Source organism: Hemitrygon akajei, chromosome 11, assembly GCF_048418815.1.
Source record: "Hemitrygon akajei chromosome 11, sHemAka1.3, whole genome shotgun sequence".
Lineage (NCBI taxonomy): Eukaryota > Metazoa > Chordata > Chondrichthyes > Myliobatiformes > Dasyatidae > Hemitrygon > Hemitrygon akajei.
In genome coordinates, this window is record NC_133134.1 from 141,929,374 (window position 1) to 142,042,330 (window position 112,957).

General features: G+C 39.2%; 1 protein-coding gene across 8 annotated transcripts; it reads left to right on the forward strand.

The window, feature by feature from the left end:
• The first annotated feature begins 38,302 nt into the window (after nt 1-38,302).
• tpd52l2b (tpd52 like 2b) lies at nt 38,303-100,120 on the forward strand. 8 transcript variants are annotated; one of them, XM_073061831.1, is made up of 9 exons: nt 38,303-38,447; nt 42,291-42,355; nt 47,610-47,758; nt 65,230-65,289; nt 70,846-70,947; nt 75,144-75,170; nt 77,686-77,727; nt 77,991-78,039; nt 99,230-100,120. In XM_073061831.1, exons 1-9 carry the CDS (start codon nt 38,429-38,431, stop codon nt 99,335-99,337), a joined length of 621 nt encoding a protein of 206 aa, XP_072917932.1. In that variant the 5' UTR covers nt 38,303-38,428; the 3' UTR covers nt 99,338-100,120. The 8 variants fall into 8 exon arrangements, with proteins under 8 accessions (XP_072917932.1, XP_072917929.1, XP_072917927.1 ...); XM_073061828.1 differs by having other exon boundaries at nt 38,311-38,447; nt 42,246-42,355; XM_073061826.1 differs by having other exon boundaries at nt 38,313-38,447; nt 42,219-42,355.
• Nucleotides 100,121-112,957: the final 12,837 nt, after the last annotated feature.

Consider the following 112,957-nt stretch of genomic DNA (forward strand, 5'->3'; position numbering starts at 1 on the left):
ATACACGTGACAAAATAGAATACACATAGATTGTAGCTGACTTACATGAACTTCACGTGCAATGCATATGACATTCCCAAATGATTAATAAAAGCATGTAAACACACAGCTACTCTAGTCTACCATGAATTAAGAAACACAAAGCAAATACTCTATGACGCTGGCTTATTCATGGAGGTTTCACAGTTAGAATCATCTACATCACAAGATTTTACAGGGGATACTCCTGAGAAAGAAGATGCTTTGCATTTTCTAACATTCTCTGGACTTCAGAGTAAAGTTCAAAGTAAATTTATCATCTAAGTACATGTCTGAGTATCTGAGCTACACCAGTAACACTTCATCTGGATGCATTTAAGAAATGTTTTTGCTGTCAGGTGACGATTTTAATTTTTGTGCTGGCTGTCACAGGGCATGCAACATTCTTGAAAGTTCAAAGTAATTTTATTATATATAAAAAATAATCTCAGTTGTTGCCATATAGAACTCTGAAATTCATTTTCTTGCAGGCATTCATAATAAATAGAAAGAGACGCAATAGTAACCATGAAAACTGCACACAACAGAGACAAACAACCAATATGTAAAGGAAAACAAACTGTGCAATAAAAAAAGAAAAGAATAATAATAAACTATAAATTCCAAGAATATGAGTTGTGGAGTCCTTGAAAGTGAGTCCATTGATTGTGGAATCAATTCAGTGTTGGGGTGAGCGAAGATATCCCTTTTTGGTTCAAGAGCCTGATTGTTGAGGGGTAATAACTGTTACTAAACTGTTCCCATTCCTGTTCCTGGGACTTGAGGCTCCTGTACCTGGCAGCAGTGTGTAGAGAGCATGGCTCAGATGGTGGGAGTCCTGGATAATGGATGCTGCTTTCCTGAAACAGTGCTCCTTGAAAACTGTGCTCAGTGGTGGAGAGGGTTTTACCTGTGTCCACTATTTCTCAGGGTTTTTTTTTCCATTAAAGGACATTGGTGTTCCCATACCAGGCCATGATGTGACCCATCAATATACACGCCACTGCGCATCTATAGAGGTTTTACGAAGTATTACATGACATGGCAAATCTGCACATATTTCTAAGTAGAGACCCTGTTCTGCCTTCTTTGCAATGAAGGTTATATCCTGGACTCAACACAGATCCTCTGAAATGATCATGTCAAGGAATTTAAAGTTGTTGACTCTCCAGCTCTGATCCCCTGATGAGGACTGGCTCATTGGCCATTGGTTTTCTCCTCCTGCAGTCAATAATCAGCTCTTTGGTCTCGCTGACATTGAGTGAGAGGTTGTTGTTGTGGCACCACTCAGCCAGATTTTCAATCTCTCCTATATGCCATTCTGTCACCATCTTTGACTTGTCCCACAACAATGGTGTCATCAGCACAATGGTGTATGACATTGGAGCTGTGCTTAGCCTCACAGTCATAAACATAAAGCCAGTAAAGCAGGCTAAATAGACAGCCCTGTAGTGCAGCTGTACTGATGGAGATAGTGGAGGAGATACTGTTGCCAATCTGAACTGACTGCAAGTGAGGAAATCAAGAATCCAGTTGCACAAAGAGCTATTGTGATCTAGTTTTTTTCAATTTTTGTTGATTAGTTTTGAGGGGATGACAGTATCAATGAGGGGATACATAGCTGTAGTCAATGAAGAGCATTCTGATGTATGAATCTTCACCATCCAAGTGTTCCAGAACTGTATGCAGAGCCAATGAAATGGCATCTAGTGTTAACCTGGTGTGACAGTAAGGAGCGTGAGGTGGATTCAAGTCACTCCTCAGGCAGGAGTTGATATGTTTCATCATCAAACTCTCAAATCACTTCACAGTGGATGTAGGTTCTACTGGACAATAGTCATTAAGGCAGGTTACCACATTTTTCTTGGGCACCAGTATAACTGGAGCCTGCTTGAAGAAACTGGGTACCTCAGACTGCCGAAGCAAGAGATAATGATATCAGTGAACATGCGAGCCAGTTGAATAGCACAGTCTTCAGTACTCAATAGGTACCCCATCTGAGCCAGATAGTACCCCATGGATTCACCCTCCTGAAGGACGCTCTTATATTGCCTCAAAGACTGAAATCACAGGTTTAGCAGGGGCTCAATGCTTTGACAGTCAAAATGAGTATAAAGGCATTGAGCTCATCTAGGAGCGAAACATTACCGTCACTTCTGTTGCTTGGTGTCATTTTGTAGGAGGTGATAGCATTTAAGCCCTGCCACAATTGTCGAGCATTCTTCAGTGATTCAAGTTTGATCCAGAATTGCCATTTTGTATGTGAAATCATTTTCCAACGGTTGTACCTGGTCCTTGTGTATTTTACTCAATTGACAGACCTGAAAGCCACTGATCTAGCCCTCAGCAGATTACAAATCCCCTGGTTCATCCAGGAATTGGAATTGGAATTTATTTATTTCTTACATCCTTCACAACCATGAGGAATAAAAATCTTTACGTTACATCTCTAAGTGTGCAATCATAGTAATTTATAATGTTATAATAAATAGAACAGTCAATGTAATATAGAGTGCATTTAAATCAGCATGAGTTCATCAGTCTGATGGCCTGGTGGAAGAAGCTGTCCTGGAGCCTGTTGGTCCTGGCTTTATGCTGCAGTACCACTTCCTGGATGGTAGCAGCTGGAATAGATTGTGGTTGGTGTGACTTGGGTCCCCAATGATCCTGCGGGCCATTTTTACACATTGGTCCCTGTAAATGCCTTGAATCATGGGAAGTTCACAACTACAGATGCACTGGACTGTCCGCACCACTCTCTGGAGAGAGTGAGGATGGGAAAGATTGAGTGATTTTATAGGGACACACTCATCTACTACTGTCTTTTCAAAGTCAGTGACAACTATAGCATATTTGTTCAGATCCTCCTATGAGTCTTTGAACATGGCCCTCAACCAACCTGAAGCAACCCTGTTGTCACTCCACTGCCTTCTGTAACCATTTCTTAGTTGCCCTTACCTTTGGAGCCTTGCTCTTTTTTTACCTCTACCTATCCTCCTCCTATCCAGTCCCCAAAGTTTAGAAGAAATCAAACAAAACATTTCTATTCAAGGAGGAAAGGAGAGGGGAAAAAAACAACAGTAAAATGTTTGCCAGCCATCTTGAAAAAAGGTTAGAAATTATAAGGCATTAATTATCAGGGACGTGGTCACAGCTCATTTAAAAGAAGTCATGATATTACTTGGCAGACCCACCCATCACCAAGAGTGAAAAGGAAAAGTTGGACAAACCTATTTAACTGATCTTGAGATTATAAGTAGAAAGTTAGCCAAGGGAGTGAAAGTAAATAAAAACAAGATTTCCAACCTGCAATGTTCATTCTGTTTGTTTTGTTTCTCACAGATGTAGCCTGACCTGTTGAGTATTTCCAGCAGTTTTTGTTTCTGTTTGTGAAAGAACCAGTGTATGAACTGTATTTGGATTTACTATTTTCACTAAGGATCCACATCAGACAATAGCACATAAAATTCGTTCTCAAGAGATTGAGCTAATATATTAGCATGGATTAAAGTTTAGTACACAAGCTGAAAACAAGAAGTAGGATTAAATGAGTCATTTTTGATCTGGTGTTCTATAACTTGGAAGTTGACATTTGGAATTTTGCTTGAGTTTAATTATTTACAATCCAAGTCATTAATTTAAATGAGGTAACAAAGTGCAGCATAAACTAAATCTGCATTGTTTGAGAGGGACAGGGATGCAGAATAGATAACAAAATTGTGGATACCTCGGGGTGGATGCTAGCATTGACATTGTGACAACTCCTTCATGGATATAACAATTTCTAATTTAAGTTTTAGATTGTAGGTTTCATCTTGTATGTTTCAGATCAGTAGTTCCCAAAATGGGTGATATCATCCCCCTCCTGGAGACGGTGGGAATTTCTAAGGGGTTGGCACTCAGTAGCAAGGGGGCGGCTGAAGTATTACACTTTAACTTAAGAAATGAAGTACTTATTATAATCATATGATCATCAGTTTAGGTGCCAGGTTCGAGTTATGTCCCTACCAAAGGAGATGTAAGGCACTCCTTCCCTCTGCTAGCCTGCAGGTCACCTTTGGACAGGGTGTAGCACTTGCTTAGCCACCCAATCAGCATCATGTGAAGCCATGGCAGCAGGTGGTGGACGGTTGTATGAGCAGCTGGTGCATATCACAAGTCTGGATGTGTGACACTGACACCCAGCAGACAATCCCTGAAGAGTATTGATAATGGCTAGGGCCACCTGTCCTGTAAAGGCACTGCCCAGTAGGTGGAAATAGCAAACCACTTCTGTAGAAACATTTACAATGAACAATCATGATCTTGAGACCATGATCAATTACATCATTCGACATGACACATAATGATGATGATCCTCGGTACCTTATAATTGTTTACTATGATCATGTGATCACTTCTTCTCTTGCTAACCCACTGTTCTCTTAGACTTTGCTTAAAGTGTGTTATATTTGTTGAAAAGCAATGTTCTGTATTTGGCATATCATGAGAAATCTTGATGGAAGAAATAGCGTTATTTCTGGACTCAACCCATGCAATATTGCCATTCATTACCGTAGGACAGCGTTACTTAGTATGATTCCCATTCTCCAAATATGCAGAGATACCATTCCTGTGAATTAGTGTATGGTGTTCAATGGGATAAATTGAACAGAATCTGCCCTTTTGAGTGATCTTTACATGTCTCTAGCTCACAGCCGAACTGAGATATTGGTGCCCCACTTTATGTACCTCAAGGCAGAGAGTCAGGTTTTACCTGAGCTGTGATCACATCATAAATTTCCCCTTTATTGATTGCAACACTCGAGGTTGCAAGTAATAGGTGATAGATTGTGGTCATTAATCCATAACAAAGCAGACCAAATGAAAAAGTGTAAACATTATAATGTGGAGCATCTTAAATCTGGTTTTATTCCAGCACCAAACAACCAATGTGTCTGCTGTGTGAAAAATGTTTTCTCAGATGAGGAATGAAACCATCAGACTCCTTGAAAATTTGGCGAATACAATCTGATAAAGTAAAAAAGAACTTGGCTATTTTCAGTCACTTCATGAAATTTTCAGAAGCACAGAATATTTCAAAACATGGTTGCTTGCACTTCATCACAAAACAGTGATGGTGTGCGTGCTTTATACAACATTTCGTTGTTTATTGCTAAATCTGGAAAGCCCCATATAATTGGAAAAGGGAGGTTCTGTGTATGGTTTTGTATAAGTCACCAGATCAAGCAATTAAGTTGATTCTGCTCAGCCACAACTCTGTTCAAAGATGAATAGATGAAATGTCTGAAAATGTGGAAGACACATTATGCAAAGTACTTAAAACAACAGAATTTGCTCTGCAGTTGGATGAGTCAACCAAGTCAGGCAATGAATCTTTGCTTCTTAGGATTGTTTGCTTCATAAAAGACGAAAGCATGATTCAACAGTTATTATCTGCAAGGGTACTAGAAAAAGATACAAAGGGTGAGTCAATAATTCGGGATTTTGAGCAAAGGACATTCTGCTTACCAATATTCTTACAACCGATGTGGCACAATCAACGACGGAACACCACCCAACATATAAAGCATTCAACTGTTTCACAGACAACATCTTGTCATTAAAAAAAACAATTAATTAACTGCACATATCATTTAATACTGTTATTACAACAGTAAATATCAGTAAAAAATCAAGTCCCACGCTCTCTATTCTTGACTATTTTGAGAGCTTTGTACTGAGAATGATGAACAGTTTGAATGCTTGCTGTTGCACACAGATGTCAGACGGTTCTCAAAAGAAATCTGTCTGAAACACTTTTATGTGCTCTTTGAAAATGTGCTAAATTTCTTTGAAGACTCAAATGTTTCATTCAATAATCAACTCAAGAATAGAAGGCATGACATTGCTCATTTGTCAGAAATATTTGAAAAGTTTAATGAAATCAGTCATAAATCACAAGGAAATTATATGAATCTTATCGAAGTTAAATCAGCCATCTCCACATTTCTGTTAACATTAGTGTTAACACTATTTAAATGCAACATCGACCATCAGAACATTTTCCAATTTCCCAGCCTCAGAGTTGGAAGAGAAAGAATACCAGATGATGATCTTCAAGTATACTGTGCTTACTTGATTACGCTGCATAAAGACATGTCAGAAGGATTTCAGGATCTTCTCTTGATCCAAATTCCAGATTGGGTAATACATCGATTCCTAAACATTTTAATGAGAGATTGACAGGAAGGATGCAGGGCGAACTGACTTTGAGCCACAGATATGAATCACACTCCAAAGCCCTTTGATATTCCCAACCCCAATTCTAACCCTGGTTCTGGCCAGACAGCAGCTATTGGTATTTCATAACTTGTCAGCACAAGACAGCAAACACAATCCACCTCATGGTAAACAGGATTCCCCCGACACCAAAGGAGAAGGCTCTGGAGAAATACACAAGGTTGTAATACATAGCATTAATAACACATGGCTAACTTTTCAAGAACATGGGCCCGTGGATCACAAGTCAGCTCTCAGAAGATTTAGCGTATTCAAGCTTGGCAGTTGCAGAAAGTTAAATTTGAATGTGAGGGGTATAGAAAGAAATCATGAAGAGATGCAGAAAGCTTAAATCTGTAGACATAGGAATGACAGATGAAATATAAACTGGAATTAATATTTCTGATAGAAAAAGCAGAAATACAAAATATGTTAAAAGATTCAGAAATAGGAATGTGAATGTCATGAGAATACACAAGTCATAGAAAGTTAACATGCAGTAAACAGTTAAGAATTGATATATAACTCTTCATTGCAAAAGGAATGGTGTATAAAATTAACCAAGTCTTACTACAGTGAAGCAAGGCGTCTAACAAGATTATAACTGGAATACTGTGTTCAGTTTTGTTTTCCTTAAAAACGGAAGGATTTACCATGATATTTTAAGCAAATACAATTCATTAGACTCCAGGGATCAGCAAACTAATCCAAATAAACTTGGCTTATATTCTTCTCCTTTGTCTTATGGTCTTATATACTATAGATTGTAGAGGAAAGAGAGGTGATTTCAATGTAGATAAAATTCTTATGAAACTTGACAAGAATTGTGCTAAAATAATGCTACAGAGCTCTGAAGGTCACAATTTTAGAATAATGGTTTGATCTTGTACTAAAAATGAGGAGAGATTTTATTACCCATAATTCTCTACCCCAGAGGGCTGTCGATTTTCGGTAGCAAGGAGTATTCAAGACAGAGATGTATCTACTTTTGAACACTGAAGGAATGAAGGAACATGAAAGTATTACAAGTTTGTAGAGCTGAAATAGAAAGTAAGCCCTGCTCTTCCTGCTCATTTTTATCTGCAATGAGGCCTATGGAATCATAGAGACAATAACAGGCCCCTTAGAGACTAACTTGTCTATGTAAGGAATTTTGCCATCTAAGTTAGTCCCATTTGCCAGCTCTAAACCTTTCCTGCAGAACCAAGTGTATTTTAAATGTTGTTATTGTATCTACCTCAACCACTTTCTCTGGTAGCTCATTCTATACACACACCAGCCTCTGCATGAAGAAGTGCTCCCTAAGGTCCTTTCTAAATCTTCATGTGAGATCCTCATTGGAGTCTTTACAGTTTGCCAACCAACCTCATGTAGGAATGGATGATGCCTTCAACTACCTGTTGCAGAGAGCTCACTCCCACCTGAATGATGCTGGTGGTGTTGTGAGAATCACAGTTTTTGATTTCTCCAGTGCCTTCAATACAATTCAGCCACTTCTTCTGAGTGAGTGGCTGCAAAGCATGTGCGTAGACAATCCACTCTCTCCTGGATTACTGACTACCTGACAGATAGACCCAGTTTGTGCAACTGGGTTGTTCTCTGTCTGGGATGGTGGTGAGTAACACTGGAGTGCCAAAAGGGACTGTCCAGACTCTGTTTCTGTCCACACTGTACGCCTCAGACTTTCAGTATAAATCTGAGTCCTGTCACTTAGAAGTTCTCTGATGACTCTATGATGGTTGGGTGTATCAGAGATGGGCAGGAGTCAGAGTACAGAGGACTAGTTTACATGTTTGTGGAGTGGCATGGGAGGTATCTCCTCCTGAACGTGGCCAAAATCAGGGAGATGATGTGTGGTGAACTAGATATACCTGTCTGACTGCTCCTGTGGCTCCTCCCACAGACCCTGCTGACTGCTCCTGTGGCTCCTCCCACAGACCCCTGTATAAAGGCGACTGTGGGCTGCTGCTCTCCCTCATTTTCCCCAGGATGTAGTGCTGTTTATTCTTCCAGTCAATAAAAGCCGATATCTCGCTTCCTAAGTCTCAGCGTGAGTTATTGATGGTGCATCATGATGATTAGTTTTAGGAGGAAAACAACTGTGACGAACCTCATATACATTCTGGAAGAAGGTGGTACAGTGGAGGAGGAGTGCAAACACTTGGGTATTATCCCAAACAACAGACTTGACTGGAAAACCAACACCAAGGCTATTTACAAGATGGGGATGAGCAGACTCTATTTTCTAAGGAAGCTGAGGTCCTTCAATGTGTGCAGAAGGATGCTGGAGATCTTTTGCCAGTCTGTTGTACCGAGTGCAGACTTCTTTGTGGCTTTATGCTCGGGGAACCGCATTGGTGCTGGGGATGCAAAAAGACTAAATACACTCAGCAAAAAAGGCAGGATCCGTCCTTGGCTACAACCCGAACTCTTGAGTTTGTGGTGGAGAGGAGGTCACTAAACAAACTGTTATCCATTATGGACAACCTGGTACATCCTCTCCACAACCTACTGAATAAGCAGCGGAACTTCATTTCGAACAGACTCATTCAGCTCTGCTGCCACAAGGATGTTTACAGAAAATCTTTCCTACCAAATGCAATAAGCATATATAACAGATTTCTGTGCAACAGGAAAACATGCATCATGGTACAAAAGTCTCTACTTTATTATTTCATAAAATATTATTGTGCATCATTGCAAATTATAGCACTTTGGTAGATTATTATTGTGCATATTATTATTCTGTGCTTTATCATTAGCTAAGTCTGCACACCACTAAGTGTGTCTTTAAATGTTGTTGCTATAATGAAGAATTTCCCACCTGGGATCAATAAAATAATAATTATTATTAAATGTTTCCCATCTCACCTTAAACCCTCTTGCTTCTGATCACATTTTGCTGGGGAAAAGACTGAATTCAATCTTTGGTCCTCATGATTTTAGATACATCCATCAGGTCATCCTGCAGTCCCCTGCATTCCAAGGTGTAGAGTCCTGGCCTATTCAACCTCTCCCTATAACAGGCACTCGAGTCCTTGCAACATTCTTGTAAATCTTCTTTTCAGACTTTCCAGCATAATGACATCATTCCTATAACAAGGTGACCAAAACTGTACAGAATACTCTAAGTATGGCATCGCCAACATCTTGGACAACTGCAACATAACATCACAACTTTTCAGTGTGCTGATGATAAAGGCCCATGTGTCAAATATTTTCTTCACAAACTTGGCTCCCTGTAATGCTACTTTCATGAACTATGAACATGAACTCCTGGGTCTATCTCTTCCACAACAGACTCCCCAAGGCTGTACAAGTCCTATCCTGGTTTGACTTCCTGAAATGCAGACCTCGCACTTATCTGGACTGGAAGCCATTTGTCATTTGCCAGTCCACTTCATAGTTGATAAAGATTCCCCAGTAATTTTTGATCGTTTTCTTCACTGTCTGCAAAACCTATTTTAGTATCATGTGCAAACTTATTACATCCTCATCCAAATTGTTTGCTTAAAAAATGGCAAAGGTTCTAGCACTAATCCCTGTGGTACATGAAGAGTCACAGACTCACCATCACCCTCTGCTTTGTACTGTCAAGTTAATTATGAATCCAGTTAGCCAGATTTCATGCAGTCTAATCTTCCAGACCAGCCAACCATGCAACTAGCCAACCTTGCTAAAGTCCAATGCCCTGCCCTCTTGAGTACCTCTTCGAAAACCTCTAACAGATTTGCCGACCCAATGATAATAGGTTCATTGGTAACACACAAAATGTTGGAGGAACTCAACAAGCCAGGCAGCATCTTTGGAAAATAATAAAGAGTAGGTGTTCAAAGCCAAAACCCTTCTTCAGGACAAAAAGAAGGGGGAAGATACCAGAATAAAAAGGTTGGGGGGAGGGGAAAGAGGATAGCTAGAAGGTGATAGGTGAGTCCAGGTGGGTAGGAAAGATAATGAGCTGGAGAGGAAGGAACCTGATAGGAGAGGAAAGTGGATGAAAGGCATTTAACACGGTACCCCACACAAGCCTTATTGAGAAAGTAAGGAGGCACGAGATCCAAAGGGACATTGCTTTGTGAATCCAGAACTGGCTTGCCCATGGAAGGCAAAGAGTGGTTGTAGATGAGTCATATTCTGCAAGGAGGTTGGTCATCTGTGGTGTGCCTCAGGGATATGTTCTAGGACCCCTACTCTTCGTGATTTCTATAAATGACCTGGATGAGGAAGTGGAGGGATGAGTTAGTAAGTTTGCTGATGACATAAAGGTTGGCGGTGTTGTGGATAGTTGGAGGGCTGTCAGTGGTTACAGCGGGACATCGATAGGATGCAAAACTGGGCTGAGAAGAGGCAGATGGAGTTCAACCCAGATAAGTGTGAGGTGGTTCACTTTGGTAGATCAAATATGATGGCAGAATATAGTATTAATTGTAAGACTCTTGGCAGTGTGGAGGATCAGAGGGATCTTGGGGTCCAAGTCCATAGGACACTCAAAGCTGCTATGCAGGTTGACTCTGTGGTTAAGAAAGCATACGGTGCATTGGCCTTCATCAATTGTGGGATTAAATTTAGGAGCCGAGAAGTAATGTTACAGCTATGTAGAACCCTGTTCAGACCCCACTTGGAGTATTGTGCTCAGTTCTGGTCGCTTCACTACAGGAAGGATATGGAAACCATAGAAAGGGTGCACAGGAGATTTGCAAGGATGTTGCCTGGATTGGGGAGTATGTCTTATGAGAATAGGTTGAGTGAACTCAACCTTTTCTCCTTGGAGTGACAAACTTGGCTGCCTGTAATGCTACTTTCATGAACTGTGAACATGAACTCCTGGGTCTATCTCTTCCACAACAGACAGCCCAAGGCTGTACAAGTCCTATCCTGGTTTGACTTCCCGAAATGCAGACCTCACACTTATCTGGACTGGACATCTCCTTGGATGAGAGATGACCTTATGGAGATGTACAAGATGATGAAAGGCATTGATCGTGTGGATAGTCAGAGGCTTTTTCCCAGGGCTGAAATGGCTAGCACAAAAGTGCAGAGTTTTAAGGTGCCTGGAAGTACGTACAGAGGAGATGTCAGGGGTAAGTTGTTTTTTTTTTTACGCAGAGAGCGGTGAGTGCGTGGAATGGGCTGCTGGCAACGGTGGTGGAGGTGGAAAAGATAGGGTCTTTTAGAAGACTCCTGGACAGGTACATGGAGCTCAGAAAAACAGAGGGCTATGGGTAACCCTGGTAATTTCTAAAGTAAGGACATGTTTGGCACAGATTTGTGGGCCAAAGGGCCTGTATTGTGCTGTAGAGTTTCTAGAAAGGGAAGGAGGAGGGGATCCAGGGGGAGGTGATAGGCAGATATGAGGTAGTAAGAAGCCAGAGTGGGAATAGAAGAGGATAGGGAGAACATAGAACGTAGACATTTACAGCAAATTACAGGCTCTTCAGCCGACTGTGTAACCTACTCTACAGACTGTCTAGAATTTCCCTAGTGCATAGCCCTCTATTTTTCTAAGCTCCATAGAAAAAGAGGGATTTTTTTTTACTGAAAGGAGAAATTGATCTTCATGACGTCAGTTTAGAAGCTACCCAATGGAATCTCTGGCCTACTAGTCTCTGATTATAACCCAAGACCTCCAGTCAGGTAACATCCTTGGGATTCTTTTCTGCACTCTTTCCAACTTAATACCATCCTTCCTGGAGCTAGTTGACTAGAACTGCACACAATACTCCAAGTATTGTCTCCCAATGTCTTGTATGGGTGAAGCATGAACATCGCAATTTTTGTACAGGTGAAACATGACATCACAATTCTTCTACTCAATATCCTCACCAATGAAGACAAGCATGCCAAATGCCTTCTTCACCCTTCTGTCTACCAGAGTTGCCATATTCAAGGAACAATGTACTTGTATTGCTAAGTCTGTCTGTTCTAAACATTCTCCATGTCCTAATGTTTACTGCATAAGTCCTGACCTGGTTTAACTTACCAAAATGTAACACTTCAAACTTGTCCGAGTTAAATTCAATCTGCCATTACTTGGTTAACTTTTCACAACTGATCCAGATCCTGTTGTAATCTTAGATAACCTTCTTCACCTTCTACTTTCCCACCAATTTTAACATCATTCACAAACTTACTAGCCATGTCAGTGATGTTCTTTTCCATATAATTAACTTAAATGATAAACAGTTGTGGACCCCGCACCAATCCCTCCACCAAACAGCTGGACACAGACTTCCAGTCTGAAAAGCAAACTTACACTATCATCCTCTGTCTCCTTCCACTAAATAATTCTGAGTCCAATTTGCTTGCCACCCTGGATCTCATCTTCCTGAATTATGTGGATGTAATTTAAGGATTAGATCAAAGACAACATTTACATTTTCTAGAGGAGATATGTTGCTTACTGTTCCATGGGCACAATAAAAAAATCATTTGCAGTCAATTTTGCTCTAAGGAGAATGCAAGATTCAAATATTGTGTGTAAACAAGAAAATTAGCCGGTGCATAAGGAATTATTTGTTTGTAGGGTCTCCCACTATACAAAAGTGTCTTGGCTGATGAAAAATAAGAGATAGACAGAGTAGCATGGGAACAAAGAAAATAAAGGAGAAGTCTATGTGAATGCTTCAGCCCAATTTATCATTCCAATGCATTCCCCTTCAATTCCATTATCATCACTTTCTTCCAATTCCCAAAAATCTGTCAGTCTCAGTTATGAACATAGTTAATGATCAATTATCCAAGGCTATCCAATTCATAACTATCTTAATGGAAATAATTTTCATCATCACTATTGTTTACTGACATTTTTAATCTCTCGCTCTCCCAGTGTAGAGTGCCCTCCTGCTTCAAATTATCCACCATTGTCCCTGTACCAACAAAGACCAAAGTAACAGGCCTGAACGAAGGCGTCCTGTCATACTCACTTCAATAATAAACAAATGCTTTATGAGGCTGGTCAAGGATTACATCTGAAGCTTGATACCACCCAAACTGGATGCCTTACCAACACAACTGATCGACAGATGATGCAATAGCCACTGCTCCACATCTGGAGAAGAAGAATGCCAATGTGAGAATGCTGTTCTTGGACTTCAGTTAAGCATTCAACACCATAGTTCCATCCAGGCTCGACAAGAAGCTCAGAGACCTCAGCCTTGACCCTTCCTTGTGCAGCTGAATCCTGGATTTTCTGTCAGATCATCAGCTGGTTGTAAGAGTGGGCTTCCTCACCTCCAACCCTCTGACTATCAATACAGGAGCCCCTCAGGGCTGCATACTGAGTCCCCTCCTTAACTCCCTGTATACCCATGGCTATATCGTCACTCACAGCTCTGATCTGCTAATTAAATTCACCAACGACACATGGATTGGCCTAATCTCAAACAATAACGAGGTGGCCTACAGAGAAAAAGTCATCTCTCTGACAGTCGTGTCAAGAAAACAACCTCTCCCTCAATGTCGCAAAAACAAAGGAGCTGGTTGTGGATTACAGGAGAAATGGTAACAGGCTAACCCCTATTGACATCAATGGATCTGGGGTTGAGAGGGTAAACAGCTTCAAGTTCCTCGGCATCCACATCACTGAAGACCTCACGTGGTCTGTACACACCAGCTGTGTGGTGAAAAAGGCACAACAGCGCCTCTTCCACCTCAGACGATTGAGGAAGTTTGGTATGGGCCCCCAAATCCTAAGAACTTTCTACAGGGGCACAATTGAGAACATCCTGACTGGCTGCATCACTGCCTGGTATGGAAACTGGACCTCCCTTAATCGTAGGACTCTGCAGAGAGTGGTGCGGACAGCCCAGAGCATCTGTAGTTGTGAACTTACCTTGATTCAGGAGCTTTACAAAGACTGGTGTGCAAAAAGGGCACGTAGGATCACTGGGGACCCGAGTCACCCCAACCACGATCTATGCCAGCTGCTACCATCCGGAAAGCGGTACCGCAGCATAAATGCCAGGACCAACAGGCTCCAGGACAGCTTCTTCCACCAGGCCATCAGACTGATTAACTCACACTGACTTGAGTGTACCCTACATTACATTGACTGTTCTATTTATTATAAATTATTACAAATTACTATGATTTTTACTCCTCATGTATGTGAAGGATGTAAGAAATGAGGTCAATTCAAAATGGTCAGGCAAAACCTCCCTAGTCCTCAACTCTCCTGCTGGTTCAAACAGCCTCTCAGTGATTATCTTTTCAAAACCTAATGCTTCAAACACATCGTCTTTCATTATTTTAAAGTCTGATTTATAAAGGGAAATGTACAATATAAAAGCCCTCCTTGGAATATTATGGTATTCTTCATCCATTTTTTTCCCTTCCTGAAATACTTCTGCAGTTGGGGCATTTTCTTTTAAACAAAAACTTGCATGTATAAACTCCTCTTAACAGTGCTTCATGGAGACACAATAACACAAGAATGGATACCAAAATGAAGAAGAAGTGGTAGGAGGGTTAACAAATGGGTTTTAATCAAATCATGTGTTTTAAAGGGGAAAATAATTATTTTTTTCTTAAAGTTTATCCAGGAATTTCAAATGACAGTCTGTTGAGGTGAGATGACAAGGAGTGACTGAAAAAGAGGGTATAATTAGAGGAATGGAAAATTAGGCTGGGAGGTTCTAGGTCTGGGAGTGGTCATACAAGCATCATGATGTAAAAGCATTTCATTAGGGGGTTGAATATTTTAGAAATGAACTGTGCAACTGTAAAATTTAGGTTAGCAAGGATGGGATAGAACAATCTTGACGGGAGATTGTTAACAAAACTTTAGGCAATACCTACAAAGTGCCGATATTGGGAGGCTGGCTGGAAGATCTCTGAGCTTGGAAGTTACAAAGACAGGATTTTAGTAGCAGACAGGCAGAGGCAATTTGTGGGTTCTGAGACATTTCAGCAATTTCACCAACGTGGGAAAGTTGTCCGAATTACTGAATATATAGAATTAATTATCCTATTCTGAATAACAGAATATTGATATTGCAAAACAGTCTGGTTCAATCTGAGGTAATGGAGCAATGGACTAAAAAAAAGATGAAAGCAACAGGAAAGGGAATGAGCTTTTATCTGGACCAGAAATTGATCTTACTTTGATAGGGAGAATTATGTGGAATGCAGCAGGCAACCATGATTTTACGAACTTCCTGTAGACTGGACAGCAAAACCTTGCTCAGTATTATAAGTAACCAAATTCTTACTTTGAAATTGGCCTTTAAATGAGACTCAAGCATAAATGAGCCACTGTTTCGCTGATTTTCTAATCCACACCTATTACCCGTGAAGCTCTCCCACATTAATGTTAAAATGAATCTTAGAATTCTGGTTAGTGTTTTCTTCCCCATCAGCCATGACTCAGCAGCTAGAATTCCTGCTTCTAAAACAGAATTTATTGATTAAAATAATAGTTCAGATCATGACACAGAAATCAAGAATGGCTATCCTTTCCAAAATAGAGTAAGTGCTGCATGTTGGTTGTTTCCTGAGACATTAAATTGAAGGCCTATCCATTTCCTTCAATAGAAGTAAAGACATTTGAACAATTTCAGAAGCATTCTTTCATTTAGAGCTACTTTAAAGAAACTGAGCAGAGCACTTCTTGGTGACCTTGACAATATACAGTATATCTCTCAATCAACATAACTAAAATGGATAATGTGGTCACTCTGTGATGGCTAATTGTGGAAGTTTAGCTATCCCAGGACTGCCGAAGTGTCTCAGCTCGAAATGTTGACTGTAATCTTTTCCTCGATGCTGCCTGACCTGCTGAGTTCCTCCAGAATTGTGTCTGCATTGCATGGACTTTCAGTATCTGCTCGTTTTCTCTTGTCTATAAAACAGTCATATTGGATTCCACAGAACATGGCACTATAGCAATTTTCAATTTGGGTTACTAATTATAGTTTTTAAACTTTAAAGATAGAGTTGCTAGTAATGCAGTTTAATGATCATAACACAGTGTGCCTTTAAATCTCTTTTTCATATATACAATGAGAAAATACTTGTTCTTCCATCTCAAACTTCATTGCTTGAAGTTACATCTGCAACTGCACATCATTCAATCAACCTTCTTGTCCACTACACTTCATGACTACTTTATTAGGTATCCCAGAGGAGGAGCATGGAAAGATGGTGCCAGTGGTTTGTGTAGACCAAGGTGACTTATTCCAGTTCATCCACAAAACAGCTTCTTCTTCTGTGTTGGGGTTGTGTCAGTGTCCATGATCTACAATTCAAACTATGGCTCTTCGCAAGCAGTAGGTTTTTGGACCAGCTGTATGGCCTAGCACTTCACTATCTCCAGGAACAGCCTGGAAGACATGCGCCCTCGGGGATAACCTGGTTCCGTGCTGATTTCGCTGACTGAAGCAACATAGGAGACTGAAACATTGGAAGAGCAGGTGGTGTGTTTGCTAATTGCTGGCTGCTGTCAGAAGGAGGTTCCTGTACTCGAGCGACCCCTCTCTCTTTTGATGGAGAGTAAGAGCTTGTCAGCCCTTAAGAGGGCGGCTTAGAGAAGTGACGTGGAGGACTGTAACACTGGAACAGCGAGTTGCTGGTGGCCAGTCTGATTGTTGCAGAAGGGTTCTGTCTCTCCCTTGCTGGAGAGAGAAAGCCTGTCTGAGATAACCAAGAGCTGGGCTATGGCCTGGAGTTTTGATAGACTCTGGATCAACGTCTCTTGGGGGCTTTTGCTGTTGCTTGCCTGGTGGAGGATGGGGCTTGGGTACTTCTGTTGGAGCAAGCTGGGGGGGGGGGGAATGAATGCTTTTGCTGCTGCTTGTGCAGAGGGTGTGGGGGAGCTTCAGGGCTTTGATGTTTTATCATTCATTCTATTGGGTCTGTTATTTCGTAGACGTCTGTGAAGAGTACAAATTTCATGTTGTATACGTTCTCTGATATTAAAGGGACTGAAATGAAATTGAAACCAAACCCGTTGATTATGCTCGTGCTTTTCTGCTGCTGTTCCCTAACCACTTCAACCCTTGATGTGTTGTATATTCAGAGGTGTTCTTTCGCACGCCATTGTTGTAACATGTGATTATTTGAGTTACTGTCACCTTCCTGTCAATTTGAACCAATCTGGCCATTCTCCTCTGACCTTCTTCATGAACAAGGTGTTTGCACCCACAGAGGTGCCGCTCACTCAATTTTTTTTTGTTTTACGCACCATTCTCTGTAAACTCTGGAGACAGTTGTGCGTGACAATCCCAGGAGGTCAGCAGTTTCTGAGATACTCAAACCAACATGTCTGAGGACCTACAATCATTTCGCAGTCAATGTCACTTAGATCCCCAATCTGATGCTTGGTCTGAACAACAATTGAACCTCTTGACCATGTCTGCATGCTTTTATGCATGGAGTTGCTGCCGCATGATTAGCTGTTAGATATTTGCATTAACGAGCAGGTGTACAGGTGTACCTAATAAAGTGGCTGCTGACTGTATACAGCACAAAAAGAGGTGCTGAAGATAGCCTTTCAGTGTTGATGAGACAGAGATACAAGTCCATTTAAATACAAAACGTTGCTTCTTACTTCAGTGAGGTAGCAGTGGTTCCTGAGTCCTGAGGTTGTCACACCAGGGTGTTAATAGTGATGATGCAATAACTCTCGGAGACGTGAGGCGAGATATAGGCTTTTATTGGCTGGAAGAAAGAACAAGCAGCAATTGACCACCACACTACATCCTGGAGACTGAGGCCGGGGCGGTGTCCCCAATCGCCTTTATACAGGGGTCCGTGGGAGGAGCCACAGGAGCAGTCAGCGGGGGGGGGGGGGGGGGGCATGTCCAGCCAGGTATATGTAGTTCACCACAGGTGATAAGCTCCCACTACCTATAAAGTGCTCTGAATGGCGTGCGTCACTAACAGCCTCTAACAATCAAGTCCAACTCTTGGCTTTCATGTGTGGCTTAGCTTCTTGGCCCAGCGGAACTGTTTCTACTGACGAGAGAAGGAGAAAAGGCTGGTGCTTCAGTTGCTTCAGGCAGGTGGGGCTCATTAGCCTACCAAAGAGAAGGAGAACTCTGATTTTGAACCTCCGCTGCCTTGTGGCCATACCCACCCATGGGAAAGGTTCCAGGAGTAAACCCCAAGGAAGCAATCTGGAGCCGGGGTCCCTAAGGCAGTTTGATATTGTTTACAACTTCACTCTGGCAACCTCCGCAACGACACTGGAGCCAAGCTGTATCAGTGCTTGCCCTTCCCTTGGACTACATCAGTGACGTGGAGAGGGGGAACCTGCTGCGTGAGCAACAGTCAGTTCTTCAAATCATCCGCCCTGGAGAAGACACAGTGCACCAGAGGCACAAACCCATGATCCCCTGGGATCGACAGCTGCCTACTGAGGTGGCAGAGCAAAGTGCTGCATGGATGGGTGCTATCCTTTTCAAAACGTGTAATTAAACCCCCATATACCCAGCATGCAGGATTTCTTAGGATGCTTCTTCAAATAGCAGCAGGGGATTTCTGCCGAAATCTTGGCTATAATAAACCCTTAACCAATATCGCTAAACAGCTTATCAACTTCGTAAACACGAAAAAAAAGGAGATGCTGGAAATCTAGAGCAACACACACAAAATGCTGGAGGAACTCAGCAAGTCAGGAAGCTCTGCTTGTGGTGGATAGAGTGGAGGTGCTGGACGAAGCAGTCCCCAATTTACAACAGGTCTCACCAACGGAGAGGAGGCCGCTTTGGGAGCACTGGATACAATAGACGACCACAGCTGATTAGTAGGTGAAGTGTTGCCTCACCTGGAAGGACTGTTTGGGGCCCTGAATGGAGGTGAGGGAGAAGGTGAATGGGCAGGTGTGGCACTTAAGGCGACTTGCGGGGTTAGGTGCTGGGAGAGAGAATAGTAGGGAGAGACAAACAGATAAGGAAATCACGGAGCGAACAATCCCTGCTGAAAGCGGTGGGGTGGGGGTGGGGGGGGGAAGAAGAGGTAAAGATATGTTTAGCAATAGGATTCCTTTGGATATAGCGGAAGTTGTGGAGGAGGATGTGCTGGATGAGGAGATTCATAGGGTGATAGGTAAGAACAAGAGGAACTCTATCACAGCTAAGGCAGTGGGAAGGGGTGAGTGTGGATTTTGGGGAAATGGAGATATGTGTGGTGATAGCACGTGTCACATGTAAGAACGTGATTGGATGGAGTTTGAAGCATGCGCAGAAATTACAGAATGATCTAGAAGCATGGCAGTGTTAAAATGTGATTGCTGTTTGCTGTTATAAATAGAAGTCCTAGTTTTAATTCTTCCAGAATATGGTTTGTTCTTAGTAACCCACAGCACGTATAAAGAACGCAACAATGTGGGTGAGGGCAGTGTCAATAGTGGAGGAAGGGAACCCCCGTTCTCTGAAGGAGGAGGAAAGGAAGGCTGCATCCTGGAGACAGATACGGCAGAGGCGAAGGAACTGAGGAACGGGACGAGCATTTTTCCAGTGGATTGGCTGGGAAGAGGTATAGTCAGGGTAACCTTGGGAATCTGTAGGTTTATAAAAGATGTCAGTTGACAGCTTGTCTCCAGAGATGGACACAGAGACAGGGACATCTTTTCAACAGTGGGTTGGTAGGATTTTTCTGTGTGGGAATTGGCAGTCATGTTTTTGACCTACAAAATCTGAATGGACTAAAAAATGTGGAATATTCTAAGAGCATGAAATACATTTCTTTCCTTCTGTTGAGCTTTCTTAAATATCTTATAAATCAAACTGCTGCATATCAATTTACAAAAATTATTTGGAGTGATCAGATCTCCATATTTTAAAGTTTAATGTTGAAATATCTTAGGTGTTTATTTTACAGCTGGTAAGAAGGCTGTTCAATCACTGTAAAGACGGAAATCAAAAGCTTTTTTTAAAAATTAGGCTTTTTGAAGGATATGGCGCTAGTTCAGAAATGCAATGCTGAGATCAAAAGCTTTGAACAGTAGAGGGTGAGTAAGGCCGCCAGCATTCAGGGTCGACCATGGATGCTGCATCCTACCTGTCTACATATGCAAGCCTGGGCAGTACAATATGGAGAGCAAGCTGTTACCCATGTAGCAAGCTCCCCCCCTCCCCCCCATGTATCTGATGAACCCAAAGTAATGGCAGAGACCGATACAACAGCAACATGTTGAGCTCAAAGTAGGACTGCCTGAGGGACTCCAGCTCAAGTTTTCTTCCCCTCGGGGCTTACGCCCATAGCCTTCCCCAAGCGTGTATAGCATCAAGGCAGTGGAGGTTTGAGATCAGAGTATTCCTTCTGCTAGGTGAGCTGCCAACCATGGCTGATGTGCCCCATCTATCCGAAGTGACTGGTTTTAATGCACCAATAACCTGCCTTTGCCCCTTCTCCTGTCAGTAGAAACAGTTCCGCTGCACTTAGCAGCAGCTAAGCCACATGTGAAGGCCAGCAACTGGACTTGAGTGTCAGAGACTATTTGAGGCGTACACCATTAGGGGCATTTAATAGATAGTGGGAGCTTGACTCCATTACCACCCCTGGCTATAACAACTGTAAGGAATCAACATTCGTGTAGATGCAAGAATTGAATGGTCTTATGTTCCAGAACTTCTGACCATGAGGTTCCATTCACTAATGTCTGTTGTACAGTATTTGTTGAAAACCCCAAAGTCAAGCCGAAGTAGTTATCACCCAGACAGTTACAAATAAGTGTTGCAGTATGTTTTTCACTGTTGACCTTGTGAGCACGAGACAGCCTGCGAAGGGCATTTCAGCCTAATGACCAGCACCAATTGCAAATGAGAGGAAAAATAACTTAAATAACAAACACACAAATAAATTGGGAGACTAACATCTTAATAATAAAGTTAATGCTGAATGTGCACCTGAAACAACAACTACCATTTCAGCAAGTTCTTTAGACCTGGAGAATTATGTTGGTTCCCATTATAAATCCACCTTCTTTCATCAGAAAGAACTATGTAAGATGATTCAATTACACTGTCTGGACAAAACTGATTCAATTAGTTACAAAAAGTTGATTACACATTTGTAAAATAACTGCAGCAAACTAATGTGAAGCTCATACACAATTTATCTTTAAAAAAGAACAAAGATCTGGAGAACGCAGTATTCTTCCTTTAAATATTTTTAAAATGAATCAAACATCATCTTCCACAGATCCTTGTCTCCATAACTTGGTAATTCTCTTCAACTGAAATGAAAACATAAGAGCAGGAGACAAAGGGAGGGGGGAGACAGATGTCCCTTTGAGTTTGTTCAGCCATTCATCATGATCATGCCTGATCTGCCATCTCAATGTCATTTTCCTGCAGAATCCCATTTCAATCAATTCTCCCGATTTCCCAACTTTCCAGAAATTAATCAATCACTGTTCTGAATGAATTCAATAGCTAAACGTACCCAGCATTGCAGTATTTGGATTTCCACAGAGTCACCACTATCTGTGTAGAAGAATTATGATCAGTATTTAAACTTACAGATTGCACACTGTATTTTAATTCCACAATTACCTTGGTGAGATTTCAAATAGCATACTAAAATTCTTAATGCAGACCACTGGGTTACTATTCTGAGAATTTAACCAGAATGTTAACTCTGGGCACTGCGATGGTATATGTGCAGATTTTCTGACTTACCTCTCCTACGACACAGGTTCTGGCCTCTGGTTAAATTGGTTAATGTGTTAATTGGCCACTGTGAATTGCCCTTAGTATGCTGCATCTTGCAGGAATTGACAGAAAAGCAGGATAAGTAAAGAACCCGGTAAGTTTAGTGTAAATGGGTGCATGAATGTCAGCATGGATAAGATGAGTCAAATGATTTATATCGATGCTGTAGCATTCTATGACTCTATTCTTAATAGTATCACTTAATATTAATTTTCAGATCCTTTGGCTTCTTCACATCATGCTTATAACACCACTTCCAAAAGAAAATTCACATGACTTTAAAGCCAAAGTACCTTTTACATACAGAATACAGGCTATTGGTGAGACCAAACTGTTCAGAGCTTTCAGTCTTGAGCAAGGAACAAACTTCTGGAAGAGGTCATTGGGTTCCAGGTCTGGTACAGGTGATGAATCTTCACCCGAAATGTGACTCCCCATTCCTTCCAAAGATGCTGCTAACCTGCTGAGTTCCTCAGTTGGTCCACTTTCATCTGCAGTCTGTCGTGCCCACTATTCTTAGTCTCTTTATATGCATGCAAGGAGGCAATTCAAAGAAGGTTCACTAGGTTGATTCCTGGAGTGACAGGTTTATCTTATGAGGAAGTATTGAACGGCTTGGACACAAAAGAACACACTGAAAATAAGAGCAGAGGTGTACTTGGCCCCTCAAGTTTACCCCATGATGAAATCAGTCCTTGGTATCAACTCTTCATGTGTGCCGGTTCCACAGAGATCTTTCAGAGAGGTATCTACCTCCTCTTTAACTATCTGTAGCTTTCCCATCTTCATGATCCCCTCATCTGGTATTTACTGTATATCTCTCCATTCAAATTTCACTCACTATTGGAAACATCTCAACATTGATCCTATTATGCTCCATTATATGTTTCAATAAAATCACACAGATATAACTATAGGAGTTTGTAAGAATTACAAATGATGAGTAATCATTGAAACATATGCTATAGAATTCTGAGAAGGATTAACGGGATAGATGCTGCTGGGATGGTATTCTTCCTCACAAAATCCAGCTCTTAGGATCATAGCGATAAGGAGAAAGTATTTTGTTCAGGGCTTCAAAGTTCAATCTAATTTCAAAATTGAAAATAAATTTATTATCAAAGTATGTATATATCACCATATACTACCTTGTGATGCATTTTCTTGCAGGAATTTATAGGAAAAAGTACAATAGAATTTTATGGAAAGCTAAATAAACAGAAAAAGATTGACAACCAATGTGCAAAAGAAAATGATCTGTAAAAACAAAAATAATACTGAGAACTTGAGTTAAAAAGGGTCCTTGAAAGTGGGTCTGTAACTATTCCTGAAGCTGGTGGTATTGGACCTAAGGCTTTTGTACCTCTGCTCAATGGCAGTGTCAAGAAAAGGGTTCTTTGATGATGGATGCTCTTTTGGTGGCTGTACTCCATGTAAATGTACTCAGTGGTGGGTAAGGCTCAGTTTTTGGGGATGGACAGTACTGTATGCGTCACTTTCTGTTGCCTTTTCCATTCCTGAGCAAGGGTCACTGATTAAAATACTCTCCACTATATATCCATAGATGACTGTCAAAGTTTTTGATGACATGCTGAATATAGGCAAGTTTCTAAAAAAAAATAGCGGTATTGTCGCGCTTTCTTTGTGATGATACTTACATACAGGTCCTAGGCCAGCTTCATAAATGTCTGAAATTTTCTACTTCAGAGACCTGTGAAGGCTGAGTCACTTAATATACACTCAGTGACCACTTTATTAACTACATCTGCACACCTGCTTGTTAATGCAAATATCTAATCAACCAGTCATGTGGCAGCACCTCAAAGCATAAAAACATGCAGACATGGTCAAGAAGGTAATATGAATGTTACTGAAATAGAGAAGGTTGAGATACTGGCTAGGTCATTTGCTGCAATTCCTAACAAAGATAATTTAAATGAAGAGGTTAAACAGCGTAGGTATGAGGTTCCATGAGAATACTCTGGTGTGTTGGAAGCCAGCTGGAGAAATGATAGTATTATTGATGTAGAGTTTTCTCTGTATGCATTTATGAAGGCTATTATTAATGTAGGCCAGACATCACCAGGAAAGGATGATATATGTTATTGTATGATTGAACATATGACTGACAACTCTCTTGAGATGATATTAAATTTTTTGAATCACATTTGGAGCATAGGTCATCTTCCTTCTTCATGGAAAATGGCAGTAGCAGTGCTTATTCTAAAATCTAGGAAACCCCTGTTGGATCCTTCGAGTTATATGCCTATATCGTTAATCTCTCATTTATGTAAATTTATGGAACAAATGATAATAGAGTGTTTTAATTTTATTTTGGAAAAGAGGTGATAGTGTTTTATCAGAGTGGATTTTGGAAGGGCAGAATGACTTTGAATTCAGTTTTTTGTTTGGAAGATGATATCACAAAAGCACAGGTAACTAAAAATTATAATAATACATTTTGATATTGAAAAGTCATGATATGTTATGGAAGGAAGGACTTTTGATTAAACTACAGAAATTAGTGAGGAGGAGATTGTATAATATTTTCAGATTTTTTATTTGGATGATCTATACAGTTAAGGGTGGGCATGGTATATTTGGATTTCTATGAGGTAGAAAATGGGGCCCCATAAGGCAGTGTTTGTAGTCCTTTATTAATATTATGATTAATGATATTTTCTCTGAGTTAGGTACTGGGGTGGGTAAATTGGTAGATGCAGATGATGGATCTTTATGGATCAGAGGTAGAAATTTTAATTTTACTGCATTTTGTTGCAATTAGCAATTAATAAGGTTGAATGGTGGGGAAATAGATGGGGATTTAAGGTTTTGGTAGCTAAATCTCAAGTTCTGTGTTTTTTAAAGAGGATTCAAAGACCTGCATTCGATTTAAAATTATATGGTCAAATTCTTGAAGAAGTGTTGGTGATAAGATTTCTAGGCATGTGCATGGATAACAGGCTAACATGGAAATGCCATATCAGTAAGATACTTGCTAAATGTTAAGGAGCATTAAATATTCTCAGGTGTTTCTGTGAGTATTCTTGGGGAGCTACATGAAAATCTTTGTGGACCATTTATATTTAATTAGATTTGTTCTCGATTCTGGCTGTGTGGCTTATGGGTCAGTTTCAACTTCAACTTTAAAGTGTTTGGATGTTAAACAAGCACAGACTTTAAAAATGTGTCCTCATGCAATAAGGCCAGCCCCCTGTTTCAGCTTTTCTGGTTGAAATGGGACAATTTGCTCTTATAATTATGGAGGTTGAAGTTTACTGGATTAATTTGAGGGGGCAAAGAAATTATTATTTTCTAAAGGTGTGTTATAGGAATGGTGGGAATGTCACAAGAAGAGTGTTTATAACTTTGGGTGGCTGGACTCTTACCACGCTGGGAATATGGGTTTGTTGGATTTTGCAATATGTCCTACTGTAGCTTTCTCAGTAACTCCAGCTTGTTTTTTTTCCCAATGACTTTAGTTGATTTTAGATTATATGATTTAATAAAGTCTAAGGATTCTGTTATGCCTGAGAGTCTGTTGGTTTATGAATATATCAAGGAAAATTACTGTATGTTAATCATTTTTATGGATGGATTAACTGGGAATGTTGGTGTGGCTGTTTTCATGCTTGAGTTGCAGGTAATGATAAAGGAATGACTTACTAGCCATTTATCAGCAGAATTGGTTCCCATCATTTTAGGCTTACTGTGGGTGGAGTATGTTAAATGGTAGTTTGTTTGGATTCCCTTCCAGTTTTGATGAGGCTTAAAACAGGCAATTCTAGCAGTAGGTCAGATTTACTGATGGAAGCTCATCAAATGTTATTTCGGATACAAAGTATTGGTTTATATGTTTGCTTCTTATGGGTCCTTGCACATAGAGGTTTTGAGGCAAATGAGTGGGTTGATTGTTTTGCTAAGGACGCTGTCCAAAGTTCAACAGTGGATATAGACCTTTCACATACCAAATCAGAAGCTGACAGGTTAATAATTAGGGGGTTATGGTAAGATGTGTGATAATGGGCATAGGGGGAGACACCTTTATAGAATACATAATACTGTTAGATTTATGGGAGAAGGGGGCAAAACAAGGGAAGAAATTATTTTGACACAACTTGGATTTGGGCATGCTATGCTTAATGCTTGTTGGAAAAGATCAATCTGCATTGTGTAGGTTTTGCCACTATTATGAAACAGTTGAACATGTACTTTCACAGTGTGAAACAGAAGGTTGAAAGGAATCATATGCAAGCTTTATTACAATCTTTGGAGTTGATAGTTTTCATTTTAAAACTTTAAGTTTATGGGATTGATTTTAATTTAATTCACAGCATCATTTTTCATTATTTACAATCTATAGGGCTTTTTGGGTGATTTCATTTTTATTTGAAAGAGAAGTGGTAAGGTTTTTTCCCCAACTCTCTTCACAACACTCCAGTCCAGTTGGTGGTAATATACCTTCAGGTAGGACTACCAACAGCTGTAAAAAGTCAGAAGAAAGAGGTTCATTTGTTGTTCAGATCAAATATCAGAATGGTGAAGAAATGTAATCCAAGATGAGATGGTTTGAATAATACAAAAATTCCTGATCTAGAAACCTAGAAACATAAAAAACCTACAGCACAATACAGGCCCTTCAGCCCACAAAGCTGTGCCTAACATGTCCTTACCTTAGAAATTACCTAGGGTTACCCATAGCCCTCTATTTTTCTGAGCTCCATGTACCTGTCCAGGGGCCTCTTAAAAGACCCTATCGTATCTGCCTCCACCACCGTCACCGGCAGCCCATTCCATGTACTCACCACTCTCCATGTTAAAAAAGCCTACCCCTAACATCTCCTCTGTACCTACTTCTAAGTATCTTAAAACTGTGCCCTCTCGTGCTAGCCATTCCAGACCTGGGAAAAAGCCTCTGACTACCCACACTATCAATGCCTCTCATCATCTTATACACCTCTATCAGGTCACCTCTCATCCTCTGTCACTCCAAGGAGAAGAGGCCGAGTTCACTCAACCTATTCTCATAAGGCATGCTCCCCAATCCAGGCAACATCCTTGTAAACCTCCTCTGCACCCTTTCTATGGTTTCCACATTCTTCCTATAGTGAGGTGACCAAAACTGAGAATAGTACTCCAAGTGGGGTCTGACCAGGGTCCTATATAGCTGTAACATTACCTCTCGGCTCCTAAACTCAATCCCACGATTGATGAAGGCCAATGCACCGTATGCTTTTTTAACCACAGAGTCAACCTGCACAGCAGCTTTGAGTGTCCTTTGGACACAGACCCTAAGATCCCCCTGATCCTCCACACTATCAAGGGTCTTACCATTAATACTATAATCTGCCATCATATTTGACCTACCAAAATCAACCACCTCACACTTATCTGGGTTGAACTCCATCTGCCACTTCTCAGCCCAGTTTTGCATCCTATCAATGTCCCGCTGTAACCTCTGATAGCCCTCCACACTATCCACAACACCCTCAGCCTTTGTGTCATCAGAAAATTTACTAACCCAACCCTCCACTTCTTCATCCAGTTCATTTATAAAAATCATGAAGAGCAGGGGTTCCAGAACAGATCGCTGTGGTACACCACTGGTCACTATGACCTGTCTACAACCACTCTTTGCCTTCTGTGGGCAAACCAGTTCAGGATCCACAAAGCGAAACCACCTTAGATCCCATGCCTCCTTACTTTCTCAATAAGCCTTGCATGGGGTACTTTATCAAATGCTTTGCTAAAATACATATACACTACAACTACGGCTCTACCTTCAATGTGTTTAATCACATCCTCAAAAAATTCAATCAGGCTCATAAGGCATGACCTGCCTTTGACAAAGCCATGCTGACTATTCCTAATCCTATTATTGCCTCTCCAAATGTTCATAAATCCTGCCTCTCAGGATCTTCTCCATCAACTTACCAACCATTGAAGACTCACTGGTCTATAATTTCCTGGACTATCTCTACTCCCTTTCTTGAATAATAGAACAATATCCACAGCCCTCCAATCCTCTGGAACCTCTCCCGTCCCCATTGATGATGCAAAGATCATCGTCAGAAGCTCAGCAATCGTCTCCCTCACCTCCCACAGTAGCCTGGGGTGTATCTCCTCCAGTCCTGGTGACTTATCCAACTTGATGCTTTCCAAAAGCTGCAGCACGTCCTCTTTCTTAATATCTACATGCTCAAGCTTTTCATTCCACTGTAAGTCATCCCTACAATCGCCAAAACCCTCTTCCTTAGTGAATACTGAAGCAAAGTACTCATTAAGTACCTCTGCTATCTCCTCCGGTTCCATACACACTTTTCCACTGTCACACTTGATTGGTCCTATTTTCCTGGGATATCCTGGGATTTTCACACAGGAGAAAGGTCAGACTGGATCAAGTTGACAGGAAGGTAACAGTAACTCACATAACCATGTGTTACAACAGTGGTGTGTACAAGTGCACCTCTGAATGCACAACACATCAAACCTTGACAAGGTTGGTCCACAGCAGCAGAAGAGCATGAACATACAAAGTTCAGTTGAAGCCAAGGTCAGCTCATCTTTGATCTTATTGAATGGTAGAGAAAGCCCGAGTGACTGTATGTCTTGTTTTTTTTATGTTCTTAAATTCTGGGATAACAGATATCCAGTCTTAGTTAGGAAAGTGATGGATATAGGTTGTTAAAGTAGTTTTCAGATCATTTACAGGCTGTATATTATGGTACTGTTAAAAAGCAAGGCTGTAGGTTTAAGAAATAAAATTTGCAAGAATAACAACAACCAAGTAGATAAATAAAACACAGATGAATTTTAGTTTTAAATGGATGGCTGTGTGTCAGAATCTTTTCATTTCTCACCCAATTATTATTTCAGTTCAAGTCAGTAAGAAAAATAATAAATGTTTCTAAAAATATGCTTCAAAACACTGGAAAATTATATTGGCTCCTGTTAAGATGAAAGCTGAGATAATATTTCTACAGTTTATGAATTGGCATAAAATTTTAGTTTTCTGGTCTGTCACATACGTTGTTAATCAGCTAAGCACGATTTTAGTGGACATAGCATAGGACTGGTTAAAATGAGTAAGGAAATATAGTTGTGGCATTCCCGTGATTGAAAATCGCGCTTGAATTTTCAGTGATGAAATACAACTTCAATATTGTGATTATATTTTATATATAATATACATTCCCTTATATATATGTAGCCAGCTGCCTCTGCTTCTTCACTCCTCCTTGACACACTGAGCCTATCTCATTATGTTCCCTCCAGTTTTTGCATTAAATCAGAATTCTCCACTGACTTTTATTTTCCTTCATAGCTTCTACAGATTCAGATTTTTGAAGGGACCACTTCCTGCTCCCTCAGTCCTCTACCTTCCAAATTGCTACTTCACCAAACTTCTCTTCCTGTTTGCAAGTCTGTTGATACATGGTCCTGTGGTCCCTACTCCTTCAAATCTGCTGCCAGTACAGCTGAAAAAAGCTATCTTGTTCCTGTCCTATCCTTATTAGCTATTGCCCCATCCACAACATTCCTTCCTTCCCTGAAATGTTGAAACCTCCCAAATCCATGGTAACCTTACAAGAAACTCCTTGTTTGGATCCCATAATTGAGATTTCTCCATCCCATCACTGAAACAGCTCTCATTTAAACCAGTAATTACATCTACATTGATTGTGTAATTTCTCCCCCAACTTTGTTTTCTACTCTAAGCAGCTAATCACAATGTCTTCCACTAACATCTCTCCACTGTATTTCTGTTGACTATAACTGTATTTGCCTGATTACCTTATCTATTCATTACGTGCAGAGGATCAGCAGCATAAGCTTATTTTAGTGTCTGCACTATCACCCCAGGAATTAGTTCAGGATTTCTCTTGTGTATCCTGCCCCTCACAACAACATTTGAAAATACATTTGACATGTTCTATATGTACACAGATGAAGCCCATACCGCATCCTCTTTGATATTTTCAGATAGCTTCTCTAACAGCCCATTCTGGATGCATGAATTTCCTTCAGCTAAATTTTGAGAAATTTAAAGGCACGGATGCAGGTCACAGTTAAAAATGCTACTCATTTGCCATCAATACCGTTTCTCTACTTAATAATGTTGGAAAATGAACTGGACTGCTGGATCCTGAGCTAAGCTTCAGATCACCTAATTATGTTACTCCAAAGACGATCACTTTACACCCATTTTGACCTTGCCTCTTTAGGCTTTATTTCTTTTGAATATCTGTTCCAATCCAATCCTGGTCATATTCTTTTATTTCATCCTCTGAGAATATAAGGTCATTCAAATCCCTGCTGCTCATATCCTAACTTGTATTAAGTTACCCATCATCTTTTTTTGATCCATATTTCAAATCAACAACTCAATTTAAAGCTTTCCACGTTCTTTTTCTATAATCTCCTTGGGCTCTTAATTGAGTTTTCACCGCTCCTCTAATTTTGGACATGTTTAAGCTTCAATTTTGGTATCTTAACAATGGAGACTATATTTTCGCCAAGGACACAAGAGTACAGGAGGACTGGAGCAGAAGGAGGCCACTCAGCCCCTTGACCCTGTCCTGCCATTCAAAATGAACATACTGATACACTCCCAACCTCAACATTCCTATTATTTGCCCTTGGTCCCGAATACCCTCAAAATTATATCCTTCTTTTTAAATGCTTGCAGAGATCCAGAGAATTCATATGCACTCAGTTTTAAATGATTGCTTCCTTAACTGGTAACTATATCCCCTTATTTGATAGTCTCCCAGTAATTTGCAACTTGTCATCCTGACTTCTTGCTGCATCTACCTGCTGACCTTTAGTTAGCTATTCTATACTTACCCATGGAAATATTAGCTTGCTTTTAGGTTCAACTGTCAAAACCCTTTCTTTTCTGGAATTATTTTTATACACTTCACTCCAAGCCTGTCTCCCTTTACACTTTCAGACTATTCTTTAAACACTCATGTTGACTATGCTATGCTATGCCATAATCTTATCTTGTACGACAATGTTTCATGAGAAAGCTGCTGTGAATGCTGATACTACCTATATCACTCCCCATCACGATCACTTTCACCCCGAGATGAAAGAAGAAAAGCATTTCCATAATATTGACAAAAATGGTACATTAGATGACACAAACAGAAAGAGGAAAAGTCATCAGTAAACTGAGACAGAGAAGACAAATACTGCTCTGACAAACCATTGGTTGTGCTAGGCATTCCCTACTGATGCAGTTAAGGAAAGGGTTGAAGAGTGACAAATGGATTTTAATACAGATAATTTCGAGGTGATGCACTTTGGAAAGCCAAACCAACAGAGGACTTGTACTATGAATGGTAAGCCACTGAGGAATGTAATGAAACAGAAGGACTTAGGAATACAAGTACAACATTTGTAGGAAATGGCATCACAAGTAGTCAGGCTAATCTTATTTCTTATTTATTTGATATTTATTTATCAAATATATATTTATGATATATAATTATATCTTATTTAGATGATATTACTTATTACAAGAATCTTTTAATCATATTAAATACTGGTTTTTATAACTGCATCTATGATACTCTAACTCCTAGGGTAATCTCACTGGTCATGTTACCTGGTGTTTATGCCCATCTCTGAATAACAAAGATTTCATGGCCATTTATACAGCTCACAGTCACTTAGCCAGTCTCTGCTCCTGATGTGTAAGCTCACTGAAAATAGTTTGTACAATGTCCTGTCTCTGACCTTACTCCTGTCCACAGTACGTTAACTCCAGATTTGGAGTGATTATATTTGTCTTCCTGTAATCCACTGTCTAATATCTGATTGATCAACTTCTTATACCAAACACCATGACATTACCACTCCTTTTTATAGCTGGCGGTTACATCAATTCTGCTCGAGCAATGACAAAGAAAACCTGGGCAAACGCAAGGACATAACAGATCCCATGACCCATTATGGTCTGAAACAGAACATTTCTATAAAAGAGGTATGAGCTTCAATACATGAATATAGCCAAACGAAACAGTGTTCCTCTGGGGCCAAGGTGCAAAACACATTCCCAATGGCACATGGCACACAGCATAAATAGCACATATGATGAGAGGCATCGATCGTGTGGATAGTCAGAGGCTTTTTCCCAGGGTTGGAATGGCTAGCACGAGAGGGCACAGTTTTAAGTGCTTGGAAGTAGGTACAGAGGAGATGTCAGGAGTAAGTTTTTTATGCAGAGAATGGTGAGTGTGTGGAAAGGGCTGCCAGCGACGGTTTATGGAGGTGGATACAATAGGGTCTTTTAAGAGACTCCTGGACAGGGTTATGGAGCTCAGAAAAATAGAGGGCTGTGGGTAACCCTAAGTGATTTCTCAGGTAAGGACATGTTTGGCACAGCTTTGTGGGTCGAAGGACCTGTATTGTGCTGTAGGTTTTCTATGCTTCTATGATGCTGTTCCAACAGTTAAAAATATAAGCATTTTTACCCCTTACTCCAGACCTTACTGTGTCTTTTAAAGTGAGTGTTTTAAAGATTCGAGATCTTCAAAGATGAACTTTATCTGTACATGTGTAAATGTCAAAACAGACAGCAAATAGCATTGTTTTGGTTGAAATCAGATCAGTAAAGATTGTGCTGTGGGCAGCCCGCAATTGTCAGCATGCTTCTGGCGCTAACATAGCCTGCCCACTATTTTCTAACACTAAGCCAAGCATACGTCTTTGGAGTGTGGGGGGGAATGAAAAACACAGAGGAAACCTGATGCTCCATCAATAACTCTCAGAGACGTGAGGCGAGAGATAGGCTTTTATTAGCTGGAAGAAAGCACTGTCAGCAGCAAGAGACCATCACGCAACATCCTGGAGACTGAGGGAGGAGCAGTGCCTCCAATCGCCTTTATACAGGGGTCTGTGGGAGGAGCCACAGGAGGAGTCAGCATGGGGCGTGTCCAGACAGGTATATGTAGTTCACCACAAAACCCACGTTGTCACAGTGTGAATGTATGAACTCTTTACAAAGAATGATGGGAATTGAAGGCTGAATGGTGATCGCTGGCACTGTAAAGCAATTACACAAACCACTACACTACCATGCAGCTACTTTTTCATGTGAATCCAATATTTATAATCCTGTTTGTGGCATTTTGTTAGTCTTTTTGTCATTTTACCCAATTTTTCTATATCTATATCTGCTCTATTGCTTCTTTTAAAACCCCACTTTGAAAATTTTTAAGTAAACCTCCATTGTCTTTTTCAAGTCCCAATTAGATTTGTGAACATTTGTTCTAACCATTGTTTATTCTTAGTTACTCTAAACCTTCTGGTCAATCCATGGATTCTGGAAACAACATTATTTAATTAATAAAACCAACATTAGCTCAAATTCTGCTTAAAAACTTCATCTCAGTTCACTAGCAACAAGTTTTTCTCTGCCTCACAACTTGCTATCTGAACCTGTACCGTGCCTTCATTTTAATCACTAATGCAAACTCATTTTCATTCACAATTGTCAAACTTTCCACAGCTTGATATTATCTCACTTCCTCTTCCTTTTTCATTCTTATCAACACTCCAAATGTTGGAATGCAGTTCAGATTGCCCCAAGTAAGGAAGGATACTAGGGCAGCATCTAGCCTTTTGTAGAATTCGCATTAAATAATATCAATATTTTACAAACATTTTACTAGATTAATCTAGGATGTTTTTACATGACTACTGCCAAGTATTCTAGCATTTCAAAGGCAGTTCAAAGGCTACGAATTTAATGTTTTTTGGTGGGGCCATGACACCACATCTATGGAAGCAAATAGGTGAAGATTTTTTCCTGCTCTGGAAATCAGAAGAAAGATGTTAAGAAGTCCTTTATTATTTTGAAATTATATCACATTGTCATTTGAGGGAGCAGTGTTACTCTGAATATCAGTAGAATTTCAAGTTCCTCAGTGATGCACCATCAATAACTCACGCTGAGACTTAGGAAACGAGATATCGGCTTTTATTGACTGGAAGAATAAACAACACTACATCCTGGGGAAAATGAGGGAGAGCAGCAGCCCACAGTCGCCTTTATACAGGGGTCTGTGGGAGGAGCCACAGGAGCAGTCAGACAGGTATATCTAGTTCACCACACTCAGATTTTGCAATGAGTTCTTTAACATGCATCAGTTGATGCTTCGAAACAACAAAAATAAGCAGAACCTTGTGGAGATGTGATTACCAATAGTGTGGCACTTACTCAGCAGTGTGAGTTCAGATCACATTTAAAGTTTCAACTAAGGTGCAACTGGTGGTATTGTAGTATATCACCATAAACCTGATTTTGCTTTCTGAACTGGAGTTCAGACTGCATGGCATTTGTGTATTCCCCTTGTGAACATGAGTTCTCTTGTTTCTCCCACATCCAAAAGGTTAATTGGCTACACTGATTTCCCATTAGCTTCTGTTAGTGGCAAAAACGGTCAAAGGAGACAATGGGCATTCAAGAGAAAATATGGGTTGAAAAAGAATGGGACAGATGTGATTGTTTGACAGGAGCTGAGCAGTACCTGAGGGGCTAAGTGGCCTCCTTCTGTGCAATAGTGAGTATTGAACCAACAGCTTTCTGTTTGGTTGTAACTGTACTGTTGTCTGAATTAAGATTACAGGTGAGAACTAAATACATGGAGTTAAAATCATTTACATTAAAATCATTACATTATTTAGAAACTTATGAAGATTAAGAAGATTAAGATGCTCAAATGTTCATTTATTTGTTCAATGGCTTTATTTGGTTTGTATGTATCTTGTTTGGCTAAGAAAGACAAATGTTTCAGTTAATGCAAGCATGTTTTCAAGAATTCTCCAGTTAGATTTCTGAAAATCTTTCATGTTAATTACAAATTGAATAGAAATCCCTAAAGATGTATTTTTAAAAAACAGTTGTTCTCACAGTTGTCCTGACGAAGGGTCTCGGCTCGAAACGTCGACAGTGCTTCTCCTTATAGATGCTGCCTGACCTGCTGTGTTCCACCAGCATTTTGTGTGTGTTGTGTGACAGTTGTTCTCTGCCATTTTTTCCATTTGAGATTTTTTTCTCAGCTCAACTTACAAAATACCACATTCCTATCTTCCTAAATATTACACTTTGATAAGAGAATTCCAGATCTATCATATCCATTGCTGTTCCTCTCCACACCTTATGGCACATTGGGCCAGCAGCTTTACCATTTCTTTAACACTTGTCTGTTTTTTCTAACGATGCCAGGTTTCTAGCTCAATGCTCAGCCCTGCACAGATAGAAAGTGTGAAAGGAGCCAGCCAGATTCGAACTTGGGACCACTGGCCTTGAAGTCCAATGCGGTTGGCACTACACCACTGGCCCGCTATCTATCACATCCATTGCTAATAGAAAAACTAAAGTTTTTTTATTGACCAAATGAACCTATGTCAAGCTATTCATGTTAACATACATAAGACTATAAGACATAGGAACAGAATTAGGCCATTTGGCCCATCAAGCTGTCTCCACCATTCCATCATGGCTGATTTATTATTGCTCTCAACCCCATTCTCCTGCCTTCTTCCTGTAACCTTTGTCTAAACTCCAGTCAGTAAAAGTATGAATCTACACATTGCGTAGGATGCTCTTCAACAGAGAAGCCTACTATGTTTCGACTCTGCACCAAAAAGCACTGGTGCTGAGCAGTTGGTGCATTTTGTCTTGCATGAAATGTGCAAAGCAGTTGGCTTCTGGTTTCTCAAATTGTCAAAGGTTTTGCCCTTTATCCAGCATGTTGGATTGAATGTACTGTTGCCAAATAAATCCTTTTCCTGAAGTAGTTGCAGGTGATATGCAATGTGCACTGATTGGTATATCTTAATGTTGAATGATGTATAAAAGAGGGTTCTCATTGAATCTTCCAAATATTGAAAGTTAGAGTGGATGTGGAGAGGATGTTTCCTGTCATGGGGGAGCCTAGGACCAGAGACCACAGCTGCAATAGAAGCCAACATCCAACATTAAGGACCCTCTCCTTCCAGGATATGTTCTCTTCTCATTACTTCCATCAAGGAGGAGATACTGGAGCCTGAAGACCTATGCTCAACAATTCAGGAATAGCTTCATTGGAGACATTTAAGTAATTCCTAGACAGGCACATGGATGAATGAAAAATAGAAGGCTATGTGGGATTGGTCTTGAGTAGGTTAAAAGGCTGGGGCAATATTGTGTGCCAAAGAGCCTGCACTGTGCTGAGGTGTTCTATTTTCTGTATTGTGTAATAAGAAACCTAATTCTGAAACTCACTAGCCCCTCCCGATTCCCACGATCCCCTAAAACCCTAATGCTGAGATTCCCTCTACCTCTCACATGTTGTGAAACTGACTGGGACCACTTCCCATCTCTTGTTCTCAGTAATAGCAACTACACTCACTTCTGCCCCCTGATATGCTCGAATTTCTGGCATTCTGGTAGAGTCTTCCACAGTGAAGGCTGACGTAAAATACTTATTCAGTTCATCCATTTCCTTGTTCCCTAATACTACCTCTCCAGCATTATTTTCCAGCATTCTGATAACAACTCTTGCCTCTCTTTTACTTTTTACGTATCTGAAGAAAACTTCTGGTATCCTCTTTTATATTATTGGCTAGCTTACATTCCTATTTCATCTTTTCTGTCCTTATGGCTTTTTTTAAGTTGCCAACTGTTGGTTTTTTAAAGTTTCCAAATCCTCTAGCATTCCACTATATTTTGCTATATTAGATGCCTTCCCTTTTGCAGTTATGCTGTCTTTGACTTCCCTCATCAACCCCAGTTATGTCATCCTCTCTTTAGAGTGATTCATGAAATTTTTGATCTTTCAACTTTAAATGGTGTAACTAAGGATTAGCTGGCAAGTGTCTTTCACAGTTCGCACAAGCTGCACTGTAGCAAGTGTACCTCAACTATGTAGTATGGAGTAAAGAGGTAGGACGAAGGGAAATGATAAAATAATAAAGTGGGCAGAGAGAAGGTAGATTTATGACAGGATAAATCTGATGGAATTTTTGGAGATTTCAACCAGTGGAGTACCGAAGTGCAAACCAATGCATGTGTTGCATTTTGGCATTTGATTAGGTGCCTTTCAGGAGATTATGAAACAAAATTATAGTACAGGTTATTGAGAATAATATATTAGTGCGAATTGGTGTTTGGAAAGCAGAGTGAGAATCAATAAGCATCAGCACCACCGTTTGGAGATCTGGATACAAATTTCACTAATGTTCTCTGCCTTTGATATTTCTTTGCTATATCCATTCAACTTTCAAATCTTTCAAGCTAACGTACTTCCTCACTAATGGTGGAATCGAACTGTAATCAAACATGCTGCCTAACATCTTGTCCCAGTTTTTCCAAGATATTGAATACCCCTATATGTGGCCTGGCCAAGATATGCTCAGCCTTTTTAACCACTGAAGGGACAATTCAACCTGATTCCTAGTCTCTCCTTGAGCCTAGAGAGGTCCTCGCAGCATCCACAACACCATCATATCCTTCCTTAACAAGTGGATGCCAAACAATCTGGAGATATGGTAGCACTTCTAATTTAAGCTTCTTTTTCAAAGCACAAAATATTTCAAAATAAGGTAATAGATTTCTCTTAACAACAGTTTAAAAAAATCCAGATGCTGGAAATAATGAAATAAAATTAATATTGCTGGAATTATTCAGCTCAGACAATATACTGTATTTAGAGAGAGAAAATGAGTTAATCTTACTGTCTCAGATCCTCTGAGTTGAAACCGTCCAAGAAAAATCTGCCCGGATGAGAGAAATAATAGGAAGAAATGGAATTTGGGCTGTGACAATTATCCTGAATCAAGTCACTCCCACTGGGATCCCGCTCAGCTATCTTTTAATTAGTGAGCACATTGTCACATGTACTGAGAAGCAGTGAAAGCTTGAGTGCTATCCAGACAGATAATTCCATATATAATTATCCCAAAGTAGTAAAAAGGAATACAGAACATAGTGTGACTTTATTTGTTCGAGATTCTGTCTTGTAAAAATTGTGTATAGTTTAATTTGTTTCTCCTTGTAAATGCTGCTCATCTGATGCTCCGGGCCTGTGATGCTGGTACAAGTAAGTGTTTCATTGCACCTGTTGATATATGTACATGTGCATATGGCAATAAATTCGACTTTGACAGTCCGATTTATATCTTTAAAAATGCACCTCGCTTTCAAAGTAAGAATGAGAACAAATTAAAAATGTTTTAAAAAGAAGTGTTTATTCCCAACAGTTTTTAGCTCAGGCTTCGGGGGGGGAACACTGGCTGATGTTTTGCTGCAAGGATTACTAGCGATTCAGGCTCAAGGTGTTGCACTTTGTTTACTTAGCCACCTGTCACTCGGGCTCGAGTCACGTGCCCTCGCTGCTGACGTGGTGGCGGCTGACGTCGACTCACGGCGCCGGGCTGGCTGTTGGGCTGGTGCGTGGCGGTGGTCTGATTTAATAGTTTGTGGGGCTTCGCGTTCTCTCGTCATGGACGCTCCGAATCAAGGTTGGCACTTTTCGGCGACTGTCTCGCACCGCGCGAACAGTGTCACACGCATTTGGGGAGATTTTCCATTTTCGTGTGCGTTTGAGGCTTGGCCACTGCTCCAGCCGGAAATTGGGGGAATCAGGCCTGAATCACAGGAAGAGGGTTAGGCCAAGGCTAAACACAACAAAACAAGCCAGGCAATTTGTACTGCAAAGCTGTAGTTGACGTTGGCAGCTTATAATTTAACCATCAGCTTTTTATTTTGGCTGCTGTACTTGTTTTTGAAGTGGGGGGTGGGATCATTTTTTAAAAAGCTGCTTGGGAATGCTGGTAATTGGCTGCCTTTACAAATCTTCGTATTTTATTAGTTTGTATTAATATGAGATTCTCATTTATTTATCCATGTAGTAAAATTACCTAAATTAAATAAGCATTTTAAACGTTAAAGTACTGTTTTTAATGTTCAGTGGATACTGTTGACATGCACTTGTTATTACACTGATTATATGTAATGTGCGTGTTGTATGTTGTCTGTTGTATGTAATAACTCAGTACAATATTGTCTAAAGTGTAGTGTATGGCTATTGTCTAAAGTGTAGTGTATGGCTGTTGTCTCTCCCTGAAGCTTTGAAAATGTTATACATTGAAATAGTTTAGGCAAAATGGATGTGAAAAATTAATTGCCTTCACTTGCCCAAGTTGTGTAGAACTAGCGATTAAAATAGGAAGTTCATGATTTGTTCCAAAGTTGATGGCTTTTATTTTGGATATTTGGAGCATTCATGTTGGGTGTTGATTAAATGTTTACTTCCATTTTCAGTTGAGAAATAGTTAAATTTGGATCACACATTAGTAGAAATTGTTTTGGTGAAGTGTTATACATCCTGAACATTGGCTATCAGAGTTAGGTTTATGCATTTCCAACTGCACAAGTTTTACAGAACTTTGGAAAATAGTAATTTTTTTAAAAGTCCACTATTGGAGGTATGGGTGTGGCTGGTGATGACAATGTTGTGAGTGTCTCTAATTGCTCTTCAGGTGGTGGTGGTGAGCCACCCTCTTAGATTGTTGCAGTCCTGGTTAATGTAATTTCACAATGTTTATGGCGGGGAACTTGGATGACACATCCAGTAATAATGAAGGAACAGTGATACTTTAAAGTTGGTAAGCCATTCGTGAACTTGTTTATCAAATCCTTTTATAGAATCTAAATGTGATAGCATTATTAACATTTTATGTTGAGGTTTCAACAATTGTCTTGTCACAATTTGATTCTTCGGCTGTAGTAACATTCAAATAGCTTAGATTTTTTTTAATTCCTGAAAAGCTGTGGTAACACTGAATAATATTTACACCTTCAGCTGTGAAAGGAAATTCCCTGACTGGAAGCAGTATTTCATTTCCCAGTACTACAATTATTTTCCCTAATTTATAGCAGTGCTTGGAAGTAGTACCATTAACAAATTAACCTTTTTTTTGGTCTGTTCTTGCTCCACTAAATCCTGTTGGGATTTATGGCTTCACAGGGACCAGATGTCCTTCCAGACTCTTGCCATTGCTCAAAAGCAATTCTAGCCAGTCAGCGGAAGCAGACTACTTGGCCATAACCAGTTTAAAGAAAGCTCAATCCTTTGTTTTTCTCTTTCCCCCCCCCCCCCCCCCACCCCCACATTGAAGTACCTGTTTTCTTTCTAGCATGGATCACTGGATAAATTTTTGATGCAAAAACCTTGCGACTGACTTTGTCCTTCCTGTTCAAGATTGTTAAAGCAATCTGCAGCAGTTCAGTTATTTACTGTGCTTCTGACATTTGTTCACAGTGCAGTCTGCTGTATTTACTTGGGACTTAAGGGATTTATGTTTGCTATTACCCAGGATGATTCCTTTACTTGTAAATTCATTATGGTATCTGCAAGTAAATGCTTCTAATTAAGAATGATACCCAACTTCTGTAGTAAAATCTGTTGGAGAATTTTATGTCACTGAACAGTACAGAAGTGAATGTTGACCCACAGAGTACATAAGGTGGCTGAAAGGGAATGGTGTGCATTTTTGTTCACTCTGCGCAGATATTCTTTGATTTTAAGACATTGGAAGATCTACCTCATCTTTGTCTTGTGTAATTATAAAGAATAATGCTCAATCACATATGACTATCATTCATCAGTGAACCAGGAACTCGGCATTATCATTACAGAGGATCTGTGCTGTGTCCAGTACATACATGTCATTACAATGAAGGCACAGCAGTGCTTCTATTTCCTAGTATATTGACTGGTTGCATAACATTCTGGTATGGAAACATCAATGCCCTTGAATGTAAAAACCTTGAAAAAGTAGTGGATACAAACCAATCCATCGCAGGTAAAGCCCTCCTCACCACTGAGTACATGTACAAGGGGTGCTGTCGCAGGAAAGCAGCATCCATCAAGGACCTTACCATCCAGGTTAAGTTCGCTACTTACTGTTGCCTCAAATACCACACCACCAAGTTCAGGGACGGTTGTTAACCCACAGCTATCAGGCTGTTGAACCAGAGGGGAATAGCTTCACTCACCCCAATACTGAATTGATTCCACAACCTACAGACTCACTTTTAAGGACTCTAAAATTTGTGCTCTTGATATTTATTGTTTATTTGTAATTTTTTTCTTTTTGTATTTGCACAGTTTTATTGTCTTGCACATTGGTTGTTTGTCCATCTCTGTGCAGATTTTCGTTGATTCTATTGGTTCTTTCTATTTACTATGAATGCCCACAAGAAAATACATCTTAGGGTAGTATATGGTAACATTTATGTACTTTGATAATCTTTATTTTGAACTTTGATAGGGAAGCATTAGCTCCTGTATTTTTTTAAGGGATTTACCTTGTGCATTTCAATATTTTGGAAACACAGTCGGTGCACATTCTTCTCCCCACCCCGCCATTCAATATGGTCATAGCTGATTTGTCCCATGCTTCAGTTCCTCTTGCATGCTATTCAACAAAAGTCTTTCTTTCAAAAGTCTACCTACCTTCTTCAAATATCTCCCATAACCAATTCTTCACAATCCTCTGGGGCAAAGAATTCCAGAGAATCAAGACTGTCAGTAGGAACTTCTGTGCAGTTCAGTTTTAAATGATGGGCTTTTTGCACAATCACACATGCAATACTCCTTCAGACTGGAATCATCTTGACATCCACAGTGTTGTGCCCCTTAGGATTTTACATGTTTCAAATCCCTCATTATTTCTGACATGGAACAATGAGGATTTAATTTTTTTTCTCTCATGGGCATCCTCCCCACCCCTATGGGGTTAGTTTAATGAATATCTTCTGGATTACCTTGAATGGTAGGTTATCCATTAAGTAATGGGACCAAAAACTGTATGTTGTACTTCAGATGCAGCCTTGCAAATGTCTGTTCACTTACATCAGTACTTCACAATTTTAAAATTTCAGCCCCAGGCAATGAAGGCCTTCAAGCCATTTGCCTCCATTACTTGCTGCGTATACATGTTAACTTGGTTGCATAACCAATATTCGTTTAATAGCTGTCATACTGATGTTGGAATAATTATTTAAAATTCCTAGGGTAATATTATCTTTTCTATCAAACCATATTTAATAGCTGTGTAGTTAGGAACCGGCTTTGTTTTCATTCTTGTCTTGATAAACATCTTGTTACCAGTTTCACTGTCATATCCATTTGTGCTTGGGTTCACTAATGCAGCTTGGGTTCACTTTAACTTTTAGTGTTGCTGCTGGGTTGTTTACTCGTTTGTTTGTTTGATTACCTGTGACAGATATCAACCTTAACTCTCCCAACAAAGGTCTGCCTGAAAACATGACTGATGTTCCTGTGGATACTCCTGCAGGTGGGGATGGACTTGGAGTACTCTCTGAAGTGGAAACTGAGGAGCTCAAAAGTGAACTTAGCAAGGTATAGTTTGAATGCTTGAAAAAACAATGCTTTGGTATAATTTGAAGCAGCCTTAGTACTGAAATTTATCAAATTTATTTTTGACTAGTAGTTCAATATTTTACTGAATGTAAATTCAAATCCTGCACAGAAAACTCAACTGATTTTGACATTTAGCCTTTATCTAATATTCATTAGATTTTTACTGTAGTTAACCAAGGAAGCTAAATTTATACATATACCTATTGGAGGCCTCAACTGGTCAGAGTTAACCATGGAAATTGCATCCCTACCTATCTGCATGATGCACAAGACAGTATGTTAGCCATGTAGTATGATAAGTATGATATGGAGGGCAAACTGTTGCCATACTTTCCACACTGGTGATAAATCTAAAGGAACAGCAAAGACTGATGCAGCTTAGCACCAGAGGTATTGCAGGAGTTGCAAATTAGCGTTGAACTCAACGTAGGACTGCCTTGGGTCTCTAGCTCCAGATATTTCCTCACGGTTTCTCACAAAGCCTCCCCCATGAGTGGGTATAGCTGCATGGCAGCAGAGGTTTGAGATCAGTGTTTTTCTTCTAGGTGGGCTGCCAAGCACAGTTGATAAGTCCCATCTGCCTGAAGTGACTGGTTTTAAGGTGCCAGTAACCCACTTTTGCCCCTTCTCCTTGTCAGTAGAAATGGTTCCAATGGGCTGAGTAGCTAAGCCACATATTAAGGCCAGGATCTGGACTTGGTTGTCGGCGGCTATTTGAAATCCACAGCATCAGGAACATTTAATAGGTAGTGGGAATTTATCCCCACTACCTTCCTTTACTATGACTACCTTAAGGAGGCAATATGTATACTATAGCTTGTAAAAATATTTAAGTTTACTGTAGTATTCTGCTGTGGAAATTGTTCAATTCCCTTTTCTTGAATGAAGAAATGATTGGATTCTTCTTGTTAATTAGTCATGACCGTGATAACACCTATTTCTTTTGAATTGTGAATTGTGCAAAATGCATAGGTGATTGCACATGTGAACTTGCCATTTAATTGGTCCATATTATTTACATATCTCCCCACCCTACCCAATAGATTTTTTTTCAGATTGGAAACCAAGCAGCTCATTATTTTCAGTGACCTGCCTGCATGAGTTGTTTAAAGATGAAATCAAAATGACTTTTTTCCCTACATTGTTATTAGATAATTAGTGATGAAATGACTGGTCCATTTCTATCCTGTTCAAATGCCAACAAGCACGTTAAAATTGACAAACACAAGGAAATCTGCAGATGCTGGAAATTCAAGCAACACACACGCAAAATGCTGGTGGAACGCAGCAGGCCAGACAGCATTTTGTGGACGTTAAAATTGAGATTTTTTTCCCCTCTGTATTGTTCACTTTTAAGTGTAGCATCTTGATATCAGATATCATAAGCAAAATAAAGCTGTTTATAACAACTGTGTTATGTCAGAACAATTTTCCTTTCGTAATTATTTCATATAATCAAAGTTCATATAACCTTGTTTTACAATGCCAGCAAGTTTGATGTATGTTCTTGCATAGGAAAGGTTACCTGTGGAAATAAGAATTAAGAGGAAAATATGTAGAAATGACCCTATCCCTATGGGTTTTCTGGTTTAAAAAAAAATCTTTCACCATACAGAATTCACAACTCTCCAAAAATTTGAGATAGAGAATAAAATTTGATCTAATGCAATTTAGGTGGGGTAGGGCTGGACTAGAATAAATACAATTTATTTTGTAGATTTGTGTTTCTTTACAAATGCACAGATGATGTATGTGGGTTATGTGGCTGTGTGTTTTTAAGGAAAATTGCAAAATAACAATTTTCTTGGAACACAAACTAAACATCCCTTTATAGCATGGGTGTCACCTGATAAGCTGTTGTGTAATATTGCAGACTGTTATAAGGGTTTCCTTTCTTGCACATTTCAAGTTGTTCACAATTTGAAGTATTTTCTGTTTTTATGACCGTATTGCATTTTTGAGGAATTATGTTTTGAACATTAGGTTGAGGGAAGTGGCAGTGGAAAATTTCCAATTGACTTAGCTTGGATTCCTTGCGCTTCATCTAGAGCAGCTATTTCCTGCAAAGGAAATGAAAATTAGCAGGTATTTTATTGTTGGCAGAATATTTTTTTCCTGAAGACTTGTTTGAAAACATTTTCAAGAACATAAGTATGTTCAAAAGGTAACACCTAATAATTTAATCTATACATTTGTATTTTGGCCAGAGTCCTTAGTGGAATCTAGTGCATTTAGTCCATTTGGTGCAGTGTTGAACTATAGTTATTTGCTTTTTTTATTTAGCATCTCAAATATTTATTTTGATATGCAATTGTTTAATATTAAATGTTAAAATCTGTAAATATTATAAATCACTCAAGCTATTATGGCAAAAACTATGATTGGCTTTTGTTGGCTGTCAGGAATTACAGGGATTGGGTATCAGCATGTACATGTCTTTTCCATTAATATTTTTACACCATCAATAGCTCTAACATGAATTCGGAAGTTACGTGCATATAGAATATTCTGTGCTGATTTAGTAAAATTTTCCAGAGAAACCCTCATTACTTAATTAAATGTTCTGAGATTCATAAAATGGCATAATCCTGATCAAGCTTTTTTTTGCTCACACTGGGTATCTTCTGCCTCCTGTTCCTCAAATAACTATCCTTCAGATCTTTTCCAGAACCACAAGAGACATACTAACTTAATTTTATTCTGTGGTTTCATTACATATTCACATCCTGGGTACGATAGGTTCTCTTTTTTTTCCCCCCTTGCATTTTCTACATCTTTAGACTAAATGTTAAGAAAGGGCGGCATTTCCACTTATTACGCCAATGGCTGTGGAGAAGAAACCAATAATCCTGTATCATTGATTGTTACCTTTTGATCACAGTCAGATTGTATGTCTGTTTGGTGAGACCAAAATTTGTCTGTTGGTGATGAATCCTCTTACATCAGAGAATCCTTTTTCCCCCATTTATTTTTCAGGTTTGTTCATGAAAGGAAGGAAATGCATAGCTGTTAGTGCTCATGAATTCCAACATGCATCTCTGCTGTCTGGGTGGTGACAGGAAGGAACATAGTGAGGAACAGTTCCCTTGACTAGTTTCAGGGTGGACCTGGAGAGGCACACATTAGTTCCCTTCTGTTTTGATCCCCTGGGTCATTCGACAAAATGACTGGAGAAAAATACTGCGTTATGTTTATTTTCTAAGCTACTAGTAGTATTTTCTTAATTAATGCAGAATCATCTGGGTTTTTTTGAAAATATTTTTTCATTGGGTCTTTTTAAGAGCATGATTTATTAGAACCTACTGTAAATATTTGGCCAAATAGTTTGTCAGGCTTGCTTAAGTAAATGTCTTTTAAATCATTTTGTCAATTTCTAATGAAGAGCAATTTCTATTGAATGAAGGTGATGACTTGAAATAAGCAAATCCTGTTTCTGGAACTGCTTGCATTGGTGTAAAACAACTTGTGCAACTCATTTGTTTTTCTCAGATTAATGGCAAACTAATTTTGCAGTAATTCATAACTGATGATATTTTTCTGGAAGTTTCACATGGATATTTGTTTTTCCTTTCGTAACATTAGAATTTCTTTGAGTAATTTCCAAAACCAGCTCTGAAAATGCCCTTCACTCCATGGAATTGTACCAAGTGCTACGCCCAGTTTTTGGCTGTGGAATGACATGTAGAAATAATAAGGAAATATGGGTCTTTTTCTATTGGTAACACGTAACAAGTACCCTGCCACAGACTGTCAGTGCTGCGGTCTCAACCTCTTTTCCAGTTTGTTTAAATGAGGGTACAAATGACAGAGTTGCTAAATTTTTTGATTATCTAAAGATGAGTCGAAGAGGGAGGTGAAGGCTTCAAAGATACACAAGTAAGTGGGCAGTGATTTGGAAAAAAGTAATCTTGTGGGGGATAATGTGAAACACTCTATTTTGGTAGAAAAGCAAAAAAAAAACACCTAAAAGATTGCAGAGCTCTTGAATACCAAGGGATCTGAGCACATAAAGTTAGTGTCCAGCGTTAACAGAATTTTATAATTTATTATGAGACAAATTGAATATAGAAGTAGGGAGGATATGCTATAGTTATATAGAGCACTGGTGAGACGATATTTGAAGAACTCTGTGCAGTAATGGACTAAATACTTAAAAACAAGCTAATCTTGGAAGCAGTTCCAGTGTTTTACTGGACTATACCTGGAATGGTTAGCTTATTTTGAGAGAAAAGATTGGATGGGGTAGATGTAATTGTTGGAGTTCAGAAAAACAGAGGACATGATTGAAACACAAGATCCTGAGGGGTCATGACAAACAATTTGGCAAGGATTGTGAAAGGATCTATAGTTAGACTATTTCTGCAGGTAAACTTGTCACCCATTTAAGGTGAAGCTAAGGCATTTTTTTCTCTGTAATGTCTTGATAAGCAATGTGATGGTAAGGTACAGGAGTTAGGTGGGAGTGTTGTTTTGAGGTTATCATTACTTCAGCTATGTTATTAATTATCACAACAGACCCATGGAAAGTGGCCAGAATTTGCTCTTTTGCACTGATACTAGCTTTGTCAGCTGATTTGGCATGTTTAAATGAATTTATAAATTAAATTAGTAAAGTTAATTGAATAAGTTTGCCTTTGTTCAATAGAAAAAGGAAATTGCTACAATTAATATTGGGAGGGAGTACAGAGAAGGTTCACCAGATTGATTCCTGGGATGGCAGGACTTTCATATGAAGAAAGACTGGATCGACTAGAGTTATACTCACTGGAATTTAGAAGATTGAGGGGAATCTTATTGAAACGTATAAAATTCTAAAGGGATTGGACAGGCTAGATGCAGGAAGATTGTTTCCGATGTTGGGGAAGTCCAGAACGAGGGGTCACAGTTTAAGGATAAAGGGGAAGCCTTTTAGGACCGAGATGAGGAAAAACTTCTTCGCATAGAGAGTGTTGAATCTGTGGAATTCTCTGCCACAGGAAACAGTTGAGGCCGGTTCATTGGCTATATTTAAAAGGAGGTTAGATATGGCCCTTGTGGCTAAAGGGATCAGGGGGTATGGAGAGAAAGCAGGTACAGGGTTCTGAGTTGGATGATCAGCCATGATCACACTGAATGGCAGTGCAGGTTCGAAGGGCCGAATGGCCTACTCCTGCACCTATTTTCTATGTTTCTAATCCGTTTAAAAATTCCAACAACTGAGAATTAGAATTTTTATGGGTTTTTGTTTGTACAGGTTGAAGAGGAAATAGCAACTCTTCGGCAAGTCCTAGCTGCCAAGGAAAAACACGCTTCAGAGATCAAAAGGAAGTTAGGGTTGACTCCTTTCAATGAGCTCAAGCAGAATCTTACCAAAAGCTGGCAAGATGTCCAAGCATCCAATGCGTAAGTTCTTGGAACTCTCAAACCTGTTTCCCTTCTGCTTAAAATCCTGTTAACAGAATGGCTGTGCAAGCTTATTATTCAGGGTATATGTTCATGTTCACCCTCTGTCAATTAGTTGTTACTTTTCTAGATCCTGTGTATTTTAATTGAGTTTATTTCGAATTTTCTAAATACAATGGGTAGCACTCTGGCTAGAATACTTGACATTTAATGCACACCAATGGTGTAAGGTAGATGACAGATGCTAAGAACTTTACTGTGCACCATCAATATGCTTTAACCCCAGTTTTTGTTTCTTTTTAAACTATTAAGATAATTTGAGCCATGCCACCCAGCAATCCCCCGATTTAATCGTAGCCTAATCACAGGGCAATTTACAATGACCAATTAACCTACAACTAGTAAGTGTCTGGACTTTGAACATGCGGACAAGGGGAGAACATACAAGCCTTTCAGGCAGTGGCTGGAATGGAATCTGGGTCACTGGTACTGTAAAGAACTGTACCATGCGATAGTTCGTACTGAATTTTGTGTAATTTGGTTACCAATTCCATTTTTCATAGTAAGATTTTAGAACTTTCTTTTTGCTTGAATTTACAGAAGAAAATAATGGCAAGGTTATCAAACTTGTTTTTTTAAAACAGAAGCAGTCTGACAACAGCTACTGGAATGTGTGTGCAGGTAAAAAAACTTCCATGGTCCCCTGCTGTTACATGGCCTCAGCTATTCTGTAGTCTTCCCCGCTTACTCTTCACATTACTGAACTTATCAGAAAGCTTTTACAAACCATTTTAGATTTCTTCAAAATATTAAAGTTTGACTGCAGTGTAAGTATACTTCCAATGGGGAACAAAATCATTATTACTTCATAACTTCGTGCTGTAACTGACTTGTGGATTTGTACCCTAGTATTTTTAAATTGTGCCTTTTAGAATTGTTAATCCTTTTAACATTGATACTATTTTATCTTTCCCAGTATACTTAAGAGTTTCTAATAAAATCCTTTTTTACTTGACTTGTTCAATATTCTCCATAATGACCCTCAATATCAACATTATTGAAAATTAGGAATCTCTGGAACTCTTTTCAGACAGCATTTGAATTAGTGGACAAGTGAAATCCCCTGCCACAGAGTTTACTGAGTTTTGTTTCTTTAGTTACTGACTGCTGACAGTAAAATAGAAGCTTGTATTTGATTGCTTATCCATAAGATCTTGGGCTCAAAATGCTGTCAATCACCAATAGGTATCAAATTTATAAATTTATGAGGTTTAATTTAAGGAAATTGTGATTGCAAACACATGTAGTTCCTAAGATCAATGAATGAGTAGTAGTTAATTTTTGAGAGCATTTTCTTAGTCTCCTAAAAATGTAAGCAATCTTTGGACATTGCAGTGTCTCTGAATCATTCTATTTGAACTTTCTGTTAGATTTTAATTGTGTAAAGTGTCTTTTGAATGTGTGCCTTTTATAAAGGCATTGTATCCAATAAAAGTTTGTTAAAGTTGATACCTTTACCTGGTACAGGAATGTAATGCTAAAATGCATAATCTTGTTTTTGTAAAAAATAATTTTCTGCTTCAAGTTTTCACAAATGTGCTGTTCAATATCTTTAAAAGAAAATATCGTGAACCATTTGATACAAGCTATATAGTCTGAATACCTCATTTTTTTGAAGTATTCTTATTTTCTTCAAGTTGTTTCTCTGTGTGTGACCCTTTTTGTTTGAAGTGCTGGTGGGATATTTTGGCCACCATAATTTTATAATGGCCAGACTGTTGTGTCCCTTGCTCAGAAGTCTATTCTGTTGGACTATTCAAGAAACTGCATGAACTTATCAAAAGCAAAAAAAAAAAACAACTGCTGGAAGAGCCTGGCAGGTTGACCAGCAACCTGATACAGTGTCTCAATGCAAATTGTCAACAATTCCTTTTCCTCCTTGGACATTGCTTAAACCTGCTGACTTCTTCCAACAATTTGATTATTTTTTTGCTCCATGTTCCAGTCTTGTCACCAAAGAATCAAATTGTTTCAGTTATGATTTTTGAGCTTTGCCAATAACTAAAGTGTGGAACACTGGTGAAACTCCAAATACAAAATTAAATCATATATTTACATATTTATATCTTTTGAACTGCCCTTCATTTGTTATGGGCAGGAGATCTATTCCTTAAATTATGAACAAATTCATTAAAATTTTGTAGAACTAAGATTAAGCAAGTAATACACCATTTCAGAGTTGGCTCTTGAGTTTAGCCATGGTAATGATAGGCAACACACACAATGCTGGGGGAAATCAGCAGGCCAGGCAGTATCTCTGGAAAGGAGTAAACAGTTGATGTTTTGGGCTGAGATCACTCATCGGGATTGGAAAGGAAGAAAAAACTGGAGAGACAGTATTATCTGCAATAGGCTTAATTTACTAGTCCGCAAAGAACACTTTGAAAGGCTCTTGTAGACGCATTTATTATATTATATGCAAACAAAATTACATCTGCCCTGGAAAAAAATACTACAGAATCTTTGTGCATTCCCAATAGATTTGGAAAATTTCCATTGGAACTTGGGTGTGCATGCAGTTAGCTTAATAAAAGCATCAGATGTTATGTGTTTATTAGTTTTGCCCTTAATTGTTGGCTAAGTTATTTGTTTCCCCAACACACTTGTAAAGAAATGTGCTGTAGTTGCCTCAAATGCTGAATGTGTGCATTATTTCCTGTGGATTTTATTCCCAGTATTTACTTAATTTTTTCATTGGACTAATTGGACTAATTGGACTAATTAATTGGACTAATTAATTTGGGGTTGGTTGGAGATCAAATTATTGAAAAGTGCATTTATGCACACATGTACAATAAAGGAAATACCAGTAAATCAACTTTGAGGTAGGGGGAAAATATATAATCATAGTGTTGAGCAGCACAGAAGTGTGCCCTTTGGCCCATCCCATCTTTACCAACTATTTTGTCCATCAACGCAATACCCTGTATTAGGTCCATATCCTGTTCTTTACCCATTCAAGTGCCTGTCTGAATGTTTCTTTCGCATAGTCATTGTATTTAATTCCTCCACTTGCTGGCAGAGTTGCAAGTATCAACCACTTTCCCTTCAAATTCCTTTTAAAGCTCCTTCCTCTCACCTCTTAATTTTGATACTCCTAACATGAGAAAAGGATTCTAACCTATCCTATTTGTGCCTCTCATAATTTTATATTTCCTTCAACATAGCAACAGAAATAGACTGCTTGGTAAAGAAGGTGTTTGACATACTTACCTTCATTGGTCAGTGCATTCATTGAGACCACACTTGCAGAGTTGTGTGCAATTGTGATCATCAAGCTAGGGGAAGAATGTAATTTAAGCTGGAAAGTCAAAATTGCCCAACGCATCAATGGCCTATCTGCCATCAAGGACATACAGTACTGTGCAGAAGTTCTAGGCATGTGTGTGTGTATGTGTAGAATTTTATTTACTTGCGAATGATAAAACCTGATTCAGATATGGATCTCTATTGTGGACTGAAAGTGTGAAAGGGGCAGGGAAAGGGGAATCATGGTTGGGAAAAGGTGAAGGGAGAGGAGAGAGAGCAAGAAGCACCACAGACATTCTGTAATGATCAATAAATCAATTTGATAGCAATTGACTTTGGTGTTTCGGGGCTGGGTGAGTGTGCACCTATGCCACCCCACACCCTTGGCACTCCTTCTGTGCCATGTGTCCCACACCCCTCCCGCGGCTCCCACCTTCACCATTCCCAACATCCTTTGCTCTGAGATTTACAAACTCACTTTCTGCTCCATATTGACAAATACAATATTGTGCAAAAGTCTTAGGTAGCTGAGCTTTATATCGTGCCTTAAAATTTTGCACAGTGCAGTATATACTAGAAGGGTGCTGGAAAAGTGCCAGCAACATGAAGGATCCCACCCACCCTGCTCATGGACTATTTGTCTCACTCCTATTAGGGAGGAGGGTACATGTTATCTACGCCAGGACTACCAGACGGCTGATCAGCACCTCCACCCAGTAACCTATCCCACCATACACCTTCACCAACACAACTTTATCATTTCTTGTCAGCCATCTAGTGTACGGACACTCCTGTTCCTAGTGTCACTTTATAGATGTACAGTTAATCTATGTATTTAAGCTATCTTTTGTATTGTTCTTGTGTGTGTGTTTTTTTTTGTGCTGCATCAGATCCAGAATAACAATTATTTTATTCTTCTTTACACTTATGTACTGGAAATGAAATTAAACAATCTTGACTCTTAAGCAGGAGAAAATCTGCAGCTGCTGCTGGAAATCCAAGTAACGCACACAAAACGCTGGAGGCGTTCAGCAGGCCAGGTAGCATCTATGGAAAAGAATACAGTTGACGTTTTGGGCCAAGCTGTTCATCAGGACTGGAGAAAAAATTCATTGTAGGGGGTGGGGAAGGGTGGAGGGAAGAAACACAAGGTGGTGGGTGAAATGGGGTGAAGAAAAGTGCTGGGAAATTGATTGGTGAAAGAGATGCAAGGCTAGAGAAGGGAGAATCTGATAGAGGACAGAAGGCCATGGAAGAAAGGAAAGAGGAAGGGTCACCAGTGGGAGGTGATGGGCAGGTAAGGAGATGAGCTGTGAGAGGGGAGTGGTGAAGTGGGGGAGCATTACCAAAAGTTCGAGAAATCCATGTTCACCTATCAACTTGTGTTTCTTCCTCCCCTCTCCCCACCTTCTAACTGACTCCTCATCTTTTTCCTCCAGTCCTCATGAAGGGTCTCAGCTCAAAATGTCAATTGTACTCTTTTTCCATAGTTGCTGTCTGGCCTGCTAAGTTCTTCCAGCATTTTGTGTGTGAATCTTGGATCTTCAAGATTTACAGGGATGTCACTGTGACTGGATGTCTTGAGTTGTAAGGAAAGGTTAGATGGGTTGGCTTTTTTCCCTGGAGCATAGGAGGCTGAGGCACGTCCTTTTTTCAGTGTATAAAATAATGAGGGGTGTAAATACAGTGAGTAGTTACAGACTCTGCGCAATGCTCAAAATATCTCATTGATAGCATCCGCTGGAATTAAAAATTCTGTATGCAAATTCTAACCAACATTCTGCAATTTTCCTCAGAGTACAAGAGTCTAAAACTAGAGAGTGAAGGTGAGAGGAGAGAGATTTAAAGAGGACTTGAAGGGCATTGTTTCACCCAAAATGTGGGTATGTAGAATGAGCTGCCAGGAGATATGGTAGAGGCATTGCATTGTTTAAAAGACATTTAAAGGGGTATATGGCAAGAAAGGGTGAGGAGAATATATGCCAAATGTAAGCAAATAGGACTGGATCAGGTCACTGTGGACATGTGGGGCCTTGGGATCTGTTTCTTGTGTAACACTGTGACCTCAGTCAGGTCACCCATCACCTCCTTCACTCCAGAAAAAACAAATGTAGCCTATTAAGTCTCCCCCCATAACTAAAGTCCTCTAATCTATGCAACATCCTGGTGAATCTCCTCTGCACTTCCTCCAGCATAACTATGCCTTCTTACAGTTCAAAGTGGTCTAACCAATATTTTGTGAAGTTGCAACATAACATTTCATCTTTTATATTTGGTGTCCTACACAATAAAGATGGTGTAAGTGTTTTATTTTAACCACCCTATCTACCAGAACTGTCACTTGCAGGCAATTATAGATTTCAGCCCTAAGTTTCTTTTTTTTGGTACTGTTGCACTTGTCATCTGTCTTTAACCCAACTTTTACATTCTGAACTGCATTACCTCTCATTTGGGATTCAGTTCCATCTGTGAACACTTGGCTTAATTGTGCATCAGATTTACATTCTTCTGTAGATTTAGACAGTCTTCACTGTCCACAACAATTTTCATACTATCCACAAACTTATTAATCATAGCTCCTACAGTTCTTATCCAACTTACTTAATATGTCACAAACAAGGGTCCAATGGCAATCTCTGTGTTACATCACTGGTCACAGATTTTCTACCATAAAAACCACCCTTCAGAAAGCCCTCTGCCTCCTATCACCATCCCATTTTTAGATCCAGTTAGCTAGAGGTGTTGCCTGGACTTTTAGTGTCACTAATAGGGATAGGCCTAGAGTGATGGAGGATGAGCGGGGTCCTTGTGTTAGAGTTACAGTAGGGACAGACAGGATAGATAATAAAAATCTTTTTTTCCCCTGTGTGGTAGGTGTGTCAAAGTGGAGGAAATTGTGAGAGCAAGTTTGGAGGGGATCTAAGGGTGGGGGGGACATTTCTCCTGCAGACTGAGTGTGATTGCACTCTGGCAAGTGCTGCTTTAGAGGTGGAGCATAGATTCACAACATTAGAGCATTGAGACAATACTTGCCAAGACATAGAATACTGTGGTCTTACTACACAGAAACAGGTCATTTGGCCCACCTTGTCTGTGCTACCAATGGTGCTAATCTAACTGGTCCCATCTGCATGCCTCTGTTCCCTGCCTGTTCACATGCCTGCCTAAATGCCTTTTAAAAGTTTGTCAGATTTCAAGTTGTAAGTTTATTGTCATTGGCAGACATTGCTGGGGCATAAATGCCATGAAAATGAGCTATTTTGCATAGTGCTTAACATAAAATTCAATTTACATACGATAGTGTTAATGACATTAATGCAAATTGAGAGAGAGATGAGAAACTCAGTGTTAGGATTAATCAGTTCAGTTCAAGAACCTGATGGCAGAGTAGAAGAAGATGTTAAACCTTCAGGCGAGGGTCTTTGGGCTCCTGTACCTACCACCTCCCTGGACAGCTCATTCCAGGTACCTACCACTCGCTACCGGTAAATAGCATTGGTATACTAAAGGTGTAATGGGAAGATACAGTACCCATAAAAAGTATTCCCCCCCCCCCCCCCCGGAAGTTATCATATTTTATTTGATTACAACTTTGAGTCATGAATTTAATTTGTTTTTTTTGACAACAATCACCAGAAAAAGACTCATCGTGTCAAAAGTCAAAACAGATCAGTACAAAGTGATCTAAATTAATTACAAATATAAAACATACTTGATTGCACATGTATTCATACCAAATCATTAGTGGTGCAAGCAATTGGTTTTAGAAATAACATAACTAGTTAAATGGAGATCTGTTTTTGGAAACCTGTGTACAGTCAAAGTGTATCAATTGATGGTAGTAAAATTACACCTATATGTGGAAGGTCGAACTGCTGATGAGTCAGTATCCTGGCAAAAACTACACCATGAAGACAAAAGAACACTTCAAGCAACTCCATGAAAAGATTATTGAAAATCACAAGTCAGGAGATGGATGCAAGAAAAATTCCAAGTTACTGAATATATCTTGGACTACAGTTAAGTCAGTCATTAAAATTGGAAAGAATATGGCACAGCTGTAAATCTGCCTAGAGCAGGCTGTCCTCAAAATCTGAGTGACTGCATGAAGGTGACTAGTGAGGGAGGCCACCAAGAGACCTTTGGCAACTCTGGAGGAGTTATAAACTTCAGTGGCTGAGATGGGGAAACTGCGCATACAACAATTGTTACCGGGTGCTTCACCAGTCGCACTTTGTGGGGGAATGGAAAGAGGAAGCCACTGTTAAAAAGTCCCACATGAAACTTTGGCTAGAGTTTGCCAGAAGGCATGTGGGAGACTTTGAAGTCAGCTGGAAGAAGGTTCTATGGTCTGATGCAACTACAATTGAGCTTTTAGGCCATCAGGCGAAATGCTATGTTTGGCTTGCACACATCATCAAAAACACAGCATTCCTACTGTGAAGCAAGGTGGTGGCTGCATCATGTTGTGGGGATGCTTCAGGCCCTAGAAAGCGTGTGAAGGAAGAGGGTAGAATGAATACAGCAAAATACAGGGAAATCCTGGAGGAAAACCTGATGCAGTCTGCAAGAGAACTGTGACTTGAGAAGATTTGTTTTCCAGCAAAACAATGGCCCCAAGCATAAATCTACACAGGACTGGCTTAAAAACAACAAAGTTAATGTCCCAGAGTGGCCAAGTCAGAGTACAGATCTCAATCCAATTGAGAATTTGTAGCTGGACTTGAAAAGTGCTATTCACTCAGGATTGCCTTGCAATGTGACAGAGCTTGAGTAGCTTTGTAAAGAAGAATGGGGAAAAATTGCAGTCTAGATGTGCAAAGCTGATAGAGACCTATCCATACAGACTCAAGGTAGTAATTGCTGCCAAAGGTATATCTACTGAATTCTGACTTGAAGGTGGTGAGTAATTATTCAATCAATTATTTTGTGTTGAATGATTATAATAAATTTAGACCAATTTGTAGAAATTTGTTTTCACTTTTAACATGAGTCTTCTGTTGTTCAGTGTCAAAAAAAGCCAAATTGAATCAGCAAAAATGCTATCCCTTTCTCTCAATTCCTCTGCCACATCTGCTCTCAGGATGAGGCCTTTCATTCTAGGACAAAGGAGATGTCTTCCTTTTTTAAAGAAACGGGCTTCCCTTCGTCCACTACAAACTCTGCCCTCCATCGCATCTCCCATATTTCACGCACCTCTGCCCTCACCCCATCCCCCTGCCAGCCCACCAGGGATAGAGCCCCCCGGTCCTCACCTTTCACCCTACTAGCCCACAGATCCAAAGTATAACTTTGGATAACTCCATAACTTCCGCCGCCACCTACGGGATCCCACCACCAGACACATCTTCCCCTCCCCCCCACTCTTGGCTTTCCGCAGGGATCGCTCCCTACGCGACTCCCTTGTCCATTCATCCCCCCCTCATCCCTCCCCACCGACCTCCCTCCAGGCACTTATCCCTGCAAACGGAAGAAGTGCTACACCTGCCCCCACTCTTCTTCCCTCACCACCATCCCAGGCCCCAGACAGTCCTTTCAGGTGAGGCACTACTTAACCTGCGAGTCAACTGGGGTGATATACTGTATCTGGTGCTTCCGATGTGGCCATTTATACATTGGGGAGACCCACCGCAGACTGGGAGACTGTTTCGCTGAACACCAGCGCTCAGTCCTCCAGTAGTGGCGGGATCTCCCTGTGGCCACACACTTCAATTCCACAGACCGCTCCCACTCCGACATGCCTGTCCATGGCCTCCTCTATCGTCAAGATGAGGCCACATGCAGGTAGATGGAGCAATACCTTATCTCCTGCCTAGGTAGCCAACTACCTGCCGGCATGAACGTTCAACTCACAGACCTCCGTTGATACCCCTGCCTCCCCCTTACCCCATCTCTATCTATAATTTTAGTCTGGTTCTCTTTCTCTCTCTTTCCCCCCTCACTATAATCTCCCCCCAGCCCTACCTTTCTTTCTCTTTTATTTCCCATAATTCTCCACCTTCCCCCTAGCCCATTTCCTTTCAGCCTATCACTTCCCAGCTCTCTACTTCATCCCTCCCCCCACCCCTTATCCCCCTTCGACTATCCCATGTTACTTCACTCCTGATGAAGGGTTTCGGCCTGAAACGTCGTCACTACCTCCTCCCATAGATGCTGTCTGACCTGCTGAGTTCTGCCAGCATTTTGTGTTTTTATTTATTTCCAGCATCTACAGATTCACTCGTGTTGCCTCCAAATTGAATCCACTGTGATTCAATGTTGTAAAACAATAACATATGAAAACTTCTGGGGTGGGTTTTTTTTTATTGGGTCGGTATGTTACAGCTTTGTAGAACTCTAGGCTGCATTTCAGATCTAATCACCTTCATTATAGGAAGGATGTGAAGGTTGGACAAACTTGGGTTGTTTTCTGTAGAGTGGCAGGATCTGAGGAGAGGCCTGATTGAGCTTCATAAGATTGTGAGAGACATAGAGTGGACATGGAAGACACATGTTAGTGTTGACTATGATTAGACACACTCAAAACGCCATCTATAAATTTGCCGATGGCGCAACTATTGTTGGTACAATATCTGATCGTGATGAGGATGCGTACAGGAGTGAGCTAGATCAGCTGTTTGGTGTCGTAACAACAACCATTCACTCAACATCAGTAAGACCATGAAGTTGATCATGGACTTGAGAAATGGTAAGTTGAGGGAACACACATCTGTCCTTATTGAGAGATCAACTGTGGAAAAGGTGAATAGTACCTGGGTGTTAATCTCTCAAAATCTATCCTGAGCCAAACATAATTGAGGCAATTATGAAGAAGGTACATCAATGGTTTTATTTCATTAGGTGTTAGAAGAGATTTTGTATGTCACCAAAGACTGACAAATTTCTACAGATGTGCTGTGAGAGCATTCTAACTGGTTGCATTACCATCTGATATAGAGGTACAGAACTGGAAAAAGCTGCAAAAGGTTGTAACCTCAGTCAGCCCTCTGTGTTCCTTGTCTTACCCTTCTTCAAGTCCATAATCAGCTCTGGTCATAGTGGCATGAGTGCAAGTTTGTTGCCGTGACAGCAATCAACTGGCTGGTATATCTCGCTCCTCTATGCCCTCTTGTCTCAATCTGAAATTCTATCAATGATGGTTGTATCATTAGCAAATTTCTATTTGGCATTTAAGCTATACCTAGCTACACAGTCATGGGTATAGAGAGTAGACCATTAGACCAAGCACACATCCCTGAGGTGTGCCAATGTTGATCATCAGTGAGGAGGAGAAATTATTACCAATCTGCAGGTTGTGGTCTTCCTGTTGGGAAGTCGAGGATCCAACTGTAGACAGTGATACAGAGGTCCATGTTCTGTAGCTTACCGATCAGAATTGTGTAGCTTGTTGATTATAGATACTGTGCAAGCAGAAGGAATTAGTTTGGTAATTATTTGATTGCTAGTTTGATCAGTTCAGCACCATATGGTGGGCCAAAGGCCTGATCTTGTGCTCTGTGATTTTCTGGTACTCTGCTGCTGCAGGATTCCATGAATCCACCATTAAACACATCTACTGTCCAAGCAGCCGACGCCTCTTGGAAGCTTTGGAGTTTGCAGGTTCCCACCATCCACCATCCTTTATGCCCTGTAGACATGAAGCACGAGAGATGAAGAGCAACTGCTTTTCTCAAAAAGTAGTGAGTATGTGGAATTTTCTGCCAGGGAAGCAGCAGAAATTATCTCATTAAGTGTATTTAAGTCACAGTTAGATATATTTTTGTTTGACAGTGGAATTAATAGTTAAGGAGAAGAGGCAGGTAGGTGGAGCTGACTCCATGTCTAGATCAGCCTTAATGTTACTGAATTGTGGACGAGGCTCAGTGTGCCAGCCAAATGGCCTACTCCTGCTCATATTTCTTATGTTCTTGGATCCCATGTGCCATAATTTCCTGGACTAGCCTACCATATGGGACCTTGCCACAGGGTTTCCTTTCTTTTACCCTCTCATTAACTGCTTAATCCTCCCTAAGCATACAACAGTTATATTTATTTCTTTAGTAATTTTTGTCTCTTGGAAGGCTTTTGATTTATGTGCAACTTAATTATTAAATTAAAAGAAATTAATATATTTTGAAATAGAAGTCATAGCAATTTCTAAGTAAGTGTTTAAATAATGAAATTGGTGGACTGATCCAGTTATCTTGTTCTTCCTATAAGCCAGTTCTTATGAAATGGTAATTATAGTATTTGGAGAGTAACCGGCAATGATGCTGATTGTTCTGGCAAATATGTAACTCAGTGAATACAGTGGACGATAATTAACAATGGAAGGGGAGTTTGCATTTGTGACTCCTTGGATGCTGACTGTTCGAAAACCTTCACAAGTACTGAATTCTGGTCTCAAAAAATTTTCTCCATAATTTGCTATCACAAGCACAATGGAGCAAGTAAAGTAACTAGATTTTCTATTTGATTTGGGAAATATTGCTAGAATCAATCTATATCAGGAAAAAATTAAGATTAATTCTGGAATTTGAACAACTGGTGTTTGAGTGAGAAACAAATAATAATTTGAACAACTCAAACTGCTATGATGATTCATATTGAACTTTATTAACCTAGATGTGGAATGACATTAAAGCTTGCATCTTATCTGACTTAGAATGCCTTAGAGGATAGGGAGTTGGACTTTTAGTGAGAGGATTAGTGAATGTTGAAAATAAATCAATCTCTCTCTCTCATTCTCACTCTCACTCACACACGTGTGTGTGTAGAGAGAGAGATTTTTACTAATTCACTGCTGGATGTTAGACAAATTATTTCACGTTTGAAAGACAGTGAAGGGTCAGAAGCAGTGGTTATGAAGTACAATATTGCAAAGCATTACATGTGGAAACTTATTGCTGTGATGTTGAGCAGCAGCATTTAGCTGTATTAACACCTACAGTACTTTGGTGCATTAAATATAATCAGTCCCTGGGTTATATAAGGGTTCTATTTCAGAGAACTTCCTGTAAGCCTATTTCTTCATAAATCAGAAACATACATTTTCTATAGCTACCCAAATTGTATGACTGGAATAATTTGAATGATTACTAATAATTTTAACTAATAGGATTTAAATTTTACCCAGTTATTAATAAATACCATGAAAAATTGTTACTATTAGCTTGAAAAATGCTTTGAAGTTTCATGTAAGAATTTGCTCTGAGGAAAGCTGCCAAAATATATTAATGCAAAATATTTTTCTTCTGATTAGGAGAAAAATGGTTTTAAATGAGAGTGTGGAACATGGTGAGATCTTTAGAGGAGGAATTCGTGCCAGCAAGGGCTAAGGATTTTGCTGGCTCTGAATGCCTGAATGGAGCAAATGGTGGAATGTGTGGCAGTGGGGGAGTTGTTATGTTCAGATAGATTTTTGTCAAGGCTATCTTGCTAACTTTGGCATGTATAATGAGATCATTTTTGGTTCCTGTGGGTTTTAAATACAGCGAGTTACACAACAAATATTCGATTGGTTAACTTTGTCTGGGGAAACTATTGATTAGTATATTTCAACATTTATGAATACCTAAGGGTGAGTTAGTGCTGTGTAAGCCACCACAATGATCAGATGCCTGACTTGGTCAAGCGTGCAGTTTGACTTTATGGAAGATATTTGTGCATAACCATGACTTTTGTTTTTCTTTGCCAATAGAGAACCGTGCTCCCCCACAAAGTTATTTCTTTCTTCCTCCTCTAAAATCCCACCCAAGAAAAACTGCTCATTTAAGTGTACTGGCATTATATCCCTAAAACTGATGAAGTTGGGTGATTTTTCTCTCCAAGTTTTTGACTGGAGAGCAGCTTATAAGTTGATCTGGGAAACCAGGATTTATTTAGAAATCTGCTTTCCCAGTTTATAGTGGGGCACAGCCCATCTATAAACCTAGCGACAGACAATAATATACCTTAGTTTTTGCGATAAATCCAGCATAGTGACTGATTCTGAAGAATATTTCTAACATTAGTACAGGAAATTTATCTTGGAATGTTTTAACAATCTTTTGCTAGCTTCTTATTCTCTATATTTAACTCTGCTATCCCAAAATAAACTCAACTCATTGAGTACTGGTTAGAGGCACATTCAGACCGTACAGGTTCATTAATCCATGAAATCTGTGTGACCATCAAACACGTACTTTTTTTTTCCTCACCTCATTTCCATCAATTTTACTGCTTATCTGCACACTCAAAACAATTTCAATATTCAAGATTCAGATGTATTTATCACACTGAAACATAGTGAAATGTGTCATTTGTATTAATAACCAATACACAAGGATGTGCTAAGAACAGCCTGCAAGTGTTGCCACACCTTCTGTTGCCAATATAGCATGCCCTCAATACTTGGCAGAACAACAGCACACACAAACCAGAACACAGCAAGTGATAAAACATCAAAACAAGTCCTGTTCCTCCCTCCCACGCGCATACAATCTTTTAACCCCAACACAGGTCACCTTCTGCCTCCAACAGACTCACAGACATTGGCTGTTAGATATCCCCAGGGGCTGGTAGAGATAGGTAGACTTGAGGCTCAGGCTATTAGGCCTCAACTTTCAGACTTCCAGTCAGCCTTTGGCATCGACCCCAGGATTCGCCGATCACCAAACACTAGACCTCAATCTCTGGTCTTGCTGATTCACGTACAGTCAGCTCCTTATCCGCGGATTCCGCATGCGCGAATTCAACTAACCGCGAATCGCGAAAACCCGGAAGTGCTTTTCTAGCACTTGTTGTTCGAGCATGTACAGATTTTTTTTTTCTTGTCATTATTCCCTAAACAATCCAGTATAACAACCATTTTACATAGCAATTACATTGTATTGGGCAATATAAGTAATCTAGAGATGATTTAAAGAATACGGGAGGATATGCGTGGGTTATCGTGGTTCAGGATCGAAAAAAATCGGAAGTTCTCTTACTAAGTAACTCGGAACAGGTATGTCCAGTATTATTTAGCATCAGTCAAACGTTTGTCTTAGTATATAGTATATATTTTACCTTTCTATGCATATAAAACACTTAAGAACATATGTTTCAGCACTGGGCTCGGGAACGTAAGTTCTTGGGACTCGGGACAGATCGCTCCCTAGTGCGCTCTCCACCATGCCGGGTTGATGTGGAGGATCAAAAACTCAAATCCCCAAAGCCTAATAATTAAACCACTGCGTTGCTTAGTAATAATTGTAACTTTCATTGGGGCAGAGCCTTTCTCACTTTATCCTTTAAAATTGTTCCAATCGTTTACCGACCTAGCCTAACGCTTTTCCAATGACCGATAACGTTTCACCTCTTTCCGATCGCTTTATTATTTCCTCTTTATTTTCAATCATGATCATGATTATTTTCGTGAACTGAAACACTGCAGATTCTGCCACTGGGTCCTAATGTCCACCGCTCTGAGACAGGTTAAATAAGGTCTGGGGTTCCACTGGGTCCTAAGGTCCACCGGATTGAGACAGGTTGAATAAGGGACTTGAGCACCCACGAGGGGTCCCAGAACCAATCCCCCACGGATAAGGAGAGTCGACTGTACTTTGATGGTCATTGGCCCTTGTTCTTCCAACCCACACGGAACTCCGATTCTAGAACTTGCTAATAACTTACTGGCCCTAGGGTGTTACCAGCCCTTGTCCTTGCTGGTCTGCTGGCCTGACAGCTGACCATGGATGCACCAGTCCATGCCAATGGCCTTCGAATCCGGAGCAGAGGCGTAGACCCTGGTCTGACTCTAATTCTCCCACATCCTTGTCCTTAAACCCTAACGTGACCCCTTAACTCCTCCCGTTGTCTCCAGAAACATTTCCTAGGAACACAAAGCAACTAAGTCTCAACTTTGGTAGACACTACAGCTTGGCATTATCTTCTACAACTCTGAATGGTCAGCATCAGCACACACCTTCTGGTAGCACATCAGTATGAGAGGAAACTGGAGCATTTGGGAAGTTCACACAATCACAGGAAGGATGTGCAAACTCTGCACAGTCAGCTTCGATGGTCTGGATTGAACCCAGTTCGTGCAGCTGTGTGGCAACAGGTTTGCAAGTTGTACCATTTGCTACGTGGTTCTTCTAAAACTCTCATTAAAACATGATGTGACAATACTTGGATAAAATGTTGAGTTGATTTTTTTTTTATTTTACTGAGGAATTTTGCTGAAACCAGCATTTTTTCGGTGGAGGTAATGTGATCCGATAGATCTGTGCTGTTTCCTGGTGATAGGTGATATTCACATGAGCTTCATTCATTCTTATGTTCCTCCACTCCTGCAGCTTGTAAAATATGGTCCTGAGAATAAATTGGTAATTTAGGAAGGCTATTAATAGTTCTGACCAATCAATCTTTGCAAATATTATTTTCTAAATACTACATATCTTGCGTGATAAAATTTGATTTTAAAGTATTGGACTATTAAAAGTTGTGGATGCTTAAATTCGCTAGAACTTGGTGGATCTATGTACATCAAGAATCTGATATTTGCACTATACAGTGCCTATAAAAGGTATTCACCCCCCCCCCCCCAGAAGTTTTCCATGTTTTATTGTTTTACAGAACTGAATCACAGTGGATTTAATTTGGCTTTTTATAACACTGATCAACAGAAAAAGACTCATGTCAAAGTGAAAACAGATCTCTACAAAGTGATCTAAATTAATTACAAATATAAAACATGATAATTGATTACATAAGTATTCATCCCCTTAATATGACATAAAGTATCACTTGTGCATCTACTTGATTTTTGAAGTCCCATGATTAGTTAAATGGAGTTTCAGTTGACTGTAGTAAAAATACACCTGTATCTGGAAGGTCCAACTGCTGGTGAATCAGTATCCTGGCAAAAACTACACCATGAAGACAAAAGAACACTCCAGGCAACTCAGTGAAAAGGTTATTGAAAAACACAAGTTAAGAGATGGATACAAGAAAATTTCCAAGTCTCAGAATATCCCTTGGAGTACCGTTAAGTCGGTCATCAAGAAATGGAAAGAATATGGCACAGCTGTAAATCTGCCTAGAGTAGGCTATCAAAAACTGATGACCGTGCAAGAACAGGACTAGTGAGGGAGGCCACCAACAGACCTATGACAACTCTGGAGGAGTTACAAACTTCAGTGGCTGAGATGGGAGAGACTGTGCAAACAACTGTTGCCCGGGTGCTTCACCAGTTGCAGTTCTATGGCAGAGTGGCAAAGAGAAAGCCACTGTTGGGGAAAAAAACTCACCTGAAATCTTGGCTAGAGTTTGTCAGAAGGCATGTGGGAGAGTATGAAATAAGCTGGAAGAAGGTCCTACGGTCTGATGAAACCAAAATTGAGCTTTTTGGCTATCAGACTAAACTCTATGTTTGGAGTAAGCCAAACACTGCACATCATCAAAACACACCATCCCTACCATGAATCATGGTTGTGGCTGCATCATGCAGTGGGGATGCTTTACTGCAGCAGGCCCTGGAAGACTTGTGAAGGTAGAGGGTAAAATGAATGCAGCAAAATACAGGGAAATCCTGGAGGAAAACCTAATGGAGTCTGCAAGAGAACTGTGACTTGGGAGAAGATTTCCAGCAAAACAATAGCCCCAAGCATAAAGCCAAGTCTACACTGGAATGGCTTAAAAACAACAAAGTTAATGTCCTGGAGTGGCTAAGTCAGAGTCCTCACCTCAATACAATTGAGAGTTTGTGGCTGGATTTGAGAAGGGATGTTAACTTGTGTTCCCTATTCAGTCTTGACAGCTTGAACAGTTATATAAAGAAGAATGAGGAAAAATTGCAGTATTCATACAGACTCAAGGCTGTAATTGCTGGCAAAGGTGTGCCTATTAAATACTGACCTGAAGGGGGTGAGTAATTATTCAATCAATTATTTTGTGTTGAGTAATTATAATAAATTTAGAACAAATTTGTTTTCACTTTGACACGAGTCTTTTTCTGTTGATCAAAAAAAAGCCAAATTAAATCCATGTGATCCAATGTTGTAAAACAAAATATGAAAACTTCCAAGGGAGGGTGAATACTTTCTATGGGCACCATATATGTATCTGTCACAGTACTACCTTGCTGCTCTTTGTGTTTTGATTACTGTATAAATTTTTTTGTGTTTTGATTACTGAATAAATTCTTTTTATCTTTATAGCTATAAAGGTACATCTGAGAAAGTTGAAGATTTGAATAAGAGAATCACTCAGTCTGAAGTGTGAGTGATTTTGTTTTTGAATGATGAACAATTTGGTGCAGTTAAGGGGATATAATCTTAAGTTTTTTTTTGTTTTGAAACTGCCAAGTACTGTATAGAGCTTTGTACTACATTTGCCTTGCCTTGTGGGTGGTGCATTGGGATGGTGAGTGACATGTGGTGCAGTGATTAAAGCTGTTGCCTCTCAGCTCCAACAAACTGAATTCATTCTAGACTTGTGCTGTCTATATATGAGGTGTGCACATTCTCTCTGTGATTTCGTGGGTTTTCCCTGTTTGCTCATGTTATCTCCCACATCCCAAAGATATGCTGCTGCTGCTGTTAATTGGATGCTATAATTTGTCCCATTGTGCAGATGAGTGGTAGTATCTTGGGAGAGTTGATGGAAATATGGGAAAATAAAATGGAATTGGTGTAGGATTGGTGGAAAATAAGTGCTCAATAGTTGGTGAACTTGTTGGGCTGATGGGTGCTTTTCCATTCTGTATCTCTTTGACTGACAGACTCAGTAGCGGTCTTAACTGTTCATTGTTCAATGTGGAGTTCAACTCCACAAGTAAAAACAGTAGGTATTCTATTCTTTTAATGTATTTAAATTAATCAATTTTTATGTGGGCCTTTCATAGAGAGGCTATATTTTCTTCCTTGATTCTCCTACTTGTAGATAAACTTTGACAAGGCCTTTATTAAACCAATTGGTATTATTAATGTGTAAAGTATGTTCTGTGAAGGTGCCTGTAACTTTTATTACTTTGTGGAAGTTACATGTCCAGAAAATTTGTTTTATTTAAGTGGCATTTTTATGATGTAAACTTCAAAATTTGTTTTGTAGTTTAATAGAAATGTTATCTCCTTTTTAGAAATTGCTGGTTTGCATTTAATTTACTATTGCCACAAGTTTGAGCCTGGTAATCAACAATTAAATATCCTACTTCCAAACTGACAACTAATACAGTTCTATTCCTCTGGTCCAGCATTTGAACCCTGTCGTTCTTTCACATTTCTGCTTGTAAACTTCTGGAGATATAAAATTTTAAACAGAATTATATGTTTCTCCTCTTTCTGTGTTCATTTTGACTTTGAATATGCAAGATGTGATATTTTAGCAGCAATAAGATTTTTAATATGTGATTTTAATCTACATGTACAGTGGAGAATGCCCTTCTGCCATTGATGACAACATGCTGATTAAAATCTAAAGTACAATTCTGGGCTTTTGGAAATGCTAAAATTGTCAGGACCCAAGTTAATCAAGATATTAAAACTTCTAAACTCTTCTCAGGCTTCCAGCTGGGTACAGGTTTTGATTTAAATGATGTTTCACTGACAGATACCGCCATCTTCATCAGAGATGATGCCTAGGCATGTCCAGCCCACTGTTACATATACTCAACTCCTATTGCCTGTCCCTTCTGATTGGTTAGTCCTCAACCAATCAGGTTTCCACTGTGCCACCTTGTTTAATATCACATTCCAGTTGTTACTTAGAGTGTGACCTTTGTCTTTGTTAAAATTCTTATTCTCCAGTCTTATTTCAATGACTCCTTCACCAGATGATCTCAAAATCCATTGTTTTGTGCCGTTAAAGTCAATCCTGTGGTCATTCCACATGCAATGTTTGGCTACTGCTGATTTCTCCAGTTAAGCCAAATAGATACATCTGTGCTCCTTGATGCAGGATTCCACCATGCGCCCTGTTTGGCCAATATATGCTGCACTGTATCCTCAGGGAATCCTGTGAATGCCAGCAGTCCTGCATCCTGGGTCATTTTTGACCTGCATTAGTTGGGATTTGAGCTTCCTTATTGGGTTGTGGATGGTCTTAATCTGGTATTTCTTCAGAATCCTGGCAATCCTTCCAGAAATCGTGGAAATATTGGGAAGATAGGCGGTAATGATGAGTTTCTCCTCGTTGTTAAGTCTCCTGGTTTTTCTGTTGGTCCTTCTAAGGGCCCAATTGATTTCCTTCACTGTGTAGCTATTCGGTTGGAACATCGTGTGTAATCATCTTATTTCCTCATGGAGAATTCAGTTCCGCAGTAGTTTTCGCTCAGTTAATCAAGGTAGAAAGAACTGCTCTACATTGGGAGGCATGATGGTGACTGAAGTTGTTGAGGTATAAATCTATGTGAGTGGGCATCTGATAGACGTCCTGCACCAAGGCTACCTCCAGTTTCCATCATATTAGAATGCCCAGGAACAGGAGGCAACCATTCTTCCCCATCTCCATCACAAATTGAATGTTTGGATATATGCTGTTCAAATGGTCATGGAACTGTTGGAGTGCCTGGAGTCCATGAGGCAGCACTACGAAGGTGTCATTAACTTTTCCGAAGCATAAGGGCGATGAGCTCACTGCCTTTTCGTCAAAGTCCAGATAAGTGTGAAGTTGTTCATTTCGGTAGGCCAACTTTGAAGACAGAATATAATACTAATGGTAAGTGTGGAAGATCAGTGAGATCTTGGGGTCCATGTCCATAGGACACTCAAAGCTGCTGCACAGGTTGACATTGTTGTTAGAAGGCTTATGGTGTGTTGGCTTTCATCAACCGAGGAATTGAATTCAAGATCCATGAGGTAATGTTACAGTTATTTAAGACCTTAGTTAGACCCTACTTGGAGTACTGTGTTCAGTTCTAGTCACCTCATTACAGGAAGGATGTGGATGCCATAGAGAAAGTGCAGAGGAGATTTACAAGGATGTTGCCTGAATTGTAGAGAACTTCCTTATGAGAATAGGTTGAGTGAACATGGGCTTTTTTCCTTGGAGCAATGGAGAATGAGAGGTGATCTGATAGAGGTGTATAAGATGATAAGAGGCATTGATTGTGTGGATAGCCAGAGGCTTTTTCCTAGGGCTGTAATGGCTAATACGAGGGGGCGTAGATTTATGTTTTAGAATTAGGTACAAGGGGGATGTCAGAGGTAAGTTTTTCACACAGAGTGGTGGGTGCATGGAATGAACTACCAGTGAAGATGGTAGAGGTGGATACAATAGGGTCTTTTAGGAGCCTCTTAGAAAGGTACATGGAGCTCAGAAAAACAGAGGGCTATGCAGTAGGCAAATTCTAGAATAGGTTACATGGTCAGCACAGCGTTGTGGGCCAAAGAGCCTGTAATGAGCTGTAGATTTTCTATGTTCTATGAAACCCCAGAATATTGAGCTGAAATTCAGTATTTAATTTACTTTGTCTATCTCTGACACCTCCCTCCCTTTTCTCAATCTCTGGAGCCAAACTGTCAACTGACACCTTTTATAAATCAAGTGGTTCCCATGGTTATCTCGATATATCTTTTCCTGCCCTAACTGCTGTAAAAACACTTTCCCTTTCCTCAGTTTCTTCGCCTCTGCTCCATCTGTTCCTGGGATGTGGCTTTCCATTCCAGGGTGTCAGAGATGTCTTCCTCCTTTAATGAATGGGATTTCCCTCCCTGTACTATTGACACTGCACTCAACTGTATCTCCTCCATTTCCAGTATATCTGTGTTTGCCCCATCTTCCCACCACCTTACTAGTGATAAGAGTCCCTCTTGTCCTTGCTGACCACTCCATCAGCCTCCATATTCAACACATTATCCTCAGCAACTTTAGCCATCTTCAAAGGGATCCTACCACTAAACCAATCTTTACTGCCCCCCCCAACAGCTTTCCGCAGGGATTGGTCCCTCTGCAATTCCCTTGTCCATTCACCCCTCCCCACTAATCTCCCTGCATGCGACCTAAGTGCTACTCCTGCCCATATGTTACCTCCCTTCCCTCCTTTCAGGGTCCCAAACAGTCCTTCCAAGTGAGACAACACATCTCTTGTGAATATGCTGGGGTCATCTATTGTGTCTTGGTGTTCCCAGTGTGGCCTCACAACACTGGTGAGACCTGTTGTAAACTGGGGGGCTGCTTTTGTTGAGCACCTCCACACCATCTACCACAAGCTCTGAAAATTTAATGAATTATTTTTGAAATGTTGTAATTTGGGCATGCAGTCAACAGTTGCTTTGCAAATGGAAAGTTCCCCCAGATTAGCATTGGACATTCTGAAGAGTATTTGAGCTTACATTCAAGTGTCTTAAGCCATTTTATTACTCAATCAGAGCTATTGTGAACTACAGCACAGCTGCACCAAAAATAAAATCTATGATTTGGCTCTGTTTTGAGGAGCTAAATTAAATGGAGAAATGTAATACAAACACGAGAAAATCTACAGATACCAGAAATCAAAACATCACACAAAATGCAAGAGGACCTCAGCTGGCCAGGCAGCATCTGAGGAAAAGAGTAAACAGTCGGCGTCATGGGCCAAGACCCTTCATCAGGAAGAGTTCTGATGAAGGGTCTTGACTGAAAACATTGACTGTTTACTCTTTTCTATAGATCCTGTCTGACCTGTTGAGTTCCTCCAGCATTTTATGTGAATTGCTTTGGAGAAATGTAATAAATCTCTTCTGTTACTTATCCTTTTAGCTACCTTAAGTTTTGTGTTAACGTCTTTGTCTATTGTTGTTTTACTTATTTAAACTTCATATTTCTCCACTTAAAAATATTCTCTGTTTACTCATTTCAGTATTCTTCAAATCTGCATCTTTGGTTGTATTTCGTTGTGGCTTGGCAACACTTTTTATTTGATCCTGCTGATATGAATTGCCTTGAGGTGTTGCTACTTTTTACAGGTGCTCTATAAATAGAATTTGATGCAGTTCCCTTTTACCTTGGAGACCGGTTGAAATCTAGCTTAGACTGGTGAAGTGCCAGCCACCTTATGAGAGTTGGCTGTGATTTATTATATGAAATGAGCTAGGGCATTAAAACCTTCTCATTCTTGATGCTTCCATATCTCGTGGTGATTTTTTTTGAGCTTGCTGTTTGTTCATAGGAGGGTTGCACTTTTTACTTTTAGTAATGAGTGGTGTTCTGTATTTAAGTATTCGCACTTTTTGTTTGTTATTTGTTGCATTCTAGAATGAAGGACGGTTTTAAAAAAAATGAACCGATGTTAATCTTCATATTTCATAACAACTGCATATGAAAGTAGAACAGACTATCAAACTTCTATTGTTACTAGAAGGCAAAGTGAATTGACAAATGAATCGAAGAATAGAAGTATTGCTTAAATCATCTCTTTATTTAATTTCCTGTGTTTCGGAGTAGTGTGATCATTTGAATAGTTTGCTGATAGAGTCCACAACCATCCATGTCTCATCCCTCTACAGTCTTTTAATTCCAATGTTTTTACTTTCCTCAGTCTTAAATATTATACTGTTTGCAATTTTCTTTTGCCTCAAATCTGTTTCACAAGTTCCTTCCATTTCAATGGTAATTTGTATTTCTATTCAGTTGTCTTGTGCTCTATACCTTATTGATCTCCTTTTCAACATCCACTTTTTGTAGCTGCTTTCAACCCAAAAGTTACTGCCTTTTTTATGGTCAGATTGTGGTGTTGCATTAAGATTTAATTTTGTAATTCATTTTTATTCTGTTGTGATGAATAGCTATGATTTTATTTTTTTGAAATTTTATGCCTGTCAGCCAAATTAATCCTTTCTTTTTTAATGAAAAAACAGTTATAAGAAGACTCAAGCAACACTTTCCACTGCTGGATCGAAGACCTCCAGTGCCATTTCCAGTGTTGGATCAGTTCTTAGCAGGACGCTGGGAGAAATTAAGTAAGTTTGCTCTTGAGGTACTTGTACTTTAAAATTTTGCTATGCAGGCATGAAATCAAATAATGAACCTTAGAATTATGCTTTTATTTAATTCTGTCACTATACCAGAAATGAATCTTGAATCACCTTTAATTGCATTTAGCATTTTTCTCACTTTGAACTTTGTGAAATCCATCTTGCAGAAAAAAGTCAGTCTGCCTCTATTACATTGGAATAAATAATGGAGCTGCAAGAATATTAGTATTCTACCAATCTATCATCACTTGGCTTGCTTACTCAATGCAATTTGCAAATCTAATGTTTAAATAGGAAAGGCAATGCAAAGTACCAGCACTCTTGATTATTGCAGTTCCAATCTCTTGAAAATGTATTCACTTAAGTACCTATGAAAAGTCATCCTGAGCTTGGTATGTTGATATTTATGTTTAGTTTACTGTGTGGCTGCAAAACTAATTTTAAGAGCTTCTAAAATTGAACATTATTTTGTAGTTGTTCATGTTTTAATATTTATTACTGTGTGCTCTTAGTATTTGAGAGCAATCTTGGTGTGACTCCATAGTTTTATCATCTGTTCTTGTTGGAACTTGTACCATGTGGATATTTGTATATTTAAAGCTGACTGGCTGAAAACGCAGTGATGGTCAAGGAACTGGATGTAAAGATTTAATTTGATTATACTACTTCCATAGTTTCAGAACAGACATTGGAAATGCAAAATATTCAAGATAATTGGTTGACATTTATTTTTCACTATTCATGCTAGGTGGATTTCTGAGACATTTTCTTAAATGTCAGCAGAACTGACCTTGCTTTAATTTAATGTTTAGAGCTGTCAAATGTTGCATGTTGTAAGTTCTCTACATTTTTTAATCTAACATCAGCTTCATTTTGCTATGAACTAGCTAATCAAGAAAGTAATCTACTGTGCAGTCTCTCGCTTTATTTATATGAAACTTTACTGCTGGACCAAGGTACAGAATATTTGTAGTGAAATGTAAAATTTATATTGATAGGTAAGTATAACTTACCTACCTTCACATAAGTTATTCTCTTCACATCACAAAATTAACGGCATGAACATCTGGTTTAATTGCAGCCAATCACAATCATAATAGCCGAACTTGACAAAGTTAACTTTACACTTTTTTCATCTTAGATAAAGTGATTAACATTTGTTCAATTAACCTGATGTTTTTCTTACCAACTGTTAAAAATGCTCATATAGATGTTGGGCAGTATGAATTGATTATGCAGGTGTTAGTGTAGTAATGGCACAGTAAATTTTATACCAGCTAAATTAATATTTTTAATTTAAAAATAAGTATTTTTCAATTTTTGTTGGATCTTTTTCCTTGTTCCTATTGTAAGGTGCTAAGTAGAGTATTTTATTTTGTAGCTCTGATAGTATTTCAGCATCCTTCAGCTTGTATGCCAGAGGCTTATTCGCACTGCCACTGGCTCTCATACTCTGCAAATGTTGCTGAAACATGTTTTTTCTTCTCTTCTTCTCAGGCCTTGCTCTACCACACACCTAAAGTACAATCCTAACATTGAAAATCTGCCAGTCTTTTTTTGAGTAATTTAAAAAAAATTGTTATGAATCTCAGGTACAGGCTTCTAGAAAGTTGTTTTTTAAGAAAGAGAAGTTCCAGGCATTTGAATAGTGTATCATGCTGTGATTTTTCTAAACTATTCTGCATGCTTATATTGCAGTGTGTGCTGAGTTGCATGTTAAAGAAACATTGCTTTTACATTTATTGAATTTTGTTTGGAAGTAGACAGTTGCATGTAGCTTTTTGCGTAGTTTGAATGTGCTAATCCTCCATTTTTATTTTTGTTGTTAAATCCTTAGGCATATTTAAAAACCATAATGTTGAACTTTTCAGAGACATAAAAAGTCATGTTTTATGTTTAAAATGTTATGACGATTGAGAGCTTTCTCAGAAACAGCTAAGATATATTGCTGAATGCATATTAGAAAGCTGTGAAATATTAGCTTACCATTTTGCATAAAGTATTTATATAGATCTTAACTTTCAAGTTTTTATTGCTGAATGTGAGATTGAGTGGAAGGAAGCTATTTGAAACTAGCTTGGAAGTTTGATGTTTAAATGCTGCATTGTTCTAAAACTGGATAAAAGACATGGATATATGTCAATCAGAGAAGCAGCTTCTTCAAGGAGGACTTTTCTAGAAAATATGTGCCCGTGAGTTAAAAATTGAATAGCATTAAAAAGGGCATTTGCTAGAAATCTTGTTTTTCCCTCTATTATCCAATTCGGATTAAGGGGTATTGGCTTGCAGCATTTAAGGTTCTCTTTCTCTACAGATGTGCATGGCTAAATTGCTCATTACTTTTTTATGGCAGAGGAAGCTATTTGGCCTTTTGAGTCTTCACCAGCTGACAGATCAGTCTTATCAAACAGATTCCTCTAACTTATTTCCCTGTAACCTGATTTGCCCCTTACCTTCTCAAGTCCTCCCTGCTCCTCCTACCATCGACTTAACAATTTACAGAGATAATATATACTATGAACAGTTAAGTTACCAACCTGCAAGTCTTTAGGATGTGGAAGGGAATTGAAGCACCTGGAGGAAGTTGACATAGTCACAGATATGTGAACTCCATGCAAACAACACTGGGTTCTTACTACAGTAAGGAAGCAATGCTCTGCTGTGACACTGAGCCACCCCAGCAAACTCATGCTTTACTGTGATATTGAATCTTTTACTTTAGTGAGGACAGGGTCAAAGCATTCACTATTCATCTGTGTCCTTTGCTTCAAGATCATGTGATTTAGACTCCTCTTTCAAATTGCAGCAATTACAGCTATGTCTCTTATGCATTTTTCAAATTTTTGAGTTGCTGCCATGATTTTTTAATAAACATATTTTCCCTTAATTCCTGCACTTTGTCAAATTCCATTCTTTACACAGGTTCTGCTAAATAATTTTAATTATTTTGCTCTTAAGCAGGAAATGTACCAAACATTTCAATTTATTCTCCTTCCTCTAAATTGATTGCTTGTATCTGTCGTAGAGCAGTCTTACAAATGGCTTGTTTGTGCTATGTACAGAATAAAAAATACTGATTAATGAGCAGGAGTTATCTTTGCTCACCTATATGAAATTGAAACTTGGGCTATCGATGTCAGGCACCCTGTGATCTTGGATAGATGGTACCAATCCTAAATTCACAAAATCCTCCCAGTAAACTGGAATGATATGCAAACCAACCTAAGTCCTTTCATCCTGGCCAACATCCCAGCATAAGTCCTGCATTAGACTCCAACAGCTTTATTGGGCAGGCCACATCGTTTACATGTCTGACACGAGGGTCTCAAAACAGTGTTTTAGACTCTTTTCTCGAGAAAGATTACCGGCTGGACAGAAAAGAAGTTTTGAGATAATGGGCTATGTCATAGCCTCTGTAAAATGCAACAATTTTCCTCATTTTTGGGAATCTCTGGCCCTTGACTACTTCAGGCCAAGGAGGCCTTGTTCGCTAAAACCAGAATGGAAACAAGGCATCCTTGATCCCGAGGATTTGATTAAGAAGATATCAAAGAGCTGAATGGTGTTTTTTCTACTCTTTGTAACATGAACTGAGAATTTAACAAATTCTAGAGTTTTAGTCTTGACTCATAAATATGTTTATCTCACATTTATGCATTGGGTTTGGTTAATATCACAATTTTTCTCTTTCTTAAAATGATGTAAAACAATTAAGGGGAAAAACATAATATTTGGATTTGGCTGTCAATAGTACTGCCACGGTTGCTTTGTGTCTATACTTTAGAATGTGTTTTTAGTACTAGATTTGTTTCTGTAGTGCTTGTTTTTCTGGTTAACTATGGAATATACTTTTAGTAAGTTTTTTCTTTGAGTTCCATAGGTCAAGGAAAACATGGAATTAGTTGGAGCTTCATATCCTTAAGGTGTTTCATTTGAAATTACTCTTGGAAACTTTCAGTGTGGCTTATTAAGAGCTTATTAATAAATTTCTGGAGATGTCCTCATGGTTCATATTTTGAAAATAGAACTTTAAAATCACCTTGAAATGACACTGAGCATCAGTCATCATTTGAGTGATAGTTTGCTTCTGTTGTTCTTCCATCATGCAAGTTATTGATACTATTGGCCTGAATTATTTCTCTTCTGGCTGACCTCTTTCCTTTGTTATTGGCTTATTTCAGGTCTCACCCTTTATCTCAGTCCTTTAGGTAAGATAAATGTGTAGCCACTTCTGGGTGAAAACATCGTTGAAAATACAATGTTTTTTTGTTTGTAAAATGGTGGAATTGTTTGTCAGATTTCTTAATTTGTCAAATTCAAAGTGCCCTTGCGCAGTAACTGTGGTTATGTGAATTGGTGATTAATAAACTTGTCGCAGGTAATAAATTATGAGAGTTTAATTTCACACAAAATATGAACAACTCTTTCAGTACTTTCATAGTTTTTCCTACTTACAGTTGATCTGTTTTCTGAACGTAATTCGCTTGGCTTTGATCTACAGTATATTCCAGGTTGAACATATTTTTAAAAAAAAGTAATTCCTAGTCTTAACATGACTACCCAGCATATTTTAGGAGTGTTTCACATTTCCAGTTCTTGTAATATTTTACTGGTGAAAAGGTTAAGTTGCAATGTTGATGAGCTGGATTGTCCTCTGACTCCTGGGCTATGCATTCACCTTCTATTGAATTCCTGAAGACTTTTGTGATTACACAGCTCCCAGGGCTGTAACAGCTGTTCTGAGGCAGAGCAGACTGTGAGCAGTATAATTGCTTTGAGTTGTCTTGTGGTTTTCTGATGGTCTATGTTGTCTCTACTGGTCAGACATTTGGGAACAAGGAAAATACACTTGATTTTTTAAGGTAGATTTTAGTTAATTGAGAAATGTTATTTTAATTGTAATTATTTTAATTTAATCCTGTACTGAGTACAGGATTAATGGTCAGTTACTTAAGAGTGTGGATGAACAAAGGGACCTTGGGGTTCAAATCCATACATCCCTTAAGGTTGCTGCACAGGTTGATAGGGTAGCTAAGAAGGCCTATGGGATGCTAGGCTTCATTAACAGGGGGATTGAGTTCAAGAGTAGAGAGGTCATGTTGCAACTCTACAAATCTCCGGTGAGACCGCACTTAGAGTATTGTGTTCAATTCTGGTCACCTCATTATAGGAAGGATGTGGGGGCTATGGAGAGGGTGCAGAGGAGATTTACCAGGATGTTGCCTGGATTGGAAAACAAGTCATGTGAAGCAAGGTTAGCAGAGCTGGGACTTTTCTCTTTGGAGCGTAGAAGAATGAGAGGGGACTTGATAGAGGTCTACAAGATTATGAGAGGCATAGATAGGGTGGATAGTCAGTACCTATTTCCCAGGGCACCAATAACAAACACCAGAGGGCATATGTACAAAATTAGGGGAGGGAAGTTTAGGGGAGACATCAGGGGTAAGTCTTTTACACAGAGGGTTGTGAGAGCCTGGAATGACTTGCCAGGGATGGTGGTGGAGGCTAAAACATTAGGGGTATTTAAGAGCCTCTTGGACAGGCACATGGATGAAAGAAAAGTGTGGGTTTAGTACTTTTTTAAAAGGATTATATGGGTCGGCACAACATGGAGAGCTGAAGGGCCTGTACTGTGCCGTAGTGTTCTATGGTTCTAATTGATCAAAAACAGAATTTATCTTTTACTGAAGATACTTGGCTTTCAGATTTATGGAATGCAGGATTATAAATGGAGGAATAAGACTGATGGGAACAATGAGAATTGCTATAGATCAGATGGACAGAATGTACTTGTCAGTTGTCATTAATGGAGCATTACTAGACTCACCGCTCCATGGCTGAGATGAAACAGAGGTGCCAATCACAATACATATCATGCACTTTTGTTCAGGTCGCAATCTGGGACAAGAGCTGTGCTAGGACCTGACTTCTAGCATGTTTTGTATTCTATATTTGAGTTGTGTTGACATTGTGTACTTGGCTCTGTAGACCTGGCTAGCCATTGGCATAATTCAGCCTAATGTGCTTCCTTATTCCATATTTCCCCAGCCCTTGCTTCAGTTTCTATTCTGCTGAACTCTTGTCACTTTAAGTATCTTGTTTACAACATTCTTCAGTACTTTCAAATTGAGGTCCTTTATCCTTATGCTGCCAAATGAAGAACCGGGTGATTTCTTGTATGAGAAAATCTTCTGACACTTTCGCTTATGCTCAAATGGTGATTGTGTTTGGCCCCAGGGAATAGTGAAGGTAGTACTGTACTGTTAAATTTATGATATAGCAGAATCAAGCATCTCTCCTTCCAGACCCAGCTTCTGCCATGTGATTCCTTGTATATTCAAAGGTGACTTTAAATGCATATACTGTGTTTTAAGTCCTGTTTTCTGAACAAATTGAAGAGTCTAAGGGATGATATATTTCCTAATGTTGGTCTACCAAGAAGCTTTGGTGCAGAACCTGTTTCGTATGGCATTAGGCATAATCAAGCATCGGGGTTATTATTTAAAAATCCGTGTAAGTATTATAATTAGTTTTTAAACTTTTTGTTTGCAAGTTCTTGTTTGCATAGTTTTAACAATAGTCATAAATTTGCTGTTCAGTGTTTGTTGTCATGAGAAACTGATACTTAACTATGATCTTTGTTTGACCATTTTTCATGCCCATTGGGCTACCATTACTTTTAATAACTTGGAGTACTTGTTCTTTCTTAATGCTTCCGAGTAGCAGTTATTCCATACGTCATTCAATAAGCATGCCTGCTATGAGGTAATTACACTATTTTGAACTTATTTTCCTTCATGATGTTACTCAGTTCTTGTACTTGCTTACTCAGGAGTTTGCCATTTCATGTTCCCTACATACTTCTAAGTTTTTGTGCTGCAAAGCTGGTCCTATTTTATTGCAGTCGTGTTAGATGTAGTCATTCTAGTAACTGATTAAAGGGCAAAGTCTTTAATCATTAACGGTGAATTCTAAAGGTTTGCTGAATTATGATGCAGTCAGCTATTTTCTCTTGTTTTTACTTTCAGGGAATCGCCTACATTCAAATCGTTTGAAGAAAGTGTTGGAAATCTAAAGGTATGTTGTGAAATTCAAACAGCCATCCCCTTTTTTTTTTTAAAACATTAATCATTGGAGACCAATCCCATTTTACGAAATATGTGGTTACACGTGTAGCAATTTTACTTTTTTTCAGTGTAGGAAAAGTAATTGTCATGCAGGAAACTCATCACCAAATCGTGGATTCTAATTTAACATGTGGCCCTGATGACATTTAATGAATGTTTCAGTGAAGTGTTAGATGAGTTTTCAGTCATTGTCACATCGAGCTAAGAACAAATTGTGAAGTGGTTGTGCCGATGCATTAAATGGTAAGTGACAGTGATGGCCAGGGGGTAATTTTTAAATACACCACAAATTTATAGAGACTATATAAACCAAATTTAGGAATTCCTGGGTTTTTTCAACAATATTTGATTTCATTAATTGAAAGTAGCTACAAATACCAACCTTTTTGGGGGGGATTTTTATCCTTTATTTTAGTTACTGAAATTACTAAGCTATTCCTTTGCCAAGTTGAAATGTGAATAGCTGAAGTACTTTAGAAGGGACTCCCATTGCCAGTTTTTTATTTTAAAGTGTAGATAATCTAAGTAGCACATTCAAGACTTACGGTTTAAAATGTTTAGTATTTAACTGACACTCTATATCTAAATGTTAGTTTTATATGTTGCATTAAGTTTATAATGTTTGTTCTCTACTAACTTGGGTATAAGCATTGTCATGCTTCTTACAGCCATCTCAAAGATTATTTTTCTATTCAAGGTTAACCTGTTATGCAGTCATACTTACAATTGACTACTTGTATTATTCCTAAAATGTGGAACCTGCATGATCCAAATCATATGTACTTTGTGTTCTTGCATTGCTATTTTGAACTTCCTAATAACTCAGATTCGTACGTATCTGCTGTGTTGCTGTCATATTTAGAGGGTGTATCTTTCCTTTAATTTTGCATTTATAGTCAGTCCACAACGATATTACTGACAAACTTTAAGCAGATATTTTACTGAGATGTGCAGTAGCAGAGCTTCTGGCTGAAGAGTGATGGTGTAAAGTGGAGACTTGATCTCTGTTGTTCTGGTTTTAAGCATGCTGGATGATTCTGAGAAATTAATACTTTTTTGAATAAATGAGGAAAAACTGAAATATGAACTCAAGTAGAATTTGTGGAATTCTGAACATTGCATTTTCTGCTGCTTCTGGCTGGAAAACTAAATGGCTATTGGTTAGCATCAAAAGGGGAGGTGATATCAAATAGACATGAATAGGAGAATGTTTCATTTTTAATTTGTATTAATAAAAACATTTTAGTATTTACCAAACTTCTGGAGGCTTAATGTGTAAACATAGAAACATAGAAAATAGGTGCAGGAGTAGGCCATTCAGCCCTTCGAGCCTGCACTGCCATTCAGTATGATCATGGCTGATCATCCAACTCAGAACCAGCCAATGAACCGGCCTCAACTGTTTCCTGTGGCAGAGAATTCCACAGATTCACCACTCCCCGTGTGAAGAAGTTTTTCCTCATTTCGGTCCTAAAAGGCTTCCCCTTTATCCTTAAACTGTGACCCCTCGTTCTGGACTTCCCCAACATCGGAAACAATCTTCCTGCATCTAGCCTGTCCAATCCCTTTAGAATTTTATACGTTTCAATAAGATTCCCCTCAATCTTCTAAATTCCAGTGAGTATAAGCCTAGTCGATCCAGTCTTTCTTCATATGAAAGTCCTGCCATCCCAGGAATCAATCTGGTGAACCTTCTCTGTACTCCCTCTATGGCAAGAATGTCTTTCCTCAGATTAGGGGACCAAAACTGCACACAGTATTCTAGGTGCGGTCTCACCAAGGCCTTGTACAACTGCAGTAGAATCTCCCTGCTCCTGTACTCAAATCCTTTTGCTATGAATGCCAACATACCATTTGCCTTTTTCACCACCTGCTGTACATGCATGCCCACCTTCAATGACTGGTGTACAATGACACCCAGGTCTCGTTGCATCTCCCCTTTTCCTAATCGGCCACTGTTCAGATAATAATCTATTTTCCTGTTCTTGCCACCAAAGTGGATAACCTCACATTTATCCAAATTAAATTGCATCTGCCATGAATTTGCTCACTCACCTAACCTATCCAAGTCACCCTGCATCCTCTTAGCATCCTCCTCACAGCTAACACCGCCGCCCAGCTTCGTGTCATCCGCAAACTTGGAGATGCTGCATTTAATTCCCTCGTCTAAATCATTAATATATATTGTAAACAACTGGGGTCCCAACACTGAGCCTTGCGGTACCCCACGAGTCACTGCCTGCCATTCTGAAAAGGTCCTGTTTACTCCCACTCTTTGCTTCCTGTCTGCCAACCAATTCTCTATCCACATCAATACCATACCCCTAATACCGTGTGCTTTAAGTTTGCACACTAATCTCCTGTGTGGGACCTTGTCAAAAGCCTTTTGAAAATTTAAATATACCACATCCACTGGCTCTCCCCTATCCGCTCTACTAGTTACATCTTCAAAAAATTCTATAAGATTCCTCAGACATGATTTTCCTTTCACAAATCCATGCTGACTTTGTCCGATGATTTCACCTCTTTCCAAATGTGCTGTTATCACATCTTTGATAACCGCTGGCATTTTCCCCACCACCGATGTCAGACTAACCGGTCTATAATTCCCTGGTTTCTCTCCCTCCTTTTTTAAAAAGTGGGGTTACATTAGCCACCCTCCAATCCTCAGCAACTAATCCAGAATCTAAGGAGTTTTGAAAAATTATCACTAATGCATCCACTATTTCTTGGGCTACTTCCTTAAGCACTCTGGGATGCAGACCATCTGGCCCTGGGGATTTATCTGCCTTTAATCCCTTCAATTTACCTAACACCACTTCCCTACTAACATGTATTTCCCTCAGTTCCTCCATCTCACTAGACCCTCGGTCCCTTACTATTTCCGGAAGATTATTTATGTCCTCCTTAGTGAAGACCGAACCAAAGTAGTTATTCAATTGGTCTGCCATGTTCCCTATGTTCCCTATGATCAATTCACCTGTTTCTGACTGTAAAGGACCTACATTTGTCTTGACCAATCTTTTTCTTTTCATGTATCTATAAAAGCTTTTACAGTCAGTTTTAATGTTCCCTGCCAGCTTTCTGTCATAATCATTTTTCCCTTTCCTAATTAAGCCCTTTGTCCTCCTCTGCTGGTCTCTGAATTTCTCCCAGTCCGCAGGTGTGCCGCTTTTTTTTGCTAATTTATATGTTTCTTCTTTGGACTTGATACTATCCCTAATTTCCCTTGTCAGCCACGGGTGCACTACCTTCCCTGGTTTATTCTTTTGCCAAACTGGGATGAACAATTGTTGTAGTTCATCCATGCGATCTTTAAATGCTTGCCATTGCATATCCACCATCAACCCTTTAAGTATCATTTGCCAGTCTATCTTAGCTAATTCACATCTCATACCTTCAAAGTTACCCTTCTTTAAGTTCAGAACTTTTGTTTCTGAATTAACTATGTCACTCTCCATCTTAATGAAGAATTCCACCATATTATGGTCATTCTTACCCAAGGGGCCTCGCACGACAAGATTGCTAACTAACCCTTCCTCATTGCTCAATACCCAATCTAGAATGGCCTGCTCTCTAGTTGGTTCCTCGACATGTTGGTTCAGAAAACCATCCCGCATACATTCCAAGAAATCCTCTTCCTCAGCACCCTTACCAATTTGGTTCACCTAATCTATATGTAGATTGAAGTCACCCATTATAACTACTGTTCCTTTATTGCAAGCATTTCTAATTTCCTGTTTAATGCCATCCCCAACCTCACTACTACTGTTAGGTGGCCTGTACACAACTCCCACCAGCGTTTTCTGCCCCTTAGTGTTATGCAGCTCTACCCTTATCAATTCCACATCCTCCAGGCTAATGTCCTTCCTTTCTATTGCGTTAATCTCCTCTCTAACCAGCAATGCTACCCCACCTCCTTTTCTTTCCTGTCTATCCCTCCTGAATATTGAATATTCCTGGATGTTGAGCTCCCATTCTTGGTCACCCTGGAGCCATGTCTCTGTGATCCCAACTATATTATATTCATTAATAACTATCTGCACATTTAATTCATCCACCTTGTTACGAATGCTCCTCGCATTGACACACAAAGCCTTCAGGCTTGTTTTTACAACACTCTTAGCCCTTATACAATTATGTTGAAAAGTGGCCCTTTTTGATTTTTGCCCTGGATTTGCCTGCCTGCCACTTTTACTTTTCACCTTACTACTTTTTGCTTCTACCCTCATTTTACACCCCTCTGTCTCTCTGCAATTGTTCCCATCCCCCTGCCACATTAGTTTAAAGCCTCCTGAACAGCAGTAGCAAACGCTCCCCCTAGGACATTGGTTCCAGTCCAGCCCAGGTGCAGACCGTCCTGTTTATACCGGTCCCACCTCCCCCAGAACTGGTTCCAATGCCCCAGAAATTTGAATCCCTCCCCCTTGCACCATTTTTCAAGCCACGTATTCATCTGAAATATCCTCCTATTTCTACTCTGACTAGCACGTGGCTCTGGTAGTAATCCAGAGATTATTACCTTTGTGCCTACTTTTTAGTTTATCTCCTAACTCCCTAAATTCACCTTGTAGGACCTCATCCCATTTTTTACCTATATCGTTGGTACCTATGTGCACCACAACCACTGGCTGTTCACCCTCCCATTCCAGAATGTCCTGCAGCCGCTCAGAGACATCCTTGACCCTTGCACCAGGGAGGCAACATACCATCCTGGAGTCTCATTTGCGGCCGCAGAAATGCCTATCTATTCCCCTTACAGTCGAATCCCCTATCACTATAGCTCTCCCATTCCTTTTCCTTCCCTCCTGTGCTGCAGAGCCACCCATGGTGCAATGAACTCAGCTGCTGCTGCCACCTTCCCCTGATGAGACATCTCCCCCAACAGTATCCAAAACAGTATATCTGTTTAGGAGGGAGATGACCTCGGGGGACTCCTACACTACCTGCCTACTGCTACGCTGTCTAGTGGCCTGTGTAGCCTTTACGTGCGGTGTGGCCAACTCACTGAACGTGCTATTCACGACTTTCTCAGCATCGCGGATGCTCCAGTATGAATCCAATTGCAGCTCCAGACGCTCAATGCGGTCTGCCAGAAGCTGCAGTTGGACACACTTCCTGCACGCATAGTCGTCAGGGACACTGGAAGTATCCCTGATTTCCCACATGCTGCAGGATGAACAAACCACGGGGCCGATCTCAGCTGCCATGACCTACCCAATACTTGCCTCAACTTTTGAAACTTTCTCCTTTGAAAGGAACTTACCCGGCCTTACCTCACTTGGAGTGAAGCTCGTCCTCAGCCTCTTCTCGTGGAAGCCTCTCAAGTCAAAGCCTTAAATCTCCACTCCTTCACTGGCCCACTCACTCAATGGCTGCTTTCCACATGGCCGCTTTGTACATAAGAACAGTTTGATTATAACCAGAGTTGGGTATTCCTTGACAGAAAGGAACAGTTTAAAGAACAAGATTTACTTTGTACATGGTTTTTAGCTATATTGCGAAGTTTTGTTCAATGGCTATTTTCATTGCACACTATATGAATAATACAATTCCATTTTCAGAAAAGTTGGGATATTTTCCAAATTGCAATAAAAACAAAAATCTGTGGTAATGTTAATTCACGTGAACCTTTATTTAACTGACAAAAGTACAAAGAAAAGATTTTCAATAGTTTTACTGACCAACTTAATTGTATTTTGTAAATATACACAAATTTAGAATTTGACGGCTCCATCACACTCAACAAAAGTTGGGACAGAGTTAAAATAAGATTGAAAAGTGCACAGAATATTCAAGTAACACCGGTTTGGAAGACTCCACATTAAGCAGGCTAATTGGTAGTAGATGAGGTATCATGACTGGGTATAAAAGTAGCGTCCACCAAAGGCTCAGTCTTTGCAAGCAAGGATGGGTCATGGCTCACCCCTTTGTGCCAAAATTCGTGAGGGAATTGTTAGTCAGTTCAAAAGGAACATTTCCCAATGCAAGATTGCAGAGAATTTAGGTCTTTCAACATCTACAGTACATAATATTGTGAAAAGATTCAGAGAATTCAGAGACAGCTCAGTGCATAAAGGGCAAGGTCGGAAACCACTGTTGAATGCGCGTGATCTTCGAGCCCTCAGGCGGCACTGCCTAAGAAACTGTCATTCTACTGTGACAATTATAGCCACCTGGGCTCGGGAGTACTTCGGAAAACCATAGTCACTTAACACAGTCCGTCGCTGCATCCAGAAATGCAAATTGAAACTAAGGACGAAGCCACACGTAAACTCTATGCAGAAATGCCAGCGAGTTCTCTGGGCCCGAGCTCATCTCAGATGGACCGAAAGACTGTGGAACCGTGTGCTGTGGTCAGATGAGTCCACATTTCAGCTAGTTTTCAGAAAAAATGGGCGTCGAGTTCTCCGTGCCAAAGATGAAAACGACCATCCTGATTGTTACCAGTGAAAGGTGCAAAAGCCAACATCTGTGATGGTATGGGGGTGCATCAGTGCCCACGGCATGGGTGAGTTGCATGTATGTGAAGGTACCATTGACTCTGAGGCATATATTAGGATTTTAGAGAGACATATGTTGCCATCAAGGCGATGTCTCTTCCCAGGACGACCATGCTTATTTCAGCAGGACAATGCCAGACCACAATCTGCACGGGCTACAACAGCGTGGCTTGGTAGACACAGAGTGCGTGTGCTTGACTGGCCTGCTGCCAGTCCAGATCTATCTCCTATTGAAAATGTATGGCGTATCATGAAGAGGAGAATCAGACAACGGAGACCACGGACTGTTGAGCAGCTGAAGTCTTATATCAAGCTAGAATGGACAAAATTTCCAATTGCAAATCTACTACAATTAGTATCCTCAGTTCCAAAACGATTAAAAAGTGTTACTAAAAGGAAAGGTGATGTAATACAATGGTAAACATGCTTCTGTCCCAAATTTTGTTGAATGTGTTGTAGCCATCAAATTCTAAATTTGTGTATATTTACAAAATACAATTAAGTTGGTCAGTAAAACTATTGAAAATCTTTTCTTTGTACTTTTGTCAGTTAAATAAAGGTTCACGTGAATTAACATATTACAGATTTTTGTTTTTATCGCATTTTGGAAAATATCCCAACTTTTCTGGAAATGGGGTTTGTAGATTCATCTAAATGGATAGTGAAAATTGTTTTCATTCGTGGATGACATTGCAATGCCAGTATTTGCTTCCTTAATAACAGTTGAGTTTTTCTATGTTTGCACTTAATTAACAGCAAAACTTAGCCTGTATTTTGAAGAGAAATACCAAAATCTGAGGGTGAGTTGAATATTCATACTGGTTAGATTATTAGTGACAGGCAAAGTATTGGGTCTTGTCACACAGTGGTTTGCTGTCAGGACATGTTATAGTCTGAGCAAAGAGTTGAGAGAATATAGAGATATAGAGATGGATATAGAGAATATCTTTTAAAATCTTCAATTTTTGATCATGTATAACCCTGAACTCCTGCCAATGAGGCACAATTGAAATCTTAATCCAATTGGGAGGAATGTCAGTCATACCTGTGAGTTCTGCAATACTAATATTACACTGTAATCAACTCTCAATATCTACTTTTGAAACCCGTACTTTTGTTTTATTTCTGCAGTATCAGAAACCAGAGGAAATGATTGTGTTTACAGTTTAAGCTAGAAAATTATTAATTTGAATTTTGCAGTCCAGATTCTACTTTACAGGCATGCTTTCATGATTTTTGGATTAACTATAGTTTTAGTAATTGACCAATATTTTAACACACTGAAGCTGAAGAAAACTGAACTTATGAGCTGAAGTGTTGATGTAAATTACAGTACATTTTAATTTTTTAAATCTTCCACTTTTTCCATGGGCAACATTTTAAAATGTATATAATGGCAACAGAAGTTGTCAGTTTAAGTAGCAACACAAAATGGCCTCCAGTCTCAATGCCAAGCAAAAACAGCAGACACTTGCACGAATATTGCCATCTGCTGGGCAATTTAAACTATTTAAAGTTTTGATAAAAGCTTTCAGTATTCAATACAAATGTATGGCAATTACTACGGTACTAATGTTTTTAACCGAGTAGAAATTTTGTACTTGGATAACTTTACAATAAATTCATGTGCATTGCAGGGTCCCAAGTGAATAAACTAATTAAATTGGTGAACTATTACATCTTACAAATGACTGCAATAAGAAATATATCAGAATCAGGACATGAAATTTGTTAACTTGGCAGCAGTTCAATGTAATACATAATATAGAAGGGAATAATAATAATTAAATAAATCAATTATAGTATACATGTATTGACTGGATTAAGAAACGTGCAAAAAAACAGAAATGCTGTATATTTTCTTAAAAAGTGAGGTAGTGTCCAAAGCTTCAGTGTCTATTTAGGAATTGGATGGTAGAGGGGAAGAAGCTGTTCCTGAATCACTGAGTGTGTGCCTTCAGGCTTCTGTACCTCTTTCCTGATGGTAACAATGGGAAAAGGGCATACCCTGGATGCTGGAGGTCCTTAATAATGGACGCTGCTTTTCTGAGACACCGTTCCATGAAAATATCCGTGAAGATATATTGATTAGAGAGATGATTGTCATGTTTTGTAATTAGTTTGCTTTCCTGCAGTGTGAAATCAAGCCACTAATTTTGGCAGTGTTATTTTGTGGATTCATAGACAGGGACGGTACAAAAGCAGAATGTTCAGCCAACTAAATCAATGCTGATAATCAAACATTTAATTTTAAACTAATCACACTTCACCATTTCATTCTTTCAGCATTCCCGTCAGCCCCCCCCCCCCCCCCCCCCGATGCTCTCCATACAGGCAGCAACCAAGATCACAATTTAATCTGGATTATTGGCGCTATGAGGCAGCAACTCTATTCTGTGCTACCCATACCTGTTCAGTTTAAAAGCCATAATCAAGTAAAGGTCCTTTGAATATCACTCTATATTTGGATGAACTCTGGGTATTAAAACAAATTGATGAAGACAATGTTTTTAAAAAAAAGAAGCAAGAGTTTCTAATTCAGTAGTTCATTCCTTCTGAACTATTCAGTAAGCTTCTGGCTGATCCTTTACCTTAGTGCCACTTTCCTGGACCAACCCCATATTCCTTGATTCTTTAAATGTTAATTGATAGACTATTTTACTATTGAATATCAGGTTCATATGGAAAAGATCTTCGGCTGAAGCTACAAAACCAAAGCACTTTAGAAACACAACACTATCTCAGGATGATGAGGAAGTGAATGTAAAATATACTGTTTGATCCAATGGGTTCTGGAATGAATATGTTGTGTTTTAGTTTAATGACTAAGTACAAAGTTTTGTACACATCCTTCCAAGAAAGGACCAAAGCATTGATGATTTTGTTCCAGTGCCTAGCATCAATCTACCTAGTAGTTTGTCAAATCTTTCCAAATCCTGCTAATTGCCACTGTAAAAGTGTATATCTAGCTTTGGATTTTTGTTGCCAGATGAGTTGTATTTATTGAATCAGAACTTGGTTTATTATCAGTATCACATATGGTGAAATAAACATTTGGAATATGCTTACTAATTCTAATCTTGCAGAACAGCAAATGAGAATGTAAAACCTTAAATTTCGAAACAAAACCCGTTGAAATGAGAAGTTGAGATGTTTAAAAAAAAGAAAAGCAGCTAAATCAGAGATGAGAGGTAGTTAGAAATCTTGAATCAAGTGAAAAATATTTTAGTGTTGAGGCAAATAGCAGCAGCACTATTTATATATTAAAAGAAAGGTAAGTGACAACTGAGGGGGAAATTAATGCATTTTAACATGATTGTTCTTCAAATCAGCTCTTCTAAAAGCAGAAATTCTTTTATTCTTTATTGCAATTCATCTTGGTTTCCCAACTGAATTGATGGATGCCCACAAGAAAATGAATCTCTGGGTAGTATATTGTGACATAGTGTACTTTGATAATAAATTTACTTTGAACTTTAGAACTCTCTGGGTGACTGACTAAAAGATCATTTTGGGGAATGTAATGCTTGGAGACAAAACCATTTTTCCAGCTGTAAATAATACAAAACCTCTAATATCTATAGCAGGTCCACGTGAAGAGTAAGGGCAGGCAGTTGTGAAATAGAAACATAGAAAACCTACATGCACAATACAGGCCCTTCGGCCCACAAAGCTGTACCAAAAAATGCTCTTCGAACTACCTAGACTTACCCTGGCCCTCTATTTTTCTAAGCTCCATTATATCCGTCCAGTGGTCTCTTAACAGACCCTATTGTTTCTGCCTCAGCTGCCGGCAGCCCATTCCATGCACTCACCAATCTCTGCATAAAATGTGATTTGGTGGCCTCTTAACTCTTGGTCTTATATAATTCAGAAATTTAATTTTGCTTAATACTGCTGAAAGAGCAAAAAGATTATTTAAATAGGAAAATAGCTGCTCATACTCACAGTATATGGACAAACTTAATTTAAACAGTTTAATGCACAGAAACCCAGGAGAAGATTATGGAAAAAATTATTATTTCTGTGGTCTTTTATCTACATCATAAAAGATCTTTGGGCTCGCAACTATTGGTACAGCCTTATTAAAGCTCAAAACTACTTATGTTAAATGAACAAGTACATTTGAAGTAAAAATAGGTGGAAGTGCATTAGATCAAATAGACTGTTATTTGTTCTGTTAATTCTTAGAAGTTGCACCTGAGCTGTATGAGGATTTTGTCTTAAAATAAAAACTTCTTTTGATTTGTTTAGGGCAACTTCAGAAATAGTCTAAATGTGGCAAGGAAGGAAGTTTTTGACTGATCACAAAATTAGCATGTGTAGAGATTGGTCAGTAAGTACACAGTAACAGGCCGGTGTAAATAAAAAAAAGATCATTGGCAGCCAGTGATAAGAAATGGTCTTGTACTAAATATAATTTTTTTTTTTTTCTTGCTCTCTCAATCAGATCCAAAAAAGGCTGGAAAAACTCTCTTCATCTTGGGCAACGCACACAAAATGCTGGAGGAACTCAGCAGGTATGGCAGCATTTATGGAATTGAATAAGCAATGGACATCTCAGTCCGAAACCTTGACTGTCTATTCATTTCCAGAGATGCTGCCTGACCTACTAAGTTCCTCCAGCATTTTGTGTGCACATGTGTGTTGCTTTTGACTTCCATCATCTGCAGAATTTCTCATGTTTATGTTCTTCATCTTCACTGTTCTGTATTAATATCCTGAATCTGTTTGAAAGATGGAGGCTGTCGATTGTTTATCATGGTTTTAATATAATTCTGAAGTTTTTAATTTTGGAGCAGAAATTGGACAGCATTGATAGGGGTACAAAATAGAGAATTAATAATGATGGCAGTACAAAATTAATGTATTGCTAGAAAAAGTGTTAAATGAAAGCTTAGGTGTATGCAATGTTACAACTCAGTTTTGGAGATGCATTATGGGTTATATGGCTTGGAGGGTTAGAAGGATCAAAAGTAGTCTGTACCTGAAACTTTGTAGGCAGGGCAGGAATACAAGACCCAGAAAACGAGACCATGGATATGCAGTTAGTAGAAAAAACAAAGTGATGGTAAATCAAAAGGAAGGAAACTCTGAGAAAAACAATATCTCAACAAGTGCTGAAAAGCTAAAATAGAACAATGTTGGAAGCAACAACATTTGTGGAGATAATATTAAAATTTCAGCTCTGTGTCCTTTCTTCAGAAGTGACTGGAACGGCAATTTGCTTTTTCCTTGAGACTTAATTTTAAGAAACTCGCCAAGCCCTCAAACAGAAACTGAGATTAAGCTTTGTGAAGTAGAAAGTCATCAGAAACATCAAGTTTCTCTTAAAATATTACATGCGTATGTAATTGGAGATGATGCCAAGTTGTACAGGTGCACAAGTTGCATTTCCACCTCTGCGAAAGGAGATGTGTTTCGGGAAGGGTTGATGTAAAGGATCCATCACAATTAATAACCAAGTTTAATAAACTGTGAATTTAATTTTTACTTGGAAAACAAAGATTATAAAATGTTGCTCACAATGCTGTGAGCTTGAATTCTTGAGCCCTTGTCTTTTCTGTGTGGTTATTTTTGGATTGTTTTTCGCCTTTTTAGGGAAAATTTACAATTCTGGCATGTCGTCCATGAATGTTTTTGATTTAATGTGTTTTAGTCTTTTTCTCTTTAAGAAACCTTAGAACTGAGTTATCTTTCTAATGTTTTTCCAGCAAGTGAGCAGATATTGTTTAAAATCACATAAGCAGCCGTGGTGTCTTTGTGGTTCCCTACTGGATCTATAGGAGTGGTTTTCCTTCTAATTCTGCTTTTGGGTTGTTTGCTAACAGAAAGGCATTACAATAAAAAATTCATAGAAGGTATTTGAGCTATGCCTAGCTACGCAGTCATGTGTATACAAAGAGTAAAGCAGTGGGCCAAGCACACACCCCTGAGGTGTGCCAGTGTTGATTGTCAGCAAGGAGGATATGTTATCACCAATCCGCACAGACTGTGGTCTTCCATTTAGGAAGTTGAAGATCCAGTTGAAGAGGGAGCTACGGAGGGCCAGGTTATGCAATTTCTCAATCAGGATTGTGAGAAATATGGTATTAAATGCAATAAAGGGTTAAAAGTTATTTCTTTTTTTTGTAATTTATTTTTTATTGAAGTTCATCATCAAACAAACATTTCCATAAGATGTATTTCAGACATTGTACATATATATCACAAATCTCCACAAAGTATTTATCTGAGGTATACACTTATAGAAAAGAGTGGAAAGAAAAAACAAGCAAAAGGAAAGAACAATGTACAAGTAGGGAGTGATCTTTTTTTACAACAGATTCATTGATTTGTAAGAATAAAATCAGGCCTATGAGGCATTATGTAGTTAAACCATTTTTCCCAGTATGAATCAAATTGTTCCAGCTTATGATTAACAGATGCTGTTATCTTCTCCATTTTGTAAATGTCCATTGTAATTTCCAACCATGTATTTAAAGTTGGGCTCTCCTGTGATAACCATTTCCTAGTAAGAGTCCTTTTACCAGCCACCAATAGTATATTCATTAAATATTTATCTCTTTTCAATCATTCTTGAGGTATATATCCAAAATATATGGTCTTACTCTCTAAGGGTATTTCATATTTAAAGATGTCTTGTAGGGCATTGTGTATCACCCTCCAATAGTCTTTGATAACAGGGCAGTCCCAAAAAATATGATAATGATTTGCATTTTGATTTCCACAATTTCTCCAGCAAGCAGGGAGGTTATTATCATCATGGGATTTCTGAGAGGGTGTAATAAAATATCTTCCCAAGTTTTTCCATTCAAACTCCCTCCATTTCTGTGAACTGGTACACTTCTATTGATACCTCCATATTGTCCATTCCTCAGATATAATTATCCCTCCTTCCTTCTCCCATTTTGTTTTAATGTATGAAGTCGAATGTGTTTTAAGATTTGACAACCCCTTATACATGCTTGAAATGATTCTACTACCATTATCTGAATTATATGCTTTTCTAAAGAGCTCTAACAAGCATGTACTTGCCTTGGTTACATTTTTAAGCGTCTTATTAACATATTGTTGCATCTGTAAATACCGATAGAAATCTTGTTTTTCTAATGTGTTTCTCTTTAAGCATTTCAAAACTGAACATTGTTCCTTCTTTCATTATGTTGCAAAGAACTGTTACTCCTTTAGCTGTCCAGTCTTTAAATCTAGCATCCAATTTGTTTGGTGTAAAATCCGAGTCATACGCACACCATTTAAGAATTGCAATATCTCCCTCTATATTATATTCTTTTATAGTAGTTTTCCATATTTTAAGAGTCAATTTCACCCATGGGTTATCAATAGTATTTATGTACCTTTGCAGGTTGTTATCAGCCAAAATTGCTTGTATGGGGATGGGAAGTACCCGCTCCTCAGTGTTTTTCCATTGAGCATCATATGATGGGTTGCACCAACATATCACAGCTCTCAACTGTGCTGCAAAATAATAATCTTTAAGAGAAGGTAGGCCCCATCCCCCCCTTTTCCTTTGCTAATTGCAAAGTTTTGAGACGAACTCTAGGCCTCTTACCCTGCCAAATATACCTTGATAGCATTTTGTTCCGTTCATTGAATTGATTTTGATTAATCTCTGTTGGTAGGGTCTGAAAGAGATATAACAGTCTGGGCAGTATATTCATTTTAATAGACTCAATCCTTGAACTGAGACTGAAAAAAGGAATCGGGTTCCATCTTGCCACATCTTAATTTTTTATATAAAGGCTGATAATTACATTCTGATAATTTTGCTGAATCTTTTGGCATAATGATGCCCAAATATTTGAAAGACTCTGTGTGCCATGCCCAGGGGTATCGACTTTCAATTTCTCTTGGTGGGCTATAGTAATATGAAAGTAATTGGGTGTTATCTATGTTGATCTTGTATCCTGATAATTGACCATATTGTTCAAAGGATTGCATCAATTTAGGTAAAGAGTATGTTGGTTGCCCTAGATAGATCAAAATGTCATCCGCATAACAAGCCAATTTATGCTCTGTCCCTTAAATAGTAATTCCCTGATATCTTCATTTTGTCTGATGTATTGAGCTAATGGTTCCAGATATAACACAAAGAGTAGCGGTGACCATGCACAACCCTGTCTTGTGCCCCTTTCTAGGGTAAGACTATTTGATAAATATCGATTGATTTTAATCCTAGCAGTACGATTGTCATATAGTGTCTGTATAGTTTTAATAATTGTGTCTTGGAAACCAAATCTATGTAAAATTCTGTAAAGAAAATTCAAATTAACCGAATCAAATGCTTTTTCAGCGTCCACACTTATCACTATTGCTTCGATTTTATTTTTTTGTATATGATCCATAATGTGAAGTATCCTTCGTGTATTGTCTCGTGTCTGGCGTTGTCGTATAAAACCTGTCTGATCGTTACGTATCAGTATGGGTAGAAACTCCTCAATCGTTTGGCCATGATGCAGGTAAATAATCTATAATCTACATTAAGAATGGATATTGGTCTAAATGACCCACATTCCATTTTATCCTTGCTTTCTTTTGGTATAGCTGAGATTATCGCTTCCTTCCAACTGGGTGGCATTTGTGCCTTTTTAAGAGCCCAGTTCAGTGTGGGGAGTAAAACAGGAATTAACTCATTTTTAAATTCTTTGTACCACTCTGCCATATACCCATCTGATCCTGGTGACTTGCTTAATTTAAACCTACTAATTACAGCTTTTTATTCAACTTCAGTTATGTCAGTGGTCATCGTTCTATTTTGTTTTTCGCTTAAAGTGGGTAACTCTAGAGAATTCAAGAGGGTGTCAATTTGGGTTATGCTTCCCCCTGGAACTTTGGAATATAGAGTTTTGTAAAACACTTCAAAAGCTTCTTGAATTTCACTTAGCTTATTTTTTGTCGTTTTCGTTCTTGGGTCCCTAATTCTGTGAATTGTATTTTCTGCTATTTTTTTTTCAGTTTTCACGCCAGTATTTTCATAGATTTTGATCCACTTTCATAATGTCTCTATTTCAGAAACATTAAGTTTTTCCTGATTTCTTGCTTAGCCAAACTATTTATTTCATTCCTAATTCTTTTAATTTCCCCTAATGTATCCTGTGCCAAATTCAATTTGTGTTTTTTCTGTAGTTCCTTAGCCTATTTTGTAATTCCTCTGTTTTATTCCTTATTTTTTTATTATATGAAGATATCGCTATAATTTTCCCTCTTAAGACCGCCTTCAGAGTATCCCATAAAATGGGAGGTGAAACCTCTCCATTATCATTAAATTCTAAGTAGAGACCAATTTCTTTTTTAATTTATTCCTTAAAGTACGGATCATTGAGTAGACTTGAATTTAGTTTCCAAATAGTATTCTTTGGTTGTAGGTCAAAATCAACAGATAAATATATAGGTGCATGGTCACTTATATATATTGTCCGAATTCCACATGTGTTTATTTTGTCTTTGTCTTTTCCAAATTTTATGAAATAGTCTATTCTTGTATATACAGAACGGGGAGCAGAATAATGAGTGTAATCCCTTCTGTCAGGGAAAAGGTCCCTCCGTATATCAATTAAACCAACATCCTCAAAAAGTGTATTAACATTCTTATGTAAAGATTTTGTTTCATAGGTTTTTCTATTGGAAGAGTCTAAGTTTGGTTGTAATTGTAAATTTAAGTCTCCCCCACATATCAGGAGACCTTCTGTTTCCATTACCATAATATCAGTAATTTTCTGAAAGACACCAATATCACTTCCCGGGGGTGCGTATATATTCAATACAGTAACTGAATTTCCATCTATATTCCCCCTTACCAGAATATATCTGCCCTCTTTATCTCCCATTTCGAATACTTTTTCAAAATTTAGCTTACTTGAGATAAGAATAGCAACTCCTCTCCTATGTCCTGATTTATGAGGAGAAAAACAGATTACTGAAACCCATTCTCTACAGTTTTTTTATGCTCATTATCACTTAAATGAGTTTCCTGTAAATATACTACATGAGCTTGTTCTATAAAATTCTCTTACGTTTGATTGGATTTAATAGCCCATTGACATTAAAAGAAATGAACTTTACCTTGTCCTTAGCCATCTGTATTTATCTGTCAATGTATCATTGAAATTAGAATAAAACTGAACAAATAAGAACCAAGAAATGCAAATAATAACAAAAATGGCAACGAACGTGTGATTCCAAGGCTGAGGTCTCCAGTAGATGAGCCTGCATTGAGCTAGAGGAAATGTCTAGCTGTGGGGGATAACCCCTCTTACTTGTGAGTTGAAGCCCCTATTGCAGTATTCATAAAAGTCAGTGAACAAATCCATTACACAGAAAAGATTTCCCTGTGTACTCCTCCTATCTATATATATATATATATATATATATATATATATAGACACACACACACACATATATATTCTCATTTTGGTGGGGAAAAAGGAGTAAGTGAAAGAATAAAGAATAACAACTAAGTAATATAAAATCCACATTATAAGAAGTATTTCTCAAGATAGGTATATCACCGTGTACTTTTGCTTCCATTTAGCTTCTCAACATTTTTAAAGTTAGCCAAACCTTATGGCTCTTCTGAAGGGGGTGAGGACTGTCTTTGGGGAAACTCCCGGTCTCTTCCTGATATATTTCTCTCAGCCTCCTCCTGTCTCCTGCCTTCTTGATTCTCGCACTATTTCCCAAACGGAGCAGGATAGTTCCTCAGCCAGGCTTTCCCTCGTTTTGGTCAAGCTGACGGGCAACCCTCTGGCCTTCATGTCTGTAGTCACCTCTTCCACTGTCTGGTACAACCGCGTCCCGTTGTCATAAAACACTCGAAATTTAGCAGGGTACGGAGTTTGAAATCTAATCTTTTTGTTTTGCTTTAGTATTCGCTTTACTTCAGAGTATTCTTTGCATTTCTGCAGGACCGCGGGGGGGGGGGGGGGGGTAATCTTGGTCAAAATATATTAATTTATCATCGAAAAACACTCTCTTGTTACCTCAGGCCCTTCGTAGAATCTCTGCCTTGGTGCTGTACCGAAGGAATTTAGTTATTATTGAGCGTGGCTTTCTATCCCCGGTAGGTTTCGGGATGAGCGCGCAGTGGGCTCTTTAGACTTCCAACTCCATATCCAAGGGAAGATCCAGCGCGTCCTGCTGTAACTTTCCGACAAACTCTGTCATAGACAAGCCCCTCCGGTCCTTCGGGAACGTTGTAGATTCTGATATTTTTCCGCCATGATCTTCCCTCCAGGTCAAGCAGTTTACCTTATTGGTGATGTAATATTTTTATTGTCTTACTCAGTATCTATTCCACGTTTTGAACGCGATCTTCCACCTTCTCAATTCGAGTCTCTGCCACTGCTGTTTTTTGATTGACACTGGCGAGCTCTGACTTAATATCACGGAGCTGCTGCTCTATTTCTTTCCGGAACTCTCTTATCTCTTTCAGGATTTTGATCATATTCGCCGCTTTGGTCGGGTAGGAGAACTGCTCGCTGCACTCCTCTGGGCCGCAGGCTCCACAGTGTCGCTTTTTTTATTTCCATTCCTTTTTCCCCATTCTTGCCCCTCTTTTCAGTTCAAGTATTTTTCGAAAAATATTGTATTTGATGGGTTAACGGGGCTTAATACACGTTTTTCCGGAGGAGCTAGTGACTTAAGCTGCCATTCTCGACAATGACGTCACCGGAAATGTAAAGGTTATTTCTTGGCATACTATGCTTAACTGTAATGAAAATCCTGGCTCTGTGTTCCCATAGATCTTGCCTTTCTTGTACTGGGTTGTTGGTGCTTAAGTGACATTTCAATACAATGCTGGTTCATTGCTTTGTTATTGGATGTTCTGTTTATTTACATGCTGTGATATTGTGTGATTTAATTCAAGAACTGGAGCTCTTCCAGTAACACCCTTCAATGTAATCAATGTTGAAAGCAATTCAACTTCCTTTTATCTATCGAGCAAACCCAATTCACCCATTCAACTTTCCATTTTGGCACTTCAATTTTTTCCACAACATTGCTCTTCAAAATCTACAAACCATTGAAAACAATTTCAGGCAGTGGGTTTTAAATTTACTCATTATAGTTATCATGCGAAGTTTAAGGTGATGATCCAGATTTGCCATTCATATCCCAAAATCTTGTGCATCTTTACAAATTCTGCTTTCAACTTATAAAGGAAAACTTGCAACTGGAGTAACTTCTGCTGTTTAGTACTGATCTTATTTTAAGAAGTTTTTTTCTTGTATGTCTCCCACAAACCCTTTCTGGTTCCCTACTGGATCTCCAGAAATGCTTTTCCTTCTAATTCTGCTCTTGGGTTATTTGCGAACATAATTTTGATACCAGGTTTTGTTCATTTAACTCTTTGAAGTGAATAATTGATCAGGTTGATTTTTTTTCCTTCCTCTGCATTGTTCTTATGAATTCCCAGCATTAAGCAGTTCAGAAATGAATTCTGTGACTTGTATCTTGTTATATTAAATGTGATTGAAGCAGTAGGCATCTTTTTAGACTGTACTGCTTTTTGGATGTTTAATTTGTTCATATGGATATGAAACTTTTTGTGGGGCTAATTGAAAACCAAACTGCTCTCAGTTTCTAATAACTGGTAATAAACAAAGCTAATTTGAACCAAATCCAGTTCACCCAACTCTCTTGACCTTTCTTCCCTGCCATCTTCAGACCCTTAATCCTTGTAGAGTTCCATGCTGCCATAATTTCAAAACTTGGATTACCCTCAGATTTAATTGGCAAATCATTAATGGTGTATGTGTGCTACTTTCCCTTATCCAATACTCATAAACATTAAATTTCTGTTTAACTTAGTTGCTTATTTTCTAAACTCTTATGTAAACCCTTAGCTGCCTTCTCTGATTCAGTGGCTGTTAATATTTTGTGGTCTGTTGAAAGGTTTGTAACATTGTACTGTTTCTGAATCCAATTTATTTTAATGTAATGTTGAGACCAGTGAAGCTGGTCAGTATTTTCCATACTGAGAAGAATTTAAAATGAATATTTACTTAGTTATCAATCAAACAGTTATTCAGCCTGATCCATATAATTTTTTGGCACTTTTGATTCTAGGTAACCAACATTGGAAAGCTTGTCACAGCCCTGTTCTGTTTAAAAGTTGTCAAGGTTATTGACTAGGCTTCATCATCACCTTTTGAGTTACTGCTGGGTGATCACTTGTACAGATAATTTCATTGTTTTACTGGAATTATTTAATAGGATCTGAACCTGTTTTGATCACTAGCCAAATACAAACACTAATTCAGGTCTTTGTACAATTGAAGTGAGCTAATTCATTTCTAGAGTGGATATTGCTGATTGCTTATGACTGAGGAGGGGCTTAAAGGGTGTTTTTCTGTTTTATGATATTCAATTACGTAGTTGTTTCAGGTTTTTTCCCCTCTAATTTTCCCACTATTTTACAAGCAAGTTATTTTGAAATTGAATTACAGCATCATAGGTTAATTTTGAAATTATTGCTTCAAAGAATTATTTATCCCCAATCTTCATGTTTTACCCCCTTAGAAAATTTGTTTAATTTGTTGATTGTGCAATCTTTCAGTGTTCACTCTAGAAATAATCTATAAATAAAAATTTCTTGGACAAACTGAGGCACTACATTAATTCATATTTTGAAAAGTGTTGAAGTAGTTGGATACATTTTCAGAAGATATTTGAAGTCCTTCTCAAAAGGCAAGTTCGACAAAATTGAGACCCATGGATTTTAAGGGTGAACAGCATTTGGGATAGGAGATTGGTTTAAAGGCAGAGAGCAGGGGTAATTAGCATAGATGTTTCAAACTAGAACAACAGAGACCTTAATGACTTGACAGAGTTATGCACTATGCAGTCTTCAGATCTGCAGAAGATACAAACCTTGGCTTTGTGGAAAGAATGAGCCAGCATAGACTTAATGGCAGTTATAAAGCATGTGCAGGAATTTCAGTATATTTGAGTATAAATCAAGAATTGTGGCAGGTTGGGAGTGCGATTTGTTCTGTATTTTGCACTCATAAGTAGGGCATACAAAACAGGACATTGACTCACTTTCAGGCAGTGGTTAGATAACAATTGGAGTGTTGTGTTCAGTTCTTGTCATCTAACTTTAAGGTTGAAAAGATAATTTAAAAATTATTGATGATTCTGGGAACAAGGGATTTTGAATGTTAAATTTCCTCTGGATAAGCTGGGATTGTTCCCCTTGGAGCAAGAAAGGTTGAAAGATTTGATAGTTTTCATCGTTGGTTTAGATAGGGTCAGTGGAAGGAAACTGATGTCATTTGTGGATGATCCAAGGGACAGGTTTTAAAGTTTTTGGCCCAATGTTTGAAGCACATGCAAAGAAAAACCTTTGTATTTTAAAAAAAAAAGTAGGTGGTCCTTCATGGGTTGGAGGAGCAGTCATTAAGATTTTTTACTACAGAATTTGAAAACTCAGTAGTTTGAAGGGCCATGGGGGAAAATGGTGCAAAATGGAAATTGATAGAAATGTCTTTCTTGGGACTGCAATAGACTCAGTGGATCCTTATCTGCCAAAGCAATTCATTTAGTTTATGTCCAAATTCTGTCTCATGAAAAGTATTAACTATGTTTTCTAATATGTTTTTGTTTTTGTTACAGGCCAAGGTTATTGGAAATGAAAACAATGTCAAAGATGGCTATCATACTCCCAGTGCTACAAGTCCAAGTACAGAAGAAAAGCTACCACAGGACAATGCACCTTTCTGAACAAGAGCTGCAGTTTTCAATACCTGAATTGCTGATTTCCAAATCTGTATGTTGAATTTATTGCAATTGCAAATATCACCTATTGTACATATGGTTAATTAATGCCCACTTTGGAGAAGTGTATTTCTGCTGTTCTAGAAATCTGATAACCACTTTGTGATGTGTAAAACTTGGAGAAAGGAAAAGACCCAAATTCTGTCAAATTTGAAAGTTTCAGATTCTCTTTATGAAATTACCAATAAAATTTAGCTTTGAGTACCTTAACCTTCATTTTCAACAGACCTTCAAGCACACTAACTATGATTCATATCATACTAGCCTTATTCTGTGCTTCAACTACATTTCTATAATTTTGGGACAGGACTAGGTAGAATGGAGCAGCTGGTACTGAGGAGCACTTACTTGGTCAGGGATTACTTCTGCTTTTATTTTATGTCCAGCAGCTTTAAATATGTTTGTATTTCTAGATTAGTGACTGAAGCATGCTGATTTTTCTTTTCAGAAGGAACAACAACCAAAAAGTAGACAACTGGATGTATGCTACAGTCTGTATCCTATGGGCTAAAGGGATATAATTGTGAAATTTTGTTGGTTTAATGGAACGAAACAAGGTCTAGAATTTAGTTTAGAATGTTTTAATGCATAATGGGTAATTCTTTGACCATTTCTATTTGCAAACAAAGATGGGGTTTGGTTTGCTGTTACATGTATACTAGGGTTTAATTGTATATTTCCCTTTATATCACTAGAATGCTCACAATTAAAAAAAAATTGGTTATTAAAGCTGTCTCAAAGAGTGAGATTTTTTTTCAGTTGTCTCCAAACTGGCTTCTTGTAATGCCCAAGTCTGACAGTGAACAGCACTTCCAATATATTGAATTTGTTTATTTTCTCTTAGAAATACCACCAATAATTGGAGGTTGTATTCAATATTTGAGTCTACAGTGTGGGGTGAAATACCATTTGGCCAGGACTTTGCTTTGATTGGCCTGTTTCCATGCAATTAAGTCACCAGTGCAGTAATAATAATACAAGCATGCAGTATTGCTGGCCATTGCTTACTTTTTCACTATTTTTCATGGATACCAATCCTCAGGGAAATTGTATCCAATAGTTTTTATTACTTCCTACTTTCATTATTTATGCTGCAATTAGGTAACATTTGGGGTACACCACAGAATCATAAAATTGCATAAGTCCTATTAAAGAAACCAAACTATTTGGGCCTAAGTTGTAGTGTCTTTACTAAATTTACTAACTTTGCTAAACTTGAAGTCTACAATGCTGAAGAAACAAACTCTATAAACACCGTTTTATTTATAAGGCTTTAAGATGCAGTTTCTTAATGTTGTGTATCACAAACAGGAGGAAATCTACAGATGCTGGAAATCCAAAGCAATACACACAAAATGCTGGAGAGACTCAGCAAGCCAGGCAGCATCTATGGAAAAGAGTAAACAGTCAACATTTTGGCACAAGACCCTTCATTAGAACCGAGTTCCTCCTGCATTTTGTGTGTATTTCTCTTAATGTTGTGTCAAATATATTCCATGAAAATAAAAAGAAACTGCATGTACTAGAATTAAGAAAAATAAATATGTACAATACTCAGGAGGCCATACGGCCTTTGTGGAAAGAGGAACATTTTAACCAGAAATTTTTTGATTCTATCGATACTGCCTATCTACTGGGCATTTCCAGAATTTTCTGCTTCTGAATATATTACACAATTAGTCTGGGATGACCAGACCTGATGTTCCAGTCTTGGAGTGCATTCTGTAAAATTGTACATTCTTCCTCCTGAGATGCAACAGCTTAAGTATTGCAATTTATTGAAGATAATGGAAATCAATCAAAAAGGAATGTCAAAACTTCTATTTAGAAGCTGTTATTTTCTATCATAGTTAAACTGATAATGTACTATCCTATTCAGAAATCTGATTCATTAGATGATGTTGCCCCCTCTCTATTAAAACTTTGTGGGAGGGTCTCTTTTTCCACATTTTCTTTAAACTCACCAGTGCTTGTTTCCTGTGCTCTTTTTTAATCTCACTTGTAACACTGGAAAATTTATCTTGTGAACACGCCACTGTGTTGTATGTTATAGCATCCTATAGGCAGGAAAATCATCCTACAGTCTAGTACCACTGAAGTCCTGAGGGTGTGCTGGATTATTGGGGTATTAATGTATAGAACAAATCTTTCCCTTAGGGATTGGAGGAAGTGGATGAGTGAGTTGTCCACTTCCCCCACAGGAACATACCTGTATAAATTTCCATTAATCAATTTAAATTTGCCTCTTGACATACTTCCACATTCACTGCTTAAAATGCTCTATATTTTAATGCATTCACCCTATAATTCTATTTTGTGGTTATTCCCAGTTTCACTGTTGCAACGAAGTGAATAGATTTTTATTCTGCTAATTAGTACCTGTCGCTTAGCATATTTTTCACTTTGTTGTGACAATGCATATAGCAGTTAGAATTCTATACTGGAATTTCTACCAGCTTGCTAGAAGTCACATGTTTGAATGCTTCCTGTTTAGTCAAGTCACTCCCTTTCCTCTCAGCCCTCCCACCCCATAAAAAGAAATCTTTTGATTCTGCCCACAACCTATAGATTAATATATTTACCAAAAGTAAGTTTTGTTTCAAGTATACAATACGGGATTGCCACAAAAGCAAGCTACTGAAGATGTATATATGAAATAAAACTGCTGGGGTGCATTCAGCAAATCAGACAATATTTCAGAAGACCAAATGAGTCCTGGATGATCATTTTAACTCAAATTAATAGTCTCCTATCCAGACTAAAATATTTGTGATTGGGGGGAGAAAGGAGCAGTGAAATGAAATGGACTGGTTTGTGATATAATGGAAGATAAGTGTGATAAAAGGAAATGATAATAGTATTCACATGATCACACAATGTCTGAAGAGAAAATGGATAGTATAGTTGTAATGTGAAATTGACCTGGCTAGCAAGACTAGCATTACTGGTTGATCCTAACGAGGTTAGTAGTGCCCTTAACCTGGAAAAGAGCAATGAAATTAAATTTATGGAAAAAAATTGAAATTTGAAATTAAATATAGCTAAAGATAAAAGAAATCTTTATCTTAAATTTTTGTGGCCCTTGAGAAAAAGGTTGTATGCTCCCTTTTAATGGCAATCTATCTTCAAGGTCCTAAACTCTGATATCCCCTCCCTGCACCTTTGCCTCACCACCCTACTATCTGTTGGTCATTTATTCAATTGGCCCTTCTAAATTTCTCTTAGTGTGTAAGTGGGGTTGATGACAGAAATAGACTAGCTTTAAGATAGGTGTTCGATCGTCAGTGCAGATTTTGAGCTGATGGGCACATAAATGGGAGGTTGCAATGGTGGTCATGGAGTGATACAGCATGGAAATAAGCATTTTGGCCCATAGTTTGCACTGACCATCAACTACCCATTAACCCAGAACTTCCCTACCTGGAGTCTAGGGACACCTTAGTAATGGTAGGGGTCCAATCACTTAAAAGGTTGGAAACCCCTATGCTAATCCTATGTTATTCCTGGCCACATTCACTTCACCATTCCCTAGATTTTACCATACAGCTGCACACAAAGGGCAATTTAAATAGCTATTCATCTACCAACCTGCATGGCTTTGGGATGTGGGAGAAAACCCAGAGCAGAGGTTCCCAACCTGGGGTCCACAGACCCCTTGCTTAACGGTATTGATTCATGGCATAAAAAGTTTGGGAGCCTTAAACCAGAGGGTGTCCATACAGTCTCAGGGAATCAACAAATTCCACACAATGCCAGAGGGCAGGATTGGACCAGAGTCACTGGAGTGGGGAGGGACTAACTGGGCCTTTGTGCTGCTCTAAGCTGACCATTCCTATTTGGTGGCAGAGTGTTGCATCAAGTGAGGCTACAGGATACTGGTACACTACATCTGGGCTATTATGTACAATGTTGATCACTCCACTTCAGGGTGTTAATAGTTCAGGAAAGATTTGGTATATCAATACCTGAAATAAAGGGATTCTTTTATAAGGCAAGGCTCTGCTCAAGTCCACTGCAAACAAGAACAGTGAGAGGTGACTACTAAAGCAAAAGAGATCCTGATGCATCTAGGCAGTGTTGTACAACTCTATGCATCATAAAGTTTAACTGCACAAATATGAGACCCTCAGTGCCCACATTTTGTCTGTGCTGACAATTAATTACCCTCCATAATAATCTGGCTGCCTCTAACAGTAATACTGCTGCTACAGAACATTAAATTTCATGACTATTGTCAGTGACAATAAACCTGATTCTGATTCCATTTACACACTTGGAACTCTTCTTCAAAGAAGTGAAAGTGGTCTCTGAATGTATGTAATGCAGATAGATATTTGATAAAGAGTGAAAAATTCCTGTGGGCAGATTGCAATGTGACATTGAAGTTACAATCAAATCCGCCATGAGTTTATTAAATGTAGTCTTAAAAAGGGGGATTTGCCTATTCCTGCTCTGAAATTGTTTATTGTTACATAATTTACCACTCTCTCTAGGATTCCATAGGCTTTTATTTATTGACGAGTTTAGCACGTTTGACTTTTATCAGAAATTTTACTGAAATCCATGTAGACTACATCAAATACAATGCCTTTGTTGATCCTCATTGTTGTCTCTTTAAAGAATTCAATCAACTCAGGTACATAAAATCTTTCCTTAAATCCATGGTTGATTAATCTGTGTCTCTCCAAATACCTTTCTTCAGAAATTATTTCAATAACTTGCTCAATACCAAAATTAAACGCTCTGTTTTTAACAACAGTGAGATGTCAGGAGTCTCCAATCATCTGACACTCTCCTGCAGACAACGAGGATGGAAAATTATATTCAGAGCTTCTAACATTCTTCCTTACTTTTACCACCTGGGATATAGTTTATCCAGTCCTGAGAAATTATCTACTTTCAAAGAAGCCAATCCTTGTAATACTTTAATTTATCCAATCCAATATTTTACAGTCTTCCTCCTTAACTAGTGTGTAGACATCAACTCCACTCAGAAGAATAGACGCATGTGATTTCTCATAAAAATCTTGCCCACATCCTCCATGTCAACACATAAGATTTACCTTGGGGTAAAAAGCTACAGATGATGGAAATTTGAAGCAAAAGCAGAAAATTTTGGAAATACTCTGCAAATCGGGTAATATCCATGGAGAGAGAATCAGAGTTAATTTTACAGGTCAATGGTTCTTCATCAGAACTAGGAAAATGTTTTAAGTTGCAGAAAACACATGGGGGCATGGTGGTGGCAAGGCATGATTGAGAAGGGGCTTTTGGAGAGAACCAAAGAAGTAGGGTGGAGACCAAAACAATCCTAAACCCTCCCTTTCATTTTTTTTCCAGTCCTCCTTTGCCTGTCTAACATTCCCCCTTCTACCAACACTCCCTGGCACTGTAGAATGAAGTGTGTCTCCCAATAAATACCCAGTCTTACAGATGGAATGCAGTAGCATCAGTATCTGCATAAACTCCAGAAGTCTTCCCCAGCGGACAACAGGAAACATCCTGGAATTCCTATGTGGCACATGATGAGCATTCCACAGCTACAAGGCCTGTATGTTATTAAGTTAAAACACTTAGATGGGAAAAATCTAAGTTTGAAAGCAAAAGCCCTCACCAGTGACCCGACTATTAATGCATTTCCTAATGATGGCCTCAATCTGCCAACTTGTAATACCGTACCTCAATTTTTTTCCAAGCACCTTTTTACCTCCTTTCCGTTCCCTTTTCTAACTTGTTCCCTTCTTAACCTTTCAGTCCTTACTGTCTCCCTTTCACTCTGGTTCAGTCCTTGTTTTGATAAAATATCTTCACTCACTGCACTGAAATTCATCACTCACCAAACTCCTGTCACTAGTGCTCCATTGAACTGGACTCTGCATTAGTGAAAGCCTTTATTTTTAACCAGCAAAAACTCCTACAAAAATCTCCCACTGCTACTAATTCCCAGGTAACCATTACCCACCAATCACTACTAACGGTCAGCTTATCTACCACTTACTCACACTGCGAAAAGCACTGCAAATTAATGTTCTTTCTGTGAAATAATAAGGTACGGATACCCCATAGGGAGAAGTTATGTTGTGCAGGAATCAGTGGATGTGCTGGTGCTGCACAACTGCAATGACCTGAGTTTGACCTAAACATGGTACTGCATACGTGGTGTTTGTACATTTTCCTTATGAAGGTGTGGGTTTCCCCCAGGGTATCCAGGGTTCCTCCCATATCCCAAGGATGTACTGGGGGGTTAATTGGCTACAAGAGTTAGGGAGAGTTGAAGGACATGTGGAAGAGGATAGGTTTCAGCAAAATAATTGGGGGAATGGTGTAGATGGGAAAGCTCAACAGAAATAGGCCAAATGTTATAAGAAAAGACAAAATAACATGAAATGAATGACCACATCCCTAGATAAATACTATACTAACTCTTTATTATCAACATTAACTTTTTTTTAGGCTACATATTGAAAATCATTGCACAGTTTTGTAAACTGACATTTTTAGCCAATTTGTTTTGAACTATAACATTTCCCAGAATATTTATAAAACTTTAATTAATAGGATTGAATAATCCCAGGTTTTGAGCACAGATCTTCAGATGTGTGCCTTTATCATTTGTTAGCTGCTGCAGTCTCTTACAGGACTGTTCTCCTTTGAAAGTGATGTGTTACCAGCTGAAAAAACTATGGAAGAGACTGAAAGAGGTGATATAAAGGAGCATTGAGACTTCGTCACAATTTCATTTCCCAGGATACTATTTCTAAAGCAAAACTGGGCTTCTGGACAATGGTTGCGTGTGATGCACAAGGGACCTGTGAGTAGGAGCACGTTGGCCCCTTTTTCACTTTGTGTGAGAACTATTAAGAAACTCATTCGTGGTCTTTGCATGAACTTTAGTGAAGAGTGCTGTACCTGGCACAAATCATGAATTTAGATTAGCCTTCCTCAGTTTATGGTCTAAATCCAAGAAAAGAATCATTATAAGTTACTTACCCAGAAAAAGTTTCTAATAATTGCTACTGTTGATAATATAACAAGGCTGAATATATTAATTAGGTTTACTTTTCTCCTCCTGTAAGTTCTTTTCCCATTAGCAATGCTTATTACTCCAAGTGATTTTCTCCATTATCATCTCTGCTCACATCTTTGCACACAGGAGTATGATGCTTCCTTTGTTAGTGTCCTATCTGGGACCAACTTAGCAAAGTTGAATTAAAGCAAGTAATAGTATTGGCCATTTCGGCACACTATATCTAAAATTGGTGCAACTTTGCAAATTATGTTTGGTAAAATCTGAGCTACAGCATTGGAACTTTACATTGCAGTATCAAATTTCCAACTCCTCTGAACTTTCTAATAGCCCAGCTCTGGTTTCAGCGTCTCCTCCCTCCTTGGCCCTGTGAGTTTGGGCTCTCACAACTTCTGATTGTGGACCCTGAATGCATTCAGTCCATTGGTATTTTCCTTCCATGATTTGGGCCTCCACCTCTTCTCATTTCACCCTTGTACTCATGCTGAATTTTTTTTTAGATATACAAGTGCTGGTCAGAGCATGATCCACATTCATTAGCAAACTGTGAATGAAAATAATAAAAAATGCAGTTACTGGAAGATCAAATGTTCTCACTAGTGGGAGAGTGGGAAAGAATATAGTTATAAGATCAAGGCCAGTCATTTGAAGCAGAGGAGAGGTGCTTAAAAAATTATTTTTGCAGAGGAGGTTTATCTCTGGAATTCTCTCCCCTAGGGAGCTGTGGAGGCTAGATCATCATGAGTTGTTGAGGCTAGATCCATCATCATGAAGTGTTTCAAGAGGCTTGTCATGAGGCATATCAAGAACCTGCTGCCCCCCCAACTGGACCCCTTGCGTACCGTCCCAACCGCTCAACAGACAACGCCATTGCCATCACCACCCACCTGGACAAAAAAGACACATACGTTCGGATGCTGTTCATAGACTTCAGTTCAGCATTCAACACAATCATCCCTCAGAAACTGATTGGAAGGCTGAGCCTACTGGGCCTGAACACCTCCCTCTGCAACTGGATCCTTGACTTCCTGACTGGGAGACCTCAGTCAGTCCGGATCGGAGGCAGCATCTCCAACACCATCACTCTGAGGACGGAGGCCCCCCAGAGCTGTGTGCTGACCCACGACTGTGCTGCCACACACAGCTCGAACCACATCATCAAGTTCGTCGATGACATGACCGTGGTGGGTCTCATCAGCAAGAACGACGAGTCAGCATACAGAGAGGAGGTGCAGCAGCTAACAGACTGGTGCAGAGCCAACAACCTCTCTCTGAATGTGAACAAAACAAAAGAGATGGTTGTTGACTTCAGGAGGGCACGGAGCGATCACTCCCCGCTGAACATCGATGGCTCCTCGGTAGAGATCGTAAAGAGCACCAAATTTCTTGGTGTTTACCTGTCGGAGAATCTCACCTGGTCCCTCAACACCAGCTCCAAAGCAAAGAAATCCCAGCAGTGTCTCAACTTTCTGCGAAGGCTGAGGAAAGTCCATCTCCCACCCCCACATCCTCATCACATTCTGCAGGGGTTGTATTGAGAGCATCCTGAGCAGCTGCATCACTGCCTGGTTCGGAAATTGCACCATCTCAGATCGCAAGACCCTGCAGCGGATAGTGAGGTCAGCTGAGAAGATCATCGGGGTCTCTCTTCCCGCCAACACGGACATTTACACTACACGCTGCATCCACAAAGGAAACAGCATTATGAAGGACCCCATGCATCCCTCATACAATCTCTTCTCCCTCCTGCTGTCTGGGAAAAGGCACCAAAGCATTCGGGCTCTCACGACCAGACTATGTAACAGTTTCTTCTCCCAAGCTATCAGACTCCTCAATACCCAGAGCCTGGACTGACACCTTACTGCCCTATTGTCCTGTTTATTATTTATTGTAATGCCTGCACTGTTTTGCGAACTTTATGCAGTCCTGGGTAGGTCTGTAGTCTAGTGTAGTTTTATTTTCTGTGTTTTTTATGTAGTTCAGTATAGTTTTTGTACTGTGTCATGTAACACCATGGCCTGAGAAAACATTGTCTCATTTTTACTATGTACTGTACCAGCAGTTATGGTCGAAATGACAATAAAAGTGAATTGACTTGATGACTTGAGAAGCATTTAAGGTGATGGTAGATAACTTCTTGAAAGATCAGGGAATTGAGAGTTCTGGGGAACTGAAAAAGAAGAGGAGTTGAGGGCAGCTTAGATCAGCCATAATAATGTTGAATGTCGTGGCAGGCTTGAGGGGCCTTTTGGCCTACTCCTGTTACTATTTTCTTATGCGATAAAGCTAGAAAATGCCAGAAACACTCATCAAGTCAGGCAGCATCTGTGGAAAGAGAATAGCCTGCATTTTATGTCCTGAAACCAAGCTCCGAAATATCTAGGTCATGAAACATTAATTGTTACTGTTTCAACAAAAGCTGCCTGACCTACTCAGTGTTTCCAGTGCTTTTTATTTGGCAAGAACCCCATCACAGATTGAAATCATGCAGGTAATTTCTCCTAAACAAATTTAGACCTCTCCATGTCCATTCCAGATCTCCAAAATATTTTATCTTCATTTTTTTTTATTTTGCAAAGAGACTGAAAAATTATAGGCAAGAGAGGGGTGAAAAACAAACTAAGATTATCTCTGCTATTAAAATAACACCCAGGTGGAATGACTGTAAGTCTAAAATGTAGGAGCAGTATTAAACCATTCAGCCCATTGGGTCTTCTCTGTCATTCCACCATGGCTGATTTATTATCCCTATTAACCTTTTCTTCTGCCTTCTCCCCATAATCTTTAACAATCTTACTTATTAAGAACCTGTCAACCTCTGCTTTAAATATACCCAATGACTTGGTCTCCACTGCCATCAATGGCAATGAATTCCACAGATTCACTGTTAAGTTTTATAGCTCCAAAGCATTAAGCTAATTGAAAGGAAAGGAAAGGAGTCTGAAATTTGAGTCTAACTTTGTGCTTACTTTAAGCAAAGTGTCCACACTTAAAGTGATAGCACTTGGTAGTGTCATGATGTTTGCAGTTCACTTATTTTTACATATAACACATAATGAATTATTTAAATGACAAGAATGCCTGATCAAACAATATATTTACCATATTACTCAAATAGTAATGTAATGTTAAATACACAACATTCCTCTTTGCTTAGTTATAAACTCCAACTCAATATAGAATTCATCTCAACAATATCACAGTATACTATATCATGCAACTACTATACAGACATCCATAGCATAGTAAATTTTTAAATTGTCCTATTCAGGCCTAAAGATTTAATCACCTCTGTAGTCCCTCACCAGGGCTGTTTGTCTAGGAGAGAAACATTGAACCTCCTTTTTGAGGAGACTTCAGTTTGACTCAGCTGTTTGTTCTGCGTACTTCTGAGATTGGGTTTGAGGAGATCCAAGTGTGGACACAAGGGACAACCCAAGAAGAGCATTGCTGGTGAGTTGTTGGTTGTGGAGTGTGCTGCATTGCAATATGCAAGGAAGAATTTGGTGAGCTTCCTATTCAGTGTTAGTGTAGAGTGCTGTGCTGACATTGCTTGCAGTGTATTCTTTAGACCCTGGACTTATCTTTCCACCAAGCCAGTTGTAGCTACGTAGTATAGTGTAGATGTAATACATCTTATTCTGTTCATTTTCTGGAATGATTGAAACTGTTCTACCACAAACTGTGGTCCATTGTCACTGACTAAGTGTTCTGGAACACCAGTCCTTTCAAAGAGGCTTCTGAACACATCAACAGTGTTTGAGGCTGTAGTGGAGGCGATTGGGAACACTTCTGGCCACTTTGTAGCTGCATCCACTACTACCAAGAAATTTGTGCCTATGAACAAGACCTCCAACACTCAGGGCATGCCCTTTTCTCACTGTTGCCATCAGGTAGGAGATACAGAAACCTGAAGGCACACACTCAGAGATTTAGGAACAGCTTCTTACCCTCTGCCTTTCGATTCCTGAATGGACTTTGAAGCTTTGGACACTACCTCGCTTTTTTAATATACCGGTACAGTATTCCTGTTTTTGACATATTTTAATAATCTATTCAATATATGTAATTGATTTACTTGTTTATTATTATTTTTATTTTATTTATGTTGTTTTCCCTCTGCTAGATTATGAATTGCATTGAACTGCTGCTGCTAAGTTAACAAATTACACGTCACATGCCAGTGATAATAAACCTGATTTTGATTCTGAATGGTCAGGCAAAATCCACATGAATCCTCTGTCAGGTCAATGGAGAAGCACTATTCTTGACATCTTCTAGATGTATTGGCACCCTGCACAGTGCATGGCAAGCTGCTTGATCTACTAATTTAACCCAGGCCACCAGAAAAAGATTCAAGCCGACGCTTTCATCTTAACCATATCTAGCTGATCGGCATGTAGCTCCTCCAACACTTTAGGTCAACTTGGATGGTACAACAACTCTTAATCCCCTCATAAGGCAACCTCTGTGAATGGCAAATTAATTTCTGCGTTAGTAAAAATGGGGAAAATGGAGTTTCTGTTGCACATTCCATCCAGTTTGAGTGTCAATGTAGACCTAAGACAGTGTGAGGCATTTTCTGGTTTCTCTTTGGATCATCTTTGCCATTGTAGGGAGAATAGGTCATGAGGAGAGTCTAATAATCCTTCAGGAATTTCCTTTTCCAAAGATAAACAGGACAATCCATTTCCATTCCCAAGCTTATTCATCTTCTTGAACTCAATCTTGTAATTGTGTCCTCCAAGAAACAGAACCCACCTCTGCATTCAAGCTGCTACTGTTAGTGGAAAAAAAACCTTCTGTGGATTGAAAATGAACACCAGTGGTTAATGATTAGTAATGAGGGTAAACTAATCAGTAGAAGGTAGTTGTGGAAGGAAAGTATTCTGCCTGGAGGTCAGTGACTAGTGGAGTGCCGCAGGGATCTGTCCTGGGACCCCTGCTATTTGTGATTTTTATAAATGACCTGGATGTAGAGGCGGAAGGATGGGTGAGGAAGTTTGCAGATGACATGAAGATTGGAGGAGTTGTGGATGGAGCTGTAGGTTGTCGAAGGTTACAAGAGGACATAGACAGGCTGCAGAGTTGGGCAGAAAAATGGCAGATGGAGTTCAATCCAGATAAGTGTGAGGTGATGCATTTTGGAAGGACAAACCAGAAGACTGAGTACAGGATTAATGGTCAGTTACTTAAGAATGTGGATGAACAAAGGGACCTTGGGGTTCAAATCCATATATTCCTCAAGGTCGCTGCGCAGGTTGATAGGGTAGTTAAGAAGGCCTGTGGAATGCTAGGCTTCATTAACAGGGGGATTGAGTTCAAGAGTAGAGAGGTCATGTTGCAACTCTACAAATCTCTGGTGAGACCGCTCTTAGAGTATTATGTTCAATTCTGGCCACCTCATTATAGGAAGGATGTGGAAGCTATGGAAAGGGTGCCGAGGAGATTTACCAGGATTTTGCCTGGTTTGGAGAACAAGTCATATGAAGCAAGGTTAGCAGAGCTGAGACTTTTCTCTTTGGAGCGTAGAAGAATGAGAGGGGACTTGATAGAAGTCTACAAGATTATGAGAGGCACAGATAGGGTGGATAGTCAGTACCTGTTTCCCAGGGCACCAATAGCAAAGACCAGAGGGCATGTGTACAAAATTAAGAGAGGGAAGTTTAGGGGAGACATCAGGGGTAAGTTTTTTACATAGAGGGTTGTGAGTGCCTGGAATGACTTGCCAAGGATGGTGGTGGAGGCTAAAACATTAGGGGTATTTAAGAGCCTCTTGGACAGGAACATGGATGAAAGAAAAATGGAGGGTTATGGGGTAGTGTGGGTTTAGTACTTTTTTTAAGGATTATATAGGTTGGCACAACATGGAGGGCTGAAGGGCCTGTACTGTGCTATAGTGTTCTATGGTTCTATCCTGGGTGAGGGTATTGAGCTACTTCCAGTACTGAGTTGATGGTGACCTTTAAATCACCACAGATCCTCCTCACTGACCTATATTCCTTAGCTACTGGTTCTACTGTACTATTGGTACAACTTCCTTAGCTCCACTCAACCATGAAAAGAATTCCTTCAGCCTCCATGTGTTGTAGTTTACTGGCTACAGTATCATGGACGACGTATGGAACTGGATAAGGTCTGCAAAACTTAGGTATGTCATGTTCATTTAACACCATTTTACACTTAATACATTTGAGTTTTCTAATACCATTCGTGAATGCTGCTGTGGCATCATCCATTACCTTTTTAAATTTGCTTTCAGTTGGTATACAAATGGTGGATGGATCTCCAATCAAGTTGCAGTTGTCTCAGCCAATCACATCCACACAATGCTGACCCTCCTGTTTTTACCACACAACAGCACAATGTGTCTTGTTGGTTGATGTACTTCACTGTTGCAAACGTCATTTCCACAAGAGATATCTTTTCTCCAGTATAAGTCTTAGTTGGATATCTGCAGGCTTCAGTTCAGGAACTTTGAAATGCCATTCCAACTCATTTTGTGAAATGACAGAAACAGCCAAGCCAGTGTCAAATTC

What these genes read in the sequence shown, in the direction of transcription:
- tpd52l2b (XM_073061826.1), top strand. An exon ending in TCAAAAGTGAACTTAGCAAG is followed by an intron (nt 42,356 to 47,609) that starts GTATAGTTTGAA and finishes TTGTTTGTACAG; the next exon opens with GTTGAAGAGGAAATAGCAAC. An exon ending in AGAATCACTCAGTCTGAAGT is followed by an intron (nt 65,290 to 70,845) that starts GTGAGTGATTTT and finishes ATGAAAAAACAG; the next exon opens with TTATAAGAAGACTCAAGCAA.